This window comes from Antechinus flavipes, chromosome 5 (genome assembly GCF_016432865.1).
Source record: "Antechinus flavipes isolate AdamAnt ecotype Samford, QLD, Australia chromosome 5, AdamAnt_v2, whole genome shotgun sequence".
Lineage (NCBI taxonomy): Eukaryota > Metazoa > Chordata > Mammalia > Dasyuromorphia > Dasyuridae > Antechinus > Antechinus flavipes.
The window spans coordinates 25,901,942-26,046,120 of NC_067402.1; the positions used below are offsets into that span (position 1 = coordinate 25,901,942).

Sequence of the window (144,179 nt, forward strand, 5' to 3'; positions counted from 1 at the left end):
ATACTGCCTTATCTGTACTTTATGTACCATCCTTTTCCTCTTCTCTCCTTTCTTTTCTCTCCTCTCACCATCCTTTCTAATTCTGTCCATGTTTTTGTGACCTGAGCTTTACCCTTCTGGGCCATGTAAAATGAGGGTACTTCAAAAGACTCATGAGGGAAAAGGCTATCCACATCTAGAGAAATAATCCTAAATACAGATCAAAGCATACTATTTTTATTTTCTTTGTTTCTCTCTCTCTCTCTCTCTCTCTCTCTCTCTCTCTCTCTCTCTTTTTACTTTTTGCCCTTTCTTTCTTCATGACATGACTAAAGTGGAAATGTTTTATATTGTTACACCCGTAACCTATATGAGATCACTTGATGTCTTGAAGAGGGGTGGATAAAGAAAGGAAGGGAGAAAAATTTGGAACTAAAAATCTTATAAAAACAAATGTTGAAAATGGTCTTTATACATAATTGGAAAAATACTGTTGAAATTAGTAATAAACAAAAATAAATAACAAGATGAAAGGATGGGACTAGAACTTTCCAAAATTCCCTCTAGCACCAAATCCATGATGCTATGGTGCTTCCCTTGTGGTCTGAAGTAATTCCTATTATCTTTCTACATCGCAACTTCCTTCCTTATCAAACGATGGGTTGGTATGAAATATTTTCAAAGGTTTTTTCTTATTGTAAATGTATGAACCTAAATGGAATTATCCAGTTAACAACTTAGGTACATTCTAATGACAGTGTTTTGATTTTTCTTGGTGGGTAAGGTAGGAGGAAGAATAAGATTTTTGCCTCCTCACTTGAGCCTGTATGGATGATAATCAATTTAATTCATAAGATGGAAGATTTGGAGCAAGAAAAAACTTTAGAAATTGTCTAGTGCAACCCTTTCATTTCATTATGGAAGAAACTAACAGCTAGAAAGATGAAGTATTTTGACTAAGATCACCAGGGTCACACTAAGATAATTGATTTAGAGCTGGAATCAACATTGGAGGCCAGGTGGGGACACAGAATCACAGAGGAAATGAAATGACTTGCCTAGAATCATACAGCTTATGAGTATCTGTGATAGTGTTTGAATCCAGGTATTCTTCCCAATTCTAAGCTCAATGAATTCTCTTTTATCCATTCCAGAAAGCAGCCATTACTATTTGCCAAGCATTGCAGGAAGCAAGGAAATAATTAGCCTCAACCATCCAAGCTAATCTTTTCCAAAAAGAAATAAGAAGAGGGTGAGGGACCGTTTTAGAAATACTTTGAGGAAAAAAAAAAAAGAACACCTTTTAATGGGACTGGTGAAGATGAGGACATGAGAGAGATGTGAGATTCTAGGCTGGGCAAGAAGAAGGAATTAAGGTAATTGTGAAAGAGCAGAGGAAGAAGAGTTTAGCTATTCTCACGATTAAGATTCTTTTATGTCCAAAAGCCATTATCGCCTACAAATGTCCTGTAATGCTGATCATTTATTAATTCGGTCTGTCTTGCTCACTCCTACCAGAAATTCTTCATTTCCTATAGCACTTAGCTGGATGGAGTTCTTGGCAATGGAACACTTGCTGAGTACTGAAAACACTCAAATTTTTAAATAAGAACTTAAAACAAGGAAACAAAGTCCAGCTAGGTAGAGTAAGTGCTGAAAAATGTCCTCATCAAAAGGGAACCATGTTTAACCTTTCTTTCCCCATAAAGACATGCAAGGAAGCCCCTATTTGTGTTTTCTGGAATTAAATATTGTCCCCAATGGAAAATATAAGTTGGGAGAAATTAGCAAAGTGCCCAGTATATTGTGCTACTAAAAAGTGTTGAACTTGGAGTTGGGAGAAACCTGGATTAATACTAAGTAAATCTGTGACCCACATCAAGTTACCTGGTCTCTCTGAACCCCACTTTCTTGATCTGTAAAATGGATAAAACAGTGCCTACCTCACAATGTTGCTGGGAAACTCAAAAGGTCACTCATGGAAGCCCTAGTGAGATTCCTCCAGCACAGATCTTGTATTACTACTGGCCTGATCAAATATATACAATAAGTCTCTTATTCTTAAGTTCTTTACTTTTTTGGGATTATTTCCAGTCAGATGACTGTCTTCTCAGACTCCTTTTCAGAATCAGAGCTTTAAATGCATGAAACAGTGTAGAGGATTGAAGAGAAAATCAGTTTTAGTCAAATATGGTTATCAAAATATTAAAACAAAAACAGCAGCAAGCAACAACTATGTTCACTGCCTCTGGATTAAAAAGCTTGCCATCAGATGAAATACAAATACTCCAAGCCCTTAACAATCTGGCTTCAGTCCACTTTTCCAGGCTGATTACACATCATTCCCTTTGATGCCCTCTACAATCCAGCCAGAGTCAACTCTTTGACATTCTGTCTTCCATCTCCATGCCTTTGCACAATCTGCCCTCTTTTCTTGGAATACACCTCTTCCTTATCCTGTTGCCTTTCATATAGTCAATGTTTCAACCTAACTAGATGGCTGTCTGTTCCTCAATCTTGTACTGACTTCTTATTTATTTAACCACGCTCTCCATCATTCCTGAAATCAATCCTTTCACATCTTTCATCATAATTTTCTCATTTAGACCCCGCACATTACTGTAATATTTCCTACCAGAAGGATTGTTAGTTGGCAGCAATGTTTGTAGTGAGAAGGAATTCAGGAGCAGTCAGACAGGCATCTTCTAGAAATACAAGCATAAATTCTTTAAAAACAAAACAACACAATAAATATGGACAGTTTCAACCAAGGAAAATTTGTGTCAATAAATAGAATTCTATTCCCTGTGGGTTATTTTTCTTAGAAATCTATCCCAAAATGAATGCCATTAGCCCAATAACTCAACAGACGGCATATTAATCTTTAGGCCAAAAGCAAGATTTAGTATTACCTTGCTTTTAAAAGCTCCTTTTTTTGAAAAAGAACATGGCTTTCAATGAAAGGACTGGAGAGACCACCTATTTATCTCAATCCTGTCCTTCAGAATCAGAAATCACAAAGCAGATCTTTCTTATTTTTCCTATTTGATACCAAATCATCCACAGGGAAGCTGACTGCCTAGGCTGCTCTCTTTGAAGTCATGAACAAAGATAGAACATAAGTTACCCCAGATAAGCATTCAATAAGGTACCTCAGGCAAGCCAATGTGATTAAGGGAGAACTTTGATTTCACTTATTTCTCTGGCTGGACAATACCATCACTACTGTCCCTAGCATCACAAGCCAAGGTCATTCCAGCCCAAGGCAAGGCGTCAAAACTGATGAAGTTTATCACTCATCCTTATGTTCCCCTTTTTGTTCTGTTTTTTAATTCTTGGAGGCAGCATGAGTCAGAAGAAATGTGGGTCAGACTAGGGGACAGAGTTTTTACCCAGGTCCCTTTGACTCTTACATTTGGTAGCTGAGTGACTTTAAACAAGTTCCTTCTCTTTCTTGTAATTCATCTGCAAAATGGGGATAATAAGACCTGAAATCAATACTTAACTAAATGGGTTAGCATCAGGGCAGAATGAGATTACACACACACACACACACACACACACACACACACACACACACGCACACGCACATATATAATTATCTATGAATCGTAAACTAAATTTCAGCCACGATTATCATTCTTGATGGTATCATTTGGGTTTCTCCAAAGATGGTTCCTCCCCAAGCACCATCAAACTTTATCTTACATTGATGCTGACAAGCACAAAGAAGTCATTGTATAAATAAATGATTAATAGTATTTAAGACATAATCTTTCTTATTTTGAGCTGGGAAAAGATTAGCCAGAGTAACTCCAGAATACTGGAATTTTAACCATCATAAATCTCAATAAGAAAATTACAATTACACCTGGAAGGTGGCTATCTACTCTGTTAGGAAGTTTCCTCTATAGGAAAGAGAGCATCTAGTGCCAACAAGTTCACTTATGGAGAATGAAAGAGAGTCAGTTCTTTAGTTACAAAGCTAATTCTCTTGCTTGAAGCTTATCTGAATCCTTGACTTCCCTTTTTAATTTATCCTGACCTTGGTTTACATAATTGCTTTTAACCCCTCCCTCCAAACGTGAATCGCAATGGGATGGAAAGTAAATAACAAAAATCAATCCATTTTCCCACTTTTACAAAGAGATAACTGCCACTAAAAAGGACCTTAGCAGGACATCCATTTCAGCTCTCTCATTTTACAGAAGAGGAAATTAAGGGCCAGAAAGGTAGAGTTACTTGTCCAAGGTCAAATATCTAATAAATATCAGAGTCAAGGAAAATCCTTGGATAAAAAAGTCCTGCTCCCTCAAGTCCAAATCTATTTTAGACTTATTCATACCACCTCCAAATAAGTTTGGAATCAGGATTTTAACTCCAGTCATATGACTCTAAGTTGACACCTGCCAAGAGCAGCAAAACCAGTAACAGCTCAGAGCAGGCCATTTTTTTTTTTCAAGCTAAGACAACCTAGAAAGTTGGCAACTGAAGTTTGTGACATCATAGTCACAGTTGACTTAGAACATGGTAGCAGTACCAGCCATGGGTTTGGGAAGTTATTAAGACAGCAGCAGAAGCAGCAGCAGTTAACAGTTTTCACAGCTCTCCTCCCAGAAATGGTAAAGAAGGCAGATAATTGATCAGAAAGAGATTGTAGAGGAATCTTTGCCGGCCCTGAGTAAAGCTGGTACTAATCGACAATTCTATTGTCCATTTGAATTCACTAATGCTTGTGACCATAAGGGAACAGGAGCCTTTCCTGGGTAAAGACCAGCATGAAGACCAGAAGAGCAATGATTACATCTCTCCCTGTTTCACATCACCTTGGAAAGACCAAAAACTTGTAAACCTCCAGAACCAGCTTTCAAAAGATTAGTACAAAAAAGTCTGAATCTTGGGACAATGCCTCCTCATCCCAAGGTGAATAGAGCCCAACTTTAATATACAATTGAAAGTTAAGAAAAAGGCTGACAACATGAGCAAACAACAGCAACAAAAAGAACCATAAAAAGCTATCATGGTAGCAGGTAAGAACTAAAATACAAATTCAGAAGGGAAAAACTATATGAAAAAAATGTTAATTGGGCCCAAACCCAACAAGAATTTCTGGAAGAGTTAAAGAAAGACATAAGAGTAGTAGAGGAAAAAATAGGGAAATAAATAAGAAAGAGAAATATGAAAAAAACTATGAAAAGACAGTTGATAAAAGAGGCACCAAAATGCTAAAGAAAATAGCATCTTAAAGAACATTCAACCCCACCAAGATTTTTCATAAAATTTGCTATATTGAGAAGTTGAAGCTCACAAAAAGTCTTGCAAGACCACAGTTTCTTGAGTATTGTCATGTAAGCCATATTATTCGTCTAAGTTTTTGGGGAAATATAGATTTGCCACTCCTACCCCTCAGGAATCCTTAATGAAAAAAGCATTTTATACATTTATAAGCAATTCTGCTCAATATTATTTTATAGCAGATAATATGCCAATCCTGGCATCAGAAAGGTCTAGGTTCAAATTCTGCCTCTAATATATGTAAGCTGAACCTCAGGCAACTCTCTAAGCCTAAGTTCTAGATGGTTTGTGATCTCCCTCAGGTCTCCACTCTTGAAATTGGTGGGTCACGACTTAATTTTTTTTGGTGTAACTCTTATTATAATCATGATTGTTTTGCATGGATGCAAATTATTTTCATCAAAGCTAAAAACCACTTGTGAAAATGTGGTTAATCAATTTCAATTCATTCCTCATTTTTATGAATACAGTAAAAGCTGTTTTTGTTTGGTATGCTATCAATGGGAAACCTCTATTCATCAGCACATATTGTACTTTTTCAGTCCAATTATAATTGGCCCTGAGTTCTTAAAAGTGCAAGTGTAAGTGCAAATAAGTCTAATGAAGTCAAAACAGTTTTGAGGATGATGTCCATGACAGACTGCACAATCTCAGAGACAGATTTCTTCAACTGCCCAAGACATACCTAGCAAAAAATAGAAATCTCATTCCCAGAAGGGTGGCCATTATTTGATAGATTTGTGGGCAATGGGTAATACACAGAGCACTAATTTTAAGACACTGAGGTGCCATGAAATTCTGAATAAGATTTATTCTATATAATATATACTATATAATAGTTTATTCAAGTTTTTCCTGTTTCAAAGATTGATAAACTACCTATGTATCTTCACATATATTTATAAAATCTCAAATCTCACAGTAAGAGATCTCAGTGCTCATCTGATCTAATTCATACTTGAAAAAGAGTTCTTTAATCCACAAAGAAGTTACTCGATCTCTGTTTAAAGATCTCTGATGAAGGAGTGCTCACTACCTTCCCTGGAAGCCCAGTCCACTTTTGGAGAACTGTAATTGTGTGTTAATGTTTGTATTAGCTTTAGAAAGAAATTTAATAGGTTTTTTGGTAGAGAAGGAAAGATGAAGAAGGTCCCCTCTTCAGTCTCTGAGAGGTTTACAATATAAATAGTTACAGAGAAGATTGGTAGCTATAATTGTTAAGTATTCTTTTCTGTGTATCAATTCTAAGTTTTCCTTTGTAACCTTTACCTCTTGCTCCTATGTCTGCCCTGTGGAACCAAGTAGCTTATTTCCTGTTCAGTCATTCTGAAATACTGCTATAGATCTGTGATCTTTTTAGTATAAATATTTCCTACAATATTGTAGATAGTAAGCCATTCTTACCTGGTCAGTGGGTGCTTCCAAGTCCTCAGAATCTTTCAGATACTTGAAAACAACTGTTATCCATCCCCTAACCCAGTTCTATACCTCATATCTTCTTTTGTATAGTTACACATTCCCATTTTCTTCAATTGATCTTGACACATGAGCTCAAGGTCTTTTACTGATATAGTTGCCATCCTCTGGAATAGTTCTCTTTTAATCTGAAAGGTCAATTCCATTCCCCAACTAAATTGGGTTACAGTTTTTTAGGTAGATAATAATGTCGACAAACTATTGCAAATAAGGGCATGTCAGCCCGGTTCTCATCTCAATCGCAACTACTATGTGTTAAAACAATGTGTGCAAATAAAAAGAACCAAAGACAGTACAACTGATAGGAGTAAAAGTGGTATGGGGTGGCAACTTGACTCATTATATTTATATGAGTGATTTGCCAAAGGACCCTCAGAAGTTAATTTTTTTGTCATACATCCTGTTACCCATTTATCATTTTAAAAAGCTATTTTGCTCCTCTTTGGATGAAATGTTTGCTGTCAGGCTTAGACGCATCCCAAATGTAAGTCCGGTTCAAGAATATTCACTCATATGCATGAAGTATTTTTTAGTTAAATGGGGTGAAGACAAAAGGGAAATAAAATGGCTGTCACATAACAGATAATAGCCAAATCTCAAGAGCCCCATCTGATTGAAAGCTAGAGAAAACAAGAACATTGAACAGAATACTACAAGTAGAATCAGGAAGACTTACATCTAAAATCTTCCCTTTGACCCTTATCAGTTACGTGGTGTTAAGCAAGCTTACTTCTTCCATCCTAAGATTCATTTTTCCCATTCGCAAAATGAGAAGGCTAAACTAGATCATCTTCAAGTTTCCTCTAAGCTTTAAATTTGTGCTGTAAATCCTATGTTCTAATTCAACTCCCCTATTTTACAGATGAGGGAACTGAGGGCCAAAGGGTGAAGCAAGTTGTGTAGAATTTTCACAATGGTCTTCTGATTCCAGCCTCCTTTGTCCCAAAATGTTCTTCCTAAAAAGAAATGTCTCTAAGACTTTGGGCAAGTGAAAGGAATCAACTCTACAATAGAGCCAGGGATCACAGAACCACTTGAGAAATGATCCCAGCATCTACTCCATGTTCTCTACCTTGGTATATGCTCAATAAACTTTATTGACTAAGTGACCAGAATTCTTCCCATTGGAGCTGGCCGTGGTATAACAAAATGGAGAGTGGATCTCATACCAGTACCGATAAAAAAATTGGTTTTAGCCACTATCAAGGTAAAAATAAATTTGTCATCTTGAACCCGCTGTTATTTCCAGCTTCCAGTGATATTGTGTGAAGGCTTCAAACATAGTGATTGGTGCAAGGTTAAACATTTAATGGAGTCTGAATAAGGGAGTGGCTATGTTTAATTATCCATGTAGTGACCTTGTAGTAGATATTCAGAGAATTAAAAAGTTAATAGACGAGTAATGTAACTTCCTCCATATCCCGGCAACTATGTGCTAGGATTTACAACATTATTCAGGGATTTGATTTGGCCTTTATGAGTACTTCCACTAGGCTAATGCTTATGTAATTTTTCAGCGGTCAGGAAAATAAGTCCCCATTAATGTGGGCATAAAGATATCTATTCTCCAAGCTCCTTCTTAAAAAGGAGCTTCTTAAAAGGAACAAGTTTCAAAAGAAAGAATCAAGCTGAAGCTTTCAAAAACAATCTTCTTTGAATGAGGGAGTGAAAGAGTGCGGCAAAGAAGACAGGATGCTTGACTTTAGTTTCCATCCTTGCTGCTGACAGTTATTAGCTAACTCGTGACTGTGATAACCTCTCCAAACCTTAAACAACTCTCCAGGACTGAGTACAGTGGAAGAAAGAACTAGATTTAGAGGAAGAAGCCTAGGGTTCAAAACTTGGTTTTGTCCTTTACTACTCTGTGACCCTGAGAAAGTCATTTCACTTCTCTGTGACTCAGTTTCTCCATCAGTAAAAATGAGAGAATTGAATTAAGTAGATTGTAAAGTCTCTTCCAGCTCCAGATCTAGGATCCTACAGGGAGTTACTGGTAGACTACAACAGCTCATGCCAGCAAAAATAATAAATCCTTGAAATTAAAGATTGTGATTCAAAATAATGTTGATATATGTGGAAATAGATGTAATTATATGTTAATTATATATGTATACATGTATGAATATACATGTGGCCATACATAGACATACACATATCTGAATACATCTACATATATACACATGTAAATACATGTATGGAAAACCATTTTAAGCTCTTATCAGCCACATGGGCAGCATGACTCATGACACACTTTTTAAAAAGTGCCTAATAATGCTGGCCCCCAGGGGGCACCAACCTCTTAGTAATGTTTTCACGATAGTTGTGCTCCAGGGATAACCTTTGCTTCCTCCTACTGGATTTCCAGAGATGTTCGAGTCACATCCAGTATTACAGGAATACCTCTGACGTTCCCCAAGAGGCTCTACTGGCTTCATTATGGAGTCTAGGTAGCAATCTAGGCTTAACCCCAAATGATTGCTTCCCCCCACCCCTCAAGCTGAAAGAAACATGAAATCCAGGTCATCTCATCACTGATTCGGCCAAAATGCCATTGTGGATTTTCTGATAAGATGGTTTTATTGAACAGGAGCAACTCCCTGTTTTGAGAGCGTGAGGAGGTGAGGAAGGGGAAAGAATACCACATAAAATAAATTTAGATTTTTGAAGTTAGAAGAAACCATTAGAGGTCATAGGGCCAGAGTTCTGGAACTAGAAGGGAACTGGGGCCATTTTATAGATGAGGAAACTGAGGTTAAAGAAATTAATTAACATGTCCAAGGCCACAAGGTAGTTAAGGATTTGAATGGAGGGCCTGGGATTCTGAATCCAGCTTTCCCCCCTCCACCCCACCTTACTAGGCTCCCTCTTCCATATACTTGCTTTTAAACGTTGATGCTTGAAAACCCTCAGATCTCGGTTGGAAATTGGCAGATAACCTAGTGTTTTTCAGAGGCTCAGTATTTGCATAGCTAAGCCACTTTGGGAACAAAGAGAGGCAAGGATACGTGAGGGTAATTTAGGCAATGCAAAAACAAAAGTTATCAACAAAAATTTATTTCTTTTTTGAAAAAGACTGAGAGAGAATCTTTATTCAGTAGATGCTTCAGGTACAGCTCCCCAATTTACAGAAAGTTGTATTAATGCATCTTTCATTATGAGAGAGCTTTTGGCCCATAAAAGTCAACTCTGAGTATAGAAAAGGCAGGTGAATCCATAGCATCAATCTCTGTCCAATAAATTACTCTGTTTTACATGGTTCAAAGTTAGGCTTTTATTTGGTTTTAAATTAAAAAAATAAATTTCATTATTAAATAGTGAAATGAATCTAACTAATGTTTACATAGTAGCTTACTTAGGAATATACCACCAGAGGAAAAATTATAGTGTAGGTCACCCAAACTAAAATCATTTTAATGTTAGGGTTTTGTTTAAGTCCAACAGTGGCGCAATTCAATTAAACTGAAATGTAAAGTCTTAAATGTATACAATGGATGTTGGAAGTAAACCATTCAGTCTAACACAACCCAAAACTGACTTCCATCTCAAAGGTTGCCATTCCCAATACTATACCACAGTGCTAATGTCGTCAGCTTCGTCTGCTTTCTTTTGCCTGCTTGGCAGGGATTTCAAGTATTCTAGGTGCCTCCTGGCATCCTCCTGATTCTGCCGTACATAATATACCACGTAAGAGATCACCATGGTGAACCAGCCAAACATGGTGACAAGCATGGCGTAGTCCGTGGTCTTTTTGGGAAGGTTACAGAGGTCAGCGTCATTGGCAGCATTAAGGAAAGGCCTTCCGGCATGTTCGTCCAGCACGGAAGTCTTACAGATGACGTTGTTCGCCGTCTCGTGGTTAGATGCCATGCTTTTCAGGACCTGCTGCAAAGTACAGTCACAGTGCCAGGGATTGTTGGCGATCCTGGCCCTGGCCTTCAGGTTGTTGAAAGCATTTTTGTGAACACTCTGAATGCGGTTATCGGATAAGTCCAGCGTCTGGAGTGTCTCGGCCACCCCCTTGAAGGCATGCTCATCTATAAACTCGATGCCATTTTTGGACAAATTGAGAACTCGGAGCTGATGCAAGTCCTTAAAAATCTCGTTGGGGATGGACGTTATCTGGTTGGAGTCTAAGTAAAGGAGAACTGTTTCAGGAGGAAGATCTCTGGGGATCTCCTTGAGGTTCGCATTGCTACAGGTGACATTTAAACCTCCAGAGGAAGAACAAAGACAGCCTTTGGGACACATACTGGCTGAATGAAAGCACAGTATCATAAGGACAAAACTTTGTAGGAGGAGACACATGGAGAGGGAACGAGTTAACCACAGGTCTACCAAATGCATGCTGGGACGTCAGCATAATCACAAGCCCATTCCTCATTTACCCCAACAAAGGTGGCAAAGGGTCCAGCCCAAGTCAAAAGAATGCCTCCTTGCTTTAGTTGATGCCTCAGTAGGCTTCCATGAATGTGTGAGCGTCTTCTTCCCTCTTCTCCTTCTTAAACAGACGTCTGCAGAAAAAAAAAAAAAAGGAGGGGGAGACAAAGACAATTAGTTCATTTCAGAAAGGGAGAGCATGAAGCATCATCAATATAAAACCAAAAGTGACCTCAAAGGTCATTTATTGGCTTGACTCAAATGGGAAGCTTTCCTGATCTTCCCTTTTTCCCAGATGCTAGGACTTTCTCCACAAATCACCTCGATTCTGTTTGGTACCAGTATACATCGGTACTTGATAAAGCTGGTGGAATTTTAAGTACCTTAAGCATCATTTCTCTTTTTCTTTATCTCTCCAAACTCTTTTTTCATATTTAAACCTGCCTCAAGCCCACTTTTCTAGTTTTCTTATATTTTGCTATCCTCCACGCTCAGCTACACTATCTCCTTGTTGCTCCATGGGTGTGCCAGTACAATTCCTTACTTGGTATTTCCTCTAGCTGTCACCCATGCCTTGTCCTCCTTCCATGTCCCCTTCCTGCTTCTTCCAAGATTACCCTCCATTCACACTAGATATGTCTTTATGCCATTAATTATTTATCAGTTGGGTCATTTGTTGTCTCCCCCATTAGAATATGAACTCCTTTGAGACAAGCCATGTTCTTGCCTTTGCCATTCCCAGTGCTCTACATAGTATCCAGCACATAGTAGGTACTTGTGAACTGACTGATCCAGCATAGTGCCGATTACTTAATAAATGCTTGTGGATTAATTGGCTGATCCAGTCTAACCCCCTCTCATTTGACAGATGAATAAACTGAGACTCAAAGAGCTTAAGATACTTGTTCAAGTTCACATGGGTAGATCTAGAAATGCATCCAGTTTGCATGGTGGATAGAATTCTAGACTGAAGAGTTATAAAGAAAAATGTAAGTCTGAATCCTGCCTCATACATTTACTATCTGTGTAACACTAAGTTCTTTCCCCCCACCTCTCATAGCCTCATATTCTCAATGGGAAAATGGGGACAACAGTAGCATCTATCTCATAGGGTTGTTGGCAAGAGATTTGTCAATCTCAATTTCAATGAGATTTTATATCTAATACATAGAATATATATATGTATATGTATGTATGTGTGTGTGTGTGTGTGTGTGTGTTTTGCACATCCTAAGTGCTATGTGCAGTTAGGTAGCAGTAGTAGTAGCAGTACTTGTACTTGTAGTATTAGTACTAATGGTACTAGTAGTAATATTAGTATTGATGCTGATAAATAATAAAATTAATAAAATAGATTATTTATGATGATGATGGTGATGATGATGTTTGTGGTGGTGGTGATGTTGGTGATGATGATGATAACTAGGTCCTTTGATTAGTGGGCCAGCATTCTTTCCACTGAAGAATTCTGGGAAGCAAGTTACAATTAAAAAATGCTCCAAGGTGGATGGTATTCCATGTGGACTAGGAGGATCATTACATGGGTAATTTTCATTAATGCCAGTGGGAGTTATCTACATTACAGGAGTTTCCTACATGAATCTCTAGGGCCCAACAGAGTCGTCAATAAAGGACAACATTTTTGAGTTATCTCGCTTTAGTTAGACTCCAATACAGCAGGCGCTTGTGCTTTCTACCATTCCCTCCACATCCTGTATATCTTCAAAGTACAACAATGAAATTTAATTACATCTCCCCCTGCCACTTCTCCTTTTCACAATAACCGATGGATATGTAAATATCCTTTAGTCTTGTGTTTTGACAGCAATGAGAAATCACACTAATATTTTGTGGTTTATAACCACAGACAGGAATGCTTGGTAACTGTTTAAGGATAGATATGGAAAGGAGACTCTTTAACTGTACAAAGGGATTTTTAAAAGAGTGAATGAATGACTAAAGAAAGAACAAAGGGAGTGGAAGACTTTGGCATTAAAATTAATATTCATGTGGTAAGTTAACAACATTTGCTAAAGAAGTCTTTCCCTTGGGCTGTTAGTTCTGTACAGGGTGTCTTCAAAAGTTTTAACAGGATGCTCTATTCCTAATGAATCCCCTTTCCCTTTTATTTATGGAAATGTGTATATCTCTTTACCTCCTAACCAGATCTTCAGATAAGAGAGAACCATAAGCTTTTTCAATTTCCTCAGTCCTAGGAATTATATGACACATATACTAAAAAACTATCAAACTCCAAGCAGAAGAACTTTGCTTCTTCCTATTAAACAACAACAATGAATTTCTAATCATGACAGGTCCATCCAGTTCTACCTTTGTATCCAGAAGGCAGCTTAAGCTGGGTGAAGTATATTTATGTAGAAATGACAGACAGGGAGGTTCACTGCAAAAAGGAATCTCTCTAAACATCCACAGAATGGGAGGAAGTTTGTAGAACCCCGACTGCTGATAGTGTTCGTGTGGGTATTGGCGGCGTATTCATGTGAGGCTGGCTCCCACCAAATGTGCTTAGCAGCCGTTCACACTGCTATCGGGATTCTCCAGCCTTGTTTGGTGACAATTCAGGGAATGGTTCAGTAATTCACAATGATGTTATGAAATTCTCAAAAATAAAACATTTAAGTCAATCTAAGTTTAAATAAAACCTGTCTTCCATTTTTTTTAAGGGAAAGGAATTAAATTCAGAAAAATAAAGTGAACAAAGGTAGAGTATTGGAATTTCTAATAACTAGGAATTCTTGTGTACAATGACAAGAATGGATCAAAGAATTGCAGATTTAAAAATGGGAGGGACCATCGAGGTCTTTAAGTCCAACCCTCTCATTTTCCAGGTAAGAAAATTGAGATCCAGAAATCCCCAATGCCTAAGGTCATATAGCTGAGTTAATACATTAGAGCAGTCTTTTCTGATTCCAAACACAGTGCCTTACCCATTTTAACTATGCTATTCTTCTATATTGACATTTTCTTATCCCTGTCTTTTTTGGGATCAAAATTCTGATTTGATTGTTATAGGAACTCCCAGTAAGGAAAGTCCCTTTACCAATATAAATCTTTGTACTTTTCACTGAATGGTTAATCAACTTTGCAGAGTCAAAGAGTCAATATATGTTGGAGATGGCCCATGAACCCCAAGTCTCCTTCCTATATCTAGTTCTCTATCCACCATGCATTGCTCCTGAAATTTTCTAAGGAAAGCATTCGTCAGCTTTCCATATTTTGGTATCTTACAAAGCATAATTTTCTTAGCTTTTGCAATGTCTCTAGTTAAGCCTATAACCAATAGGAAGCAATGATGACTTGAATCTAAATCCCTATGACCTTTACTGTATGATCAGTGTGATCTTGGAGAGTTCCTTGTCCTTTTCTGAATTACTTTTTTTTACATTCAAAATGGGGGGTGGATGCTTGCCCTTCAAACTCACACTGTTGTTACAAGGGTCCAAGGAGGTAATGGGCATGAAGCACTCTGTTGACACGAGCAACGATTGTACTGTACCTCATCCATGTGGAAACTTGGATTGGTATCAAAGGGTCCACCATTGTTTTAGAAAGTGACTTTTCAAAGCCCCTCTAAGTGCATCTCAGCATGGTCTATGCACTTAGAGTTCTGAATTTGGCCTTAGGAAGATTCAGGTTAAAATCCTGCCCTGAATACTTAAAAGCAGCATGACCTAGCACAAGTCACTGTTTAAGCCTCAGTTTTTTCCATCTGTGAAAAAGGAATAAAAAGGCAATACAGTACAATGGTTAGAAGGCTGATTTTGGAGTCAAGATGATTTAAGTTCAAGTCATACTTTTCATTTTAATATTCTCATATTTGATAGCTTTGTGGCCTAACTTATGTGATTTATGTTTTCTCTTCTATGAGGAGATTTTTTAAAATACCCACTTTATTGGGTTATTGTGAGGCTCAAATTAGATATTATATGTAAAATGTCCTGTAAAAGCACAAAACACTCCATAAATATGAGCTACTAATTGCTGTGTCAGCTCTTTGAACCCCTTCAAATATTATGCATCTGTGACCATGACAGGAGCACTGTTTCTGAAAGTAGAGGAACTACTTTGAGTCCCATCTCTAATATTATTTGTGTTATTACAATACAGTATTAGCTGAGCCTCAGTTTCCTCATCTGCAAAAAAGATTAAATTTGCCTCCAGCTCCAAATTGATATATCATTCTATGATCCTTTGATCTCCTACAAACATTTTGCTTTCTTTCCATTTCCATTTCTTTTGACATGACAACTGTCAACTGAAAATAAAACATGGGTTAAAACTGTCTGGTGATGGAAGTGGGGGGGGGGGGAAAGCAGTCATGGCAGAAAGGGCAAGACGGTGTTTGACCAAAGGCCTCCTTCCCCCCCACACACAAAAAAAGAATAACAATTAATCATCCATTGTCTAAGAGGGATGCTGAAAGAGTCCTGTGACAGGCCTCTTGTATACTTGTATACATAGCGTGGATGGCCAATCTTAGCATCATAGATCCAGAGCTGGAAGGAAATCTCTGAAATCAATGGCTTCATCCATCTCCTGATACTGAATTAGGAATCGAAGTGGCCCTTAGTTGTGCAGGTATTGGTTGATCCAGGATTTGAAGTTCAGTACTTTGACAGCAAATCCTTTGACAGTGCTTTTGCTATCATCTCATCTCACAGCAATGCTGTGAGGACCAATGGAAATTACTTTGTAAATTTTAAAGCATCTAAGAAATGGTAACTATTATTGTTATTTCGAGCCAAGTGAAAGCTTACACATAGAGAGCACTTTGTGGTTTATATGATGCTCTGCCTCCGTACCCCTGTGTCTTAGGTATTACAGAAGCAGCTGAGCTCAGAAAAGGCTAGTGACTTATCTCAGATCATACCTCCACTGAAACCTAGCCTAACCTGGAACCCAAGTCTTCTGACTTTAAGAACTAGCCTCTTTGTGCCCTGCCATTGAGGAAGCCTTGGAACCAAATCAGGCACAGCGAACCCTAAATTGGGATGAAGATCTCACGCAGGAATCAACTTCAGAAAGGTTTGGCAGAAAACAGGTCTAGGGAGAGCCAGAGCAGCTTTCCAAAGGGAAGATTTGGGGGCTCCCATCTCTACAGTGGCTCCCTCTGAGGCAGGGTGAGCAACTGTGGCTGCATCTCTCTCGTTTTACACATTATGGGCTTGGGGCTCAGATTCAAGGACTTGTCCTTGGTCAAAGAACTAATAAGTGCAGAAGATACCATTTGAGCCTGGGTTTTTGAGGGGAAGAAGTAAAATAAAGAAGGAGGAAGGGAACAGAGATGTAGAAACATAGATAAGGACAGATTAGATAGGGGCTCAGCTAGGAAGACCTTTTACTGCCCACTTTTTCATCACTTATTTACTATGAATTCTCCTTTCCATTCTTCTCCTTCTCCTCTCTCCTTTCCCCTCTCTTCTCCCCTTTCCTTTTTTTCCCTCTTCTATCCTCTCTTTCCCTTCCCTCCCCTCTCCTCCCCTCTTCTCTTCTTCTCTCCTCTCTCTTCTCTTCTATTCCTATCCTGTCCTCTCTTTGCTCTCCATTCCCCTTCCCCTGTCCTTGTCCCTGTCCTCCCTCCTTCCTTATTTCACACTCTTTCTCTCTCCTCTTCCCTTTTTCCTTTCTCCATTTTCTTTTTTTCTTTTAACATGGATTTACTCTAAATTATGAGGTATTAGCCTGGAATGTGGGTAGTTTTACGGGATCTGTGACATTGGATTTAAAGATGTATGTATGTATGTATGTGTGTGTATATACATACATTATCATTCACTTCTAAAACCAAACTTTAGCATTTCCTTCAATGATTTAAAAACATGATACTGAGAAGTGCTCCGCAGATTTCCCTAGACGGACTCCCAAAAGGGGTCCAGCACATACAGAAATAGTCCAGAATCTCTGCCTGGTTTTTAAGCAAGACAACATCTGAAAAGTCTGAATTTGAAAAGTACAAATCAATCACTCCTCCTGAAAGCTCATCTTCTCTTGTCTAGTTGGGGGGGGGGGGACTGGGGAGGGAAAATAGTGCTAATGACCTCGTTATGATTCATGACAAAGAAGCAAGTTTATTATCAGTGTGAGGTCTCTAATCTGAGTCACATCTTTAGCAAGAAGGGCTGTGTCACAAGGGAAAGGAAACACAAGAGGGCATCTCTAGGGCCATGTTTTTCTGCCCTGGGTTGCCCTAAGCTGGTTTACCTGGTCTGGGGTCACCTTAGCCCAGGTAACTGCAGCCATTGATTGTTCTTGACCTGTGGTTCAACCCTAGTCTAATCACCCTAGTCCCAGGAGGGCTGTGCTTAGGATAAGGTAGCCTGGTTAGCCCTGAACAGTCTTCAAGGCCCAACATACACTTGAATTTTAATGTTGTGAGCTAGTTACCCAACAGAGCACAGAACTGTGCTAAAGGCTCACCTCCTTCACAGCTGACTGATGCTCTGAGTCACAGAAAGAAGGATTTGATACGGATGAAGCATTTTAAACAGTCACTGTTCCCAGAAAACAATTAGGGTTGGCGTTGTCGAGTTGAACATTGAGGGTGACTCTGGCACATCACCCTGCTGAGGCAGAGCTGAGACTCTGTCTCCTCCCTCACCACAGTTCTTTCTGGCAAAATTACTTGCCTCTGAGGGCATTTGCTGCTATTAAAGGGGCGATCGAAAAGTTCACATTAAAACATAAAGTAATCTTTAATGTAAAAGGAATGGAGAAAGACACAATAGGGCAAAAATCTCAAGTCAACAAGAACTGAATTTGAATCCCAACTGAGACATACTGGCTGCGTGACCGTGAGCTAAAAGTATCTAAAGCTCTCTGAATCTTAGAGAAACATCAGGGTACAATGGAAGAAACATTGATCTGGAGTCAAATCCTCTTTTCTGGGCCTAGTCCAAAACTGTAAAATGAGGAGCTTGGAGTAAATAGTCATCCAATTAGAAATCTTCATTCCTCTCCCTTCCTGGTAAGGCCAGAGACCAACTCTCCTCCTTTTTACCTTCCAAGGCCATTATGAAGAGCAAATGAAATAATGAATAAAAAGTTCTGTGGAAGCTTTAAACAAATATAATATGAATGATAGAAGTTTGAATTAATTGGTAAAATCAAAGTCCTCCAGAAATGCTGAATCACCCCTAAGTTTCCAGAAGGCACTTCTAGAGAATGTCATTGGGGTCAATACTAGTAATAACACTTTTTATCCAGATTCCAATTTTGCTTAGAAATGTATAATTTGCTTTCTTTACAGGACCCATATGTTGGAGCTAACTTGGGCTAGCACAAAGTGGGGGGACTCCCCAACTGACCTATAATAGAAATGATTTTCAGGCATGGCAAGGCCCCATTACCATCACCACCACACCAAAAATAAAATGTCTGGTTAAGGAGAATCTCTTATATTATTATTTCTCCCTGTATTTTACTTTATTTTACTAATATTTTTCTAGGAATATCAGATAGCTCCAGATTTATTCTCTGACCCCTCTTCATTTCTGTGAGCCTTTCTTTGTAACACAGAAAAATCAATATAATTTATGAAACATTTTGAATATCCCATATCTCAGAAACTCCCAAAGTTCTTGCACAATGCAGGTAAAAATTTATAATGATGTCCTTGTCCATTTTATAGGGAAAATTAAGAGTCATGAGACAGCTCCCTACAATATGTTATTTACTGCTGATCCAGGACAACAAGAAAACTCCAGTGTCCATAGTTAAGACTATGGGCTCAGACTCTTACCTAAGAGCCTTCTAATAATGGTCATCTTCTACATAGTTAACTTCAGAAGGGCTCCTGCTTTTTTTCTAACACCATTCCAGCCTGAAAGTTCCTGATCCTGTCAGAAGGACACTTCTTAGGGGATTCCTAAAGGTATTATAATTGTGACATGTTAGGCTTAGACTTGGAAAAGGCCTTCAAGGTCAAATAGGCCATCTTTCTCATTTTACAGATAAGGAAACTGAGGCAGAAAACTATAATTAAATGAAAGAAACCTATGCAAAATTACATGTGGGTGCCAGAGCTGAGATTTTAATCCAGATCTTCCTGTCTTCAAAAGCAGCCATCTTTTCAATGAGACAATGAGACAAAGAATAAACAAACTTTGGAATTCCCCTTATTCTCTAGATGAGCACTAGATCTGGAATCATGGAGACCTGAGTTCAAATCCAACCTCTGACACTTATGTGTGTGATCCTAGACAAGTCTCTTAACTCTCACCTGTCTCAGTTTCCTTATGTGTCAAATGGGAGTAAAATAATAACTACCTCTCAGGATTCTTGTGAGGATAAAATGAGATCAATATTTGTAAAGTCATTTATATACCTGTATGCATTATATAAATAATAACTGTTAGCCAACAAGGTAACTGAAGTCCAGAAAAAAATGAACTATGTTCAAAGTCGCACAATTCAAAAACTGAAACCAGGTATCCATATCAAAATTAGGGTTAGGGTTTCTCTTTTTCTTTTTTATCAGCTGCCCCTCAGTCCACATCTAGGAATGAGCAGTGAACAATTTTGTTTTAAATTTTCTTTTCCAAAGATATAGGATTGATAAATATAGCGAGAAAATGACTAGAAATATTACCAGACTCTAAGAAAATGAGGTTAATGTGAACTGAAAACATAATGAACTGGGTTGTTAATCATGGGAAAAATGAGATGGAGGGTGGGGGGAGCCAAGATGGCAGAGAGTTGACAGGTCTGATCAACAAAAGATCAAGCTTCTGAATGGTTTTTGGAGTGTAATGAATTTCCAGTTAAAGATATTTTGGAAAAAAACTTCAGGAAAGGTCTGTTGTAATAGAGCAAGAAAGTCACAGACCAGCACAGGCACAGTGCAGCAAAGGGAAATGTAGAGTGGAGAGGCTTCCCCATGCTGGAAGAATCTGGTGGGAGGGTCTTAGCCAAAATACAGCAGCATCTGTTACTCTGTCCTGGTTCAAAAGTCACTGGATCAGCAGAGTAGCTGTGAGACCTCCACCACAACTATAGAAGACAAATAGTGAGCCCCTCAAACCTCAGAATAACAAATGGGACTTGGCCATACCCACTCAGTATGAGAAGGAAGGCTGCAGCACTCATCCCAAGACAGGATGAAGCCCCTGTTACCTGTAGAGGAAGTTTGGAACAATTTCTCTTTTGCCCTAAGGCAGACCTCAACCTTTTAAAATGTGCAAAAAAGCAAAAAGAGCTCTGACTATAGATAGCTTTTATAGTGACAGAGAAGAACATACCTCAAAACCTGAGGATCCTAAAAGCAAAAACATCTCCAGATAAAGTCTCAAAGGGTGATATAAGTTGATAAGAGAAGACTCTTTTGGAAGAATTCAAAAAGTATGTTAAAAGAGAATCAGTAATTAAATTAAACCCCCCAATTGAGTACCAAATTTAAAATTCTGAAAATAATAGGGGAGACTAATAAAATTGAAAGTAAGAAAATGGGACAGCTAGGTGGCACAGTGGATAGCACACTAGCCCTGAAATCAGGAGAACCTGAATTCAAAATTGGTCTCAGACACTTAATACTTCCTAGTTGTGTGACCCTGGGCAAGTCACTTAACCCCAATTGCCTCAGGGAAAAAAGTAAGAAAACTAGTGAAATGATAAAGAAAACTACAAGTTGGTTGAACTTTCCAACAGTGAAGAGGAATTTAGAGTAATTAGGAACTATTTTGCCCAACTGTATACAAATAAAAGTGATAATCTAAGTGAAATGGTGAATACTTACAAAATTACAGATTATACAGATTAATAGTCCCATTTTAGAAAAAGAAAATGAACAAATTATTAACCAACTCCCTAAGAAAAAAATCTTTTTTACAAGATTTTGCAAAGGTGAATGTTGAAAATTAACTATGCTTATGTTTTGAAAATAAAGCTTTAATATAAAAGAAGATATTAAAAAAATCCAGAGAGACAGAAAGAGAGAGAGACAGAGAGAGAGAGACAGAGACAGAGACAGAGATAGAGAGAGGAAAAATGAGAAAAGGAAATGAGAGTTCTGGAAAAGGAAACACAGAAATTGAAGAAAACCACTTTTAAGGAATAGTTTTAGCAAAATGGAAAAAGAAAACTCGAAAAACAGAATTTGTGCAATGGAAAAAAATAATGTACAAAAAACTCATTTAAAAGTTCAATAGGCCAAATTCAAAAGGAGATTTAAAAAACTAATGGAAGAAAATAATTCAGTATAAATTAGAATTGAACAAATGCAAGTGAATAAATGACTTGGTGAGACATCAAGACTTAGTCAAACAAAATAAAAAAAATAGAAGAAAATGTAAAACACCTGATCAGAAAAAAAACTGATCTGGAAAATAGATCTAGGAAAGACAATCTAAGGATTATTGGACTTTCTGAAAACTATGATGATAAATAGTCTAGGTAACATCTTTCAAAAAATCATCAAGGAAAACTCTCTTGATATTCTAGAACCAAAGAGTACAATAGCCATAGAAAGAATCTACCAATCGCCTCCTAAAAGAGAGATCAAAATGAAAATGCTGAAGAATATTCTAGCTAAATTCCAGAATTATCAGGTCAAAGAGAAAATACTGCAAGCAGTAAGAAATAATTCAAATACCAAGGAGCCACAATAAGGATTACTCAGGACATAGCAGCTTCCACTTCAAAGGATCGAAGGGACTAGAATATGATATTTCAGAGGGCAAAGGAACTTGGACTGCAGCTAAGAAACAATTACCTAGGAAAATCAAGCATTAACTTTTCAGGGGAAAAGATGGACATTGAATGAAATAGTAGATTTTCACTTATTGTTATGGAAAGACCAGAATTGAACAGAAAATTTGATCTTCAAATACAGAAATCAAAAAAAGCATTTAAAAAAAAGGGAAGGGGAAAAAAAAGCCTGTTTTTAAAGGTTATGTGTTTACATGACTATATGGGAAGATGATTTGGTTAACTCTTGAGAACTGTATCTTTGTTAGGGATATATTTAGAGAGTATAGGTATAATTTGCCTTTACTGTGATGATATAAAAAATAGGGATAGAGAAAGAATTGCAATGGAAAAAGAGAAAGGGGAAGGTAAAATGGGGTAAATTACATCACATGAAGAGGCAAAAAAGACCTATTTCAATTGACAAAGAAGGGAGGGGTTGAGCATTGTATGAAACTTAATATCATTGGATTTGGCTCAAAGAGAGAATATCAGACATACTTATTTTGATATAAAAACTTGTTCATCCAGTGGGGAAGTAAGAGGAGAAAGGGGAAAGGAAAGGAGATAATAGAAGGGAGAACAGAGTTAGAAAGGGAAAGGAATAAAAAAGGGGGAGGAGCTATAAAGAGGAGGGCAGATTGAGGAAAGAAAAACTACTAGATACAATTAAGTCTAACAAAGTTGCAGGATACAAAATAAATCCACATAAATCAGCAGCATTTCTATATGTTACCAACAAAGTCTAGCAGCAAGAGATACAAAGAGAAATTCCATTTAAAATAACTGTAGATAATATAAAATATTTTGGGGTCTACCTGCCAAAACAAAGTCAGAAACTATATGAACACAATCACAAAACACTTTCCACCAAATCAAGTCAGATTTCAACAACTGGAAGAACACCAAGTATCCATGAGTAGGCTAAGCTAACATAATAAAAATGGCACCACTATGTAAATTAATCTACTTATTCAGTGCCATATTAAACTGCCCAGAATCCACATAGTTAGAAAAATAATAATCAAATTCATCTAGAAGAACAAAAGGTCAAGAATTTCAATGGAATTAATGAAAAAAATCAAATGAAAGTGGCCCAGCTGTACCAGACCTAAAACTATATTATAAACCAGTGGTAATCAAAACCATTTGGTACTGGTGAACAAATTGAAAGTTGATCAATAGAATAATTCACAAAATACAATAGTCAAAGACTATAGCAATCAAATGTTATGATAAACCCAAAGATCCCTGCTTTGGGGAGAACAACTCACTATTTGATAAAAATTGCTAGGAAAATTGGAAATTAGTATGGAAGAATCTAGGCATTGACCATTAGCTAACACTCTATACCAAGATAATTTGAAATGATTTAGACATAAATAATGATACTATAAGCAAATTAGAAGAACAAAGGATAGTCTACCTCTCAGATATATTGAGAAGGAAGGAATTTATGGCTAAAGAAGAACTAGAGTACATTATGGAATGCAAATGTTATGGTATATGCATGTTTTAGAATAGTTATTGTGCTATAAGAAATGATCAGCAAGATGATTTCAGAAAGGCCTGCAGAAACTTATATGAACTGATGCTAAGTGAAGTGAGTAGAACCAAGAGAACATTGTACACAGCAAAAAACAAGATTATGTGATGATCAACTGCGATGGACTTGGCTCTTTTTAACAATGAGATGATTCAGGCCAATTCCAGTAGACTTGTGATGGAGAAAGCCAGATGCATTCAGAGAGTGGATGGTGGGGACCGAGTATAGATCACAACACAGTATCTTCACTTTTTTTATTGTTGTTTGCTTGCATTTTGTTTTCTTTTTCATTTTTTCCCTTTTTGATCTGATTTTTCTTGTGCAGCATGATAAATGTGGAAATGTGCAGAAAAATAATACATGTTTAACATATATTGAATTACTTGCTGTCTGGGGAAGAAGTGGGGGGAAGGGGAGGGAAAACATTTGAAACACAAGCTTTTGCAAGGATGAATATTAAACTGTCTATCCATATATTTTGAAAATAAAAGGCTAATATTTAAAAAAGAACAAATGAGATTAGTCACAGAAAAGCCAAATGGTTATTCTTGTGAATCCAGTGTCTCTTTAAGGAAAACAACATGGAATGCTGAAGAAAATCCTGGAAGACTATGGGAGCTATCCACCAAACACTCTTTTCATTTTCAGAGCTCACCTCCCTCCTGATTGTTCTTTGGAAGTCAAGTTTGCATGTTAATTTGGGAATTCTATGCAGTGTCTTGATGAGAGAGATAAAAACAAAGATGGGAAGAATAAGAGAGTCTAAGAAAGCAAGGAGAGAGAGAGGGAGGAGAGAGAGAGAGAGAGAGAGAGAGAGAGAGAGAGAGAGGGAGAGAGAGAGGAGAAAGAGACAGAGAGAGAGAGAAAGAGAGAGGGGGGGCGGGGCAGACAGGCAGACAGACACAGGCAAACAATGAGAGAGTCAGCAAGAGACAGAGAAAAAGAGGTGCAGAGAAAGAGAGAGAAAGATAGACACAGAGACACACAGAGAGAGATGGAGCCAGAGAGATAGAGAGGGATGGAAGAAATAAGAAAAGGAAAAAAGAAGGGAGAGGGAATAAGAGAGGAGGGGAGAAAGAGAGAAAGTGAGAGAGAGAGAGAGAGAGAGAGAGAGAGAGAGAAAGAAAAAAGAGAGAGAGATGCATATAGAGAGAAAGATACAATGCAGAGAGAAGAAAGGAGACACACTCAGAGGGAGGGGCAGAGACAAAGAGAGAGACAAAGAAAGAAAAACAGAGACAGAGAAAGAGAGATAAAGTGATAAAGAGGGATGGTAGAAAGAAGAGAGGGAAGAAAGGAGGGAGAGAGAGAATGAGAGACAGAGACAGAAGAGAGGAGAAAAGAGAGACGAGTACAGAGAGAGAGAGAGAGAGAGAGAGAGAGAGAGAGAGATACAGAGACAGAGACAGAGAAAGAAAGAAGGTGAGGCAGGAAGATTAATTAAATAGGAAATAAAGAACACATCTACAGAATTAAAAGTGGATTGGACCTAAGAAATCTATTCTAGTTCCTCCTCTCCAGCTTTTGCAGATGAGGAAATTGAAGTCGAGATACACATGGAAAAAGTAAGCAGAGTCAGAATTTGAACCCAGTTCTTCTGATTCCACATCATGGACTCGATAGACACTATGCTAAGATACTTTGGGAACTTAAGGAGCCAGCAGTCCTTGCCCCATAAGGCTAACATGCCATCAAAGGAGACAGCAAGTAGACTTATGAGCATATTTAAAATAATGACTCTCTTCCCTACTTCACACTATTTCTCCCACAGGAAAAAAGTGTCCCCTTCTTTCTGTTTCCAGATGTGCGGTTTTGTGGAGCATCTGGTAGGGCTACATGCCTCACATCTCAATTTGGACTGATGAATGAATATGCATACTTTGGAAACAGGTTGGTTTAATTTAGCTTCATTCTCTTTCTCTGGATGGAAGGGGAGGTGTAGACTGCTAAAAAAATGACTTTATCTGGGCAGTAGAGTCACTGACCTTCTGTTGGCTTTAGAGGAAAATCTGGAAGTCTTCTGAATATTCACAATTATATACACATTTAGAATTTAGAAGAGGAAGGAATGGAATAATGCCATTTCTAGGTCATGTGATATAATGGAAATGGAGTTAGTGGATGCAAGGTCAGATCCTGCATCTTATTGGGCAGCTCTATAACAACGGGTAAGTCACTTAACCCCCAGCCTCAGTTTCCTTATCTGTAAAATAAGCTGGAGAAGGAAACAACAAACTGGTCCAGTATTTTTGCCAAGAAAACCTCAAATGGGATCATGAAGAGTCAGACACAAAAAACAATTGAACAAGTGATCAAAGACAGGAAGCTTCTTAGTTGAGTCAACATGGTAAACATAGTGATGGTTTATTCAGCAGTCCCATAATTCATCCATATTTCTTCATAATGTACTCTCTACTAATCTCCCCAATCAAAATAGTCAATAAATGCTAGGTCATTCAAGGCAATAATGACACAATATGATGTTAGTGTATCAGATGACCAGAGACCCTGTCCAATTCTAAAACTGTTATTTTAGAAAGGAAGCATTTCAGGAACTCGGGATCCATAATTGAGAACTAGGAGAAACATTGGAGCTCATACCATCAAACCTTGCCCCATTTTACAGATGAAGAAACCAAAATCCATAAAAATGTAGTGACTCATTTTAGGTCACATGGATAAAGCTTCATCCTCCATAAGGCACAGTCAGAGCAATACTTAAGACTATAAAAAAGATTTGGATCCCACCCCCTTTTTTCAGTTAATAATATGTAACTGGAATAGACTTGTGCATTCCAAAGTATATATACAATATAAATATTTACTATGTAAATATACACTATAATTTATACAACTGGGATATATTTAGGATAGGCACAGTGTTCATATAAAAAGGCAAAGAAAGTCACCCAACATCCTTTTTCCTTTTATAAAGTCAAAGATATTAACAAGATCAACTTTTTTGATATTCTTTTCCATTGTGAAATGAAATACACTTAGCACAAACTGCTTCTGCCGAAGGGCCTATCTGTAATAAAAGTCATGAGAGCCTATGGATCCTTAATCCAGCTTTGCATAGAGGCCATATAAAATAGTAGAAAGTACGCCATTTGGAGGCAGAAGATCTGCCTTCATTTTCCAATCCAGATAATTGTTTCCCCTGTTTTAAAGTTTATTTTGTGAAAAAAAAGTTGTTTTAAAAAATTCTATGATTTAGAAAGGAGAAATGAGTGTTTAGTTGTCATTGTGTAACCCTGACAAACCTATTTCCCTTCTTTAGGTTTCAGTTTTGTTATCTGCAGAGAGAAGGAATTGAGATCAGACCTGTGAATTGCTTTCTCTCTCTTTTTCCTCCTTTCTCCCTCCCTTTGTCCCTCTTTCCTTCCCCTTCCTCCTTCTTCCCTCCCTCCCTTCCTTGCTCCCTCCCTTTTCCCCTCCCTTCTTTCCTTCTTTCCTTCCTTCCTTCCTTCCTTCTTTCCTTTTTTCCTTCCTTCCTTCCTTCCTTTCTTCCTGAATCATGGAGACCACTGGTTTTTTCTCTCAATTTGTATAGCAGTGGATAGGGAGGATAAAATAATAGAAATTCACTTTTGAAAGAACTTTAATATTTGCTCTAATAAAAAATAATGCTAGCAAAAATGACAATAACAATAAAATGCCTTTCCAATAAGGTTTGAGCAGTACTGAACAGAAGTCTATCATTTTCCTCCAAAGTTTTTTCTGTGAGATGGACCAGAGGTAGGTTTCATGCATATAATATCAGCAAACCTTATTAAAGCCTATGTTTAACTCTTTATACAAGCTGGTTTGGACAAACTGCATAGCATCATAGATACTGTAATGGCCTCAGGGTTAAAAAGACTACAGACAAGTCACTTCACCCAGGAAGGAGGGAAACAAGCATTTATAAAGCACCTACTGCGTTCTGGGCATTTGCTAAGTGCTTTTTAAATTCTATCTCATTTAACTCAGTGGCCCAAGAAGCTTTCTAATTCAGACAATTATAAGAGAAGTTGCAGATATTCATTGGTACAGGAAATTTCCTCATTGAGAGTTCTGCCCAACAACAAAAAAGTCCCAAAAAGTAAATAAATTAAAAAGATAATTGTTTCTCCTGTTTTCAAGTTTATTTTGTGAAAGAAGTTATTAAACTAATTCCATGACTTAGAAAGGGGGAGTGAGTTGGGAATCTGCTACCTATAGTTCCTATAGTGAATGAGAATTTTCTTCCTTAAGGCCCTTAAATCCTTGGAAACCTTTTTAAAAATTCTTTTTCTGCAATTCTCTCTTTAAAAAAAAACAGACAAAAAAGGTTCCTTTTTATGCTGAGACAATATTCCTTTTTGGCCCTTCACTCCCCCAAGATGATAACCACAGTTCTTTGCACATGTTTATATTTACTATTTAGCAGGTTACATGTTAATTGTGAGATTTCCTAAGGATCCATCTACCTCCTGATGTTCTGTTTTCTTTTTCAACCTTACTATTATTTCCTAATAGGTGGTTGCAGCCTTTTCAAATACCGACACATGAACTGTACAAAGAAATAGTAATTGAAAGAGTCTGAGATTTGAAATCAAAGAACATGAGTTCAAATCCTGGCAAGTTGCTTATAGTCTTTGGTTCTTTCAACAGTGAATTTCTATTATTTTGTCCTCACTGCCTACTGCAATGTAAAGCAAGGTCTCTATAATTCAGCTGATTTTGAATAGTTTGCATATAGAGGAATGGAAAATATGGTTCTCTTGACCCCTTCTATCATATTTTGATATAACTGGACTCTGAGAGCCTGAGTTTGAGTTTAGATTCTACTACTGTTTGATCAAGAGAGAATGCAAGGAGCATGTAGTAGTACAATAGAGCAAACACTGGCCCTTTAGTCAGGAGATCCTGAGTTCAAATCCAGTCTCAGATACTTGACATTTACTAGCAAAACAAAGGAGTTAGGCTCTATTTTTTCCAAGGGTCTTTTCCAATTCTGAATCTATGGTTCTATGTTTACAGAGTGATCTTAGACTAAAGAGCCAGAAGGCATTTTAGAGACAAGTAATGCAAACACCTAATTCATAGATAAAGAAATACATTTGAATAACTTAATGACTTGCCCAAGATCCCATAGCTTATATGTGACAACTAGAGATTGGAACTTAGATTTTCTGATTCCAAATACAAAGTTTTTTTCAATCATTGAAAAATTAACCAATAAGCATTTATTAAGCACTTACTATGATCCACATTCTGGGGAACACAAAGAAAAGAAAATGCAGTTCCTTCCAGAAGTTTATATTCTAATCCAACTATACTATGCAAAGAGATGATATTCACAAGCTGCTTCTGCAATAGCCAGTTCAGGACAGATTCAGGTGCTTTGTAGCATACAAGGAGAGACGATTAGCATTTTTGAAAAATGACTCTTTGCCCTGCCATAAAATCATGGCCTTCCCATTGGCCTTTGCAAAGACTTCCACTGGCAACTCCTGAAATAGCCAAGCTTATAATACATAGACTTCTGGGCTAAGTTATTTTCAGAAAATGCCTGAAATATGTTTTATCAAGCTCAAATTGCTCTTTCTTATGGATAATTAGTGAAGAAGCAATTCAAAGGATGCTATAACATTAGCACTGCTCTGAAAATCATCTAACTCAATCCTTTCACTTGTAAGATGCAAAAACTGAGCCTGAGAGAGGGTAAGGGATTGACCCAAAAGGTCATCACTTCCCAATGGTAATACCAAATGCACAGGGTATAATTTAGGGTTTGCAAAACATTTTACACATAGCAATTCATTTGATATTTACAACAAGCACACGAAACTGAAACTACAGGTATTAAAATCTTCATTTTACTGATGAGTAAATGAGAAAGCTAATAGGCAGTATGTAGCAGTAGATAAAGAGCCATCCTCAAAGACTGCAGTATCGGGATTTAAATTCTACTTTTACAAACCCCAGCTCTATAACTTTGGATATTGAACTACTCAGAATTCTAGAGGCCCTAGAATCTCTTTACAATTTTTAAAACCATTGAATACTCCTCCTCAAAAGGCTTTTGTTTAAGTGCACTATATCTATTGCTATTTATTGCATTAGAAATCAAAACTTTAATATTTTTTTGAAAATAGTTTTAATCTCATATTTGCCTTGAAAAGGTCTTAGGACTTCCAAGGAGCCTCTGCACCATACTTTGAAAAGCACTGCTCTAGGAAACAGTCAGGCTGTAAATTATAGAGAAGGTGCTAACCCTGCATTAATGGGAAGGAGTTCCTCAGCCAGGAACTTGACATAAGATGCATCTTTAGACCTTTTACTGATGAGTAAACTGAGTCCCAAAGATATTAAATGATTTCCCCGATGGCTCATGTTTCATAGTGATGGAGAATACATTTGAACTGTTTCTCTAAAGAGACTACTTCCCCTCTCTGGGGCTTAAATCCCAGTTCTGTCACTAACTTCCTCTGTGATTCTGGACAAGTAACTCTCTCTCAGCCGTAGTTTCATCAGCTATACACCAAGAATCATATCTGTGTTGTCTACTTCACAGATTTCCTGCGAGGTTCAAACAAACTAATATATGTAAATTGGAAACTGCTCTTCAAATGCAAACATATATGACAGATGTAGGGACTGTCCATGGTACGACAGCCCAAATGTCCTCACTTCACTTCCCCTTTCTTCAATAGAGTTTTTATTTTTACTACAATGTGTATGTTTCAGGAAGAAAATGAATTCTTTTCCTCCTGAATCAAACGGCCACATGCTAAAATTGGAAGAATCCATAGGTTTCTACTTAGATTTTTGAATTCATAGATACTTTTGGCAGTCTGGAAAAACCTACAAACCTCTTTCATGAATAATGTTTTTAATTGCATAACATAAATTATAAAGGCATACAGAAGAAACAATTCTACTGAAACATAATTATAAAAATATTTTTAAATGTATAAACCCTAAGTTAAGATTGACTTCTTTCACTTTTAGCTGATTAATTTAGGTTGTAGAGGTTGAGTTTTCTAATGCTACAGAGATAAGAAGGAGAAGAACTGGGAGTGAATCCAGTTTCTGTGGTTTCAACTATTCAGTGCTCCATCTTCTTCATTTTTCTACTTGCTGATAATGAAAGCTAGCTCACACGTGATAGCTCGCCCCCAAAACAAGCCCAAGTAAGATTGAAGATCAAAAACAGACATGGAATCACTATACAATGGACATGACTAGAAGCAGTACTAAAAGGATGCAAGAATACCAAAGATGGCATGTGAGCCTCTTCTATTGTGAAAATGATCTTGAGCTGCCCTTTCCTTTACTGCCTATGAGGTGCACTGCCCTATGGTCTGCAGTGAGAATTAATGACTGACACTTAGATCTCTCTCAAAAGTCAATGAACAATGCATACTTAGTCTCTTCCCTCCATCTAGAGGCACTGAATAGTAAACCCAGGTGAAGAAGTGGATATCAGTGATGCAATGAACCAACAAGGGGGTAATCCTTTAAGATACTTCTCAAAAGTCAGAAGTTAATATGCTATTATTCTCAGAGTCTCTTCCCCTCAGAGAAGCAGCACAGGGTTGTGAAAAATATCAGAAAGTGGGACACTTAGATACAACTCCTGGCCTTCATTAGTTTGGTAAAATTTGGTATGTCCCAATTTCCTTGAGTTTCAGCCAATTCATGATAAAATGAAGACTAAGGATTAGATGGCATCCAATTTCCCAGCTTTTGATTTAGAATCTTGTGATCTATAAAATGAGAGGCTTAATCCTAGATCATTGTTTTAGGACAAAAAAGGGACCTTAGAGATTATCTAAGTGAAACTCCCATTTGGCAGATGAAAACAACAAGGCCACAAAAGATAAATGTCTTGTTTGAGGTAACCCAGATAATAAATCATAGAGAAGCGTACTTCCAATTCAAAGTTTCTAAGGTTCAGATTTTTCTCACTCCACTTTTTTCAAGTGATTTTGACTGTGTTACTAAATTACCATTTTGTACATATTGTGCTCGTAGTTGATGGATACTAGTAAATATAATTCAATTGAATTCAACAGGCGCTTATTAAGTATTTAGTCTGTCCGAGATAGTAAGCTTGGAACTGAGGATGTGAAATCTAAATGTTGCTGTCTCAAAGAAGAATACAGCTTTCAATTATCCTAAAAGTCTTAGTTCTGTTTTGAACTTTAAAACATTTTGGGACCCTTTGTATGCACAAGTAAGGAAATACAAAATAATTGCAAGAATGAGAGGAAGAGAGAGAACATATAGCTGGGGGGATTAGGAAAGGCTTCACATAAGAGGTGGCTCCTGAGCTGAACCTTGAAGACAGGTATGGATTCCAAGAGGTCACTAAATAGAATTCCAAGTGTGAGGGACAGACTATATAAAGACCTGGGGGAAGGAGATGGAATGATGGATAATAGGACTAATACCAGATGAGGGAAGGGAAAAGGCTGTTCATGAAATTTCTCAATATTTAAAAGGGCCTTGTATCCAAAAAGGTTGCGGACTTCTGCTCTAATGATGATTTGAAATACTATTTCAGAGATCTCAGTGGTGAACTCTCTGCAGCTCAGATAGACAGAAATGAAATGGGTTTTATGGGACAGAAAGATGTGTGAGCAGACCCAAAGGTCAATATCTGGTTTTTGTTTTATGGATTGAGGGTACTGCTGAGCATGGCATTTTTCAATGCCTTTCTTGGGCATCCAGCCACTCAAAAGGAGACCTGTATAAAATATCTAGACCCAGTGCCCCAGTGAGCCAATAGGCAGGCACTTTTTCAAAAACCATTCTAGCATACACCAAATAAAATCCTTTTGCAAATGACATAGGAAAGAAAGATATTACTGACTTAGGAGAAAATAAAATATCAGACTGATCCTACCTTCATGAAGGTGAACTGAAATCAACCAACAAATTTCAAGCCCTAAAGAGACAGTCAATGATTATAAACTACGAGAGATCTTCCAAAATCCACTGGATCTTCTGGAAACCTATAAGGACCCTATTGAGTGGAGTTGTCTCCAATAATAAGTCAGAGAACCACTGGATTACATTTTCAGATCTCTAAATTTCACCTCAACTCCTCTAAACTGCTTGAAGACCTCTTGTGACTATTTCTTGAGGCAGTCAAATTCCCTTTTATATTATTTTAATTTTTAAAATTAACTGTTGAAGAGGTTCACTAATTAATTGATTACTAATTACTAATGGAAATAATGTTAGAGTCCATATAGTCTAACCTCCTCAATAAACAGATAATAAATTGGATATTCAGAAAAGTTATTTATTCAAGGCCAAACAAGGATTAGACTTCTTTATAACTTGTACCCATTGCTTCTCATCTGCAGTACTGCAAACAGCCTCCTAGCTGATATCCTAACTCCCAATCTCTCCTCTCCCATCAACCTCCACAAAACTGCCAGAGGGAAATTCCTAAGGCATGGTCCAGCCCTGGTCAATATATTTCAGTGGCTCCCTATTTTTTAAAAAATACAAGTGATCTAGAAAACAAGGAGATCGCATCTGGATCATTTGGCATTTAATGCTGATCAAAATCAGGCTCTAACTTTCCTTTCCAGACTTATCATGCACCACTCCATTTAATGGACTATTACGGTTGGTCAAACTGGACTTCTATATGTTCCACCTGTGTCTTTGCACCAGCTGCCCCTTGTGCCTGGAATACCCTCCTTCCTCACCTTTATTTTTTCCAATGCCATCTCTTATATGAAGCTTTTCTTAATCTTCCTCAGTTCCTAGTACTTCCCCGAAAGAACTGACCTCATATTTATATCAATTAATTTTGCATCTACTTGTATGAAGCTGTTGTCCCCTGCTATATAGTCTCTTCTGGATTGTGTGGAGAACAGAGAAAGTGCTTGGCAAATGCTTGCTGACTGACTTGCCTGACTTCCTTACAACAGAATTTTATTTGTTTGAAGAAACTCATCGTATCAGTTCTCCTTCTTCAGGTAAAATATTCATAGCTTCTTTAGAGATACACATACAAACTCAAATGCACATGTTTACACTTATATGATCAGCCCTGTTTGCAGTTACTGGTCCCAAATTCCTTTCAGCTCAATTATCCTCTTTGTTTCTGTCTCTCTGTCTTGTCTCTGTCTGACTCTGTCTCTCTGTCTCTGTCTCTCTATCTCTGAGTGTCTCTCTGCTTGGGTGGCTGTTTTTTTTTTCTTCTCTCTTTTTTTCTCTCTCTCTCCCTCTCTCTCTCTCTCTATTTCTCTCTCTCTCTCTCTCTCCTCTCTCTCTCTCTCTCTCTCTCTCTCTCTCTCTCTCTCTCTCTCTCTCTCTCTCTCTCTCTGTGTGTGTGTGTGTGTGTGTGTCTTTGTATCTGTCTATATGTGTCTTTTTCTCTGTGAAAAAGGAGGGGGATAGTCAGGTGAGGAAAGAAAGGGAGAGTCATTCTTAGTTACTAAAGACCAGGCAAACAATCCATAGAATGGGATTTCCATTCACAGTCTGATATTCTCTCATCCCATAACAACAATCTCCTAAAAAGGTTGACAAGGCAGGAAATCATAAGACTGCAGATTTGATGGACCTCTGAGTCCTTCTGGCCAAACCCTCCCATTAACAGAGGATAAATTGAGGCTCAAACAAGTGACTTGTCCAAGGCACAAAATTACCAAGGGACAGAGTAACTATTTGATCCTATGTCCCCTGTCTCCAGATTCAATTTCTTTCCACTACTCTGCATTGCCAAATGGTCTCATTCATTCCTGATTGTATTGAAGGAAGAGAAGGGGATCTGGACCTATCAAACTTACTTTCCTTATTCCTCATACAACCAGGAAGGATCTATCTCCAAACTTGTATTTTCTTCTTTGCCATTTGGGAGGTAGGGCTTATCTATGGTTTAAAGGTTTGGGTTTTTTGAATGTAATTATAATTCACTTCTTAAAAGTAATAAAACAATAGCAAAGAACTCACCTGGTAATTTTCAACAGTAATTAAATTTCTGAGGATGAGGAACCACTACTTGGGTTGCTCCTTACTGAAGATTAACAGCTTATTCTACTCTGGATACCTGTGAGTCAGCACTTCCCCGACAGATGGAGGGGATTCATTCTAAAAATAGCCTCACCTTGCTTCTCTCATCCCCTCTTACATCAGCCCCCTGCCTCCCAAGCTCAGATTTGGCTTCTCCTAGAAATTCTGCAACCAGATAAATCTCAAACAATCAACAAAAGAAAGAAATCAAAAGAAAAGTCAGAAAGGAGATTCGTAGCATATCCTTTCTATCTTGTCATAGTTCAGCCCAATGCCACAGGGAGTCACCAGGCTTCAAGTTAAACACGGTTTTCACTTGGGAACCACCCGGAAAAATTAACAACCCCCCAGGGACCCAGTTTTTGTCAACAACAAACCAAAAGAAACTTTCCAGTCCTGTTTAATTGTGAGTGCCAGACATGGAGACTTCCCCTTATACCTCATTCTGACATCATTTACATTTGCATAAAACAGAATTGGACTTCTCCATCTGAGCCTTCACTTTAGTACATGGAAGTGACAGGTAAGAAAAGAGTAGAGATAATAGTGTCCTAAAGGGGGATGGGGAATCAGTCAGAAAAGAGAAAATCACCCCTAGAAAAATAAGAAAAGATGAAATTACACAATATCTGCTATAACTTTTTTAAAAAATTTAACTGATTTATAACTTGCCAGAAATATAAACGTTTTTAATGGAATGGCAGGAAAGGGATCCAAGTGTCTTCTAGGAACTAACAGTTTAATGTTCTAAAAGTAAGAAATTTGGGGTCTTGAATTCATGTGAGTGTGTCTATGTGGTGTGTGTGTGTGTGTGTGTGTGTGTGTGTGTGAGAGAGAGAGAGAGAGAGAGAGAGAGAAAGAGAGAGAGAGAGAGAGAGAGAGAGAGAGAGAGAGAAAGAGAGAGAGAGACAGAAAGTCAGACAGAGGGGGACAAAGAGAGACACAACAGAGTTAGGGAATTGGAAAGAGAGAGAAGGAGGGAGAGACAGAGGGAAGGAGGGAGAGAGAGAAGGAAGGAGAGAGAGACACATAAAGGAAGGCAGAGGAGAAGGAGAAAGAAAAAGCAGAGAGGAGGAAGAAAGGCAGAGAAAAGATAGTAACACAGAGAGATGTTCTCTTCTACAGAGAGATAGAAAGAGAGGATATAATCAAAGCAACCTCCTTTCAGCTCTTGGAAATGTCATTTGGGGTTCCTTCCATCTCCTCTCTGATTCTGTCCCTATCTAAACATCCACATTTCTCTTTGTTTCTATTATTGCAATATCCTCCCAGAATTTCAGACTGAAAAGGAATTCCAGTGACCATCTAAGCCAACTTATAGCTGAAAAAGAGTTTACACAATCTATATAATAAGTGGTCCTCGAGCTTCCACTTGAGACCTCTAGAAAGGGAGAAGCCGCAGCCATCCAAGGCAACTCCATCTTGGACAGCTCTAATAAATAAAAAGTTCTTCCTGACATCAAGTCTAATTTGGCTCCTTTGCAATTTTTCCTCCAGTGCTCCTCCTCATTCCTCTGAAACCACCCTCCCTTCTAGCTCCATCTGTTCTTACTCCTGCCATGGGGTCCACGATCCATCAAACTGGATATTTTCTATTCTTGTGCAGGTCCTCTGATTTTTCACCTCTGTGTTTTGGCTTATGCTGTTTCCTATGACTGAGATATCTTCCTTTCCTCAATTTGTCCAATGAATTCCAATTCACATTTTAACCCATCAGACCTGAAACACAGTTGTATGGTGGGGAGACAAATGAAATCATGGGATCTGGCTTCAAATCCCAGTGCTACCACTTAATTAATACTTATCCAGCAAGAATTTATTATTAATGTACAAATACTCCTAGAGATTCAAAAACAAGATTAAAAAATAGTATCTGGCCTGCTTCATGGAGATTAGATTCTGGGAGATAATAATATATAATAGATATAGAAGTGGTAAAATAGATAGTGTTAAACCTGGAATCAGGAAGACCCGAGTTCAAATCTACCCTCAGACACTCACTATCTATGTAATCCTGGACAAGTCTCTAGCCTTTCTCAGTCTCATCAGTCAGTTTCCTCATCTATAAAATGGGAATAATAATAATAAGCACCTACTTCTCAAGCTACTAAAAAAAAAGTATAACCTTTGAGAAAGAATGGAGAACACCAACAAAGAAGAGGACCACAGAAGGCTTCCTTTATGAGGTAGAATAGGAGCTGAGCCTTAAGTAAGCTAGTGAATATATGAGGTGAGGATGAAGGAAAGGGAGTGAATACGGGGCAGTCTGAGCAAAGGTATAGAGATGAAAATTTGGCAAAGGAACAATAATTAGGCCAGTTGGGCTTGGTGGAGAGCGGAGCTTGGACACAGGTAGTTTAGAAAGATAAAATAGATGCACATTGTCAAATAGTTGGACCAAGCCAAAAAGTAGTATTTTAATACCTATATCTTGTACCTAGGTAATCATGGAATTAACTTTTTCTCTCTGGGACTTAGTGTTCCTTTTCTGTAAAATGAGAGTAAGAGACATGATGACTTCCACGCACCTCTAAATCTATATTCCTATGAAGATTAGCTAACATAGACCAACTGAGATCCCATGTCGGATGGATTTTTGCAAAATCTTCCTGGAAGTTTCTTTCAGTCCTTGTCTTGATATAAATAGGTTTCTTTTTCAATCAATCTATCGTCATTTATTAAGCATTTACTTTGCACCAGGCACTGTGCTGAAGAATGGTCAATACTTTGAAGACAGGGATACATTCATCAGCAGGCAATGCTCAATGACTTCAGCTGAGGTGAAAATCCTGAAATGACCCTTTCTACAGGGAGGATTGTATCCCTTGCCCTATAGATTCATATTTAGCCTCTTCCCTCACTTAACACATTTCATTGTTCTCTTGGCCATAAGCATTCTTCATCTCAAATGTGTCTCTGTTGTCATGTTCTGGAGAAGAATTCATCATTTGAATCCACTGTCAACTTTAAGTGATCTTAGTAGGATGGGATCTTGGAGGTCTGAAAAGAATGGCAGGATTTTAAGAGATCCACTCCCTCGCATTTATATCTCATCTCCTCTTCGTCCCCCTGTATCCTCTCTCATATGCCCAGAAAACCAGAGCATCCTTTTGAGACACATAAAATAGGATCCTGAAGCTTTCCCTTCATCTTTATACCCTGGCAGAAAGAGGAGAAATGTAGGACCCTTTATCAATGCCATCAATTTTCACAGCTTTTTTTTTTAATGGTTGCAATAATAACTAACATTTATACAGGAAGCTGTAACTATTTATATAGGAGGGAAAGGGCTCTCATTGTTAATTTATGTCAACAATATGTAGCACAGTTCCTGGCACATAGTAGATACTTAATAATAGAAGTAGCTGGATGATTCAGGGAATTGAGTATTGGAATTGGAGTCAGGAAGTCTCCAGTAAAAATATTACCTCAAATAGTTACAGTTGCAGTACACTTAACCTTTCTCAATCTTAGTTTTCACATCTGTACAATGGCAAGAATAGTACCAATTTCAAAAGATTGATGTGATCATCAAATGAGTTCACATGTACAAAGCCCTTTTAAAATTTCTCTATGAATTTTACATATTACTGTTTTTACCTATTACTACATTTTACCTATGAATTTTACCTATTACTATGTTTCCTTACTGATTTTTGTAATATACCTTTTATAGAGTAGATAAGGTGCTGAAGGACAGAAATTCTTTCATTTTGTCTTGGCAGTTCCAGCACCTAGCTCATTGCTTGGTTATGCATGATGGGAGTTTAAAAAATGTTTGGTCCAAAGATGGTCCTTTTAGCTTTGTGAAGGACTTTATAAACATTTGGGCCTCTTGTGACCTGATAATCATTCTACAGATATTATCAGATGAGAAAATTGGGGCTAAAAAAATGACATCTTGCCTAGCATCACAAACAAATAAGTTCCTGAGGCAGAATTTGAACCCAGATACTTCTGGACTCCAAATCCAACAGTCTGTCCATCATCCCTCAATGGTTGCTTTGTGATACAGGCAAACTTTTATTGCCTAATCTTTCTGATTCAGAGGTTGGTTATTCAATTTGTTAATTATCCATATAATTTGTTTCTTTCCTCCTCTTCACTTCCTGCTCTAGGTCAATTCCCTGCTCATTATCACTCCAGCAAAGGGTGGGCAGGGAAATTAAATGCAAATAAATTGATTTTCCTGTTTGTTACCAGATTTCCTTACAAGTCTTGGAGAGGGAAATAAACGAAACCCTCTGCAGATTTCTATTAGCCATGCTAGCCTTTGCTCCCTTCTGTGATGAGTAAGAAAGAATTTGTAGTAACATCTCCAAGATAAAGGGGACTGTTGCAAACAACAGTCTTCTCTTAAAAGTAGTGGGTCCCTCCTAAGGAAATCAAGTTATTCATCTCAGGCTCAGCACTCCTAAATTCAAGAAAATCAAATTATTAATCTCGGACTCAGCACCCATAAGCTTCAGTTATATGCATTTTATGACATGAAGCTTTGCTCAGAAGTGTCAGTGCTCATTTCAAGGCTGTCTGCAAAGGAAAGTTTGGGCAAGCATCCCAGCCAAAATCCCGAGGACACCATACTGGCTGTCAAATTATCATTATATGCTCTTTAGTATTATAAAGAACCATAGGAGCTACAGCTAAAAAGAGCTATAGAGTCTTGTAAAGCCTAGATGTTCAAGTCTAAACTTATTTTAAGATCATGAAATGGAGGCACAGAAAGGTGAAGTAATATTACTATACCTGATTCTTACCAAAAAACCCAGAGACATGTGGGTCATGTTTTCCTTCCAATTTTTTATTAGTTAAAATGAGGTCTAGAAATGATCTGCCCAAAAGTAATGAGATCAATTCTATGGCTCTTTCCACTATCCCAGTGTCTCTCAGAAAGAATTCTCAGACTTTTCCAAGATTTTCCTTTCCATTCTCTTAGTATCTTTATTATCCATCACAGAGAGAACAAGGGTAGTGTAGAAAAAGAAATCCAAAGGGGTTTTAATTACTTTCTCCTTCAAAATTTTTCCCTACTTTCTGATCCTGAATGTTTGACTTTTGATTCTCCCTATGTCAATTATCCAAAATATGTTGTCATTCTATTGCTCAAGATCCTTTAAGGGCTCCATATTGCTTCTAGGATAAAATGAAGTCTTGGCCATTTAGAGCACTTTCTAGTTTGGCTCCAGCTACTTGCCAGACTTACCTCACATCATTTTCCTTTGGACACTATATTTTATCCAGCTGGTTTCCATGATTCCCCTCAAATTCAACATTTTGTCCCTTCCCTTTATGTTTTTGCACATGAAGTCCTGCATACCTGGAATGTACTTCCTCTTAGAGCAACCTCCTTTCTAAGTACAATTGAAGGCACTTAGTTGTTAGTACTTACTCCCTCCTCAACTCACTCTGCACTCAATTATCTAAGAGGAAGTATGATATATAAGGGGTGGTGTGGTATATTGGTTACAGAACTGACCTGGAAGCCTACTAGTTACACAAATTGACCATAAGCCCCCCAGAGAAGCTACTTCACTTCTAAGTCCCCTAGGCAACTCTCTAGAGCCAAAGATTGCAAAGAAGGTGCCAATAAACAATAATAGAGGGATTCTCCTCACCTGGAAGTTCCCTATAGGAAGGAAAGAATAGGTCCTGTCCTTATCCCTCCAGTAAAATATAAGTTGTTAGAGGACAGGGGCTATTTTGGGGTTTTAGATCTTTGTATTTCCAGTGTTTGACATGCAAGAGCTTGTACACAGAAAGGGCTTAATATGTGCTAGTCAAATAAATGAACCAGTAGGCAATCTTAGTTTTTTTTCCTTGTTGTCATTTGTTTGTTTAATTCAAGGATACTCAAGGGCATCTCATACTATTCATATTTTTTTTTCATTACTGTCTACTTGCTTTCATGCCCTTTCGGATACTTCCTGAGATAAATTTTTAAAGTTTGTCATCTCAGACACGGATTTCTTTTGCGCATTCTTGTCAGGTAAACCATACTATGGCAAAATCTACACTCAGGGTAACTATAAGTTTGGGATTTTTCCATTGATGTGTGAGCTTCCTATGTGGATGCACACCTTGGGTGACAAACCTCCATGTTCGATACATTATGACTATATATTATGAATGACTAGCCAGACCAGGAGGTGAAGTTTGGAGAGGTTCTTATACTCACTAGCAAATACACCACTGGGAGTTATTTCATGTTGTTCAAGGTGCTAGAGCCACCCAGAGTGTCATTTAATGAATGCAAGAACTAAGGACTATGGTGAAAAGAACATGAGCAAATAAGAAACAGTTTAAGTGATTAAGAATCTCATTTCAGTGAACAGGACCAGGAGATCATTATATACCTCAACAACAATACTATATGATGATCAATTCTGATGGACGTGGCCATCTCCAGTAATGAGATGAACCAAATCAGTTCCAATGGAGCAGTAATGAATTGAACCAGCTATACTCAGCAAAAGAACTCTGGGAGATGACTATGAACCATAACATAGAGTTCCCAATCCCTATATTTTTGTCTGCCTGCATTTTTTATTTCCTTCACAGGCTAATAGTACACTATTTCAAAGTCCGATTCTTTTTGTACAGCAAAATAACTGTTAGGACATGTATACTTATATTGTATTTAATTTATACTTTAACATATTTAACATGTATTGGTCAACCTGCCATCTGGGGGAGGGGGTGAGGGGAAGGAGGGGAAAAATTGGAACAAAAGGTTTGGCGATTATCAATGCTGTAAAATTACCCATGCTATAGCTTGTAAATAAAAAGCTTTAATAATAATAAATAAAAAAAATCTCATTTCAGACCATTCCAATAATGGATCTCCAATAGTGTCATGAAAGTTTGGTTTGGGGAAGGCCAAGGCCATCCTCTTCCTTACCTATAAAGGTCAGAGAGGCATACTCTTCACTGACATCAATCATTCAACAACCACTTAAAGAACAAACTATTGAAATGGATACTCAATGGCCTCAGCAAGATAACTATAAATATATACATATATTGGATTTAACATATATTTTAACATATTTAACATGTATTGGACTATTTGCCATCTAGGAGAGGAAGTGGAAGGAAGGAGGGGAAAAGTTGGAACAAGGTTTTGCAAGGGTCATTGTTGAAAAATTACCCATGCATATGTTTTGTCAATAAAAAGCTTTAATAAATTTTTTTAAAAAGGGAAAAAAAAGTCAATGACCTCTACCAGCCTCAAGAAATCAACTTTCTAAAGCCATGTTCTTCATGAATCTGAATTATTGGATCAATGATTGAAAGTTGGAAGAGATCTTAAAGATCATCTGGTCCAGGTCCCTCATTTTATAAATGAAGAAACTAAAGTACAAAGAGTCTAATTAAGCTTATATAAGGTTAATATGTTGTTTTTTTAGTCAAGTCTGATTCTTTGTGTCCCCATTTGGGATTTTCTTGGAGTGGTTTGACATTTACTTCTCCAGTTAATTTTACAAATGAGGAAACTGAGGCAAACAAGGTAAAGTGATTCACCCCACTAAGAAGTATTTGAGGTCAGATTTGAGTTTTTCTAACTTCAGGCTTGGCACTCTATCTACCATGCCACTTAATTGCCTATCAGCTATCTAAAGTAACACACGTGAAAAAACAGGAGTCAAAAGATTGCAAGGTCATGATTAGTATACTGTCTGCCACTATATCAGTATAATTTCATGTGAGTTCCTCCAATTAATCAATAAATAAACATTTATAAAGTGCCTATTATATGACCAGGCTCTGTGCTTTCTAGAACTTTAATCTCATTTGACTCCTTAAAAATAGGGCTGGCATATACCCCATTTTTCTTATTCATCAGAAAGGTGCTTTTCAAGTTATACAATCCTCATGAATCCTCACTTAATACTATGTTTGGGGAAGCCAGATGCAGTGGATAGAGTACAAGACTTGGAGTCAGGAAATCTGAGTTCAAATTCTGCCTCCGACATTTTCAAGCCATGTGATGTTGGCAAGTCACTTAACCTCAGTTTCCTCATTGACAAAATGGGGATAATGATAGCACCTACCACTGAGGGCTATTGTGAGGATTTATAAGTCTTAATGTCCTATATAAATATATATTGTTTATTATTATCATGATTACAGAAAGCCAGTAAGATCAGTGAAGAGTACATGACAGAATGAGAGAAAGGGATGAGGATAATTAAAGATGAAATGCAGAAATTAGCCATCATCACGATTTGCTGACCACCTCTCTTGATTCTCCCATCTTTGGCCCAAAGACTTAAGATCCTGTTCTTTCTTGTCAGACAGCTTTTCATAAGATCATAGATGTAGAGCTTCAAGAGACCTCTGAAGTCACCGAGAACAGGTTTTTCATTTTATAGATGAGAAAAGCAAGGCCCAGAGGGATTAATCCTCTTTCCCAAGGTCAAACAGGTGGTAAGAGCACAAGGCAACTCCAGCCCTTTTTCTGTACATATGGACATTTTCCCTGCAATGCCTTAATCACTCCTTAATAGAAAATATAATCTCAAAGCTACTCATTAGGCCTTCCCTAAACTTAGCAATATAGAGCTGGAAGGAAGCTCACAGGCCATCTTTCAGAGGTATCAAAATCAAGGTGTACCCCAGAGCTATCACAAAACAGATTGCTGCTTGAACCTGATTAAAATGTAATTGGGTAATGTTTGATACAATAAATAAAAATGCAATATAAAATGGATAGTGTCCATTTTAGACCAATTTTTAATCTGAATTCAATGCCACTGAATCTCAATCCTTTTCATTTTATGAATTAGAAATGAAAGTTGAGGGACATATTAAAGATAACAAAGGTGGGCAGGTATCTGAGGTGACATTTGAATTCATCTCTTTTAACTCCAAAGCTTTTCCCTTGTGTTAAGCTGTTTTATTTGAAGAGAACACGAGACAATGATGTTTGTAAGGGACTTGTTCAGGAAACTGAAAAGCTTGAACAAATCATTAAAATTGGCGGATTCACAAGCGGAGATGGCAAGTGTTCACAGCAATCAACTCAACCAGAAAGATACTGAATATACACCAAGAGTGTAAGCCCAATGGACTAAGTATCAACTTCTGTCAGATACAAACATGAACTGCACTCAAGAAATTTCCCCAAACAGCTGGCAACAATATTTGCCAAAAGCTGTATTGTTAAGTAAGGACAAAGGTTTGTATGAGTTTTTCCCTTCTTTTTCCCCAAGTTACTCTGCTCCAACCATCTCAGGCGCTGGAGAAAGCATAGGGGTCCGTGGAAAGAGCAAATGGAAGATACAATCCTGAATGCTTGGGGAGCAGCTGTCAACCTCTGACAATGGCAGAAGCCAGAAGTGAAGGAAGCTGAAATAAAAAGCAATGAAAGTCTTGATGTAAAAACAAAAAATCTAGGCGAAAACCTATTACTGTTAAGATAAGAGATTAGGATCAAAGACCTAGGCTTGGATGAAGCTTCAGAGGTCATGTAGTTCAACACCACCTTTTTACAGACTTCCACCATGAGGGAATAATGAGCAGTCAAGGCCCTTTGCCAGAGGATGGAGATGAGCTGGGTCTGTCAGGGTAGGGAGTATGAGTGAGTAGGGAGTGAAAAGATTAAAGCATGCAATAGTCAAGTTGGAACATTAGGTCAACAGCAGAACATAAAGTAGGAAAATAAATGAGTCAGCAAAAGTTCTGTCCCCTCCACATCTCGTATTAAAAATTCTCTCTTCTAAAGACATTTGGAGAAGCATTGCTCATTGAGCAGCAATGCTGTTCAACCTTTGTATCTTAATGGCTAAACATAATGCAATGAAGACTGTAATCAAGGTTATATTAGCATGGTCCAAATACTAAATAATAACCTAGTCAGCCACAAAGACTGAAAATAGGAACATCTTCTACTTGACATCAGCTTAAATGTTTCTTTGAATTTTTGTAAAATTGTATAGGTATAGAGAGCTCTCAATAATAATAAAAAAAAAAAAACTCACTTTTCTTAAAAAAAAAAAAAAAGACTGGCACATATTTTATAATTTCTTAAACAGTTAATTACCAGTCCTGTGAAATGAGAGGTCACAGGAAGTATGTGTCAGGGAAGTTTTTCAGGCCATCGCTCTGGCCATTAACCCAAGCCGTCTCCACTGAATTTGGCAATTCTTTTTTAATTTAATCACAGAGAATTCCTTAGAGCATTGAGTTTAAGAGATTTACCGAAGATCACCCTCCTAGGTCCACAGCAGAAGGATTTGAAATAAGGTCTACTTGACTTGCTAAGGTCAACCCTCTAATCGGATGCTATCATGCATCTGTCTATAAGATACTGCATTGCATCTTAGAGAATATGAGCTTGCATACATATTATTTTTTATATATCAACATTTGAATATCCATATACCTCATTTCAAACTGTATTATGAAGAAATTCCCTAATGTGGATGAAATTTTACTTGGGGGAATTAAAGAATGATAATATTAATTCAAATAAATAACAAAAGGATAAAACTTTGAAAAAGTTAATTTTAAAACAATATTAAAGAGTGTTAAAAGATCAGAAGGCTAATTTATTTATAGATTTAATATTCTAGAAGTCATAAAAATATTTAAATATCCTAATTTGTAAATATAGGATTTATTTTCATTAAGATTAAATAGGGAATATGCTAAGTTCCAAGTTTTAACTATCTAATCCTATGGGCCTCCTTCCATGTCATAACTGATGTGAGAAAAAAAACTTCATAAAATTTAAACTTTGCCATTTTTGTTCAGTTGTTTCATTATGTACAGCTCTTCCTGACTCCATTTATGGTTTTCTTAGCAAAGATACTGGAGTGAGTTGTCATTTTCTTCTCCAGCTCATTTTACAGATGAGGAAAATGAGGCAAATAGGGTTAAAGTACTTGTCCAGAATCATATTCTCTCCTCTTCTCTTCTATTCTCTTTTCTTTCTTTCTCTCTCTCTCTCTCTCTCTCTCTCTCTCTCTCTCTCTCTCTCTCTCTCTCTCTCTCTCTCTTTCTCTCTCTCTCTCCTCTTTCTTTCTTTCTTTCTTTCTTTCTTTCTTCTTTCTTTCTTTCTTTCTTTCTCTCTCTCTCTCTCTCTCTCTCTCTCTCAGACTCTTTCTCTCTCTCTTTCATGTGTATATATATTTATATGTAAATAAATATAGCTATGTCATTGGAATGAATTTTGGATCTGAACTCTAAATCTAAAAGTGATTTCCTTCCCAGTATCTCTCCTCTGTTACTCGTTTCCAGACAACTCTGTATTTATACAAAGTTATTTGTGTGTTATTTCTTTTTTTAGACTGTAAGTTCCTTGAGGCAGGAATCATATTTTTGCTTTTCTCTATAACCCCAATAAAGTGTCTGACACATAACAGGAATTTAATAAATACTTACTGACTGATTTCAAAGAATATCTAATCCATCTCTTCATTTTACAGATGAAGAAACTGAGATCCAAAGTGATCAATTAATCTTCCCAAGGTCACACAGGTAGGGAAGGGATTTGAATCCAAATCTCCTGACTCTTGAGCCAAGGCTCTTTCCACTGCACTATGCTGCAACAATAGTATGCACCAATCTGTTCAGCACACTGTCACTAGTTTCACTCTACCCTATCATCTGGAAATCCTGCTGAATATTAAAAATAACTACCAACAACAAAAGGTTTGTTTTTTTTTAATAGAGTGTCAGAAAGGATAATAAATACCTCTTCAGAAAATGATTTCAAAACCTATCAGGAAACTATTCAAAAAGCAAATCTTTTTATGTCCTTTTTTTGACTATTCAGCAAAGATGAGAAATGCCAAAATGGAAATGACATGACTTTTAAGGAAGGTGAAAAGTCCATAATGAGATTCCCCCCCCCTCCTTAAAACAGCAATAAAGAGAATCACAATAATACCTGGGGGGGGGGACATTTATTTATAAAAATAAATACAGGTAGGAGGGCTCAACTTCAGAATAATACTATCTGGAGCTTCATTTTTGCACATTTTGTGTCCTTTAGCAGATCTCTCAGAAATCAAAAATAGCACCAAATTATTGTATCCAACTGAGTTGCTAGGCAAGCCAATGAGGGTGTTTGTTTAGACATCCCTAATGTGAGAAACTGATCCCAGATTATGAAGAGTCCTTCAAGATTGCCTTGCTTCCCCAGGGCCTGAACACCAATGCCTCTAATACCTCATGAAAAGACAAGAAAAATTGGGCATGGCCATAAAGGAATGGGAAGATACCTCATGTGTCAAGTACCATTGGAATTATCCTCTTTCTGTCCTCTATAAAAAGGACAAAGCCACCAAAAACATTTAGGACTTCAATTCTTTCTGTTTCATGGGGGGAAGTCAGCTAATGGCTAATGACTTTTTTCTTTCTTTTTCCTGTTTCCCTTGATTGTCACAATCCCTGGAAACTCACCACTCAAACTCACATACACACACACACACACACACACACACACACACACACACACACACGGGGTGGGGGGGGAGAGAGAGAGAGAGAGAGAGAGAGAGAGAGAGAGAGAGAGAGAGAGAGAGAGAGAGAGAGATGAAGGGAGGGAGGAAAAGAGGGAGGGAGGGAGGAAGGGAGGGAGGGAGAGAGAGAATTATGACTTTGCTCTCTCATGTAGCTCTGCTACCAACAGAACATGTAAATTGATCCTCAGTTGCCTAGCACTCAGGGCAATCAAGGACTTTCCTGGCTTTTCATGTGTACACAATAAAAAAAATTTCTATTTAATCTTACAACAAACAGAAAGAATAATAACTTGTGAAGAGATGACAGATTTGCTGGGGGCAGGGGGGAAGCAAAAATCTTGAAACTGAAAGGGATCATGGCAGCCATCTAGTATAATTTGTACCTGAACATAAATTATTTCAAACATATCCATGACAAGTGGGCATCCAGTCTTATCCGGTAAAGAGCAATCTGCCATGTCCAGAGACAGTCATTCCACTTTGGAAGCACTCTCATTAATAAGAAGTTGTCCTGACATAAAGTTTAAATTATCTTGTCTGTCACATCTATCTAGTAGCTCCTAATTTTGCCCTCTGGGACCAACTAGAATATAGCTGATCCCTCTTCTACATAATAACTCTTGAAATGTTTAAATAAGGCCCCTTGGATTTTTTGTGTTTTGGAAGATCTGAGATATTCAGTAAAATCTTAGATTGCAAATGAAAACTAGGAGAAGCTAAGAAAGATGACCCACCCTCTTAAGAATAATTGGGAGATCATAAATTCATAGGTGTAGAGCTGAAAGGGACCTCAGAGGTCAACCTCTAATTTTACAAATGAGCAAGGTCACAAGATAGAGTGAGGGGTAGGATATAAATCCACTTGCTCTCACTCCAGAAACAGTGCTAATGATCCTTACGCCTTTGCTGTCAATGGAGAGAATGCTTATACTAACTCTTCCAATTCAATATAGTTCAGTGTCACCAAAGATGGCTCCCCACTTCTTTGATCCTACAATTCTTTGGTCTCTTCCTTTTTCCACCAAAGACATTCCAGTATCTCTTACAATCTAATGAACATAGTGTCCATTTATGTCCAATGCTAAAATCCTTTGATTCTGTCATTTTCCAGTTCAAAGATCTCAGAGGATCATGTTGCTGCTTAATGCAATGAGAAAATTTAACTTAAAAAAACCATAGTATTGATATGAATCTTTTTACCTCATTCCTCATCCCAAGATGGGGAATGGGGCCCAGAGTGGCTGAAAATGAGATTAAGCTCTCAACATCCCTATGAATAAAATCCCATTAAGAATGGTGGTTCTATGTCATGGATTTACTTATTGGAGAGAGAGACAGGGAGTTTTCCATTTTACTTTCTGAGACAGAAATCCCTGACTCTATCATGGTATTAAAGTTCTATCACACTATTCTATCTCTCATCTGGGGAAAACAATCACTGAGGAATAGATAGCAAGTAAGCTGAATATTTTGTCTTCCAGAAGCATACTATCTAGGCCATGCTGTTTCTCTGCCTCTCATCCTCTTCGTCCCTCTCTCTGTGTCCCTCTATCTTTACCTTTTTCCCTTTCCCCCCCTCATTTTATTTTTATTAAGTAACTATTCTCTTAAGAGGGATGTAAATGCTTTAAAAAGAATAGAAGAGCAGAGGGATAGAATTACAACCATAGAAGGATATCTCCAAGGTCATGTAATATCTCAGGCAATGTTTCCCAACATCAGTTCTAAAACATCTGATTATCACTTGTAATATCAAGAGAGTGACATGGAATTCTCAGAAATAAGAATGACTTTTAGAGGAAAGTATTGCAAAAAGCAAGTAGCTTTACAGTTTCACAAATCCCAAAGTTCTGGGAATCAGCGGTCCAAAGATCTTTGGTGAAAGTTTACAATCTAGGAGTTAATAGCTTTCCAAAAAAGAATACTCCCAAATTAAAATTAATTCTCAAATCTACTTTAATTCATTAATTTATTCTTCTTTTCCTTCCAGATGATCTATAGTTATATATGCAAAATTACAGAATGGTCTGAATGGTTTCCCCTTTCAGGTATGATTACTGGTAATCAGAGTAATCCAGAGACAGGTGAAAAGATGGAGAAGTTAGTAAACTTTAAAGCTTGGGAACTAGAGTGCTTTGTACAACTAAAAGCTGGTTAGATACAAACAGGCATCTTAGCAGGTGGGGAAGAGTTGTCAGAAGAAGCAGCTTCTCGTTTAAGATCTTAGCATGGGGAATATAAAGTCACTAGTCCACCTCATAGATAGCTAGGTCTCAGCATCCTTCTTGTTTCTAAATTATTAAAATTATCAGATCTTTCCATTCACCCTGTAGCAGCACCTTCCTATATGTATTGTCTCCTACAATTAGAGTATGAACTGCTTGAGAGTAAGCACTACAGAGGGCCGAAGAAATTGGGGAACTCTGGGTAAAGTATAGGACTCTTTAGCCCAGAGGAAACCGGCTGACAATATATGGTTTGGCTTCCCATTTCCCTTGGTGTTCACACCTTTTCCTGAGAAGTCAAGGAGGCCATCACCACTTATGTTCTACTTGAAGCCAGGATACTTACAGCAAGGTGTTTACTCAGTGTGATTGATGAGCTAATGGTTCTCTAATCCACATATACTTAGTGTGATATGGTGATGTAATGGTTCTACAGTTGGCACATGCTCAGTGTGCTGTAGTGATGTAATCATACTAAGATATTTGAGGGCTGAGAAGACTGGAGAGGAGTGTGAGTGTATGCTATAGCTCTGATCTCAGACTCACAGTTTCCAGACTCCAGACTCCATCCCTGACCTTCCTCGTGGTGACACTCCTGCTAAACTAAGGCCCGTCCAGAGATCCTCCAGAAAGCTAGCCTGGACATTACATTTCAGCCCTCTACAAAGCACTACCTTTTTTCCTATTTGTATCCCTCATATTTGGCACATCACTTGACATGTAGAAGTTCTTAATATGTTTTTATTCACCCATTCATTTTCTACCTAGAGAAGAATCTCAAGTAACAGGGAGACAACTCCTGGGAAGTATGAAATAGCACTGGATAGAGTATGAAGGGCAGCTTCAGAAAGATCTGAATTAAAATCTGGCTTCAGATACTAACTACATAATTCTGAGCACATTATTTAAGCACTGTCTTTCTAAGTTTTCTCAATTATAAAATGGGGATAGCTTACTTTTACCTCATTCCTCATCTTAGATAGGGAATGGGACCAAAGGTGGCTGAAAATCACATTAAGCTTTCAACATCCCTATGAATAAAATCCTATTAAGAATAGTGGTTCTGTGTCATGAGTTTACTTAAACTTTTGGAGAGAGAGACATAGTGATTTGTCCATTTTACTTTCTGAAACAGAAATCCCTGTCTCTATCAGTGTGTTAAGTTTTATCAAGTTATTCTATCTCTCAACTGGAGAAAACAAATACTGCATCTATCTTCTTGTGTTGTGAAGTATTAGTAAAGTACTTAGCATAGTGCCTGGTACATAATAGATGCATAATAAAAGGAAATAAAGGAAAGGTTTCTTTCCTTCCTACGGAGAAACTTCAGAGATTTTCACATTCAAGGGAACACCTTTTTTATAGTTGCTAATAACATGATTTATTTTTAAAGCAATCATTGATGTGAACCTTCTTTTGTGACCATGAAAAACTTAAAAATAAACAACAATAATATAGTAACCATATTGGACAATGCATGTGCAGTCTGGCCAATATAAGACTCTCTCTCCTGCTCCAACTGTATGTTTTGAGAAAAAAAGCAGACTTCATGATCTACTTCCTAGACCAAGAGTGGCTCTTTTTTTTTTCATTTAATTTTTACAGTTCTTTAGGGATCCATTTCCTTTTTGTGATCATTTGTTGTAGTCCTAATAAATATCATTCTCCTACATGCCAAGCCAAGCATTTGAAAAAATTTAAGTTACTTGGCCATGCTCTCATAGCTAGAAAGTGTTAGAGACAGTATCTGGATCCAGGTCTTCCTAACATCAGATGCAACACAATTCATTACATTGATCTGTCAATTCATTACAATATAGACAGATGCTGGTGTCAGGGAATGAAGGAGTGAGGATAAGTGAGGAAAACAATAAGGTACTTTGGTTTAAGCAGTTCTGGGGTCAACTCAATCTGGCATAGAAAAAGTTCTGTCTGATAAAATAACTAAAATAATACAAAAGGGAACCAGGGAGAAAGAGCCCTTCAAGCCCAAGGAAATACAATTAAAATAGGAATTTAATGGAGCAAGGAATAAGAATGACTTGAGTTCTCAATTAGGTAGCAGCCAAAAAGGAAAAAAAAAAAAACAGCAAGGAGGGGCCATCTACTAGAATAATCTGCTTTTCAAAAAGCCAACAACTTTCCTACCTCCAAATGCATGACTTTGGAATACTAAATGATTCAACTTTTGGGAAAGAAAAGTAATGAAGTGTGAAATGGTTTTTTTTCCCCTCCTTTAGAAAAGCAATGGAGACACCTCTTTCATTTCTCAAGTTATCAATTTGTTCTCTTCTAAGAAGATAGCTCTGGATTCTTTTTACCCATCCTTATCTTTCCAAGAACCTGAAGCATTTGGGGAAAGAAGCATTTCTTTAAAAACTTTATCTATGTAACTGGGGAGGCTGCATGACCAACCAGAAGAGTTTTGATCTTGAATCTAAGGGTGATTGGAATTAGATATTGATTCTGAAATATTAGCTGTGTGACCTTAGATGAGTTATTAAAACACTATTTCCCCTTTTGTAATACCGAAAATTACCTACTTCAATGGATTGTTTTGGAAACTCAATGACATTTACTTAGTTCTTTACCAACATAAAATCATAGCATAAATGCCTGATACTATTATTATAAATTATTATCATCACAAAAAATCTTATTTAACGCACTTAAATGATCTGAATTTCAGTTTCCCCTTTTCTAATACTTTCTATTTTCTCACAAGATTGTTTTGTAAACCAAGTGAAATTTATTTAAAGTTCTTTACCAACATGAAATCAGTATATAAATGACAGTTATCATCATCATCATCATCATCAGGAAAAGGTTCTGATTTGGCTTACTTAAATGATTTTAATCTCAGTTTCTCCTTTTGTTGAATGAGGCTAATAATACTGATATTACCTATCTTACTAGGTTGCATTAGGAATAAAATGAGATTTATTTTTTTAAAATTGCCAATATGAATTCATAATATAAATACCACTCATTATTATTATTAAAGAGTGCGTACATGGATTTGTGAGGCTTCATGTGGCAGATTTACCTTAGTCTTTAAATACTATAATATTCAGACATTGCCTTTGTCTCTATAATTAAGCTGTTAGCTTGTTTTACTCAGTTAGCCCAGTCCCATTTTGTTTAATTGAAATTTCTCACAATCTGCATTTTGTTAAGAATTCAACAAGCCCTGGAAGCTTCCAGAAGGAAGAACACAGTAGAATATTCCTGACCTATCTGACTATAACATTAGACAAATCATTTAACTAGGTTTCCATCAACATCTATAGAATAAAGGAGACAATTAGATGGTCTTTAAGGTTCATTTTAATTCTGATTTAATGAATTCAAATCCAGGATCTGCCTGATCAAGGGTTATTATATCCACATCCCTATGCAAACTTGAAGACCAACTGGTCTTACTCTTAAATACACAAGTACAATCTTAGGCTAACTGTAAGAGAAGTATCATCTCCAAAACAAGGGAGTGGATAGTTCCATTGTTTTTTGACCAAGACTACATTTGGAGACTTTTTTCAATTCTGGGGACCACCTTTTTAAGGGATGCTGTTAAGAAACTAAAGAGTGTCAAGAAGAGTATGAGCTAGACTGGGAAGGGAATTATAATCTCACAACAGAAAAGTGAGCTGAATGAAATGGGACTGACTGTTTCACTTGGAGAAGAGGCACTTTAGGGAGAAATATGACAGTGACTTCCAACTACCTTAAAGATGATCATATGGAAAAAACATGAGATTCATGCTCATATCACCAAAAATCAGAATAAAAGAAGGGGATAGACATTGCCAAGAGACAAATTAATTGTCTTACTGAAAAGAAAATCTTCCCAACAATTAGAATTAAGCAAAAGTTGAATGGGTTTCCTTGGGAGGTGTGAGCTCCTGCTCACTACAGTTCTTCAAACATAGTTTATATGATTTATCAGGAATACTGTGAAGAAAACTTCACAGAAAACAGATAAAAGTTGAATCAGATTAAAAAAAAATTGAACCAGATAGCATTTTAGGTACTTTCCAGTTGTAATAATATGACTGCTAAATTCTATTTCCAATTACTGCAGTCATTGGGAAATCTGGGAAAACCACAACGTCAGGTCTGATCCAGAATATGGATCTTTTCTGGGCAAATTGCTCAGGGTCCAACACAAGCTTATGGAATATGAATTTTCATGAGTGTAATGTTGGTAATGTTGAAGACTTGGGTTGACAGGGAGGTCAACTGGAAAATGTAAGGGTCCTAAGCCCAGGGACAGAGATATGGACAAGATGGAAAATCTTAGCACAGGATAGGGCTTTGCTCACAATAGGCACTTAATAAGTATTTGTAATCATTTAGTCTAGTGCTGCTCCTTGGAATCAATGTTTGTTAGTGATTGATTGTTGTTTTATCCCCAGATAGAAGATTAACATGAGAATAATAATACATACTTATATACATGCAGAGGTGTGTGTGTATGTGTAAGTGTACGATGTCTCTATTTTTCTTATATTATTTCTTTGTATATATTTTTATTTTACATATGTTTATATGTATGTGGATGTGTGTGTGTGTGTGTGTGTGTGTGTGTGTGTGTGTGTGTGCTTGGTCTTGACCTGTGATCTTAATGATATAAAGAGCTCCCAGTGAGGGAGCTTCTTCTCCTAAATAGATAAGTATCTACTCTTGTCAGTTATAGTTGCCCACAGCAGTGATCTCCACCTTCTTTGATCATATACCCCTTTCAGTTAAAAAAAATACCTTTGAGAACATCCCCTCGATGTGTATATTTGCTTATTTAAATTTTATGTGTAGATATAGATAATTGTACTGTTACAAAATTTAAAAACATGCAAAAATAAAAATTTTAAAGGATGAAATAAGAATGAAATAACAAACTATTAGAAGAGAGGTTCTTAATCTTTTTGGGTGCCATGGATTCCTGGGCAAAACCTTTTCAGTTATGGTTTTTAAATAGAATGCATTACAAAGAAAACACATCAGATTGAAATAGAGATGTAACTGTTGTTGGGTTGTGTGTCTGTTGTTTTTTTTTTTTTTTTTCCCAATCCAAGAAAGCCATTAAGGATCACTGCCCCAGAATTTATGAATAGGAAAATAGTGTAATTATGCACTTTTTAAAAACTCATTAACAAATACCTGGAAAAAAAGATTAGAATGAGGAGGGACCTGAAAAAAGGAAACCAGTGAGAGGACTTTTGCAATAGCCTAAGCAAGATACGGGTACGAATGGGGAGGTAAGAGTTGACCCATGAAATGTAGTAGATAGAAATGTCAGATTTGGTAAGTGATAAAATTTGTAGAATGGGGGAGGATGAGGAGTACAGGATGATGCAGAGGTTGCAGGCCTGGGAGACTGGGAGGATGATGTGGAAAAGGCAAGTTTGGAAATAGGATAAGGTATTTTGGGGGAAGATAACATAACATAATGAGCTCTGCAATGCAGATGGCAAACTATTCATGCCTGCTCATCGTGTGCTAATCACTCCCTCTGTCCTCCCCAAAATGAAAAGGGGAAGGCAGAAATTTTACTCACTGACCACCAGCTCAGAGTACAGAGTCCCACAGAGTCGACCTGCCGAGGATTTTCTTAGAACCACCCTGAGCTGAGTTAGATGGGAAGGCTGGATAGAAAGCAAGGAGAGATTTTGTCTACTCAACTTCAGATACAAATGCCCAGCTGTGGCTGTATTGAAACTGCCACTGTCAGATGGAAAAGGGTACAGTCATGGGGGCTAGCTAGGTTGGAGTTGGAATGAGGGAAAGGGTGTGGGTTGTTTTCCAATACAAATCTCAATAGTTTCTCCAGAATATCCCTCAAAAGTGGTTCTCACAACTGGACATATCTCCGAATGTAGTCTGACCTGGCCTAAGAGCAATGGGAGTATCCCCGTCTCTGTTCTAGAAACTATGCTTCTCTTCCTATAGGCCTAAGATTGCAGTTAAGCTTATTTAAGAGTAAGACAGTTGGTCTCTTCAGTTTGCAGAGGGGCATGGATTGAGACTCCTGAAATAATAATTGTAAAACTTGCGTCTCCCTTACGGGAGTGGGATGAGAACTGTTATTCCGGCTCTCCAGGTGACTAATCAAAAATTCATTCCTTGAGGTCGTGCCCTATACCATGACAATGGAGAACATTAGTCCTGGATCCTGAGAAGTTAAATGACTTTCCCAGAGGCACACAGTCATTATATGTCAGAAATAGGAAGATTTTGATTGATTTCTTTCATATAAAAGATAGACTCCATGAAAACAATAACTATTTCAGTTTTGTCTATATCTCTAGGACCTAGATCAGCAATAATCACATAGTAGATAATAAATGTGTATCTAAATATAACAATGAAAGATTGAAATTTATGCATAAAATGGCTCTTTTCTGATGCCAGTAAAATTTGTTCTATCCTCAGCATACATAAGGGATAGCTGGTCACTCATCACGTGCATGAAGATAGGTTAAATTTTTCCTGTCTTTTCTTTTGTGGATTAAATGAACCATGTTGCTTTGGTTTTCCCTTAAAATCATTGGTTCTCCTCAATCAATTTCTCTCCCTTGAGTCCTTTCCAGTTTCTATAAAGGTCCTCCCCTTTCCCAATTCAACAGTAGTCTAAAACTAGAATTGCCTTGTCATGAATACTATACAGCGCTGGTTTGATCTTCTTAAAAGCGTGTTGTACAAGCAAGATGTCTCTCAATGTCAGACTTTTAATTAAGACACCGTAGCATTGGCTTCTATTCCTTAAAAATACAAGCTTACCCAGGTTTTCTAAGACAAGCTACATCCGTGAAAGTAAGAACCTTTGGGATTGCAGTGTGGTTCACAAAACAGTTCAAAAGGAGATAGTTATTGTCAAAAAGACCTGTGGGTATGGTAGATTACAGCAAGCATTTGGATAGTATGTACGTGAATAAATATAGACCACAGGATCTTAACCTTTTTATGTAACAGACTCAGTTTGGCAGTCCGGGGAAATCCATGAAGCCTCTTTTCAGAAGAATACTCAGCTACGTGCCACAGTACATAGAATGCTAGATAGACAAAAAGTCAGGAAAACCTGAGTTCAAATCTGCCTCAGTTTCCAGATCTATAACATGAGTGCTAACAATAGCACCTGCCTCACAGGCTTGTCCTGAGGATCAAATGAAGTTAGATAAGTAAAGCAATTTGCGTAAGTGCCAGTAGCTGTTGTTGTTGTTGTTAATTGAAGGAAGTGCTAAGTTTCAATTCAAGGTTAATTAAAATCAACATGTAACTTTTTCCCCATCTACGTTCAGAGACACCTTGGGGACCCCTTGGACCTCATTTCTTCCACAGAGAGAGAGCCAGATTTCCATTAGTAAGAGGTAGTAAGTATGTGAGATAATGAGATCCAGAATGAAGGGGAATCATTTATAGACAGAGGAGAAACTCCAGAGGAAATAGTGAAAGAGGAAGAGAGAGAACAATAGGGGGGAATTATGAGCTGGAGACGGATGAGTGTGTGGGAGGTAGCACAGGGAAGGCATTTCCATCTTGGCAGAGTGGACATTGGATCAAAAGGCATAGGAAAGCGGCAGATGGTGTTTTACTGACAAATGCCTGATACCTTATATGGCTTCTCACTCCCCAAACTGGGAGATGGAGAGAAACAGCTAGGAATATGTCCACAGTAGCAGAATATGTCAACAAGTCATCTGAGCCTCAAGGCCAGGCCACACTCACACTTAGGGCATGTCCTTTGTCTGGTTCCAAGATGGCGGGGAATGAAGTACATTCACAAGACATGGTAGTCATGGTCCGTGTACTTCCTTGGCTCTTGATTGGGATGGGAGGATCTGGGTCATGCTAGACAGAGCCTCTGGGGGCCGGCAAACACAGATCTTCTGGGTTCTCAGAGTCTTCAGAAGTCACATCCACTTGCTCAGTCATTGATGATGAACATTAAGTAAATGATTCCTCCCTTAAAGTAAAGGGTTCCTTACTTTCCATCTGACACTGTTAATGCAACATAAATCCTAAAGCTCACAATTTAGCCATTTTAAAGTATTTAGGCACTTATATTTCCTGTTTTACACACACATACATATAACTACATGTACATTTATTCATGTATATTTTATATATATATATATGTGCATGTGTGAAATATAGTGTTTTTATAAATAAAAGGCAAAATGATATTACAGAGAATAAGTTATATTTGGAGTTTAGAGAATCTGGACTTGACACCTGTCTGTCACTTCCTCATTAAGACATTGAACCTCCTATAAAATAAAAATGATCATTTTTCTTACGCTACAGCTTCATTTTGAGGATCAGATGAGAGTATATATAAATTGCTTCATACATGTCAGTTACTATTATTATTATTATTTTGTCTTAAATTAACTGGCCGATTATTTTACAGTGTCCATGTGGCACATCATCCTTTTCCAAACTGCTCTGAACACTTTTAAGTTTGTCTTGGGGGATGATTATATTATATCAATTTGTCAAGGATCTGTCATTTTGGCAGGATGGGAATTGCCTTAACCAGCTCTGTTAGAAACTCATTTGTAACAGGCTCAAAGGAGTATCTGAGACTTGTCCGTGATGTCTCACAATCTAACAAATGTTTAAGGTGGGATCTGAGCCCAGATTATCCTAATGCTAAATCCAGGCCTCTGCCCACTGCACCAGGCTGCCTCCATAACGCCACCATGAGGCAGATTTTACTGACTCAGTTGATTACTCTCTCAAACATTGATCTTTTGATCTAAATAAAAATATGGGGTTTTTAAAAGTGATTTGGAATAAGGAGAGAATAAAGCCTAAAGAAAACTAACAAGAGAGAAAAGAAATACTTAATATTCAATTATTAGCAGTGACCTCAATAAGGAAGCAAGTTGATTTTTGAGAGAAGTAGTTGGGAACAGGAGAATGAATAGTGCACTAGGAGTTAGGGATTGTAGAATCATAAACTAATGAGCTTCTAGCACCCTTATATTCAACTCTTTATGATCCCATTTGGGGGTTTCTTGGCAAAGAAACCTCCAGCTCATTTTACAGATGAGGAAACTGAGGCAAACATAGCTAAGTGACTTGCCCAGGGTCACACAGATAAGAAGTATCTGAGGCTGGCTAGGAACTAATCTTCCTGACTCTAGGCCCAGTAGTCTAGCACTGGACCACCTAATTGCCCTAAATCTTGCTATATAGAATTATAAAACCATCAGAGGGACATCTTCCATAAGTTGCTTACTTAATAAATTAAATACAAAGAAAATGAATTAAATTAAAATAAATAATAAAATACAAAATTAAATTAGTTAACTAATTGATTGATTGATTGCAAAGGAAAATCACAAATTTGCAGACAAAGTTGAGCTCTAGTGGCCCAGATGGAACCTGACTCTAAGCCTGGCACACTCCGTGACACCTCTAATCCCTCTTCCCTTAGATATTTTCTATTTATCCTGTAGATAACTTTGTTGAGAGACAGATTTGCCTGTTGTCTCCCTCACTGGGTTGTGAGCTCCTTAAAGATGAGAACTCTTTTCTCTTTCTTTTTATCCTCAGTGCATGGTGCACAGTAGACAGTAGGCCCTTAATAAATGCTTATTGACTATCTATGTAATTGACTTCCTCAAACTCATGAAAGGGGGGACTTGAGTTTAAATCCCATTTGCCATTTACTGACTCTGTCATCATCATAATATATGGCATTTATATAGCATTTTAAGGTTTGCAAACACTGTACAGATATCTCATTCAATTCTCACAACACTCCTGGGAGGTGATATTATTATTCTCATATTTACAGGGGAGGAGACAAAATCAAACAGGAGTTAAGTGACTTACCTAGGGTCACCAAGCTGATATCTAAGGCAGAATTTGAACTAGAATTTTCCCAACTCCAAGTCTAGAACTCTATTTCTGTAGGCTCCTGTAAAATTAGTGAATCAAACTAGATGACCTGTGATGAGCCCTTTCATTTCTAATTCTAATTAATGTGTTAAAACTACTCTGCCCAAACAGATGGTGTCCAAGTTCTCTTAACAGCAGCTAGGTGATACAGTGGATAGAATGACATCAGCAAGATCAAAGTTCAAATTTAACCATAGATACTTAGCAGCATGATCTTGGGCAAGTCACTTTCTGATTGAGATTCCTCATTTATAACATGTAAGGATCTTATTAGCATCCACCTCCAAGCTTTGTTGTGAGAATCAAATGCAATAATATTTTTTAAAGTGTTTTCTAAATCCTAAAGTGAAACCTAAATGGTAACCCTTATAATATTATAATATAAAATCAGATCAGAAAAGAAAAAAGTGAAAAAGAAAACAAAATGCAAACAAACAACAAAGAGTGAAAATAAAGTATAAAGTCTTGAATCTCACCCATTTAGGCTTCCATCAAACATTGAAATAAATGCTGTGTTTAAACACATACACATGCACACATACACACACACACACACACACACACACACAAGTTGTATCGACAGTGTCTTTCATGAGTCATCCTTTAGAAGGGACCTGAAGGTAGCTTGTCATTCTAAGTACAAAAGCAGAAAGTACAATTGTCAGAGCAGGGGGTGGGGGATTAATTTGAAAGCAAAGGGAGAGGCCCCCTGGAAGTATGTTTGACTATGGAATGAGCAATAGGTGAGATAGAAGATGGGGGGAGAGGGTGAGGATGGGAAGGAAAAGATGGCAGAAAGATGAAGCTGGATTCAGACTCCACTGACCTCTTTTACTTGGAGTGTGAATCAAAACAAGCTTCAGTCCTTTCAACCAGCACTCAGAACTCTGGGAAATGGGGAAGCAAACAGGGAGGTCATCTCTTTAAGGCAATTAGCAAAGACTCCTCGTCTAAGACATCTCCCTGGGTTGGCTCCTCAACATCCCTGATTAGAGGCAGTTGGATGCTCATGGAGCGAGCTCAGTTTCTTTTCTGTTTGCTCTGAGAAAGAATTTGAAAAGTCATACTGAGAACTGTTCACTTCCCCTGGGGAAGCTTCCACGAAGTTCAGCTCAGAGAGTCGCTGGAAAATACTGTGAGGGATCAAAGCCTTTCTATTCTTAAGCGTTGCTTAAGAATGATACAGATTGTCTAATTAACACAGATTAAAACTGCAAGGATTTTCTGTCCCACAGACATTTGGTAAAAGCATGATTTGCTGAAAGGGGTGGGGGGTGAGGTGGAGATAGTCTTGGAAAGTTCTTGGAAATCGAGGGTTAGGGGAATCTTATTCTAAAACTTGAAAGAGAAAAAGATATAATGTTTTTAAGAAAAATTATCAATACTAGTGGGATGAAATGCTTAGGTAGGAAAAAATTAGTTAGAAAAGGAGCAAATAATTGGTGAGTTACTAAAGGGAAAACAAACAAAAAAGTTGTCTTTTGTTGTTGTTGTTGTTTGTTTGTTTGTTTTTAAATAAATTAATCCAGGAGTGGACACAAATGCAATTGCTCCATATGAAAACACTTCAATTAAAGAAGCTTTCTCCATTACAAAAGTCAATCAAGTCTGAGCAGCATGGAAGATAGGAGAACTGCAGGACTGACTGGCAGGAGGGGAACCATTTTCAAAAGCACTTAGAAAATGCCATATGGCCAATATTGGCATTTGTTTTGTCTGATTTTTATTTGTTACCAAAGTTTTGATTTCTTCATGACTTCAATTCAAATCATGAGTGCTTGATCAATGAAAAACAAGGAAAAATAGTAATTAAAAAAAAAACTTTCTAACTCTTTTTCCATTTTATTTCTCTTCCGTTAGTATCTGAAGAGAAAGATGGTAGTTGAGGCAGTGAGGATTTGGAGTGTGAAATCCAGGTTCATATCTGGTCTTTCTGATAATTAGCTTGTTGGGTTTCTTTATCTCTAAAACGAGGACATTGGTCTGAAGGACCTAAAGTCTGATTTAACTTTAAATCCATGATTTGATGATAAAAAGATCTGAGCTTTATATTTCAGAATCATTAAGGGTTAGTCCATCCAGCTTTCGGAAAGAAGACCCATCTGAAATAAGATCAATGCTATATTTAAATAATTCTAGACAAATAATTCTAGGATACGGGTGTCAGAATTCTCAGGGGATTTCAGGATGGAAGGTCCTGTGACACTCATGGATATCTGAGCGATATTGCTCCAAGGGATGGCACAGAAACCATCTATTGGTTGTTTGATAGGGTGAATCACCAATCTGGTGGCCATTTCCATGTAGTCCAGATCCTCCAGCCTTTAAAATATGATCTTAGGAGAAAGGAGATTTGAACGAAAAATTAGGGAGATCCTAGGAGTCTTTGCTGGGGGTAATGGGATATTGATGTCCAAGACCCAGTGGTTTTAAAAGGATCAATAGCAGATACAGCATGTAACAAATAGTAATCTTAATTAATGTTTAGATCTGGCAATGCTATCATTACAAGCCCAATGAAAATACAATTATCTAAAGGGGCAAATAGGATGGAAAATGATGAATGTGCTAAAAATGAAGCTTCGTGGTGGTCCTGCCCCTCTTCTTAAATATTGCTCAGCTCACTTCTGTATAAACACTGTTCATAGTGACCTTCCTGAGGCCACGCATATGCATATACTCTTCCCCATAAGAGTGACTTACATCCCTTAAAGCAGCATTTGTATAACAAGAGCAGCTCAGTGGTGCTCTATAACACTGAAAAGAATACTGACTAGAACACTGGAAGTTCAGTCAAAATGATTTGAATTCAAATTCACCCTTAGACAATGAGGAGCTTTGTGACCTTAGACAAGACACTTAAACTCTTTCTGCCTCAGTTTCCTTGTCTATAAAATGGGGGGAAATAATAACACCCACTTTCCAGAGTTAAAGCACTATATAAATGCTGATTATCATCATTGTCATCATCATCATTAATACATTATCATGTTAATATACATAATATCATGATACATAATATAATAACATAATATATATATATATATATATATATATATATATAACAATAATAATGATAATAATAATAGTAATAAACATCATTCAATGCCAGAGCAAGGTAGAGGCCTTTTAGGGTCATCTATAAATTGATATTCTGTTCATTATTTAAGGCTCATCTGAAGTGTTGCCATCTCCCAGAAGTCTAACTTGACTCCCCTCCTCCTCCACCAGCTTCTCACTCTCCTTACCCCATGATGGAAATGGGCAGCAATTCTTCTGATTATTAAAGCTATCTGGAAATAGATTGGGGGCTGCTTTAGAAGGTAGTGGCTTCCCCCTCATTAGAGATTTTTGAAGTAAAAGCTAGATGACCATTTGTTGGATAGGTTGTAGGAAGATTCTTTTTCAGATATGATTTGAATTAGAGAGAATCTCAAGTCCCTTCTAACTCTGAGATTTTTGGAGTTCTCCTTTATCAGATGCCATTTTAATTCACATGTGCTCAAGCAAGCAACAAGTATTTATTAGGCATCTCCTAAGTGCCAGGCACTGGGTTGACCACCAGAAATGCAAATCTAAAAATGAAACATTCCCTGCCCTCGGAGAGTTTCTATTCTAATCCTACCAAAAGTATCAATGGATGTCTTATATTCTGCACCTAGAATGTATGGTTCTTGTGGGTAAGTCTCTTATTTATCCATGTTTCCTTATTTCTTACTGTTGTTCAGTCACTTCAGTCATGTCCAACTCTTCCTGACTCTATTTTCTTGCCAAAGATACTGGGGTGGTTTGCCATCTCCTTCTCCAGTTGCTGAGAAAGCTGAGAAAACCAGTAAAGTGATTTGTCCAAGTTCACACAGCTAATAAGTGTCTGAGACTGGATTTGTCCCGATGAAGATGAATTTTCCTGACTTCAGGCACTCTATCCACTGTACCACCTAGATACTTGTTTTTCTCTCAGTACTTGGCAAAGTTTCTTGCATAGAATAGGTGCTTTATATAAAAAATTTTTGAATCAATTTTATTAATTATAAACATATATGGAATTAATATATGAACACCTATTAATTATATACATATATGAACATATATGAACTATATACATATATGTACTTACAGGAAGTGTATCATAATGACTAGGGTGCTACCCTTGGAATCAGAAAGTCCTAGGTTCCAAATCCCATTAGCTGTAGGGCCATGAACAAGGCATTTAATTTTTCTCCATCTTGGACATCTCTTTAAGACTACAAGTCATACTTGGGACATAAGGTGTCAGCAGAGGGATATTGATTTATTTATACTCCCACAGTGCGAGGAATTATCGGCATGTTAGGGCAAATGCATTCATCAATGACACAGCCATCAACTCCAGGTAAAAAGAGAGTTTCAAGATAAGATGTGCTTCATCTTCATCAAAATTCAAATTTTAGCTGCACTCCTTATTGTGACAAGATTGATATTTGTTCATAAAAAGAAATTTGCAAAACACTTTGTATATATCATCTTTTTGTTTCTCAAAACAACCTTATGAGGGAAGTATCAAATTACAGATGGGGAAACTGAGGTTCAGCTTATAGCTAGTAAGCGTCATAAGTGAGATTCAAACTCAAGTCCAGAACTCAATCCATTTAGCTCCATTCTCACTTATTTTTCCTTTCCTTTCCTTTTTCTTTTTGCTTCCTACTATAGGGGAAAGTGCTGGTTGACTGATGAGAATAGAAATGATTTTGAGTAATCTAGAAGCATGGCCTCAGTATTCACATGATCTGACACCAATTCATTGTCTTATAGGCGGAGGTGGAGATATTTCATAAAGTCATTCCCTTAGGCAGCTGGAGATGGCTTCCAGTAGGCTTGTTCATATTTAATAGACACGCAAACAGAAAGTGTCATTAGCAAACAAAAGCACTGAGCTGCTTTATGGAGCCGAATCTGTCACAGAAGACACAGGCATTAAGGAGAGGGAGAGAATATAGGAACAAGAGGTCACTTATCTGGGGATGCTTCCACTATTGCTCTCTGATATGGCCATTGATCACAAAAGGGAATTTATTCAGGGACATTCGTTTCTAGAAACTTGGGCCTAAGGGCATTTGGGAGAGAAGCAGATGTGGGCTTTGCCATTACTCTTCAATAAAACCAACTGAGAAGAGTGAGGTACAAGATTCACTTTATCTCTTCTTGGGAGTTATTTTCCCTTCAAATAAAAACATAAGTGACAGGGTGGCCTGGAGGATACAATCCTGGACCCTGGGTACAGATCTTCCTCCTGACATAGAAGCTATGTGACTCTGGAAAATGCAGTTAACTTTGGTGAGCCTCAGTTGCTTTTTCTGTAAAATGGAGAAAATAATGTGTTCTACTTAGCTCCCAGTTTGAAATCCAGAAGGCTTGTTATTATTATTGTTGTTGTTGTTAAATTACTATTATTATTATTAAATATCTCATTAATGTGAGACTCAGAAGATGCCTTATACACCAAAGCCATTTCATATTTTAAAGTATTTCTTATTATTATTAAAATTGATGATGATGATGATAAATAGTTCTAATCAAAATTATGCTTGTATTCTTCTCAGTATTAACATAAATGTTTTTTTCCTATCTGTATGTGATTATTAGAAGTGAGGAAAGAATATCCTAGAGAGAAAGAACAGCATGGGTCTCTCTTAAAAACCCATGAAAGCTTATCTCATTGTAAACTGCTATTCTATTAACATAAAATTCAAACTTAAAGGTCCTTATTAATCAACAAAACAAATGACTTGAGTTTGTTGATGAAGAAATGTAATCCATAGGAGTGAAGAGAAGAGTTCTATCCAATTGTAATGAACTTTGTAATAAATAGAAAAGTCTGAATTTGAATTCAGATCTTTTGGCTCTGAGCTCAATACTTTTTTGTACTACACTAATTTAAAAGTTAACAATGGAGTTCTTCCGACCAAGATCACTGCTTGGATATAGGCAAACCATGAAGAATGTCACCCACCTTCAGATAGAGAAATGATGAATTCAAGATTCAAGATGAGACAGATATTTTTGGACATGGCCAAAGAGAGAATTTGCTTTACTCAACTATGTATATTTTTATATAAGGATTTTAGTTCAATAAAATTAAAAATCCAAAATGCATTAGATTGAGTCATGATCAAGAACTCTGACAAACTATAGTAACTATTGGACTGCTTCCACTCCAGAATTGTATTAAAAAAATGAGCCAGAAGCCCAAGAGTAAAGGTTGGGAAAGGGTGGGGGGGTGGATGGGGAGGTCACCATCAAAGCCACATTGAGCATAGGCAAAAACCATGGTAGCTTCCCAGCTTTATTAGAGACTGGCTATAGACACCTGTAGTCTCCAGGGGTCTGTATCTAGAGACAAAAAGAACAAAAACACACATCTCAAACTCCCAAGTCCCAAAGAGTTCAGAAAATTCCAGAATAGTCAGCAAACCCCAGAGTAAGAATGATAAAAGCCCAAGGAGCAGCAGCAACCATCTTAAGTACAGCAATCAAACCAAGACAGCCAAGATGTTCCCAGGCTCCTAGCATTCTTAACTGAAAATCCAGAAAGGGCCCCAAAGATCAAATATCCATGGGAGCCTTAATGCTGGGAGATAGAGGTCAGCCCAAGAATCCAAGGTAAGAACAAGATGGGCTGAATAACCCACTCAAAAGGGAAGCAGAACGTAGAAATTGGTCTTAGCACTTACTTCAGGAAGTAAAATTATAGAGATAAGCCAACCTAAAAAGACACTGACCAATGTAAAAAAATTACTGTACATCTAGAGATCCCCTAAAACAAATAAAGAGCAACTATGTAATGACTGAAACTAGATAATAAAAGGGAAAAATGGATTTTCCATCAGAATTATATGAAGACCTAGAAGAAATGAAGGAAGGGATTGAAAAATAAAGAAAAGCATTGGAGAAAGAACTGAAAGAAGAATAAAGAGAAGTGGCAATAAAAGATCCCCTCAAAAAGAGAATAGTCCAGATAGACCAAAACTCCACGGGACAGCAAGAAATAATAGAACAAGACCAAACTATTGGGTGACAAAAGAAAATATAAAAAATCTGCAATAGTGATGCCAAAAAGAAGATCATTTTAAAAAGATATAGAAGTAGACAGAAGAAAGTTCAGAAAGTAAGATGTAGCATTTATTTTTGTTTTTAAAATAAGCAGTATGAAATTTTTTTTATATTCTACTGTATACATATAAATGCTTGGCGTTTTATTGTGGGGTTTGTTTTTTTGTGTGTTTTTGGCATCGGTGTTGGTGTTTAAGTTCAGAATAAAAAAAATTAACAATGATAGGAAGTCACTTTAAAAGTTGCCAAATGCTCGATAAAACAAGTTGCCAAATGACAATAGTGCTTGTTGAAATATTTAATGTGATTTCAAACTTAAAAACTGTTTTGAATCCAGCAAGTTGGTTATATTTGGACTCAACCTTCAGAAGGATCATAGTCCTCAATTGAGCAATCAACCACACTTACTAAACACTTATCACTTCAACCCTTGATTATTGCTTTTGGGAAACAATCTGTATCCTTATTGTCCAAGAAAAAGAACTATGCTCAAAGAATTAACAGTTTAAAATATCTTCTGGGACCCAACTAAATAAATTGTTTATTGTCTGCTACCCATGCATGCAGTGATATTCTGTTCTATTTTTCTGCAATGATCACTCAAAAAAAACAAACAAAAACAAAACAGAGGTGGAACTCCCAGAGTCATCATAATTAATGCTCTGTGATTATAATGGTTTGATGATTCCCTTTATGAAATCAACTCTATAATAACTCTTATTTTCACCCTTAGATTTTATCCTTTTAAAAATATATTCAATTTTTATTTTTTTAATAACGGAAAGATTAAAATGAACTCATTCTTGGCTTTTAAAATTTCAAACAGTCCTAAGCAAACAGAATTCTGAGTCAATACAATAAGCTGAAACAGTACAGTTTAAACAAAAATACCTAGCAGTTTTTTTCATAGTGGCAAAGAAATGAAGATAAAGGGAGTTTCTCTTAATTGGGAAATGAATGAGGGAATGATCTAAGACAAACATCATGGGCACTTTTGTGATGTAAGAAATGATGAAAGGCATGGTTTCAGAGAATTCTGGGAAGATCTATATGAAATAATCCAGAATGAAGTGGGCAGAACCAGGAGAACAATTGCTACAGCAAACCATTATAAAAACAGATGGCTTTGAAGGATTAAAATTTGTGGTTTCTAGGAACGAGAGATGAAGAATGTCACCCATTTTCAGATAGAGAAATGATGAATTCAAGATTTCAGATGAGATAGATATTTTTGGACATGGCCAAAGAGAGAATTTGCTTTAATCAACTATGTGTATTTTTATATAAGGATTTTCTTTGTGCTTTTCCCAAGGGGGATGGTGATACTAATTGTGGGGTGGGGGTGAGAAAAATAAATGCTTGTTTGTTGGAAAAATTTAAACAGCACAGGTGACATATCTGGACTTAAATGCGTTTACATAACTCTATTCTCTGTGCCAAAGCCTTCTGACCAAATAAAACACAAACAAATCTGAATCTGCATTCAAACTGAGTCCCCAAACACCTTGATTACACAGCCAGGGAATGTTTCCAGAGACTGTGGCCAATGGAAATCAAACAAGACAGGACCTAAGAATTCCCCTTCCTGACAAGGATGGATGTGTTAAGGGTCTAGTTCATAGACTTGTGGAATCTGCTTTCCTTTACAGATCTAATATTTACTGAGAGAACATTTTTCTCAGGATACAGTCAAATGGACTCTCTGGTTGAGTAATCACATAGGTGTTTTAAATTAGTATTTATTAAATAACTGCTATGGGAAAGACATGAAGCTGCATGGTCTGGTACAGAGTCTAGTGACTCACAATGCTCACAAATGCAGCCTTAGCCATATTAAAGTGTAATTGGGAAATATTTGCAAATAAAATACAATAAAATAGATTAAAACATAATATTCATATTAAAATGAAATCAATATATGCCCATAGAAATTCTAATGTACAGTTTAATGACCTCAGTCTCTATTTGAGTTTGATGTCACTGGACTAATGGATAGAATCAGTCTTTGAGTCAAAAGCTGGGCTCCAGCACTGTTTTTTTTTTTTTTTTGACATATTGTGATTGGAGGATGGATGATGAGAAACCACTGAGCTTCTCAGGGGCCCAGATAACTTCTAAAGATTCACAGAATAATTATATAACTATGTCAGGAAGGATGAATTCCTTAAAAGGGATTGAAAACATAGATCTATACCACCACCACACCTCCAAACAAGGAATTCTGCTCATCTCAGAGGATGAAAACATATCTCTGTCCTCTCAAAGCTTACAATCTATGGGGAAATAAAACCAAGCACATAATACAGTTATTATAAAATGTTATGACTTAATGGGGGCAGTCATTAATAATTGGGAGATCAGAATTTACATAGGAAGTGACATTTGAGCTCATATTTAATAAAAAGGAAATAATATAACATCAAACCTACCTATGGAGGAGATAGATTTTGACTTTTTCTGTCATTTACATCTCTATGGGTTTGAACAAATCACTGACTCTGTGCCTCAGTTTCTGATCTGTAAAATGAGAAGACTACAGGACCTGTAAAGTTCTTTTCAGATCTACGTCTGAGCCTATGATCCCATGAACTCTCTACACACAGATATCCTAATAGGGATGGAGATGAAGGATTTAATGGGCGGGGGGGTGGTGGGATGTGAGAATAATAAGTACTTGTTAATTGAAAAAAAATTAAACAGAACAGGTGACATATCTGTATGATCTTATTGACTCTCTATATACCCTGGAGAGAAATATCTACAGGAAAAGAATATAAGCTACAAATCAGAAAATAACTTGGGTTGACCATAAAGATGTTGACAAAGTAGTTAGAGAGAGTAGACTGAAATTCAAGGAAAAATCTTGATTACATCAAAGAGTTACTTTTTTTTCCCCAAAGGAAAATTTCCAAAGGAAATATTGATGAGGAGCTGAAAGTCCTATAGAAATAAATCTGAGCCTGCCTAGAGACAATCTTAGTGGAGATACTATTGGGAATAATCTTTCTTGAAATGGGAATGACTTCGGTGAGTGAGTAGCTACTTTCCCAGTTATTAGCCCCTATGGAGAATCTATTCCAGAAACTCCGAGTAAAGTAAATGGGAGGTAAGAACAACAAAGATATCTTTCATGCAAGCCACCAAGTAAAATTGTTTCTTCCTAGCCTGTTATCCAAAATAAATGGTTGAAGAAATGCATAAGAACTCAAGTTTGAGGTAATCCTGAATTATGCAGTGTAACATATATGATGGCAGTTCTAGAATTGGAGGCAGAAATATCTGGATTCAAATCCTCATCCTTTTTTGGGCAAGTCAAGTATCATAAACTCTCCACAGATCAGTTTTCTCACATGTCAGATGGAGAGAGCATGATAACCTTTTGACAGTACAAAGAACATTCTCCTAAGAGTCAATCCCAGTATTGGGATTTAATGTGGACCTCATCTGGTAAAGTAGAATTTGGGAGTAGGTCTCTAAAATCCCTTCTTTTTCTTTATCTTGGATCTTATGAATACTTGAAGAGCCTTTTCCTTTAAGGTAACCTTATATCTTCTCTGTATAAAAATTACATGTGTCTTGTATATACATAATTATTTGCATATTATTTCCTCATTTGAATGTAAGGTCCTACTTTTGCCTTTCTTTACATATTCAGTATCTATTACACAGTAAGCACTTAATAAATGCTTATTAATTTGCTGACATAACTTACAGGATTATTGTCAAGATCAAATAGGGTAATGTGTGGGGTGCTGTATAAATATAAGTATGAATTGTTTTCTTCTATTTCATAACTCCTTTTAAAAAAATTGAAGAGATTTAAAGAGAGACAAATATTTTATATGTTTTCATTTGGATCTGGAAAAAAACAGGTTTTTCCATAACTGAATGACCAATCCCTTTTGTATATCATCACCCAGCAAAGACCTTGAATTAAAATTTTGTGGGAAAGATTCATGTCTCTTCTTAGAGAGTAGCCAGCTGCAAACCCAGTCTTATCTGCTTGTCAGCATGCAGGTCAGTGGTACTGGCCACACTGTCACTCAGAAGATGCCTTGTAGTTTGTAGTTTGAGGCTCTGATTACCAATTGAGATGTGACCTCTGGTAGGGGAAGTGAACTAATTTACTTGAAATGATAATTATTCAATGTGGTTCATTCATACAACTGTAAAAAAAAAAGGGGGGGGGAGCTTATCTTTTCAGTGAATATAATTTTAGGATAAGCCTTTAAGCTTATATTTCTAAACAAGACTACCTATATAATCTTAATGACCATTCCTGATTAAGTAAAAATTTTAAAATCCTGTTTGATTTGGGGATGGGCACGGGATAGGATTCTGACTCTAATTTGTTGTGATTCTGGGTAAATTCCTTATCCTTTTTGAACCTGTTTCTGGGGTTCTTTTCTGAATCTTCACAAAATGAGGGAATTAGAAACAAGGCCTTCCAATGTCCTTTCCAGCTCCAGCTCCTTACATTTATCAATGTAAGATTTGCTTGTACCTACCAATATATGATATGTATGATTTCATCAAGGTGAAGAACTCGCTCAAGAGATACAAATGTGCTGTGTAGAAAATAAAGCATAGGCTGAATGGACAATTAGAGTGATTTGAACATCCTTGGGATATTCGGGGTTCTCTATCTTAGGAGATCTTTAAAATAGTGACAAAAGGATCCTTTATGAGGTATATCATAGTGGGGATTCTTTCTCCATTGTGATCTGGGCTGGATAGATATTGAGATACCTTCCAAGTCCTCAATTTCTAAGATTCTGAACTTACAGCAGGAGAGAGTTCCTTTGGGACCAGTAAGAGAGTAAGTGACATTCCCAGTGCCAGTAGCTAATATGTGTGAAGAGTAGGATTTGAATTTGGAACTTCTTACTGCACTGATTCCTGGTTCTCATCATCACATTATATTCTCTCTTTAGCTAAGAATGTTTTATAAAAATAATGAAGTGAAAACTGTCAAGATGTGTTCCCCAAAGAATAAGCTTCCTTAAATCTTTCATTTACAATGATCTTTTAGTCGGGAGATCATTCTTTTTGAGGGGCGATGGTTTAGAAGCAGATGTTCAAAAAGCTTACAATTTAAAAAGCTAGGGACTTCATAGGATCATTAATACAGGGGCATTTGGAGGTTATAGTAGATAGAAAATTGAATCTGGAATCAAGAGACATGATTTTAAATTTGATCTCAGATCATTATTATCTTTGTGACTTGGGGTGAATCACTTAACCTCTCTTTACCTCAGTGTCCTCATCTGTGAAATGGATATAATAACACCTATCTCCCAGAATAAAGTGCTTTGCAAACCTTAAAGTGCTCTATAAATATTAGTTGCTATTATTATTAATTAGAGCTGGAAAGAAATCAATATGAGCTTGGGAGGCTCTACCACAGCTCAAGCACAAATGATCCATGTGAACATTTGAGACTGATTCTCTAAATTTGTTCATCTCACATTTCTTTTGAGCTACTTCAATTCTGCTTCACTCCTGGAGCACAGGACCTTCTCTGATGCATGCACACCATGCTGGGTGGTCCTCTGCCAGTGTCTCCCATGTCTCACAGTCAATCCCAAAGTTCTGAAGAGAGACCTTGATAGCATCCTTTTATCACTTTTTTTCTGATCACTTGTGAGTGCTTGCTCTGTGTGAGTTCTCCATAAAATAGTCTTTTGGGTAAGTATATGTTTGGTGTTTGAACAATGTGGCCAGCCCATTGTAGAGAAGGGGATTATAGACTAAGCCAACCCCCTCACCAGCTTACCCAAGGTCATACAAGTAACAGATGGTAGATTTAACATTTGAACTCAGGTCCTCTGGGGCAACTAGCTCAGCTGGACAGAGTTCAGTTTCATTCTAATAATATGTGAGGGACCAGAGATGTCTCTCAAGGAGATGGTATAAGCTACCTAGAGTCTTGGGTATGTTTGAGGTTTTTTTGAAACAGATCTTGCTATTCCTTTATGAAAACTTGGCTAAGCTAGATGCCGATTCACCCTCCACAGCCCAGGGAGCAAAGCAATGAGTCACCCTACCTGGTGCTAAGAATAAGGAGCTGAATCTGTTGATCCAGAGTTGGGTGAGCCTAGAAGTAACTGAAAAGCCAGGCCAGACAATTATACCTCTGGGGAAGGAGGCCCGGCCAAGAGGTAGCTCTGAAGAGAAGCTGAGACTGGTCTAGAATCAGAAATGTCAAGGGACTATAACAGAATAAAAACAACTTAATCTCTCTCCTCCTGAAGCCTAAAAAAATGCATATAGTTCCCAGCATGTGTGGGAGAAAAAGTGAAGTCGTCAATTGAGGTGACTAATACCCACCAATTCTGAAAAATGACACAGCAATTACAAGCTCAAAGGGTGATCACTGGGGGCCAATTTATATGGTTCCATGTATTCAGAGGGCAATATGAATAACTCTACTTTTGTATCATTTTCCATTATTATCAGTTTTTTTTTTTTCCTCAAGGACTCACAAAAGACAAGATTGGTTAGGAAAAAAGGTTAGGGGAGCAGTCTTTGGAATAAAGAAGTTTATATCCTGGATTCATATCCTGTCTCTGAAACAGACTAGCTGGGTGAACCCAGGCAAGGCTCTTCATTTGTCAGATTCCCAGACAACTTTAAGAGAAGTCACCAAAAACTTGCCTACCTGAATTGTTTGAAAGAATTCCTTACATCAGTGAAAAAACAAGCCTGGATCAAACAACAGAAAACAAACAAAAAGTAATCAGAAATCAAAAGTTCCAAGGGTTTAGATGAAAGAGACCTTAGATATCATCTGATCCAGTCCATTTTACAGAGAAGGAAAATGAGGCCCTTGGAGGCTAAAAGGCTTTCCCAAAGCCATAGAAGCATCCATTGTGTAGGGGTCACAGGCCTAAGATCAAAATGATCATGAGCAACTCATTTAGCATTTCTTAGCTTCAGTCTCCTCTTCTGCTAAATAGGGATGAGCTAGTTCATGAGGCTTTTATAAGTGACTCTGCCATTTATCAGCTGTGTAAATGGTGGGTCCTTAATTTTTTGGCCTCCATTCCCTCACCTACAAAATAAAGGAATTACATGAAAGTACCTCTGGAGCTTTAATTCTATAATCCTATTATGATGACAGAGAAACATATATATAATGATTGTACACATTAGTCTATTTAGAGTTTCTTTGAGAAAGCCTAATTTTTCCTCATATAAATTTGACTTACCTCTAACTTATGGGAAATGGGAGCAATAGTTCTGACTTTCTGAACATTACTATCACTCCCCCTTAGCCCACATAACTAACTACTTTGCTTTTCAGTTCCATTTTGGATACTGGCTTTCCCAATTAAAATGAAAACTCCTTGAGGGATAGGACTGTCTTTCTCCTTATATTGGTATTTTCAGCTCTTAGCAGCACTTAAGTATTAGGTATTAACACTCAGGTATGTCTCTGGCATATAGTAAGTGTTGAATAAATGTGTGTTGGCTTTAGTAAAGGCACCAATGCTGAGAAGGTGATTAGTGATGGAGAGGAATCGCTCTCCAAGGTCTCCAGGGAGCTAAATCTATTGGTCTTTTCTTAATACTCATTGTTCTTCACAGCGCAGATCTCTTCAACTGACTGGTGACTGCTCCTTCTTTCTGGATATCTATACTCCCTGATCAATCATGGGTCTGTGAGCCTTCATTTTCTCAGTCTGCAAAATGATGGAACTGGATTTTCTGATTAAATTATGATGGCTAGAAATAATAGCAATAAATAATTATTTATATGGTGTTTTAAGGCTTGCAAAAAGCTTTACGAATCTTACTTCATTTTCTCCTCACAATAATCCTGGATAGTAGACACTCTATTAGTATCACCATTTTATTTTTTTATTATTATTATTTTATTATAGCTTTTTATTTACAAGTTATAGGCATGGGTAATTTTATAGCACTGACAATTGCCAAACCTTTTGTTCCAATTTTTCCTCTCTCACAGATGGCAGGTTGACAAATACATGTTAAATATGTTAAAGTATAAATTAGGTGCAATATTAGTTGTGTCACCATTTTAAAGATGAGGAAACTGAGGCAGGCATGGATTAACTGACTGGCACAGAATAACACAGCTAACAAGTATCTAAACTTGATGTCTGGTATTCCTATTTTCAAGCCCCATAGTCTAGCCAGTAGGCATCTATCTGACTATATGATCCAATCTCATAACATGGCTTATTGATTCTACCTCTATAATATGTTTTACAGTCATCTCATTTTCCAGCTCAGCCACCAGAGTTCAGGCCCTCATCAACACTCTCACTATTGCGCTAGACTCTTCACTGGTCTCTCAAGCCCATCCTCATAGATTTATGAGGATTTGATATTCCAAAAGCACAAATGGAACATGTCACTCCCCTAGCCAACAAGTTCCAGTGGTTCCTTGTTATGTCTAAAATAAAATACAAGCTCCTCCATTTGGAATGTAAATCCCTTTAAAATCTGGCCTCAACTTCTCTTTTTGCATCCTAGACAGAGTGACCTGCTTCCTCCTCCCCAGACATAATACTCCTTTTCTATCTCTAAGTTTTTGTAAATAAACTGCTCTTCTTGCCTGGAAATTTATCCCTTCTCAGAAGAGCCAGTCCCAGAACAAAATAAGTCAATATTCTCAATTGTGTCTTATAGCATACAGTAGGCACTTAATTTTTACTGATGATTCAAGAAGCATAAAAAATTCTCTGTGGAGAAACAATATATGAATAGATATACACATACATAGATGTATGTGTATGTATATATATGAATATATAACAGATATAACATGGGTATGTTATATATTATAATTCACATATTATAGCATACATGCATATATATGTACTATAACTATATCATAACATATATACATAAACTATTTACATATCTATCTATAAAATAAACCTGAAGGAATATGGGGGAAAACTTTCAAAAGAGGAAATTTTCAAAAGAGTTTTAACTAAATCTTTTAGGGCTTAAGGGATCCAAAAGCAGAAGTGAATAGGAAACCAGTTGATCTGACACATAGTAGGCTCTGATACATGCTCATAAAACTAAACTGAATTAAAATGATCATAACCAATCAATCAGCAAATTTTAATCTATTTTTCTGTGCATGGAAAATAAGCTATTCTTCAAGTTGAATCATTCCTATTAAAGCATTGCAGTATGCTAGAAAGAATAATGTCTCTAGAATCAGAGATCCTGGGTTCAGATCCTATCTCTGGCATTAACTATATGGCCTTAAGGAAGTCACAATCTCCTTGGCGCTGAGTTCTGATTTGCTAAACAAAGGGAGTAGAACTTGTGACTTTCTATAGCTATTATGAATATGAGGCTAGATGTTTAAGAACAGAAATGACCAGAAGAGATAGTCTAGCCTAATTTTTGAGTTCACAGATGAAGGAACCACAACATGGAGAAGATAGGGGACTTATGTTGGCCAACCAGGAAGGTCATGGTAGTTAGACACAAAGGGGATAGGAACTGGCCAGCTCCCATCAAGCCATCCCCAATTCCTTGGTATAGATGGAGCTCAAGAGATGAGGGCCTTGTTCACCACATGCACCCTGTGCCTAATTTTAAAGATGAAGGATGTAGCGTTCTCTTCTCTAAAATATCATTGTTCTCTGGGAGCAGATTTCTTGTGGGGCTTCTGGAGGCAGCCTTCTGGAGTTCAGTGTAATAATCACCTCAAATGCAGCCAGCTGTTAAAGTCCAGATCCTTTATTTTCTCTTTCCTTCACTTGGGGCCTGGCTAGCTTTCTGGAGGCCTTCCGATCTTGGTTTCAGTTTTCTCCACAGGACAGCCTGCCACCTCTTCTCTGTCTTCCTTCGTTCTGCCCAACTGAATCCTGGCTTCTCAATCTCCCAGAGTGCTCTTTGACCCTGAGAGCTTCTTGCTTATATGCTGTATACTGAGCATACTCCAATCATTACATCACTAGGAAACCATTATTTGTTGTAGGATTAAATCAATGCTAAATTAGATTTAACCATTGTCTCCTCAATTCCACTGACTGAGCACCTTGTAAGAATTCTAACAGAAGGAACCACAACCCAGAGAAGATAGGGGATCTATGTTGGCCAACAAGGCAGATCACAGTGGTTAGACACAAATAGGATAGGAGCTGGCCAGCTCCCTTCAAGTAAGTTCTCTCCTGGAGCCAGCCCAAATTTCTTGGTGTAGAAAGAACTCAAGAGGTAAAGGCTTTGTTCCATACATGCAGCCTGAACTGAAATGATCCTGGCTCAAACCACAGCACAGCTGGAAACAGCTGCAATCGGTACTTCCACATTCAAAATTGCAGCAAAGAACGAGGGGGGCACTTTTCTGCTATAGACTCAAGAGGAGAAAATACCTGTGAGGGAGCCCGCGAACGACAAAATTAAACATAGTTGTTAGAAACCTGACAGATGAGCAGGCGGCGTGTCAGGAAAATGATAGCACCTTTTCTCCCAATCCGAGGATGTGACTAACAGCCCCACACCAAGCTGTCTAATTGTGTCTTTCATAGGATGCTAGCCTTTGGAAGTCAGGAGGGATCGTGGTGCCCGGCTAGTCCAATGCTTACTGAAAAACAAATGCCCTCTACAGCACTCCCCATGAAGGATATCTAATGTTCCTTTGAAACCATTATTGCCTGAAGAACACACCATCTCCCAAAGAAGGAAGGAAACAAAGCCTTTATTAAGCACCTACTATGTACCAGGCATTGTGCTGTATGCTTTACAAAACATATCTCACATGATCTTTACAACAAGCCATGGGAGGTAGGTGCTATTAATGACAAATAAGGAAACTGAGGCACATCACAACTGAGTGACTTGCCCAGGGTCACATAGCTAGTAGATCTCTTTGCAAAAAGTTGAACTCAGATTTTTTGACTCCAAATCCAGAGCTTTGCGTACTATGTCAAAGTGGAATGGCTCCAGTTGTATAGTGGAAAGGTGATACTGGAGTCCCAGAATCTGGGTTCACATCCTACTTTTTTTTTTCTGTGGCAATTGAAAGTGACTTGCCCAGGTTCACACAGCTAGGATGTGTTAAGTGTCTGAGACCAGATTCGAACTCAGGTCCTCCTGACTTCAGGGCTGGCGCCCTATCCACCACATCACTTAGCTGCCCCAGCTTACAATAATTCTTAAAGCCTTGCTTTGATCATCAGTGAAATAAAGGAGACTGAACAAGATGGCTATTGAGGTCCTTCTAGCTCTAGATCTTCAGCTAAAAACCCATCTCCTACAGGAAGCCTCCTCCCCACCTCTCTTAATTCCAGTGCCTTCCCTGTTAATTATTTCTAGTTAGTCTGCATAAAGCTTGCTTTGTTCACATTTGTCAATGTGTTGTCTTCCCTTTTAGACTGTAAGCTCCTTGAGGGCAGGGATTGTCATTTGCCTCTTTCTGTATCCCTAATGCTTAGTGCAGTGATTGATTGATTTCTCATGGAGATTTATTGGAGATTCTTCCATCTGGAATTGGGATTGAGTACTTTTCCCTCCCCCTTTTCAGCTCCTTTTTATGTATTATTTTCTCCCATTAGAATATAAGAATTCTTATTCTAATTCTCCCCTTAGAATGAGGGTAGGGACTATCTTTCTTTCTCTTATTTGGGTATTCCTAAAGGTTTCTAGGTGGGGCCACAGTGCAGGGGATCTCTAATGTAACCCGAACTAAAATCTGGCCTCAAACACTTCCTAGCTATATGCGTTAACCCTTTTTGCCCTAGTTTCCTCCTTTGGAAATGGAGCTAGAGAAAATGGCAAACCACTGGATTATCTTTGCCCAAAGCAACTGCCAAATGGTGCCATGAAGAGTTGGACATGACTGAAAATGAATGAACAAAAAGGACTTAGTACTTTAAAAAATGCCATTGGATTGACTGAGAAATCTATGATCCCGGGATCTTTATAGGAAGACTAAATTTCCCTCATTATAGCTTTCACTCTTTGATCCTGGTTCTCCACTCTGAGGACAAACAGAATAAATCTATTCTTTCTCTCAAATGACAGATTTTTCAAAACATGAAGATACTACACAACTCTGCCCTGCCCCCAAGTAATTATGCTTCAGGCAAAACATCTCCTGCCATTTAAACAAGTCTGGTTTAATGGTATAATCTCCAGGTCCTTCCCTAGGCTCCAGAAACTCTCTAGTCAATCAACGTCCTTCCTAAAAGTTTGTGCCCAGAAATGAGCAAAGTGTTCCAGATGAGATTTCCATCTATTTAAGCAAAATCCCTTAGTCATTCAGACTATTAAGGGAAGGCTTTACATTGCTTTTTTAGTTAATAATCGCTTCCAATTGCAGACAAGGCAAGATGTCAGCCCCCATCCACCTTCTAGTCTTCAAGAGAGCTGGGCAGAAAGGAGTTTGCTTCTCAGCTGGGGCCAGCCCTCAAAATGAGCAAGCAGCAAAGAGAGGGCTAAGAAACCAAGTCCCTAATTTGGATTTTTTCTTTGCCTTGAGTTTGTGACTTTGGGGAAACCTGCATTTCTACTCCGGTATCTGAAAACACACACACACTCACACACACACAAACACACACACCGTTCATAGCATCTGTCAAAATAGCATTACCAATGTAAAAACAACTGTCATGTCTATTTATTTTCATCATAGCCAACTCTCGATTTGAACTTGCCAGTAAATATTTTATTTTAAGAAAGGAAACATCTTAAGTCAAGATGTGCTTAGTCAGAGAGTTAGTGGGGAAAGGTTTCCTTCTTCGGAGGAAGAAGATCTGACTTCAAATCCAGCCTCAGCCACTTAAGGCCTGTGTGAGTTTGGAAGTCAGAACCTCTGATGATCATTGAGCTTCTCAGCTGTAAAATGGGGAAGTTGAATGAGACAATCTCAAGGGGTCTTCTGGTTCTAAAGCTATGATCCGATCACTGAATTCTACAAGATTTCAGGGCCTAGGATCAATTAAGAAAGTATTTATTGAGCACCCATTATATACAGTGCACCACGAGGAAACAGAGTCAACATCCATTAGATAATCATTTATTATTATATGTCTTATGTCTGGTTCCAGAAACACAAAGATTAAAAACCAGGCAGCTCCTTCTACTTCTTCATCTGACCAGATTCTCATTCTAGAGGATTGATAGAACTAATGATGCTAATTATTATTATGCTGATAATAAATGCAGAAATAATTGTGCTAATTATGATAGTGATAATAAACATTTCTATAGCACTTTAAGGCATATGAAATGTTTTACGTGTTATCTCATTGATCATAACAATCCTGATTATCCTTTTTTTTCAGATGAGGAAACTGAGGCTGAGAAATGTTAAGTGACATTAGTCAAAGTCACACAGCTGTTAAATATGGAAAGAAAGATTTGAGCCCCATCTCTTCCTGATTCCAAGTTCAGCCATGAGATGAACAGTCCCTAAGTTTCCTGCTAGCTCTAAATCTGCTTTCTTATCCTTGAAGAGATACAAATAACTACGGTAATTATAATATCATAAATACGGCTAGGTGTTTCTATAATTAGGACCCTGAACCTAGAATCAGGGAGTGTTGAGCTTATATCCAACCTCAGACACTTAATAACTGTGTGATCTTGGGCAAGTCATGTTAAGTCCTGATTGCCTCAGTTTTCCCATCTGTAAAATTGGCTTAATAATAACAGCAAGAACCTCCCAGGGTTACTACAAGGACAAAAATCCAGATTATATTTATAAAGTGTTTTGCAAATCTTCAAAGCCCTACATAAATGCTAGCTATCATTGTTAATTAATCAAACACATTAATTAATCAACTGTATCATCCTCCCAATGATGCTCCACTAAAAACATGAGCAGAAAGCTTTGCAGGTGGGGGGAACTGGAACAAGATCCAAGTGGTAGGTGGGTGAGCTTTTTCTGAAGGCCGAGTGAAAGACTTTGGATCTGTTGTTTCTTTCCCTTGAGCAGTATCTTTGGATAAGCTCAGCTGAAATCTGGCCTCCGGTAATCTTACCCTCACTACGTTTCAGCTTTAAAACTTTGATCCCGTACAGAAGCTGGTGAATAAGGGATGGAAGCAGACCTCTCAGTGGGGAAATGTGACCATCCCTGTTTCAGGAAGTCGGCATCTAATGATTGCAGCCAGTCATTCAGGGATTCAACAGGCAATCCTTTCAGAAGTAGTGCCGGGGTCAGGGCCTGGTGGAGGGGCGCCAAGGTACAACATGTTTGCCTTAGTGTTTTATTTTATTTTTCATTCCAGGCTACCTAAAGTCTCTGATGGCTTTAAATCAAGATCTTATTACATTCTTGTTTATCTCATCAGAAACAGAGTACTGGGAACTGGAATCCATCACTACTCTCCAGCCAACCCTTGGATGAGATCCATGCTCGGGTAGAATGTGCTGGGAAGGTTATTTTAGCTCGTTAATTAGAGATAGAGAAAATGGCCAGATGGAGGCACCGGGTATAGGCGAGGTAAACCATCTTCTAGAAATCTATACCTAGGAGACAACACGCTTCCCCTCTCAAGAAAACAAATGGCCACCATGGATTTGGCTGGCCACCAGATTCAAGATGGCATGTTTCATTAATGTCATTGATAAACAAATAATAAGCATACTGAGAGGCAGTATGGTACACTGAGCATCTGAGAGAGGACTAGTCTCTAAGCCAGAGAGAGCTGGGTTCAGGTCTTGCCTTTGACAAATAGAAGCTGATTTATCCCCAGCTGCTAATGCTCCCTCCTTAAAATGACCTTCTATTGGTATATTCAATGCACAGCCCATAATAAGCCCTCAATAAATGCCTCCTTGATTCTTTTGTTCATCCCTATTTAGTCTAAGGGGTTTTCAACCACTTGTGTTATGGACCACTTTGGCGGTTGACATGGATCCCTTTTCAGGATGGATTTTTTAAATACATAGAATAAAATACATTGCATCAAAATGGGAAATAAAGATATATATCTTTATTTTCCATACACATACTACACACACACACACACACATACACACATATATACATAATATACATATACATACACATACATACATATAACTCATGTAACTTCTTCTATGTGTTTCTAGGCTACTTCCTAAGACACGAAGTTGACTCAGAGAAGGTGCTATCTATATTAGTAGAGGGAGTTTCCTCTTCAAGAGTTCCTTGTATTAGTGAAATCACAGGTCTTGTCTCTTTTTTGGTCTATACTTTTTATATGTATATATTTGTTATATACTAACATATTTATTATATATATGTATCACAAGTCTTGTCCCTTTTTTGGTCTATACTTTTTATATGCATATATTTGTTATATACTAACATTTATTATAAAATATGTATATATACATATACATATATGTATATGTACGTGTGTACATGTGTGTGTGCACATACACATACAACTGTCCGTATACGTGTGTATCTATGCACATGCCTGTTATGTGTGTACATGTATACATACATACAGATATTGTATATATGTACATATTGCTTTTTCTAATAAAATGCAAAATCCTAGAGGAAAAGGATTGTTTTATTTGTGACTGGCATAGTACCACAAGGGAATAAGCATTTACAAAATACCTGCTATGTACCAGATGTACCTTCAATGAATATTATATCTTTTCAATTCTCACAACAATTCCCATTTTACATTTGAGGAAACTGAGGCAAAGGTTCAGTGAATTGTCTAAAGTCACACATCTAGTAAGTGTCTGGGCCAGATTTGAACTCAGGGTTTTCCTGACTCCAGAGCCAGTGGAGTATCCACTGTGCCACCTAGTTGCCATAATAGGTACAAAATAAATTCTTTTTAAATGCTCATTGCATGATCGATTGATACGCATTGGTGAGTAATTATACCACAGGGAGTTCCCTTCACTGGTAAAATTATAGGTAGAGATTCAAAATTTAAATTGAAAATCAAAAAATTAGCACATGATCTTGGGAAGACCAGAGACAAGGGTCTGGCGTATACACCCATACTTCTGTTCTAAAAAATAACAGTTTATCATCGAATAATATGTGGAGCAGTCTAACTCCCAGCCAAAGAGAATGCCTCGACACAAACAGAGATTTAAAAGCCTCAACCTCACTGTATCTCATCCGGCGTTCTCAATCTCAGCCAGACGTCAGGTAATCCTAGTATTGTCTCCGGGGCACTGCCAATTTCCCTCCGTGTGACTCTTCAATCTGACAGCTCCAATTTGTTGTTTTATGCTCTTTCTCTTCCAGCCCCGTGGAGAAGGCTTGAAATCAGTAGGGAGAAGATGTCAGATTCTCCAAAACAAAATGACTAATATCATTTGTCACCAATTCTGAAGAGCCTTTAAACTCGTGTTTGGACATTAGTCCATCCAGGAATGTTTCAAAATCCCAATCCTGCGGAGTTCTGGGGACCTGACTAGAAACTAATGACAGAGAATCAGGACCTTATGGAGAATCAGGCTTAAGAATCCCAAGTCACCTGATCTGGGACTCTGGATGGGCCCGAGCATCCCTAGAAAGGGGACTGCATTTCAGTACATGCTGAATCTCAAAGCCTAGCAGGAAAAATACGTGGATGTTTTTAATCCATTGATTAATCCTCCATTAAAATTAAACACTTATCTTTATCTTGCTGTCATCCTCTTGCCTGATCATTCTACCTTTTTCTTTATTTTTAAAAAATATTTTAAAATTAAAAAAAATTCTGCCTTTTTCTTTCTACACGTGGCTCTATTGTCCTCCCTATAATTTAACTTTTCCAGCTTCAAATCAACCAACATCAATCAATTAGCATTTATTAAGGGCAACTAGGGCAGTAGATAGATCATGAGGCCTGGAGGTAGGAACACTCGTATTCCTGAGTTCAAATCTAGCTTCAGACACTCGCTGTGTGACTCTGGGCAAGTCATTTAACCATTTGCCTCAATTTCCTTATTTGTACAATGAGCTAGAGAAAGAAATGACAAACACCTCCAGTATCTTTACCAAGAAATCTGGGTCACAAAGAGTCAGACATGGTTAAGATGGCTGAACAACAGCAATGGTTCGGGTCCAATGCTAGGTATTATGAACACATAAAACAAAAATAAGATTCCTGCTTTTAAGGGAGTTATATTCTTATCTCCCATCTTCTTATATCTTCTTCTCTTGTAGCTAACAGTTGGATAATCCTCTTTTCTTTGGTTTTTCAAGAACTGAACAAAGCAGTCTCCTCTAAAGCTCTGTTTTCCCCCTTCCCCTATTTTTGAACTTTATGGTCCAACTTCAAGCAGAGACTCCTCAAAAATGATGTTCATAATTCTCTTTGATGATGAATGAGAGAGGGTGGATCATGTTTTCACAGAGCTTGGAAGATACTTCAGAAGCCATCTGGCCTCAAATCCTCATCTTCAAGTGAAAGAAACTAAGATCCATGCATGGGGTTGCTGTGAGATGTAAAATACACCTTACAACATTATATAAACACCAGTTATTATTAATTATTAGCCTATTGTTTCCAGGCCTTCTACTTAACCATATTCCTGCTAAGCTCCAGCAGTTTTTATAGCAATACAGGGATGTGTTGGGGACTATTTGATGAGGTGAAGAGGAGGAGAAGAGATGTATTTCCCCACTTTTAAGTTTATTCTGTGTCATTAGTACTTTCTTCGGTCTAGAGAGTTAACAAAATAATAAATCAAGCCCCAAATTGTATGTGGATTTCTGAGGTTTATCACTGAAATTTAACAACCAGTTGGACATTAAACTGATTGGTTTTTTAAATGATAGTTTCCCAATAATATGTAAAAACATTTTAACCTTTTTTTTAAATGTCTGAGTTCCAAATCTTTCCTGTCCCTGTCCCTCCTTTATCTCCCCTCTCCTGGAATGGTTACACATATGCAATTATGCAAAAATGTTGTTAAACTGACTGTTAATCACAAAAACTTTCTTCTCCCACTGGAGTTGATTCCAGGAGACCCCCTGCCTAGGCAAGTCCTAAGTTGCCCAAAGTCTCTTAGGTGCAAGTGAGCATCTCAGGCTGCATTTGAATCCAAGACCTCTGCTTTGGGAACTAGAAGTTTGGAACCTTAGAAATGTTCAGACTCCTCATTTTTCACATGAAGAATGGAGTCCAGTGTGTTAAGTAATATATTCCCAAAGTCATACATATTATTATTTATTATTAATTAAATTAATAATTTAAGTCTGGATTCAAACCCAGAATCTCATACATTTAGGACTGCTTTCCTTCCTCTCCCTTTCTATTTGTGTTCTGTGTTAAAAAGGGATGGTTTTCAGGATGAGACGAGGACATGTTTAAAAATGTAGATGATATGGAAACAAATATATCAATAAAAACTTTTCAAAATGTGAATTGCAAGATCTCCTCTGCCCCCGCAGGAGTTGGAGCTACCCAAATGATTCCCTTCTTTCCCTTACTTTCTTCCCTTGTTTGCAGTTGCTTTTCCTTCCATGCCTCCCTCTCCCTCCCTCTGTCTTCTCCCCAAGTTCACAGCTGTGCTGCTGGATCTGACACCTCCCAATAGCATATGCCATCAGGAGCAGGTGGAGAAACAAGAGAGACAGCCAAAAGGGAAAAAAATGGACAGGATCCCAAACAACTTGGTTCTCAGATGATGCTGGGCCAGAGTTGAGGGGGAGGAGAGATCCCCCTTCCAGAAGCAGTAGAGAAGGCACAGCACAGCACCCCAAGATGAGAGATGATCCTCCAAGATTCATCAGAGGAAACCAAGAATCAAGCTGAACGCCTGGAGAGAACACCTAGTGGTGTCCCTTTCTCTGATGTTAGTACTGAGGAGATAGAAATAGAGAAAGACAGAGACAGAGACAGAGACAGAGAGACAGAGACAGAGAGGCAGAGGGAGAGACACACACACACACACACACACACACACACACACACAAAGAGAGAGAGAGAAAGAATGAGAAAGAGGAGAGAGGATGAGAGATAGGCAAAGAGTGACAAAGACAAGAGACAGATGAGAGACAGAGAGGGAGAATGTGAGAGAGAATTAAAAACATAGAAACCAAAAGGGTGAAGAGAGAAAGAATGAGAGGCAAAAAAAGAGAGACAGAGACAGAAACAGAGACCTAGAGACATACAGAGAGACAGACAGACAGATAGAATCGGGACAATCTTACACATATTTTAGAAAAATCCCATATTACAGAAAAGGAAACTGAAACCCAGAGAGGCCAAATGGCTTGACCAGAGTTACACAGCAGGCAAATGGCTGGGATGGGAATTGAATCTGGGTCCTTCCATTTCACTAGACTGGTCCGTACCTCGATCACAAGAAACAATCTGAGAGACACCACATTGCTCTAACACTTACTGCCTGTGTGACCATTTAGCTGCTTTGGACCTCAGCTTCCTCAACTAGAACACGAAGAGGTCTCTTCTATCTACGGTTTGATGATGCTATTACTCAACAGGCAGAAATAGCAGAAATTCTGTCATCCTTCAATTAAAATATGAGCCTGGCCCTTCCCACAAGGCTCTCTCCACTCCTTGAACCCTTATTTGGAACATGACTCATCACTAAATACTTTAAAGTATCTCTTTTCTTTTATCTCTTTTATCTTTTTTCTGAGTTAATTGGGGCTAGGTGATTTGCCCAGGGTCTCGTAGCTAGGAAGTGTTGTGTCTGAGGCCAGATTTGAACTCAGGTCCTCCTGACTTCAGGGCTGGTGCTCTGTCCACTGCACCACCTAGCTACCGGGCTTATGTTTTAAATTCACTTCACAGAGCTTTGCACATAGTAGGCACTTAAAATAAGGGATGAATTACATTTTAATTCGGTCAACATTTATTCCCTGCTAGCTGTTTGCAGATGTCTCTATTGATCAAAGGGAAGCTGCTGAGTTTAGACCTCCCCCCCTGCCCTCATGGAGTCTGCAGTCTAGCAGATGGAAGATACAACACATACACGAGTAATAGAGAGAACAAAATGGCGCCCAGTTATAGATTGAGTTTTGATAAGGGCCAGTGGGGAATGATTATTACCAATGGGAGAAGAAGGGAAAAATTCTAGAAGGCAGCCACCGGTAATGTTCCTGTCGTGATGACTGGGTAGAGCCACAGAGGCAAAAAAGGCATAAAAGTCTCTAGCAGAGATCTGTGCTTCTCCTGGGGAGAAAACTTATTGTTTTTAATTTAAAGGCTGTCATCACTGCAGTGAGTTAATAACAAATCAGTTCAGCTCATGGATTTATTGTCTCCCCAAGTTATCTCCGACTCATTCTGTTCTTGAGGAAGAATGCGCTCAAGGTGAGGAAGTGTCCCTAAGAACTCGTGACTCTGTCTGAAAGGTTCCCACTCCTGAGCTATCCTGCCATTGGCAGTCAGGGAGCGGATCCATCAATGGCTTTGTCAGAGTGCAGGGAGGTAATCTGGAGAAACTGACGGTCCTGGAATCAAGGAAGGTTTTGTTGTCTTTCAGTCACGTCTAGCCCTTTGAGACCCCATTTGAGGTTTTCTTGGCAAAGATTTGGGAGTGGTTTGCCTTCTCATTCTCCAGAACACTTTACAGATGAGGAAATGGAGTGATTTGACCAGGATCAGGAGGACCTGAGTTCAAATCTGATCTCAGACACTTAATACTTCCTGGCTATATGACCTTAGGCAAATCACTTAAGCCCAGTTGGTTCAGAAAAAAAAAAATCCAGATAGTCAGTCTGAGGCTGGATTTGAACTCAGATCTTTTGGAGCAAAGGAGCCATATTCAAATCCTACCTCAGTCATGTAGTGGCTATCTGACCCAAGGCAAGTCACTTTACTTACAGCTATTTGGCCGAATGGAGAGAGGGCTGGATGTAGAAATAGCTACTTCCAGAGCTGTTGTGTGAGTCTGTTAGTTCATTTCCCTTTGATGTGGAGAGGGCAGGGGGCATGATAAATCCAGAAGACCTGAATTCAAATCCAGTCTCAGATATTGACTTATGTAACCCACAGAAAGTTCCATGTCTTCCTCAGTTGCCTCAACTGCAAAATGGAGATCATAAAAACATCTCTCTCCCAGGGTTATTGTTAAGATGAAATGAGACAATATTTGTAAAGTACTTTATAAAAGTGCTACATAAAATTAGTTGGTTAATTGTTATTAACTTGTATGAACCTCAGTTTCCTCATCTTTATAATGAGAAAAATGAAGCTACTTCACAAGGTTATTGAGAGGACCAAATGATATAACAGTTATAAAGTCTTTTGCAAACTTTAAAATCCAATCATTTGCTGTTATCATTTGTCATTCTTATCATGATTATTATTATCTTAACTATTATTATATTAGCTCATCCTCAATTATCTCTCTTTTATTAGGAGGAAGCCATTTCAGACCATGGAGTATCTCCTGAAATGGCTTAGAACCAAATCTAAACCTTATGAATTCTGAAGAGCAAGAGAAAGCTTCAGTGCCAGAGAGTGCCAGTAAAATGCAAGGTCTCTGAAAGCTGGACCTCTCTTCTTCTTGCCTAGGTTCCAAGAATCCTACCAAAGATCTTGAATATAGCAGGGACAGAGGAGCCTTGGGGGGGAGGAAAGGGAAGGTAATACAGCTTATTTTTTATTTTCATAATTTATGCCCCTCAACAGAAAGGAAGTCACACAGGCTAATTTTTACCATTTGGAACCACCATCGCACAGTGCGTTTATCTGAATACTATTGATTTTTAATATCGCCTTCATTTAAAAATCAAATGAGACAATTTTGTCAAGCACACCAAAAGGTGTCTAACACATTGTAGTTGCTCAATAAATGCGTGTTTCCTCTACCCTTCCCTCTTACACTTCTTCCGTAGTTGTTGTGTGAGTCTGGTAGTTTACTTCCCTTTGATGTGGAGAGGGCAGGGGGCATGATAAATACATGGACCCTAGCTTGAAGTGAAGAGATCATCACAAAGGAGAGGGAGGGCAGTGTGGGGCAATAGAAAGAACCCTGAATTAGAATCAGTAGCCTGAGGTTTGTGAGTCACCTCTCTGAGTCTCAGTTTCCTTATCTGCAAAGTGAAAGGGCTGACCTCAAAAACTCTGGGGTGATTTCCAGCTCTAATACACACACATACACACATACACACACACACACACACACACACACACACACACACACACACACACACGCGCGTATGTATGTATTTGTACACACATATATATATGTGTATATGTATCCACATACACGTATACATATGTGTGTATATACATATGTATTATGTATATGTGTATATAGTATGTATATCTTTACATTTATATATCTTTATATTTATATATGTATGAAAAATTAATGAATAAATAAATATTATAGTATAAACATAATAAATCAAACTCTAATATAAATTGGCCTCTGATTGTAGCAGTCCTTGAGTGCCAAGCCAAAGAGCTTTATCCGGAGGCATTTGGATCCTATTATACCTTTAGTTGCTATTTTTGTTTTTAATAGAGGATTTAAAATGAAAACACCAAAAATATTCCTGCTCTCAAGATGCTTATAATCTAATTTCCATTAATACTTTTTCTATTGTTATTGTTGCTTTTTTTTTTTTTTTATTGAAAGAGCAGCTTGGAACATTTTAAATCCCTTTTCAGGACTAATGCTGAAAGGGAGGGAAATTAGGGGGGGGCTGGGCAGAGGAATGAGTCAGGAATATTAATTAAGAAATCCTGCCCTGGTGAGGCTGTGATTCAGGGAGAAGAGTGAAGAAAAGAGATAACCACGGGGGACATCTGTAAAGCATTTTAGACTGACAAGGCATTCTAGATATTTTATCTTATTTGACTGATATAAATACAAGTATTACTATAATCTATGAGCCTCAGTTATGTCCTCTCTACAATGGGAAAATAAAAGCTTTTTTCACAAAGTTATTGAGAGAATCGAATGATTTCATTTTGCAGATGAAGCAAAGAGGCTAAGAGGTCACATGAATTGTCCTGGTTGCTTCAGTTAATAACAACAGAATTGAGAGAGTAACTTCCAGTGATGTAATAAGGCCAGTTAGGAAGCTAGCTCAATAGTCCTGGTACAAGAGAGCAAAGGACTGAAAGGGGACCAGCACTTACTGAGAAAGCTGAGGTTTAGACGGGATAAGTGACATCACTTACTACATACTGGAAGTAGGATTCTTGCCTTTTATCCTTACTACCTGTGTGACTGTGTGACTATCTGAGTTCAAATCCAGCCTCAGCTACTTTCTAGCTCTGTGGCCTTGGACAAGTCACTTAACCAGGTGTGTACCTCAGTTTCTTCATCTGTAAAATGAGCTGGAAAAGGAATAGCAAACAATTCCAGAATCTTTGCCAAGAAAATCCCAAATGGAATCATGAAGAGTAGGATGTGACAGAACAACTGCACATAGTAGGCACTTAATATATGGAACGATTTACATTTTAACTGTAACAAATTTAACAATTTGAGACTCTGTAAGAACTGTGCTGTGATTACTCCCATTTTGCAGATGAGGAAGCTGAGTTTCAGAGAAGTTAAGGGACTTATACAGGTTCACACAATAAGGAAGCATCGGAAGCAGGGTTTGAATATAGGTCTTTTCCAGCTACACCCAAAGAACACTGGAAATGAATATAAACTGCTTGCATTTATGTTTTTCCTCCCGGGTTATTTATACCTTCTGAATCCAATTCTCCCTGTGCAACAAGAAAACTGTTTGGTTCTGCACACATATATTGTATCTAGGATATACTGCAACCCATTCAACATGTAAAGGACTCTTGCCATCTCGGGGAAGGGGTGGAGGGAGGGAGGGGAAAAATCAGAACAGAAATGAATGCAAGGGATAATGCTGTAAAAATTACCCTGGCATGCATTCTATCAATAAAAAATTATTAAAAAAAAAAGAATATAGGTCTTTTGAAGCCATTATATCCCTCCCCTCCCCACCAAGCCTCTAAAATGCCCATTACCACAGAGGGTACGAGGGTTTTGAACGTCTAAATGCAGCCTTAATGATATTCTGAGATAAATACTATTATTGTCCCCATTTTGAAGATGAGAAAACAGACTCAAATATGGCTAAGTGATTCGCCCAGTGTCACACAGCTAGTAAGTGCCAGAGACAAGCTTTGACCCTAAGTCTTCCGAAGGCATCACATGCCCTGCTCTCCCACCCCAGAGCCTTTAAAAAATGGTCACTGGCCTGGAGGCCGTGAGACTTGGCTGTGAGTATAAGAAGAGCATGGGACCTGAGAGTTTATAGACTTCATAGCTGATTCCAATGCCTCTTAAAAACAAAGGACCCATCTGTTCTAAACCAGTCACACACACAAACACACACACATACACGTGCATATACCTAGATATATACATATATATACACACACATACATATAAAATATATAACATATATGTGTATACATATTCTGTTTGTATATATATGTGTGTATATATATAATATATGTATATACATACTATATATATGCATATGTATATGCATGTCAATATATGCAAGTAAGTATATATATGTGTGTATATATATATAGATTCTGTAAATATGTATATGCACAATAAATATATATACACATGTATGTAATATATACATATATACATTGTGTATATATGTTTGTGCACAGTTCATATATGCATTTTATATCTCGCACACTAGTGCGTGCATACAACATGCGTGCACAACTGATATATACCCTGTTTGCACACACACATGTGAACGTATATGTGTTTATGTATATACATATATATGCACACATATACCTATATATATATATATATATATATATATATAATATATATATATATATATATATATATTGAAAGTGTAAACAGGCACAGTTCATATATCCTACTATATATATATATATATATAAAATATATGCATACATATGTGTTTCATATAATATATAAGTACAACCTATACCTCGTATGTATATGTGTGTGTGTGTGTGTGTGTGTGTGTGTGTGTGTGTGTGTGTGTGTGTGTGCACATTGGTGGTTGTAGCCCTTCATTCTCAAAGAGGACCAGAAGGACGTCTCTATGGTAGAGTCGAGTTTCGGTGTGGCCGACTGCGGCTGACCAGACCCATACGAGCTCGGAGTGCTGGGCCACGGTCGGCCACAGAGAGTCCCTGTGAACATTTAGGGCTTTCTCTACCTTTACACATTTCCTGTTTCCTTTGGGCTAATTCCCTTCTAATTTGCTCACAGACCACAGGACCTTCTCTGATGAGGGCTCGCCATGCTGGATGGTCCTGTGTCAATGTCTCCCGTGTCATGCAATTAATTCTGAAGTTCTTAAAAGAGACCTTGAGAGTGTCCTTATACATATATAAGTACATATATTCACACACATATTTTATACACACACACACACACACACACACACACACACACACACATATATGGGGGGTATATGCATAAGTGTCCAATATGTGTGTAGATGAATATATTACATACACATGTGTATATTCACCCTCAAACCCACTGTACACACATACCCTGTGTATATAAACATGCAAACATGTACAACATGTGCACAACCTGCACAACCACCATTTGTACACATTTCTATTTTGCTATATTGACACACTCTATAAATGCCACATATGTGTGTGTGTATAGGCTCTCCCTATATCTATAGGATGCACACGCATACATATACACACACTATAAATATAAATATATGAACGTACAGATTTCATTTCCCCTGGTAAATCTCCCACACGCTCCAAATTGTAAAAGTGGCTCTCAGGTTATGATAGCAAATTCATATTTGAGTTTATTTAATTCACTTCATCTTAATAAAGCTCCCCATGATACTCTATAGCATCTTTAAAAAGAATCTACAGAATGCGCTCGAGGAATGGCCTTTCTTAGTTAGATGCTGCAAGAATGAGAAAGTCCAAAGAATATATGTTAATGATAGTTAAAAAGGAGCCTTCTGGGATAGAGTCAGAAGTCTGGGTTTCAAGTCCTGCCCCACACACATACTGGTCGGGTGATCCTGTGCATGTCACTCCCGGTGCCCCCAAACATTTCTCTTAGACTGACTCTGCAGGAAGGGGCTGATCTGGAAAGGTGGTTTCCTGCAGGGAATTCCCCTCATAGAGGAGATCATGGGTCCAGTCCAAAATAAACAAATAAAGGAAAAGATGCATGCAGAGTAATGATTCTAGGTCCTGTGCTAATTTTGACACACACACACACACACACACACATGCATACTCACACTCACAGACACATACTTACACACATACACAATGACATCCAATCACACAAGCTTCTTTGTTAATTCTACAATATGGTATCCCCTCTCCTGACTGCCACCATTTTTTCCCACCACATTTTATCCATGCCTCGAAGTTTCCTCCTCTGACATCCCTGGCTTTCTTCAGGTCTCAGTTAAAGGTTTACCTTCTTCTAGCTGCCTTTCCTGATCCTCCTTCATCACAATTACTTCCCTCTGGGATGTCTCCTCCTTCCTCCTTTCATTTTATCCATCCCTTTATTTATCTGTATCTTGTTTGAGCATTGTTGTTTTCATGTTTCCCCATTTGACTATGAGCTCCTTGGGAAAAGGAATTATTTTTAGTCTTTTATTTTATCCCCAGGATTTAGCATACTGTCTGGTATATAGTAGGCACTTAATAAATGCTCACACAGATAAAATATGAGCAAATTTTGAAAATGAAGACACTTTAAGACATTTTTTTCTGTAGACTTCTGAACATAGAACAAAGCTTCATTTTTTTAAGCTAGCCCTAGTTTGTGTGTGTGTGTGTGTGTGTGTGTGTGTGTGTGTGTGTGTGTGTGTAAATAGTTAGACAAGATGGCACCTGGGTATTGTGAACACAGTGCCAGACTGGGAAGGGATGACTGTTAGAGGCATTTAGGGTTAGGGTTGAGGTAAAGGTCCTTACAAAGTGTCTGTCTGGCAAATAGCAGGTGCTTAGTAAATGCTTGTGGGTCGCTCTGGGTTCAAATATCAGCTATATGTAGAGTTAAGAGAAGTGTGAATCCAAGAGAGTTCTTTAATATATTAGGGCATCTGTAAAATTGGGGGTGACAGGCAAATAGATGACCTCTGAGGTCCCTTATGGTAAGCTATGGTCCTATAGCTTATATATACATATATATTTACACACACATATACTTATGTTATATATAATATGCATATATACATACATATATATACACAGACACAATTATACACACACACACACACACACATAATTTTCTTTTACTGAGATCAGTATCATTGTTGAGTTGTTACCTAGAGTTTAGGGGGAAAGGATGGCTTGGATCTTTGCATCAATAAGATAAAGTGATTTTCTGAAATTAAACAGTAAATTCCATTTTCTGAAAGCTGTATTTCAATTTCTATTTAAAGCAACAAACCTAAAGGAAGGGTTTCTTTTGTAAAATGAAAGGATTACTCCATCTGGAATGGAGCTGGGAGCTAGCATGTAATGGCGAATGGGCTTGGGCTCTGAGCGGAATGTCTTTAACGGGAGCTGTCCACGGAATGGCTCAGGTTCCAGCAGAGGGAACTTTGAGTCTCTTTTTCCATTTTTCCTCCAGCAACACGCATAATGGATTGTGATTTCTGAAATATCCTTCACAATTTAAATCAAGTGCTTTTCAAAGGCAACATGCTACATCATGATTTAAGGCTGAAAATGCTCTAGTCGGAAAAAATTTTCACTCAGGTAGACACACACACACACACACACACACACACACACACACACACACACACACTGTGTGTTGCTGTCCAGGAGCATGTGGCAACCCATTATCAGCCTGGTTTCACTTCATCACTTTTCATCATAAGCTTTGTTGTCTCCAAAGGAACACAGGAAAGCGTGATTGCCTGAGAGTTGAGCCCCAGCAGGCACTGTCTGCTGGGTAAGAACCATGAAGACAGCTGGCAATTTCTCAAAAGTCCAACTTGGCTCGGTGATGGTCTTGGGGCTTAAATCTTTAATAAGGCAACCCTCCGGTTGGTGAGGATTGTTTCAATATTGAATGATCTGGACTGGAGGATGTGCCTGCAGAAGAGGTAGAGACCTGTAAGCAGACTCCTGACTGCCAGCTTCTTATTGCCAAGCTCAGCCTCTTGTTTCCAGAATCCCACAGGTTGGCTGCATTGGAAATCTATGCCCATCCATGGAAAGTTGGGGAGATTCAAAAGTAAAGAACTCTCTCATCACTGGAGACTTTGGGGTCCATTCAAGTACTGCTGACCAAATGGGATTAGCCACATAAAGCTCCAAAGACACTGGGGGGGGGAGGGAAGAAGGGGAGGAAGCAGCCTAGAACAGGTAGTGGATGCCTTCAGTGTACAAAGATCTACAAAGGTTTTATTGAAGTTTAGAATCAGAAGACCTAGGTTCAAATACCGTCTCTGTCATTTACTAGCCATGTAACTAGGATTAAGTCACAATCCTGATGAGTACAATGTTTATCTATAAAATGGGAGTTCTAGACTGGATGAACTCATAAAATTGGAGTTGGGAGGACTTGGATTCAAATCAATCCAGATATTAATAGCTGTGAGATACTGGGCAAGTCTCTTTACTTCCGTTCCCTCAATTTCGTCTGGTTCAATGGGTAGAGCATTGGGCATGGAATGAGAGAGACTCTTCTTCATGAGTTCAAATCCAACCTTGGACACTTACTAGCTGTGTGACCCTGGTCAAGTCACTTAACCCTATTTGCCTCCATTTCTTCATCTGTAAAAATGAGCTAAAGAAGGAAATGGCAAACCACTCCAGTATATTTGCCAAGAAAACTCCAAAACAACAGCTACAACAATAATTAATGTAAAATCCTTCCAATTCTAAATTTAAAGGTTAAGGATTGGACCTATGATTTCATTACAAGTTCATTAGAGAAAATTCTCTATACCAATTCAGGTCAATACCTTGTATGTAACTTTTAGTCTGAAAGAAGAGCAGGTGAAAGAATTAGTCTAATCCTTGCGTGAAGAGCAGGAAGACAGGCCAAGTCTTCTTGAGTCCAGGGCTAATGCTTTATTCACTGTCTCTCAGATTTAAGGAGCCACGTGGGGCAAGTAAAACTTAAGTATCATTATCCACTTCTTACAGCTGAGGAAACTGAGACCCAGAGAGGCAAATAAATGTGAGAGAGGCAGTAAGGTGAGATAGAAAATTGCACAGAAAACTGACCCTAATTGAAACCATTCTTCTTCTCATAACCTGGGGGTAGATGCTATCATTGTTTCCACTTTATCAATCAGGAAACTGAGGCAGATAGAAGCAAAATGACTTGTCTAGGAAGACACAGGATGGCCATGCGACCCTGGGCAAGTCAATTAACTTTTCAATGCATTGGACAACTCTCTAGGCTTTTAAATTGCTTATCTGCATCAATAGAGAAAGTTTCTATTCAGGAAATTATCTACTAGTAAAATCATAAGTCTGCCTCCTTGCCTTTCCATGCCCAAATGACTATAAGTCATCCTACTTTGACATGAGAGCTCACATTTATATAATAATTTAAGGCTTATAAAGTATTCTTTCCAACAATTCTTAGAAGTTCACAGTGTGAATCCCATCCTCCCCAATTTGACGATAAGGAAACTGACACAAAAGTCACATGACTTGAACAGAGGCCCAGTGAATTAGGAAGCCTTAGAGCCCGGATTTGACCTGAAATCCCCCTCCCCAAGTTCAGGTCAGTGATTACCACCTTAACACTCTCCTCCCTCCATTTAAGTACTCCCTCTTACATGACTTTGCCTGAACTCCATCGTTTTAGCCTGTCGCCATGTGCATTAGCAAAAACCAACATTAATTCAGCGTATTTGTTGCCAATATGACATTACTGAAAACTGCTGCTTGGAACAGGTCCTGTGGCGTTCTTCAATAACTCACTAGCATTGCATCGTGTCAACCTGGGCAAATGATGGGCGTTCTGTGGGTTTTTGATTAGGCTTCTATATCACTCCATCATAAAAATGAGACAGTCCCCATGGCACGGGCTGGCCCTGCCAGGACAGCCAGTATTTGTAGCAAGGTGAGAGAAATTGTTATCCATGCACACCGTACATGCCCTGACTGCAATCAGGAGCACGCAAGCTAAGTCAGCATCTATGGTAAGTGCTGAGAAAACACCTATACTCTCCTAACCGAATGATTCACTGCCTAGACCATATATTTATAAAGTACTTTAAATACGTTCTTTCATTGGAGAGTGGATAGAGCGCCTGACCTGGCATCAGGAGGAATCAATTTTCCTGAGTTCAAATTTGGTGTCAGATACTTCCTAGTAGCCTGACCCTGGATCAGTCTGTATAAAATATATACATAATGTCTCCCGGCCTTCTTTATAAATGCAGGGGACTATGGGTGTGGAATAGTGCATGTAAAGTCAGAACTGGTGGGCTGCTCAGTTTTTACTGATCTGCTTCTCTTTATTTTTTCACATTTGTACTCAGAGAGGGAGTTTCTGCCAGCAAAGCATTTGATCTTCCTACTTAGCTGACAAGGTAGAGAAAGGTTGAAACAAAGGAAGGAACAGGATTTGATTTTTGAAAGAAAAAAGGGCATTGTGACAACTGAGGAATTCCTGGAAACCAGTTGTCTTATAAATTCCACTTAAAGATGTCAATGAACTAATTTAATCCAATTCAACAAACACTTATTAAACCACTACTAGGGGCAAGGCATTCTAGATACTAAAGAGACCAAAAAAAGGGAAAAAATTAATGCAGACTAGAAGAGTTAACTAATCCAGCCACCCTCCATTGGAAGGATGAGAAAACTGAGCCTCAGAAGACTCTTTGTGTCCTAAATCTAGAGCTGGAATGGACTTCAAAGGCTATCTAATCTATATTATCCCATTTTACAGATGAAGAAACTGAGACCCAAGAACACACAAGTAGTCTGTGTAGGAGATGCGATTTGAATTTAGGTCTAATTCCAAAGTCTTTGCTCTTTCAACTGTCCTCAAATGCTGCCCTCAAGAATCTTACATTCTACTAGAACAGAATTTTGTTTCGAGCAGCAAATCTTTATTCTCTCACAACTCACAAAATTCCCATAGATTTTACTAGACACCAATCTGTTTTCCTCCAGTTGTAAAATCTGTATATGTCTTAGATGTATTTTTCACAGATCTCTTTCTCTTTAGCCTCGAGTACAATAGAGTCAGAGTTAGCAAACCTGAAGAACTCTTGAGCTGGAAAAATGCTAAAGTAGAGCTCCCCCAGCAAACCACTGGTTAGCAACTCTAGAACAATCCATATTGGAGGCCCATATTTCTCTACACTGTTGTCCCAACATGCAGTAACACCCCTGGCAACGAAGCCGCCCTGGAGCTTTCAGAAATTTAATAGGGCTTTTAAAAACTCTGAAAACCAGATTCATCCCACAATTAAAAACTGTCAATATAGATTCCTCGTTGCACAATTGGCGTACCAACTGTTAGCTAAGTGCTGCCGGCTCTTCAAAACCCCCACCCACATGTTCTGAATTCATCTGCATGGATGTATGAATAAAGATGAAGATCATCCCCAGGAAACGTTCTCTCTCTCGTTCTAAACTGGGAAAAGGCAAAGGAGCCTTTCCTTCTTGGCAGTGATTGAGTTTCATGTCACTGAGGAAAACCAAAATAAGCAATAGGTTTCATCCCAAATAACCAGACTCTCTTCTATAATGACCTTCAAGAGGAGCTGCTTTGAAGTTGGAAGGACTCATTTAGATATTCTGGTATATTGGTAAAAAGAATCGGTGATATTGCAATAGAGTCATATCTCATCATCTAAGGCCCAACCTTATTCAAGATTGGCGCAGAATCTTATTAGTTGATCCATCCATCCATCAATCAGTCTCCAGTTCTTTACAGAGGGCCTGATACTTAGATGTTTTATAAATACTTGCAGAATCAAAAGAGCATTTATTAAGACCCTACTTTATGCCAAGTCCTGTATTGAGTGCTAGATATACAAACACAAAATGAAACACAGTCCATCCCCTCAAAGAGCTTCATTTCACTGGAAGTAGCTTTCCCCTTTAACTGGTATCCAATGGATAAGTTTATTCTTACCAACAGTAACTTCTAATTCTTAGGTCTCACTTTGTTCCTTTTCAAAATATGGGAGCTGACCTAGGTCAAGTTTTCTTCAACCAGGGCTTAAAAAATTGTTTTTTTTAAAAAAAATATTGATAACAGTTTTTCAATAGAACTGATTTTACTTGTAATTTAATTTTGTGCTTTAAAAACATGATTCTGAGAATAGTTTTAGAGATTTCACCCAACTGCCAGAGGGTCCAAGATGTAAAAAAGCAAGCTTTTAAAAATATTCATTGACTTGACTTGATTAAGAACCACTCGTCTGGATAAGCTCTGCAATGCCTTTCATCTCACCTATATTCTTTGATCTCATCACCCTAGGGCTCTAGGTACATGCAAGGTTGGGCAGGAAGCTCACTAAGGTTCCTTTCAACTGTGAGACTATATCACAAGGAAGGAACTTATTTCCCATGAACCATAAGTCACGTTTATACAAGAATTTAAATTTACAAAATCCTCTTTCTTCCAACAACCAAGCTATTAAGTTACTGATCAATTTTAACAGGTATTTGTGATGCATTAACTCAATGGCTCCCAAGAGACCTAGATTAAAATCAAAATGCTGAATATATATCATATCAGTCTTGGAAATAGTGAAAGACCCTGAGTCCCTACCATATGAGGCTGGAGGACCTGGAAATGCAGAACAGAAGATTTAGCTCTTTGGGATCTGAAGACTGCCGCACAGAAGAGATACTATAACTTATTCTGCTTAGACTTGGACTTGGAAAACAAAGGAGAGATGCTGCATAAAGCCTTTAAGCTTTGACGTAAGGAAAAATACCCCAACCATGACAGCTGTCCACATTTGATACGTGGTCAAAGAATGAGGAACAGCCAGTTCTCTAAAAAAGAATGGGGAACTATTATGGGAAATGTCTCCAAATCACTAATGGTAAGAAATGGAAAGCTAACAATTAGAGCTGTCCAAAAGTAGAAGGCTTGTTAATAATAATAGCTAGCATTTACATAACACTTTTAAGGTTTACAAAATATCTGTTATCTTCTTTAATTCTCACAACCCTGAGAAGTAAATGGTTATTATTACTTCTATTTTGCAGATTAGAAAACTGAGGCAGAGAAGTCTTGCCCAGTGTCACACAACTAGTACCTGGATTTGAACTCAGGTCTTCCTGACTGTACTTAGCTACCTCTGGGAGACAGTGGTTTTCTCTTATTGGAGGAATTTAGCAGAGTCCGAATAATCATTTGTACATTACATTCCAGCTGAGATTCTCAATCAGACATCAGTTGGTCCCGATGGTTTTTGAGGTCTCTTTTTGCCCTAATTCTGTTATTAACTGTGAAAGATGCACTTAAATGATTGGCTGAGCAAGTGGAAACAGATGGTGATTTCATTATCAGTGTACCTCCCAAAGGTGTGTGGGGAAAAATCCCACTTGCTTAATAAATTGTATGTACAAGGATGCTATATTTTAGACACAACCCAACTGTCTCTGTATTTCTCTGTCTCTTTCTCTCCTCTCCCTGACTCTAGAAGTATAGGTCAATAAAGTATCTATTAAATGTTTACTATGGATAAGACATAATACTAAGTGCTGTGAATCTGAATACAAGCGAAAAAGAAAGTCCCTGCCCTCATAGATCTTAACATTTTAATGGGGGAAACAATCCATAAAATGGAATAGAAATGGAAGGGGGTATCCCATGAGGTGGCAAAGTGGAAAAATTAAGAGAAGCGGGAGCAAAGAAGTCAAATAAGGGAGCATAGATGGCTTGGACACCACCCTAAATGATAGGCCTACAGAGACCCTCCCCAAAAAAGAGGGGGCCACAGGGGATGATGCAACTACAGGGTGAAAAGGCTTCTGGGAAGACAAGCAGTCAGACCCCCAACTAAGGAACAGGTTGTGTTCCAAACTGGTCTACACACCAGACAACCTATCTTTAGCTAGGTTGTCTGGGAATTCACAAATTAACAGAAGTTAACAAATAACAATGATTCACATTCATATGGTGCTTTATGGTTTAAAAAGAGCTTTGTACATAATTTCATTTGAACCTTACAATAGCTCTTTGGAAGCAGAAAATACATTTATCATCTCCATTTTACAATCTAGCAATTAACCAGCAAGCATTTATTAAGCGCTTACTATGTGCAAGGTACTGGGAATACTAATCCAGGTCAAGAAGCTTGCATTCTAATGGGACATGACATGTATATAAATAGAGAAAAGCCTTGGAAGGGAAGATTCTAGCAGATGAGGGGACTGCCCAAAGTTTCCTGAAGAAGGTAGTGGTTGAGCTGAGTCATGAGGGAAGACATCTTAGAGGAAGAGGTGAAGAGACAGAGCATTCCAGGCTTGTGGGAACTCAATGGCAATGGCATTTAGATGGGTGGTGGCACATTGTGCATAAAGACTGGCAAGTGGGCTGGTCCATAGCTGGGCTGGAATGGGCAATAATGCCCAATAATGGAGGAAATAATGTATAAAATAATCCAAGGGTCATAGATTTAGAGCTGAGAGGAATTATAGTCCCAACCCATTCAATTTACAGGTGAGACATGCCACTCATTGAGATAAGGTAACTGATTTGAATTCAAGTATTCTGACTCTGGGCAGCTAAGTGATTGAATGGATAGAGCACCAGATCTGGAGTCACCTGGAGTTCAAATTTGGACTCAGACATTTACTAGCTATGGGATCCTAAGCAAGTCACTTCACCTTGTTTGCCTGTTTCCTCACCTGTGAAAAGAACTGGAGAAAAAAATGGCAAACCATTTTGGTTTGGTTTGGTTCAGTTCTTGGCAATATCTCTGCCAAAAACAAACAAACAAACAAAAAAAAAAAACTGAAGTCACAAAGAATCAGATATGACTGAACAACAAAAACCATAACCCTCCCACTTGAGCTAGGGGCTCTTTCCATTTATTTCTGGAGAAGTAGAAACTGAGGAAATAGAGAGACTCTGGAGTTAGTTGACTGGAAGGACACAGTCATGGAAAGGTGAGAGCTTTTCTTTAGGATAAAGATCCCAAACCTAAAGAGGCTAATAACATCATCCTAGTCGGACTACTAATAAGTATCCAAGCTGGAGTTCAAACTCAAGTCTCTCCTGATTCTGGATCTTGTAAAGCTTCTACTTCACAATCTTACCTCCAGAAATATTGTTATCATCCATGATTTAGATTCCCAGGCTAGTCCAAGACTTAGCTATTCTATAATATTCTAATAATACTGAAGAACAAAGCTACGATCGAGATAGCGAGGAGACATGGGATAGAGCACTGGACTTAGAATCAGGACAATTTAGGATTAAATGTGATTTCCAACACCTACTAGTTGTATGATCCTGAGCAAGTCACCTAATCTGTCTGCCTCAGTTTCTTCAACTGGGAAATGGGGCAATAATAGTGCATACCTCTCAGAGTTATGGAGATAATATTTGTAAATCAAAGTGCTAAGTATTATTAATATTCTTTAGGATGCAGAATACTTTCCTGAGGGAAGTATTACAACTGTAGTTGTTGGGGACATACGTGACCCTTATCCTAGCAATTAGAGTGAGAAGCTTATTCAGGGAGTTCTTTCCTGGGCTCTGAGGATGCCAGGGGCTTGGGAGTTGGGTTTAGCATTTAAAGGAAAATGTCACAGGGCTCCAAAGCTGAACAGAAGGCATAGGGGAGAGTTAGAATCCATCCACAGTAATGGTTAATAGTGGTAGTGAAAACCCCAGTGGCAAAAGAATTGGGTCAGGGGCCCCACTGGGAGCAAGTAGTCTTCCTGTGACAAAAGCCTGGTCATTCATACCTGCTGATCACTCACAAGTCTAGGGTTCCTAAATTAGAGCCTTGCCACAGACTCAAAGCTTCGGAGGGTCAAGTTCAAATCTAGTTGTCAGGAAGAAAACAAAGAATGAACAGAAGACTCATAGGAAGCCCAAGCTTTCAAATACCTGGGCAATTACCCAGGACCCCTCCTAACCAGGGCTGAGTGAATCAAGCAGACCGAGCTCCTGAGGCCAGGCCAGAGGGCCTTACCTCTACTCAGTGGGAAAACAAAGCTCTGGGAATTCCCTGCTTCACCTCAAAAGCTTTCAGCTGCACTCATCTGACAATTTCCTGGAAAATGAGCATAATCAAAATGAGCCTGAAACGGAAAGGAAATAAAGAAGAATAAAAATAGCAAATGGAAGTCCAGGTTTTGATATGGCCTGAAAGTCTCCTGCTGTTTCCTGGTCTTTTCATACAAATTCCCTTTCTGAGCTGTAAGGCAGCAATCAGCAAAGACCCTCTCTAACAACACTACCCCCCCATTTCTGCCTGGCTAAAAGCTTTCCAATATGCTTTATTTTAAACGTGTGTCATTGATCCTTGTAACCCTAGCAAAATAGCTACTGGGGATTGTATTGTCCTCATGTTACAGAAGAGGAAACCGAGACTCAGAGGGATTAAATGATTTATTCTGCCTATGCTTTCATGACTCAAATATTGAAGGCAGGATTCGAATCTAGATTTGCCTGTAGTCAAGAACAGATTTCTCTTCATATACCAAGCTCTCTTAGCATAGAAGATGAAAACTTCCATGTGGTCTTTGAAAAACTGAGGCAGAGACGGCTTCAGTTTCTAATTTTTTAAACACTAGCAGTAAGCATGATGTGTGGTACAAAGCAAGTGCATAATAAATGCTTATTGCGTATACATGCATACAAACACATATTCAAATATAAATGCATATAAACACATATGCATATATGTAGATACATGTGTATACATATAGACATATCATTTCATAGCTACACATACATGAATACATGTATGTCCACTCAAAACTGAAAATTAAGTTCCAGGGCATTTTTTTAAACAAATTGTACCCAAAACCCTATGGGCTGAGTGTAATTATCTCACACGTCAACACATCCAGCCCTTAATACTGATTACTGGAAAAGTCTCTATGTTCCATTATCACAGCGTCCTTGGCAGAGGGGGGAAGGGGAATGTCTAGACTTCTGAAGTCATTGTATGGGGAATTCTCAGCAGAGGGACTCCTCCAGTAATGTAGATTGGCAATTTGTCTATAAATAAGCACTTATGAGTGTTGCCCATAGCACTGAGAGGTCCAGTGACTTGTCTCAACCTCAGAGGCAGGACTGGAACCCAGATCTCTATCCATTATGCCATATTGCCTCTCACCTAGATTTCAAGAGAAAGGACAACAAAGCAGAGGGGAGCCAAGAGGGCGAGATTCCAGTTCTGTCATCTGATTTCTGTGTCACCCTGGCATGTCACTATATGTAATATGCAGAAGTTGGCTCAAGGAAATCAGTGATTTTTTTCTTAAAGTCCAACATACACCCAACTAAAGCCTCACTTTGTATAATAGCAAAGAACTAGAAACAAAGACGATGCTCATCCATTTGTGAATAGCCAAATGCATCCACGCATGGCACATGAATGGGATAGAATGCAATTGGAGTGTAAGAAGTAATGAAGGTGAAGAAAACAGAGAAACATGAGATGATTTACATGACCTGATGCAGACATACACAAAGATTTGCACAAAGATGACACACAGGAGATGAACAGAACAGAGCCACAAATGAAACAAGGCTGTGAAATTAAAATGACCTAGATTGACCCTTAAAAAGAACTATTAGGAATGAGCTTTCCTTCTCTCTTTTCAAAGGTTGGACCATGGTTGTGAAATCCTATTTTTTAACTTGGTTGAGTTGATTAATTTTGTTGAAATATTTTTTTATTTAAAATCTTTATTATAATAGATGATTCTCTGAGAGTTGGAGAAGGTAGAGATATATTAAGAAAAGCAGATGATTTCAAAATAAAAGATAATGATTTTTTAAATGAGGTAATTGGACTAGTTGATCCCTAACATCGCTTAAAGTGTCAAACCCTATAGCAACCATCTTCAAGCACACACAAAGATGCAACTGGTAGGCAATGATGGAAATTTTCTATTTTTCCTGAAATAGTAGTCACAGGGTTTTAGGAAGCTCTGGGGAGGCAGCTAATAACTGCTATGGGAATCACAGAATATCAGAACCAGAAAGAACTCTCTACTCACTCTCATACAGATTAAGGAACTAAGGCAAAATACATTTTCAAGGCTAACCACATCCAGAGATCTAACTAGAGTCAGATCTAAGCCAGGCGTATACCTTGTCTTCTATACTTCGGTGAGTAAAAATGTCATCTGAATGAGATTTTGTCTCCATTTAAAAAAAATAAAAAGACAGATGTCCCCCATCAGGAGAACACGGTCTTCTGTTAACCAAGCTCCACCTGACCAGTCAGAGCAGAGAGCACCATGAAGGAGCCTCAACAGTAAGAACATTTTGCTGTCTTTTCCCCAATGTGAAACAAATGTGAGCCATCTGTTGGGTGATACTCAGTGAGCAAAATGGCATCACCACTGTGTCCTCCCAATTACTCAAGGGCTAATTACCCAACCTGTGAGAGAACTAGACCCTTTGCTCTTCTACCCACTCCTCCTGCTACCTGCTGTCTGGTTTTTTTTAATCATATTGTCCTATTGCGTCATCCCCCGAAGCAAAGATGATACTAGAAATTGTCCAGGTGGCTATCAATGCAATGAGTGTAGAAGGACGCTGACACTATTAAAAAGATGTGACCTTGGATGTTGGAAAGTTTAAGCTTGAATCCTATCAGCTTTTCAGACCATGGAAAAGTCAGTAATTTCCTTGAACCTCCATTTCCTTAGGTGTACAATGGGAATAATAAACAAGACCTACATAACCAGATTATTGTGAAGCTTAAATGATTGTATACAAAGAGGATTTGCAAACAGTCAAATATTATAAAATGTTCAATACATATGAATTACATATATCTCCAGAGATATTGGAATAACTATTGAGAGGTAACTGTACTTATTATTTCATTACTAAAGGAGTTTCCAATACAAACATTGATTCAACAATTAGTCTACGTCTTATAGGTCAACAAAGTTGCCTAGAACATTGGGAGGGTAAGTGACTTGCCTAAAATTGGACAATTAGTATCTGTGAGAGGTAAGGTTTGAATCCAGATTTCTCTAAGAGGTTGGTTCTCTATTTCCTATGCAATTATACTTTTAAAAGTTCATATAATTAATGAGATATTTGAAAATGTCTTTCAACTCAGCCTATTTCGGTGAAATTTATATGGTTTGTGCATTATTTAATTGAAAGGGAAAATAAAGACCTCTTCCTTCTTTCATAAGTTTTATATGATCCAAGATTCATGTCTCCTCTCCCCTTTTCCCCTTGGAAAGAGTTCTCCATGGACCTCTGGACAGGACTAGGGCTTAGTAGGCAAATCTCCAGGTCACAAGATAGAAATAGAACCAAATGAAAATCAATTTGAAGGTGCCACAAGAGTCAATGCCCAGTTGGAGAAAGGATTCTTAGTATATGCTGAAATTGACGATGGGACATTGGGCAACAATACAAGGAATAATTATTTTCAAAGAAATCAAATATCTCAGGAAATGAAAAACAAGAAAAAAAGATGGTATAAGAAGCTAGGAAACTTATTGAATTCCCACTAGAAGGGACCATGTAAACATAGTAGGAAGGATGAACAGGATGGCTTTGAAAGATACATGTTGAATTTTTCCACTTCAAAAGAAAGCAAGCTCATTATTCATTACACAGGCACATTTCTCTCCTTCAGTGCTACCAGTACCTGTGGCAATTCAGGTTTTATTTGGCTGTTGCTAAGTCCAAAATAAATAAATAAAATGGAGGGAGGGAAGCAAAGAATGGAAAATGAAGGACAGAATCAACAATCATTCCCGATCAATGACACACAACTGATCATATCAGTGGATTTTATCCACCTGGGTTTTTCTGTGCTCCACTGAGCAATGAAAGCTCAGAATGATCTTGGGCAGCTCAGAAGATTTTTCTTTTCCCTTTTCTGCCTCTGCCTCTTTCAAAGCTTTATTCTTCCCACTCTTTCTCTTTGTCTTCCTTCTTTTTTCATACCTGGTCTATATTAAACACACACACATTCCTCAGTGTATTCTCAAATCTCTCCCACTCTGCCTCTACTTCCATGTGCTAAACCTCTTTTTACATTTTTTCTAGCCCACTCCTATTCTGTTTCATTCTCTAGAATAATAATAGTAATGATAGCTAGCACTTACTTAACACTTTAATATTTGCAAAGGACTCTACAGATATTAATCTCTTTTTATCCGCACAACAAGTGTAATTACTGTTATGTCCATTTTTGGATGAGGAAATTAAGACAAACAGAGATTAAATCACTGTTTTGGGTCACATAAGCCAGTGTGAAGATAGATCTAAACTCAGTTTTTCCTAATTCGAGGTGCAGCACACTATGCACTTCACCACCTAGCTGCAACCTAGAATATTATCTCCTATCCACTTGCTTTCTAAGAGGTCAGTCTTCTATTCATTTAACCACACTTCTACAGGATTATAGATTTAAATTTAAAAGAAATTTCAGAGATCCAACGTCCTTATTAAAATAATAATTATAATAAATCCAGAAGTTCAATGTCAGAGAAGTTAAATGGCTTGCCCAAATGTCTCAAAGGCATTAAGTGACAAAGTTTGAATCTAAGGTTTTCTACCTTTACTCCCTCCCTCTTTGGCTTCTTTTTTCCCTTTCTCTCTCCCTCCTTTCCTTCTTTCTCTCCTTCCTTTATCTTTCTCCCTCTTTTTCCTTCATTCCCCCTTCTTTTCTCTCTTCCTCCCCTCCTCCTCTCCTTCTTCTCTTCCTTCCCTCTTTCTCATCTTTCTTCCTTTTTTGCTTCCCTTTTTTCTTCTTCTTCCTTCTCTCCTCCATTTCTTTCCTTCCTTCCTTCCTCTCTTCCCCTGCCTCCCTCCCTCCTTCTGTTTCTTCTTCCTTCCTTCCTTCCTTTCCTTTTTTCTTCCCTCACTTCCTCTCTTCCTTCCTTCTCTCCTTCCCTCTCTTCCTTATTTTTTATCTTTCTATTTTTATTAAAAATTTCACAAATATTTCAAATAAAAAACAAGACAGGATTTCATAAGGAACTATGAGTTTTTGCAGGCAGAGGGGATGGTAATAGATACACAATGACCAAAAGCATCTGGCTATCTTTCCCTAGCACTCCTTGATCATGTCCACTCTTTGTGGTAGAATCACTTAGAGATGTACCTGCCTAGTTCATAAACTGTTGTCTTGAAATGATGTTCATCCATATCATAGAAAGAGTTTTTCTCTTTGCTTCTTTAAACTGGACTCAGAGGAACAATTTAAAGCCACCACTAAAAAAGCATAAAAGTATACCTTTGATTTTCTTTCCCTACTCCCTCCTTAAACTAGCTGTAGATGTTGGCTATACCGCTTTGCAGGTACAAGTTTATATCTTACATCTAAAACAAAGAACACTCAGCACTCAATCTCTGCTGGCCAAGAGTCCGTGCAAGTCACCGATCATGCTAATGACCATGGTCTGTACACATAGACTCTGGTATTAAGAAGAGAAAACACAGCTTACTCATTTTTGAGCCCTCTCTAAATCATCGGCTATTCTTTATAAAAAGGAAATGCTGGACCAGGGGTGAGGTGGGAGCAAGAGAAACTCAGACTCCCTTCCTGAACTTTACGCTTTAGCTATGGATAAATATATGAAGGCCCTTCAGTTTTATAACCAGTTCTAAACCAAGGAAAATATGGACTATAAAATCCAGCTAGATCCAAGTACCTTCTGGCTATGTAAATCACATACGATCACAGAACAACCCCCAAAATTTCACAAATATTTCAAATAAAAAACAAGTTTCCTTGAAGCAACTTGATTCTAAAAGTTAGTCGTAGATAAACCATTAGCTATCCAATTAAGGAATGGGGATGTAGCAAAGGTTTTAACTCATCTTTAATTTCAGGGATGTTTGCTCTAGTCAGTCAAGTATCCTTCAGGGTTCCTATATAATTTAAAATGACTTATTTTTTTCATGATATTTATTCTGATTTTATTTCTCAAAACAGGTACTAAAAAATAATTTTCTAACTAACTGTAATTCTAAGGATCTTTCCCTGGGATGATAGCAAAATGCTAATCATATGAGAGGTGTGGCAGATAAAACCTGTTATTTCATAGGCATGAGGTATCACAAATGAGGAAATTGCCTCCATCAATGTAGAGCTTCCCCTTCTACAATATAATCATTTCCTGGAGCACTAGAAAAATTCAGAGATTTGTCCAAGTTCACATAGTCAGTAGTTATTTGTGAAAAAGAGCTTGATCTCAGGTATTTTTAGGTAGCTTGGTTACACATTGATTCAGAAGATCTAAATTAAAATCTAGCCTCAGATATTTACTACATGTCTAACCCTGAGTAAGTCAGTCTCTGTCTGCCTCAGTCTTCCAATTTTTAAGATAGGGGACATCAAAGTGCCAATTTCACAGGGTTAACTGCGAGTTAAACAAATGAAATAAAGTATAGAAATAATTTTACATATATGCGATATAAATGCTAGTTATTATTATTAAACAGAAAATTTCAACATGTTGTCTCTCAATGATAAGAATAAAATATATCTGTATACCAATTTAAGATTATCAAAGTGTTTTACAAACATCTGCATAAACCTGTTAGAAAAAATTTTCAATTGGAAAATATGAATTTTACTAATATTAATTTTTTTCCCCTTTGAGGAAGAGTACTTAAACTTAATACTAAAACTTTATCACCTGAATTTGACACCTACTATTAATTTATAATCTTGAAGAAGAAAAATATCTTTATCCACTATGAATAATTTAACTATTCTCAGCAAGACAATAATCCAAGACAATTTTATAGGATTTATGAGGAAAGATAGTGTCCATCTCCAGAGAAAGAACTAGTAGACCCTGAATGCAGCTCAAAGATACTTTTTCTTACTTAATTTTTCTTATTGTTGTATTTTTTGTCTGGGTTTTCTTTCACCTGATGATTTACATTGAAATATATTTTGTATGACTACACATGTACAACCTATGTCAAATTGCTTGCCTTCTCAATGGGGAAGGAAGGGAGAGAATTTGGAATTCAAAATTTGAAAAAAAAAAGTTAAATTTGTTTTTATATGTAATATTACATGTAAACGCGAAAAATAAACTACTAGATAAAATTAAAAAGTTGGAAAAAGAAAAATATCTTTATTTGATTAGAAGCCTAGAGACTGAATTTTCATGGAATAATGCACATTTTATGAAAAATCTTTAAAAAGTGAGTTTGCCAAATCTTTGTAAGAAGATCTAACATCATTTCTTTCAAGATACCTTTAAGGAAAGAGTTATTGAGTCAGCACCAGTAAATCTAACAAATGCCTGCAAATACTAATATGGAGAATGATAACTTTTGTAAAGCCTCTTGTCATTGTAAACAAAACCACACACAACAAATTGTTGTTATTAGTCATTAAAAGTATCCTTAAGCTTTTATTCTGCTTAGTAACATCTGGGTTAAATTGAGCAGGTTATACATGTTAAGTTGATCAAGTCTATTTATTGCTTCTAACTTAGCTTCTAATATCTTTTTTTTTAATCCCAGATAAAACCTCTGCCACCAAACTCATTCAAATTTAATTTAAAACTCCACTTCAGTTTTAATAATTGCATTCCTTTTTCTCCCACCATCCTCTTCAAACTGTTTTTCTAAGAACCTTATTACTCAAGCTCTCAAAAGTCTTTTTATTAAAAATAGCTCAAGGTCAGAATTTCTGCCCCTTTTCTACTTCTTTTTTTTTTTTTTACCCTAAAAATGATGAACCTAAAATGTGAATTAGAAAATATACATGTGCCTACGAGGAAACTATGTAAACATTGTTTTCTGAATCATAGGATTTTCATTCTTTCCATTACTCTTACCTTTAGCATATAGCATGAAGCTCCCCATGACCCCCTCGATCCCCTGACATCATCAGGGTCAGAAAACCAGAGTAACAAAAAATAAGCAAAAAAAAAAAATGATTAGCCCTTAACATGGTATCTACAATATTGATAACAAGAATTTGTTTTGTGGACTGTCCATTATAACCCAATCAAGTTCTTCTAGTCCCCACTCTAATGCCCCACTTCAGAAAATAAAATTTCTAAATTTTAAGTACTTGGGAATTTTGTATAAGTTTTTCACAATTATTTTTGTAGTCTTCTAACTCTACCCAATTCCATATCCTTTTTTTCCTTCTATTAGACAATTAATCATAATGTATTCCCTAGATGCATCAGACTGGTACAGTGTTTTTCAGATTACTAAATGCCAAGGAATGAGGAAATACTTAGATTGTTTATTGAATACAATGAAATACATGGGTACCTGGGGGGAAAGTAAAGGGGAAAGGCAAGTTATAAAGAGAAAGAAGAGAAGTCCAAGCTAAGAATGCTATTGTTGTTGTTCTAATTATTATTTTTAAGAACTAAGGGCCTTTGGTTGTAAAACTTTTATAGGTTAGTAAAAATTTTGCCATGGGGCTTTTGGTTGGGAAATATTGGCAAATCAAAAACTTATCATTCCCTGCCATTGCCTAATTGTATAGTGCTTTCTGCTCCGTCTCAAAATACCTACATCGTAATAAAGTTTAAAATTAATTTTAAGATTAAAAAATGAATAGCCCTCATGATAAATGAAGATAATCAATAATGAGTCACCAAACTGTCAAACTTAGACTCATAAATAGCATTTTAGAGTTAAAGTAATAAAAACAGCTAACATTCAAATAACTCTTTAAGGTTTTCAGGGAGCTTTACAAATATAACAATAATTATAATTCTTTACTGTTTTAAAGTTTGCAAATTTGTTTACAGATATTATCTCATGTTATCCTCATAACAACCCTGAGACAAATGTTATAATTATTCCCATTTTATCATTGAGGAAACTGAGGTAAAGAAAAGTTGTCTTCTTTGGGATCATATAACCAGTCAGTATTTAAGGCTTAATTTTAATTCAGATCTTTCTGATTCTGAGTCTAGCACTCTATTCACTTTGCCATCTACACATTCAAAACCTGAGACCCAGAGTTAATGCTTCTCGCCCATGATGATATAGGTAATGAACAATGGAAGAGACAGGATTCTAACATCTGGAGTTCTTTGACTCCAGATATAGAACATTTTTGTCTACTGTGACAGAATCCTATTTTGACAGTGGTACTTAATATTTATGGAATTGCATTTTGGTCTTGGCCCATCCCCAATTGGATCAAAGGGTAATCGATTTATTAGAGTTGTACGGAACTATAGAGTTTATTGAATCTATTGATTCATTTTGCAGAGGAGATAGGTAAGTCGGAGGTGATATTTGAACTGGGGTCCTCCTGATTCCGATACCAGTACTGTAGTCTCTACCTACCAAGGAGAGATGGAGAGTATGCTGATAAGGAAGGAAGTCTACAGTCAAATACCCCCAGCCTTCAAAGTCTGCCAGCATGACTTCCCGTGGGCACCTTGTCAACAGGATTTCCAGCTAGTCATTCCTAAAGTTATCTGACTCCATTCCAAACTGAAAAGATTAGGAACTCCTACCTTAGGCTGTTTCAGAACAAGGATAGGGGACAATTCATCTAATCAATGTAAAATCATCCAAGTTGCTACTTTCCTTTATCTTGGTCTTTTTATATTAGAAATTTTTCAATGCGGCTTTGATTTCCCCTTTCTAGTAGCACTTCTCCATACAGACTGCAGAAATGAGAACCACAGGAAGCTGGCCCAACCTCCTCCCACACTCTCTTCGTGAAGCCCAGCTTACCTATATGTTGGGTTGGCTCCAAGGGAAGAAGTCCAGTCCTGTAGCTGGGAAACTACATTACTGCTACCAGGGTCTTAACAACACCCATAGAAATTACACAGTGGGTCCTTATTTCTTTGGTCCCAGAAGATACCTATGGACACAAATAATCCCTATGAGATATTTTGGTCAACTCATTTTCTCCCAGACTTCAGCATTGTCACCTGTAGAACTAGAGGGTTAGTTGAATTACATGATCTTGAGATCCTGGCCATCTCTGGATGAATGATTTAGGACCTACATGATTTGATATAAAATTGCCACTTGGAGAAATTCCTTTCAAATTTAGAGGGAAGGTGATGCTTCCATCCTTCAATGTAACCTTTGGAGCCATCCTCACCTCACCTTTGTCTCAATCTTTTCTTAAAGACTCAAAGTCTTAAATACTCAAAGGTCAGAGAAGCAGGCTTATATATGGTCATTTTTAAAAATCTATATTCTCAAATCATTATTGGTGTGTGAATTGTGCTGTTGTTTTTTCCAAGCCAACAAGAATAATAACAAAAAAAGGAAGGGGAAGAGAATGGAGTGAGGGAAGGAGAAGGCAATGAAAAGAGTGTTGGAACTTGAAAAGTCACTGAGCCTTAATTCAAATCCCACCTGTTACTTCCTAGCTGAGTGACTTTAGGCAAATCGCTTAACTTCCACGGATCTCAGTTTCCCCATCTGTAAAACGAAGGAATTGGATTAGATGTCTTCTTGGTTCATTTTAGTTCTAGTTCTAAGATGTCATGTGATGCTAAAAAAAAAAAAAAAGGTAGGGAGGGAGGGGGAGAGAGGGATGGACTGTGAATAGCTTCCACATTATTCTTCCTTTAGGGAAGGAGTTTATGACCAAGTGTGCTAGACAGCACAGCTGTAAAGCCTTTCTGTCTTTTGTATTGAAAATTTTCTCAATTTTTGCTAATTAAATGCACTATTATTTTTGTGAAAGTTTCACAATTCTTGCAAGAATTGTTTGCGGCTTAGTGTTGACAAAAGAGCTGGCTTTCCTTCTTTTTCCTGCTCAAACCACTTATAACATATCAGTGAAATTGTCTGAATAATAGTTTTCCTTTTTTAAAAAAAACTTCCATTGTGTTTTTAAATGTTGAAAAACAACTATAGGAAATACAATATTTCTAAATATAAACATATTCTGAGAAGGCACAAACGACCAGTAGTCAGTGAATGCAATGTGGACTTAAGTCTGGCCCTGGCATTAACATGTTATGAATACAAATCATTCTGGTCTGAGGGTTCTTAGCTGTAAACTATGAAGGAGAAGTCTAGTTGTCTTCTTCAGAGGGTTCTTTCTAGATATAAAACTGAAGAACTATGCTGAATATAACTAAGCATGATCAAGGGGTAGAGGGAGAGCAAGCTTGCTAGACAGGCATTGTTTGGGGATTTGCTTAAACCTCTGAGTCAGTTCTCTAGGGATCATGTTCCGATCCCTTCACCTCCACCTTCACCAGGAAATAGGCCCTGAACAGTAAGCAAAAAGGCTTTATGGGGATCAGAAAAAGCACTGGACTTGAAAGATCCATTCTCACTGCTTTTCCTACCCGCCCCCTTTTCTTACACACAAAAAAGGGGGCTGAATGTAAGACTCAAGAAAATTGAGATGTGTCTTTTTACTGGGAAAACCTGGATAAGTTATATAACTCCTCTCAGCCTCGGTTTCCTCATCTGTAAATTGGATAGAAAAGAATTTACTTCATCTGGCATATTTTGAGGATCAAATGAGATAACCAATGTCAAGCCCTTTGCAAGTGTTTAAGGCCATATATAAATGTCAGCTTTACTATTATTGTCATTGTAAGGAAGTGCAGTGGACAGACCCCTGAGGCTTGGAGTCAGGATCACAGAATTTCAGGATTAGCAGGACCTCAAAGGCTATCAAGAGTAACTAACCCATGTCTGCAAAAGAATCCTCTACATCATCCCCAGTAAATACTCAAGTAATTTGTACTTAAAAATCCACAGGGGTTGATTGAAGGGATCACAGTGCTCACCCCATTTTTGATACTTAAAGACTGGGCAACCATAGGCACATGTTTTTACCTCTCTGATCTTATTTCTTCGTAAAATGGAGATAAAGATACCAGGACTTAACCTCAGAATTGTTGATGAAGATCAAATAAGTTAATGATTTTAAATGTTTTATTAACTGAAATTGAGTCAGTAGAACCTGAATTCAAAGCTAAATTCCCTATCCCCACCCCCTCCAACCCCACTTCCTTACTTATGGTCTTGTGCAAGTCTCTTAATCTGCACTCAATTTCCTTGTCTGCAAAATGAAGGGCTAGCTCTCCACCACAGCTAAGACCCCTTCCAGCTCTAAAAAAAATCTACTTTCATGAATTAGCTGTGCTCTGGGCACGTCCTCACAGACACAGTAAGATGGCTATTTCAGGATGACTAAAACCCAAATTCAATCAATCATCACTCATTGAGTACCTACTATGTAGCAAGCACTGTCCTAGGTGCTAGGAAGCACTAGCAGCTGAGATGCCTGCTAACCTGTTCAAGAACGATGATCCATTCTAAACGTGACTGAGCAGGTGAAAATGGAGATTTGGGCAAATATCTGAATAATTCAAGTTTGATTTAGTTTCTGCCTTTTCAATTGATCTGGCAATTTAGGATCAAGCCTGCCTGGGAGGGCCTTTAAGAGGGTTACACAGGAACCAGGACAGAACAGATCAGGTTTATAAGTTCAAGGAAATACACTGGGAGAAGACAGAGCAAGTGGGAATTCCCCTTTCCCCACTTCTCTGGGTCTCCTGGAGCTCCCAGCATCTCTGGCAGCCAAGCAGGACGGAAATGCCTAGGCAATCAGATGGAAGGAAGTCACTTTCAGGGCTTCTCCCTGGGATGGAGGGAGGACAGTTACGGAATTTCTCTTAGGAGGCCTAGAGGATATGGCTTTCTCTACTAGAAGGGCCAGGGGCGGGCTGGCACGGGGCCAGGGAAGGAGGAAGGCAGAGGAGAGAGCTTTCCCCAGCCCTGGTTTCCCCTGGAGGTAAAGGAAAGTGGAGATTAGAGTGAACTCACAGGGGTCAGCCTGCAGATCTCAGAAACCAAAACAAATTCCGAGGGGTGTGAGAAGCACACACCCCCTCCCCTCTCTCCGAGCCACCAATTATTCCCCACAGAAGAGGAAAAACACCTTGCCAGTCTGGATTTGGGGGAGGGAGGGAGGGAGGGAGGTGAGACTCCCGCGGGCAGCCTTGCCCCTAGCGGGGTGTGCGCCTCCTCCTGTTCCGGGGAAGGGAGGGTTAAGCCCGGTGTTTCCCCGCCCAGGGGAGCCCAGCTTCAGGCTGCAGCTCGGGAACCCGAGCCCCGCCGGGGCCCCTGGTAGAGAGGGGGGCAGGTGGCAGACTAGGCGGGCAGCAGGAGGAGGAGGAGGAGGGGCGACTAAAGCTTTTCTGCTGCAGCCTGGGCCACCGCCTGGTGCCATTCGTGCCTTTTATTCCAAGGTAACCAGAGGCGAAGGAAGAGGAGGAGGAGGAGGAAAAGGAGGAGGAGAAGGAAAAGGAGGAGGAGGAAGCAGAAGAGGAAGAGAAGAAGGAGGAGAGCCGGGCCGCGCCTTTTCCAATCTCAACCTGCAGCATCTTCCTCCCCAGCTAGCCGAGAGCAACCTGCAACTAGCGGCGGGCGACAAAGTGGAGAGGTCCCCAGAAAACCCGTCCCTCCCTCCCCCAAGCTTGAAGGAGCCGCTTGCCTGGCCATTCACCCCCACTCTTCTCTTCTGAGCCATCCTCTCGGGCTTCCCCCAGCCCCTCTCCACTTCCAAATGCAGAGCAGCACAAACCCCAGCCCCAGGAAGTGGGCAGCTAAAGCCCTCTCCAGAAACATGCTGGAGGTAGCTCTCTTTTCCACTGCTTCCTCTCACTCCACCCAGGTGCGATCCTCCTTGGGAGGGATGCAGGGGACTACGGTGTGCGCTATCTAGCCGCAGCCCATTCCCTAGCCCCCCACCCACCGAGGCTCGGATCTCCCCCCTCCCCGAGCCCCGCCCCGGCTACCGGAGAACTTCCTCCCCCCACCCAACCTGATCCTGGTCCTAGAAGCTCGGAACTCCGCGTTTCCTCCTCCTTCTCCGCCTGCAGCGCTGGGCAGAGCACCTGGAGCACGGGGCGGGGACCGTGCCTGGGAGCCCCGACGTGAACAGTGGGTGGGAGGGAGGGTAGGGGGATCGGGAGACCACTGAACGAATTGGGAAGGTGTACAGGGGGTGGAAGTGGGAGCTCTCCAAGGGACTCGGGGTTTTGCAATACGTACGGCAGGATGCTGTTTAGTCAATGAAAGGCAAGGCTGTTTCCATGTCTGATCACCCCACGCACTCACACCATCTCCACCTCTAACACCACAAGCATCACCCTCACTTCTCCTATTTCTGCGGGGTGATTTTCCCCCGTTCAAGAAGAAGGCGTTATCGCCTCTCTCCAGAGCACTTCTCGGGCTCCTTAGGATCGAAAGGATATTCGATTCTCCTTAATTCCTCTATTTTGGGCTTCACGGTCCCCTTCCTCCCGCGACACACACACACGCACGCATGCACACACACACAGAGGCCCGCACACTTCTGACTCTACTCCCTTCCCCCTCCCCCGCATACTAAGCGCCAGATCCCCCCTCTCCCCGGGCACCCGTCAGCATCATTCCCGGGGCTGCCCCCCCAGCTCTCCCAAGCCCGTCTGCCCCTCGCCCGGCCCCAACCTCTCCGAACTCAAAGCACTTACTTACCCCACCCCCCCTGATTTGTATTCTCGCAGTTGCCGGGGCACACACCAAGCCTGGTCCAGGCTCCGAGACTCAGCCGGCCAGTAGCTACAACTTGGCTAACCAATAGATGTCGGGGAAGGGGGGAGGTTGGACTTCCCTTGGCCCAGCCTCCCATGCCGGGTCCTGGCCGATCTCGGCTGAGGGGCTGCTTCCCAATCCCTGGCCGCCTCCTTCTTCCCTCCCACTCTCCTTCCCTCTCTCCTTCCATTCCCTCGGCCCCACCTCTCGGCTTCTATTTTCTCTCCGGTCTTATTTTGTTTTGCTCAGTCCCAAATGCAGACCTCGAGACGCCCTGCGGAGTTGTGCCTCCCCGCACTATACACGCCAAGGGGGAGGGATGCCTGCTGTCGGGGGGTGGGGGAAGGGACCACAGCGAAACTCCCCAGGTAACTTACGAGGAGGGGGGCCCCCAGCAGCCGCACTCAGCCCAAAAGTTCAAGGAGTTCGCCCGGTCCCCCACACGTCTCCCCCGGGAGTTCGCCCCCCTCCACCCTCCGTCCCCCTTCCCCGCCGTGCCCAAGCCCGAATCCGTCTAGGAGACGTTGCGAGAACGCCAGCCGCACTTGGCCATCCTTCCCCGCAGGATGGCGAGCCCGCGGTGGGGGCGCCTGCGAGGAGTCGGGCCGGGCGCAACGAAAAGCAACAGGCGGCTGGATCTTACCTTGCGCCAGCACGGTGCCAGGCTAGCTGCTCCATCGGAGCGGCGCCTTGAAGAGGAGGTGGGGAGGAGAGGAGGAGGGTGCCCGGGTGGGGAGGGTGCAAGGGAGGGGGTGTGTGTGGTGCGCGTGTGCGCCTGTGTGTCTGTGAATGCGTGGACGTGTGTGTGTGTGTGCGTGTGCAAGAGGTGGGGGGTGCGCGCGGGCAATGGCTGCTGCTGCCCGTCAGCCAGCCAGTCCACTGCGCCCAGGCCGGGCAGCCGGGACCGTGGGGCCGCCCGGGCTCCCCGTGCGGCCGCGGCCGAGGGCGGGCGCGGGGTGCTAGAACCGCAGGGGCATCTCGCCTGGCTGCGGAGCTGGGGAGGAGGCTCCCGGAATCGCTCCCTCCGGCTGCCGGCTCCCCGGGCGCGCTCTGCCGCCTCCTCCGGGCTGTATGTAGCTGCTGCTGCCGTAACTGCTGCCGCCGCCGCCGCCGCTGCAGAGTCCCGAGCCAGAGAGACGACTGGAAGGAGACAAAGACACAGAGAGGATAGCTTTCCTCAAACAGATGCTCTCCTCTCCATCACTAGAGGGGAGCCTCTTCCAAACCCGGGCAGGGATTGAAGGGAGGAGGCTGGGGCTCAAGAGGCACTCTGGTACTGGCTTGAGTTTTCAACGCCCATTTCCCTAGTTGGGGATGGGAGGGGGAAAGATGATCAGGGGAAGGGGGGGGGAGAAGAAGAGGAAAGTGAGAAAACTGTTTGAAAGCTACTAAGTCTCCATCGCCTCTCCTCTCCCATTTTTCTTTTCTTCTTCTTTTTTTTTTTAAAGGAAGAAAGCCTAGCAAAGACCTAGGAAGGAGAGTTGGTGGGCCCTCATGTGCCTCCAGTTCCACCCTAAGAGAAAGGGAAGACATCGAACGAGCTCATTCCTCACCTTTCTCTTGTATGGAGGAACTTAAGTGTCACAATCCAAATCTTGTTGATAAGAACAATATTTATTTATGTAGTGATTTACGGTTTGCAAACAGATTTGTCTATTTATCTAATCTGAAAGAAGAGGGAAGAGAGAAAGGGGGAAATGGTTTATTGCGTGTGTCCTGGAGCCAGTCCTAGCTCCAGCCTGAACTGACTCTTGTGAGGTTCACAGTGGTCCAGCAGCATCTCTAGAGCGCAAAGTTGGCGATTTTCATTGCTACCTCACTTCCCTTACTAAACCTTATGACTGATCCCACCTTCTCTCCTAAAATGATCACTTACTACCAGCTAAAAGCAAATGAAATGTAGTCTGAAGCCCCGCTCCTAACCCCTTAAAAATGACTTTTCTTTTGAAACTTTAAATACAAAGCCAAATTATTAGACAGTGTGATATTCTTATTTCTTATGTTGAATTATAAAGACTGTTAAAAAAAAAAAGGCAGTGAGGTTCCTTCTCCAAGGACAAGTAGCTGAGTAAAACAAGCATTTGAGGGACCTTGGGGATAGCTTCTATCAATCTGTGGTGGAAATGATGCCATCTTCTCCGTGAATTCCTCTCCATTTGTATATAGTGTTTGCGTAGGCCTATATATACAGTACTGTCTTCACTGATAGAATATCAGCTCCTGGAGGCAGTTTTATTCTTACCTATATTCCTTACCACCTCTCCAAGTGCTTAAGAAATGCCTTTTGATTTATTGGTGATGGTCCATTCAACATCCCTTCATTCTCACTTAACTGTGTAATGTCAAGTCCAAACTACCTCTCATTTCATAAAGTCTCCTGGGGGTCTATGGGACTTTCTCTCTCTGCTGCTCTCTCCCTCCACTCTGCTCCTTTCTCCACTACGCTTAATGTGTAAAGCTACGACAAACAAAAAATGTTGATAACGTCTATAAAATAAGGGATATATATATATATGTTACCAAAAATCTATCACCTGGTGACCTATGGCAAGCAAGTCTGCCAAGTTTCCCCTTCTTTAGAATGAGACTCTTTTCTTCTGGATGAATCTGTAAGTTCTTTTAGTTGTGTTTCACTGCAGAGAGGCAAAAGAGCTTGTGAAATAGTTTAGTGACCAATTTTAAATCTCCAAGTTCTTCCCAGTTTTTGCCTCCTATAAATGGCAGATTTCATAACCTCTCAGGGATGTTACAAGGAAATTCTGACGTTGAATGAAAGCTTGTTGGTTTAGGAGTCATGGTTCAAATTTCTGTAACTTACCTAGGTGACCTTAGACCAGTTAACTGATAACTCTTGGTCTCAGTTTCCTCATCTGTAAATAAGGGGATTGGACTACTTGACCTCCAGAGAATAGCCCAAAGGCTTTGAGGCAATGATCTTGAAGCTCCTTTCCAACTCTTGGATTCTATGATTTAATGATGGGATCAGGGGTATTGATATTAGAAAGCCCTAGAAGTTGGTGTTTAATAGCCTTAGCCAGCATTATTCCCCAATGTATAATATACATTGGTTGTCATTCAGAGTATATTGGGGGAGGGAAGAAAGTGGATGCTTCTCTTTTTCCATCAAATATTCAATCACCAAGCATTTATTAAGTGCCTACTACTTGCCAGGCACACTTCTAGGCTCCCATTCAAATCTAGATTTATTTTGTAGCAACCAGAGGCGGAAGCAACCTCAAAATCATGTGAAGATATGAATAGTTGCGCTCTGTTCCTTTCCTAGTGTTCAAATCCAATAACGAGGAAAGAGGAAACAAGAGCTATATTTGGCACATTTTGATTAGAAGGATCATGAAAGCAACTTATCACTGAAGGGACCACAAAGGCAAGATGATCTTCAAATAGCAGTGTTCCCTCAGGGTCAAAGGTGAAGTCATTTTAATTAAATGGGGAATCTTGTCTGTGTACATTGCATCTGTCCTATAAATACAGTAGAAGATTTCTCTCTGCGCCTTTCAATGGTGCTTTTGAAAAATATCTAACGAGTAGATTGGTATCTTCCTGAAAAATTTCCCCTTAAAGCAACTTTCTCTAAATTTAATTGTTTTCTATGAGCTTCTCTTATAAAATTGAAATTTTGTCCCTGTAGGAAAAAAAAAGAAATTAGCCTCCAAGCTCAATTACAAGATCACAGTTTTAAGTTTGGAAGAGACCTTAAACCTTAATCTACCTCATTTTACAGATGAAGAAACTGTGACCCAGAAACATTGTACAATTTGGCCAAAATAAGAGCTACACATCACATTTTAAAAAATTAATTGTTGAAAAAATGGTGATTTTGTAACAAAATATTAACAGTATTCAAAATGTCAGGAAACATGATTGCAAAGTAGCTAGTTATTTTTATGGTTGCTCCTATAGCTTCAAGGAACTATAAACATGACAGCTTCCCTAAGCAGGACCCACTGGACCCACACAGAAAGTCATTTAAGTTGTCTTAAAGCCCTTTTTAATAATTCTAGAGGATATCTTTGACTATTGAGACCTAATTTCTTAGTAATTTGTGAAGGATGATGGCTTTTTAGAAATGAATATGTTGATGTGGGTTGAAGGGATGTTGAAAAGCAACAGAGGAAATGGTGCAAAGTGCAGTGGGAAATGAACACATGCAGACAGCACTTACTGTATCACAGACAGTAAATGGGGAGCTCATGGACTGAAATACTCAACCAGTGGGATCTGAAAAGTGAGCAAAATGAAACCGATACAGAATAACTCCTCTGGTGTATAAGACTCTATTGTACATTGCTGCGTACTGCTTCCAATTAACGGAGTGAGCCTGAACCAAAATCCATCTTTAAATAAGAGGTTAAAAAGTATTCTCTCTCTGTTTGGGCTTCATTCTACAGCTCAACGAATCTCCTGTGAGCCCAGGAGAGCACCAGGAGGCCACTGCAGCTTCTCAGGGCAAAGGAAGGAAGCCGCAAAAGTCCAGAGCTCTCACAGCAGTCCTTCTTCCAGCTGAATCATCAAGATGATTGATGCTAAAATGTTTCTCTTTCTGCAGTAATTATTGAGTAAATTGTCACAATGCTGTAATTTCATTTGTCTCTAACTAGGGATTTTTGTGTCTAGGTCAAACATCATAGCATTCTCCTAGCATAGTAGATTAACAGGAGATACTGTCACATGTCTCATGGGGATACCTGGACACCCAAGAGGCAGCTGGGATGAGAGATTATTAGTATGAGGCAGAGTATAAGCACCTCAGTTTGCCATCTGGTAGCAAACTATTTTATAAAATTATTCTTGTTAACCAGTTGCTAAGTACTTTTTGTTTCTATGCTACTGGAGGACAGTAAGAATCATCAGTGCCTAAATTTGAAGCCCCTGGTGCCCCACCCTAGTTATAATTTTCCCTGTGGATAGTTAGCTTTGCAGTATTTGAGAATGTATAGCTATGAAGTCTTTAGAAACAACTTTAAAGCAAGGAATCTATCTGCTGCTCGTATGCTTCCCATCTTATCTAGACAATTACCCAGGCCATCCTACCATCTGCCCAGCTTTTCTCCACCTGGATCAAGACCCCCAGAATCCATGCTCTCAGTCCCCAGGGAAGTGAATTATTATTCTATTCATTTTCAGAATTACTGTCCTGGGACAGCATCATGTATAATGAGAACAACTCTCTAACTGAATGGTCCTAAACCATACCACATTTTGCTTCTCATTTCAGCCATCTCCTCTTCCTTCTTTTGTTCTTCTACCTCTTTAGTCTAAGAATAGTAATTTAATCATCAGTATTATTCCCTCTGGGAACAAGCTTGTCAATCATTACTTTATGGATCACATACATTTAAAGATCTAGGAAGGACTTTGGAGGCGACCAAGCACAATCTGATCATTTTACAAACAAAGAAAAATTATCCACAGACAGATTAACTGACTAACCACACAGATAGAAAATGTATGAGGGAGAATTTGAAGGCAGGTCTTTCTGACTGCAAGTCCTATATCTTAGCCACTACAACAGGCCGTATCTTTACTTCTCCTGGGATTCCCCAGATCAAAAGACCTTCTCCTGGACACTATTACCCTATATGTGATGCAGCCCTCTATTAGAATCACTTTTCATATTCAAATCTCTAGCATTTAGCAGATATATATGTGTATGTGTGTAAACTCTTAATGTGTTTTTCCTTATTTTTTATTCATATTATAGAAACCTTTAATATTATTAGGTCACAGATAAATGAAAATTGGGCAGCTTAGCTAGCATACTGCTTAGAGCACTGAACTTGGAATTAGGAAGATCGAACCTCCTGAGTTCAAATCCAGTCTCAAAGGATTACTAGCTGTGTGAACTTGGGCAAGCCACTTATCCCTACTTGTCTCAGTCTCCTCATCTGAAAAAATGAGCTGGAGAAGGAAATGGCAAACTTATCCAGGATCTTTGCCAATTCTAAATGGGGTAATGAAGAGTTGTACACAACTGAAATAACAACAACAAAAAGATAATAGATCTTTGGGAAAGAAATCAAATAAAGATAAATAAAAGCAAATAAGACAGTCCCCATCTTCAAAGAGCTTGTAGTTGTTGTTGCTGGTGATGATCCTTCATTCTGAAAGAGGACCAGTGAAATCAGAAGAGTGAAGTCTTGATTTACAAATGAATTGGATTTAAGTGAATCAAATCTGTGACAAGTCATTAGCCTTACTCTCTCTTCCAGTCATTAATTATGGCCCCCTCAAGAATTTTACACTCTAATGAGAGAGGGAAACACATAAGGGGGAGAAGAGCACAGATATAAGGCCAAACGTCTAGAGATGTTCAACACGAAAATGGAGAGGAAGATAAGGTCGATTCTGGCCTCTCAAACCCAGGGTAAAATCATGTTCCATTCTCAGGTGAGGAGAGAAGGCAACTGATGACCCAAGTGGAAGGAAGACAACATGTCGAGAGATACCAATTTGCAATAATGAATATGACACTGAAAGGTTCAAAATGGTTTGGTCCCCCAAGTCTATGAATTGGGGATCGGAAGACATGTGTTGTCCTCACTTGTTGGCTGGTAAACTGATGCCGACAGAAGTGAAATAAATAATTTCCTCATATTCTCACAGCTAGAAAATGTTTGATGCAGGTCTGGAAATCAGCTCTTCTGCTTGCACTACCAGTGCCCTTTCTTCTCCTGTACATTACTAATCTAACCTCAGATGTCAGGGCTGACGGGTGATAGATCATGGAACTCAGCAGGAAAAGAAACTGAAGAGCTGGCAGACATTTGAATGATTTGGGGAATATATTTTTTTTTGTTCCGTACCTTGAACTAATTTAGACAAAATGAGAAGCATCTTGGTAAGCTGGCTTCATGATTATTCAACAATTCTACCACTTTCTATCTCATTTTCTCCTTTTCCAGAATGGTGACATCTTTCCCGCCAGCTCCACAGGGGAGCTAATTAATTCACTGAAATTGGGGAGTGGTGGTGAAGATGGAAGATCCTATGAAAGTGTTTAAGAACATTCATACATGCTATAAAGGTGTTATTATTACCTCCCTGACACATGAATGGTGAATAATCTTCCTTTAATGTGTTTGTTTTGAATAGACAATTTGAGGGGAATTTTGTTTTGGTAGAAACTGACATTCCTGCTCAAATAAGGCCTGTGTGAAGTGAATGGTGTGCGGATCTGACATTAACTATGGTTCCCCTTCCCTCACTTTCAAAGCTGTTCTTTTAATTTGCTTTATGTTAATTAGATTGCATGTCCAGCAAAATGATCTATTCTTATTAGGGAAGAAGATTTCTGGCGACACAGTGGGGCAAAGATTTGATTGTGTTTGTCAGAAAGTATCTGATTGGTTGCTGCTTACAGATAACTCCAGTAGCTCTCAAATGAGGCCCACTTTTGAGGAGTTTGAAATCTGGGTTTCAAGATAATGAACTAACTGGGGGGTCTGAAATGTATCAAGTTATGTAGGCTGTAATCTGTTTGGATGATGAGAAAGGTGTAGACATTAAGCCAAAAGGAGATGGGGTCAGGTACCTACTATACTTTAAGTAAGGGTCTCTTGTAACTGGATTAAGAACATCAGTACCATTTTAAAAAAAGGGAAGTTTTTTAAAGGAAAAACAAATCATGAAGAGCAAAAATGGAAAAATTCTATTCTGAGGCCCAATCCTAACTCTTTCCTTGGTTTCATATGGTCTGTGCAATGATATTGCTGTGGGTACGTCTGCTGCAACAGAGAGAGAATAATTTCCTCTCTGTTATGCTACTGTGACTGTCCCATTTAAAGCACGGCTTCTTAATGCTTAAGGATTAGAGCAGTTAAAGAGCTGTGAGCAGTTCTTAATCAGCTAATCATAACTTCAAAGGCCAATGATAACATTCTCCCAATAACTAGCAGCATCCCCTGATGATACCTAAGCATCTCTTTAGCCTCTGTCTAATTTCTGTCACCTTTTCTTTTATGACATGTCTGTCAAGTTTCTCTCTCCTCCCTCCATTGCTCTATCTTTCCCCATTTTTTCAATTTCTTACTTCCTTAATAAATATATTTCAGTCTTCTTTTCCTGACATTCATTCCTCCTCTCCCCTTACCCTTCATACTTGGTTTCCATTTGTCATTCACTTGCTTTTCAGTCGTGTGTGATTCTTTCTGCTTCCATTTGGGATTTTCTTGGCAGAGAAAATGGAGTGGTTTGCCATTTCCTTCCCTAGCTCATTTTACAGATGAGGAAACTAAGGCAAATAGGGTTGAGTGACTTGCTCAGGATTACACTAATAAGTGTCTGAAACCAGGTTTGAACTTTGGAAGATGAGTCTTCTTGACTCCAGGCCCAACACTCTAACCACCGCATCACCTAACTGCTCAAGATAGTTTCCTTTTTCTTTCTTCCTCCATGCTTTTTCTGTCTCTTTTTTTCATCTTTCCTTCATGTCTTTCTCTTACCTCCTCCCCCTTTTCTCCCCTTTAACTATTCATAAAATGAAACCTTAAATTTTAGTTATCATTTTACATAATCAAAATAAAGCTTTATGTTACCTATCTTAACTTAAAAAATCAATGTTGTTTAAAAAAATCTGAGAACAAAATTAAATTAAATTAAATTTTTGTTAACATGGAAATCCAAATTTAATTCTGTGCTTGTCTATTAGAAGGAAGTAATGAATATGAAAGAAAGAAAGAAAGAAAGAAAGAAAGAAAGAAAGAAAGAAAGAAAGAAAGAAAGAAAGAAAGAAAGAAAGAAAGAAAGAAAGAAAGAAAGAAAGAAAGAAAGAAAGAAAGGAAGGAAGGAAGGAAGGAAGAAGGAAGGAAGGAAGGAAGGAAGGAAGGAAGGAAGGAAGGAAGGAAAGAAGGAAGGAAGGAGGAAGGAAGGAAGGAGGGAAGAAAGGAAAGATGGAGGGAAGAAAGGAAGGAAGGAGGGAAGAAAGGAAGGATGGAGGGAAGAAAGGAAGGATGGAGGGAAGAAAGGAAGGATGGAGGGAAGAAAGGAAGGATGGAAGGATGGAAGAAGGGGGAGGGCAAGGGGAGGAAAGGAAGAAAGCAAAAAGGAAGAGAAAGAGGAAGGAAGAAGAAAGAAATAGGGAAGGAAGAAAATATTTCTCTTTTGGTTCAGTCCTTAGCAAAATGACTAGCACTTAAAAGATGCTTATTTAATGTGATTACAAAGCACAGACTTAGTCCTCTTCTAGTAACCCTCTATGCTTTGAATTAAAGTCATTTTCCTTCTCTGAAACTTGACTTTCTTATCTACAAAATAAACAGATAGAACTATCTAAAGAGTTTTAGGACTTCTCAAACTTTATAGGAAGTAGAAGTGGGTACAGTTCCTATCCAGATGCTCACATTAGCTTTAGTAAGGAAGAGATACTCACCCAGATAGCAATTCTCTAAAGAAATTAAAAGCTCCCCTAAAGGCTGTAGTCATGAGAGTTGTATGAAATCCTCAATGGCTCCCTATTGCCTATAAATTCCTTGGTCTGATGTTTAAGGTATTCTAAAATCTGACTCCAAAATATTTCTCCAGACATTTCTTCACTTAATTCCTCTTCATCCAATCCACATTCTTGGCAAACTGGATTAATCCTAAACTGCTTCCCAGTCACAGTTCAAGAGGTCTTCTTCCAACCTCTTTGAGCCTGGAATTTCCTCCCTCCTCCTCATCTACTTTTAGAACCTTTCTTCCTTCAGGGATTTCTTCTTCCTTCTAATTGATTTTTTTTTACTCCCTTCCAGAGTTTCACTTGTCTACAATCTCCTTCTCCATCACTCTGTTACATTTATCTATACACATCTTATCTTTCCACCTCCTCAAAGGAATGAATGTAAAGTCTCCATGAGTGAAGATTCTTGTTTATGTCTTTGTACCTTCTGGGCCTGCAACAGAGGAAACATTTAATAAAGGTTGACTTGGAGATCAGACCAAAGAAGTGACTCCAACCACTATTTTAATTGAGATGAATATAGTCATATCAGCAGGGTCAGAAATGCAAATTAGAGACATGTATTCACCAGCTCTGAGCATCAAGAAACCGTGAGAGTAGCCATGAGTGTGAGAGACCACAGCAGATAAGGTCTGGTAGCAACATTCAGGCTGCCTTGGAGAGAGAAGAGCCAAAATATTCTCTTTAGCAGAGTGGACACCAATCTACTGTGGAGGTGTTGACCACCAGCAATGGAAAATCCTGGGAGAAATATTGTCAACAGTTCCCTACTTGAGCATCGCTGGAAGGGGAAAATGATCTCTTATTGGGTCTGAAGCCTGTCTAGCCACTAGGGGGCAAATGCCAGCTCTGAGGATGACCACACATGTTGAGTGTATTGGTGTTTTGCTCTTGTCATCAGTCATGTCTGACTCTTCATGGCTCCATTTGGGGTTTCCAGACAAAGATATTGGAGTGGTTTATAGCCATTTCTTTTTCCAACTCATTTTACAGATGAAGAAACTGAGGTCAATAGGGTAAAGTGACTTGCCCAGGTTCACACAGCTAGTAAGTGTCTGAGGTCAAATTTGAACTCAAGAAGATGGGTCTTGATTCTAAGCCTAAGTAGATAGGGGATTATTCATCAATTAATAAAATCATATTGGTTCCTGGTACTGAAGCATGTGACTATATTAAGGACTTTAGTGATATAGTGGCTGAGAAGGTGGAGGCTTCAGCCCCTTCAGAGGCTGTAGCCAGAGATTACAACTTCACAAAGTTTACTGCTCTGGATAATAGATGTCAGTGGTGATATATCTAGAGTACATCTAGGCAGTGTGGTGCTTCTATCCCAGATGCTCTTAGCTTAATAATCCCTTGGTGGCAGGTGCTCAAGTCATTGATGGTGATTGTGGCAGGAATGATGGGCTCTTTATTTTCAAAGATTGTCCACTACCACCACCACCAGAACCACCAGTCCCGTCTCTCCCAGCACCATCACTACTATCACCAATAAGGATCATGGATCCTATCTAGAAACATAATTGAATGTAGGAAGGGTGACATGCATGCCTTTGGGTCCTGAACTATCTTCACTAGCGTCCAAGGGGAACTGATGCTTGAGGTAGCGGTGTTGGTCTGACCAACCTGAGAAATCCTCACCTCCTCTCTTAATCTCAGACCACATTGCCACTTCAGCTAAACCTGCTTATCTCCCTATAGGTGATAAGTGACAACTGGTCATTATGCTGTCTGAGCAGTGGCTGTCTGGTTAGGGGTACAGACAATGTGTACAGACTGGGCTGTTCCTTGGTGCAGATTGCAGTCCTATGATTTTGTGAATGATGCATATTTTTTTTGAGAGATGACTAGGATGAAAAATTCTTCATAACTAACCAAGTGGTGAGCCTCTCTGAATGTTAAATAAAGCAAGACTTTCACATAGTAGATGCCCTTTGGTCACAGGTCCTGTGCTTGAAGACTATCTAGTTTGGTAGACTGTCTATACTAGAATGCAGGGCCACCACCCCACCCCAGTAAAGCATCAAAGAAGGACTTTAGTAGAGAAAGGCAAATTATTTTATCCTCATTTTGCAAATAAAGAAACTGAGGCTCAGAATAGTTAATAATTTGCTTAAAAATCTAGAGTCATTAAGTGACAAAATTCCATTTCCTCTTTCTTTTTTACTACATTTCTGTATATGGCAATGCCTCAGCTCTGGCTCTGTGACTGCAGGGCCAAAGGTCCATTTCCTCTCAAGAGCTCAGTTGTGCTTTTATTTCCCCTCCCAAGTTCCAGATGAAGGCCTTGACCCAGAAATTTGTGGCCAAGCCTCTTCTTCCTCCAATTTAATGGATTTCCTGAACCCACACTCTTAGCCAGCTAGAGACTGACTTGAATAGCTGTGAAACCTTGTTGGTTAAGGATGAAAAAAAGTAGACAAAAACATTCTACCTTTTGATTTCCCTTAGTGCGTATATGTTCTTGCATTTGGGGGAATCTGTCATGGCCTTTTTATTTATCTTTTTTTTTTTTTTTTTTATGAAAATGCTTCAGTTCAATACAAACTTGTGTCTAAGCCCTGAACTGCTGAGGCGGGCATCTTCTTTGACTTTCAATGGTTAGAGATACCAGCGGGGATATTTTTGTTACTTGATCTGGGAGTCATTTCTGTGGGTAATTATGGGTATGGATTCTCTCCTTTTGTGTTAAGGCTTCTCTCTAGCATCACACAAAGGGCACTGCAGGGATTTGGCAAGGAAGTGGTACCAGGCACTTTCAATTTAACTCCATGGATATTTACCAAAGACCTACTATGTGTAAAGAACTTTAGTGTTAAGTGGAGGGGGAGGAGGGTAATGGAAATAGGAAATAAACCTTACATTCAATGGATAAACAGCTAATATTAAACACTGACTTTGATACAGGCTTTTAATGCAATTCAAGATCACATGCATATTGTGCACATTTATAAATCACATATGTGTATATAATACACACATAATATGCATCGTATATTCCATCTATTTCTTTAAAGTGTTATATATAATAATACCTTCCTCTAATATGCTATATAAAGGCTATCATAAATATGTATACAAATATGCATTTATATATAGGTATATATACATACACCTATATATACACATACATATGTATTACATACATTTTATATGTTATATGTGTATATATATGTATACACATATCTTTACATTGATAGGGAACTACATATATATGTGTGTGTATATATATATATATATATACATATATATATATATAGTAAGATATAGAAATGCATTTGATAGCACTTTAAAGAAAGTGCTACCTGCTTACTAGGTAGCAGATGATAGAGGCCCTGGGAAGACAAAGAAAAAAAACCAAGCAATCTCTCTCATGGAATCACCAATAGCAGAATCTAATAACAACTATCCATTATATTGGCCATCTACTGTAACCTATAGAGCAGGGGTGGGTTGCAGCCTGCAGGTTGTATTAGGCCTTTTCCATTTTCCAAGGGAACCACCAATAATGAGCTGAAAAATAGATCACTTAGAGTGATCCTTCCACCACTAGAGTTTTATAAATTGATAATTTTGCATGGTTTGCAAATGATATTATAAACATGCAAATGGCCCTTGAGAGAAAAAAGGTTCCCCTCCTCTGCTATGTGGAAAAAGAATAAAAAGAATCTGTACTCTTTTTGAAGACCTTCAAGAGCAAGAAATCCATCATCCCTTGAGATAAAACCCGTCAGACATTTCTATGCTACTGGGGTAATAAGGATTCAATATGTAGACACAAGAAATCTGATGATGATGATGATGATGACGACGACAACGACAATGACGACAACGGAGATGATGATGGTGGTGGTGGTAGTGGCTAAGGTTTTCGAAATGCTTTATAGATATTAACTCATTGGATCTGTATAACAACCTTGGAAAGTGGGTACTATTGTTATCCCCTTCCAATGAGGAACCTCAAGCAGACAAGTGACTTGACTAAGATGATACTAGATTTGAACTCTAATCTTTCTGACTGCAAGTTAAACACTCAATCTGGTAAAAGCCTGGCTGCTTATTAAGTAAGGTCAAGTCATCTCAAAAAGAGAGCATTGCTACATAGGCAAGATCAAGTCCCAGAGATGTATATTTGGGTTTATTTACTTTATCTTATTTGAGCTTCAGAACAGCAAAACGAAGGCCTCAAGACAATGTGATGCTGAGAGATGGTAGGTGACTTTTCCAGGCTCACCCACTTCATAACTGGGATGATATTTTTAATATGTAATTTTTATTTTACTCTAATTTTTAAGTAATAAACATTTAAAAAGAATACTAGGTTGCAACTTGATTGTGATTGGAACATTTATATTTAAAATGTTAAGATGCAGAATTTGTATTTTATTCTAGAAGGAAAAGGGAAGCAATTAAAGTTTTTGAGATAAGAAGTAACATGGGCCAAACTTTTGCCCTAAAATAGTGTTTTGACAACTTGATGGAGCACATATTGTAGAAAGAAGATGTTGGTCCCATACCTTACCTCTTTCTATTTTTTATACTTAATATTTTCTCCCTTTTCTTTATATTTCTAAAATTATGATACTGCAAGACCAAGAAGATTACATCCCATTTCCTTTAGGAAACCTCTCCAGAGTAACCTATGTTTTTTGTTTTTTTAATTTTATTGATACTTTGTCCTTTTTTTTTTTTTTTAACATCAGGGTCATTTCTATAAATATCCCCTACCAATGAATGTTCCCTTGTAACTATGGAAAATATTTAAACAAAACCACACAATGGACTGCCTGCATCTGACAAAGTACACAACATTCTGCTCTAGAAGGCTCTGGTCTTATTGTAAGATCTGTTCTCAGACCTATTAATTATCTTCATATTTTCACTTCACTTTCTTTTCTTTTAAATTGCTAAAATCATGCAACCAACATTGCTTTGAAATCTTTTATTTAACTTTGCATCCATTTCATACAAATCTTAGCATGTTTCTCTGAATTTCCAATTTTTATCATTTCTTCTTATTTAATAAAATTATGTCATATCCATATAAAATGCATCTTTTTAAAAAATTCTTCAGTTGGAGTGGACCAAATGGTTTTTCTTGTTTCTTAGCATGTTATATATGTCTGTATGAATTATGTGTGTAGGGTACATTTGTTTCCTTTTTTGTTTTCACTATCCCATCACCCCTTTTACCCTTTCCTTCTCCCAACCAGATAAAAATATGCTTCAATATATTTCCTGTACCTTTTTTAAGATGTCTTAGCTTACAAAAAAACTTCTTATGGGAACAACTAGATGGTGTAGTGAATAGAGTATCAGCCCTGAAGTCAGGAGGACCTGAGTTCAAATCAGACTTCAGACACTTAATTACTTCCTAGCTGTCGACTCTGGGCAAGTCACTTAACCCCAAATGCCTCAGCAAAAAAAAAAAAATCATATGGCACTCTTTCCCAAGAAGTTTTCCTTTATTTTGCTATCCTACTTTTCTTATATTCCTCCAACTTTCTCTGTACTTTATTTTTCCATTCATGGTCTATGTCTTTACTTCTTATTTTGTTTCTTTATATAATATTTGAAGATAGATGCCAAATGAAGATAGCTCTTTTATATAATTTCTATGTTATTGGAATGGTAGATCTCACTTCATCCTATGTATTATGTGTATGTATATACATGCATATTTTTTCTTGGATTAGGGCTTTTTTTGCTTTTATTTGAGTCTTTTATATTTTTCTTTCTTTACTTATACAGATTCATCAAAGAAAAGATGTGGCACATTAGGAATTATTCTGTACCCTGAATCATGTCATTTAATCCCAGACCCTACCCTTATCATGATCATCCCCTTACCCTGAAGTAAAAGTATATATCTCTGGTTGTGTTTGTCCAACCACCTTTGTTTTTGCTGTCTCTAGATACCCATTTATCTCTTCTTCTGAGGAGTATCATCCTTCTTTGAGCACAATAGTCTCATATTATACCCATTCCTTCTAGATAAAATCCAATACAGTACACAGTACAGTAAAATCCAAAACAGTACAGTTCTCAACATTTAAGTATATATACTTGTATATATCTTTTCTTTGAAATCTTTTAAATCAATTATCTTTAGTTATTTAGATCCTTTTTTTTTGACTTGCTAATGATGCTTTTTTGTTATTCCTTTTATCATTTTGTTCAATTTTTAAAAGTACCTCCTAAAAAGGAACAAATCAACTTAATTAATCTTTTCTTAATAATTATACTTATTTACATTTCTTGTGTTTCTTTTCTTAGAGTATCTGCTTTGGTGAGTCAAATGTTTTGCTGATCATTATTTTTTCAGATTCATATGCCTTAAATGCTTTTTTGTAGAATTGCACTATTTTCCCACTGATTGTTAACCTTAGGCTTTCCAGGATAGTTCTGGATTATAATTTGAATTCTTTTGATTTTTGAAATATCCTATCCCATGTGTTTTTCTAATTGATAGTAGCTAAGGAATAATCTTATCTTATTTAAAGAGATAGCTCATTATATCTGAAAGTCTTCTGCTTGCAAAACTTGTATATAATTTTGAAATTCTAAAATATGATCACTACATGCCTTGGAACTGTAAGCATAAGGTATTCCTGTGGCATTGATTTGTAAATTCAATTAATCAACATTTTCTATTATATTCAACAGCTGAGGGAATTTTAAAATTATTTTCTGCAGTATGGTATTGAGATTTTGAAATTCATTGTGTTTTTCTAAAGTTTCTATGACCTTTTCTTTCTCTTTTACCAAATTTTCTTTCTCTTCTTTATTTTTGATTTCCAAAATGATCACCTTTTTTTTTTCTGATCCTTTATTCTTTGGAGATATTCTCTACATTGTATTCTGAGTTTCACTAGAATACAGTTGTTCTTTATCTTCATTAAGTCTTCTTCAAAAGCTCTTGTTTCTGATAAATTTCTATCCACATAGTTTCTTTTAAAATTTTATGTTTCTTTTGGACTATTCTGAAATTTCTTGTTTGTTTTTCCATGGTTTCTGAGAAGTCCACAGATTTTTTTTTTCTGGAGATGTTTGGTTCATTTTTTTTTTTTCTTTGCAATATAATATGTTAAACATCTTATGCCCTTTACAATTCTTTCCCCTTTATTTTATTCTCTGTATTTATGAGTTTAACAGCTGGTTTATCTGCTTGGGAACCAAGTTTATACAGAGCCTTTCTCTCTTGAACTAGACTTATACCTTTCCTTGCATTTTTATTAGCTTGTCTCTGGATTCTCTCCTCATTCTTCAGTTTCTTCTCATCAGCTGCTACACAGACACTCAAGTCTCAATGACCTTTTTGGGTTTGGAAGTTATTCGGAAGTTATTAATATCCAGCTGATTCACTGACCAGAGTAAACTCCATGTGGAGATGACTGACCCCAGCTAGGTTTCCAATCTCTTTTTCATTTGGTCTTTGTACCTCCTACCACTTGCAGTCTCCTTCCTTTATGTGGTCAAGCAGAATCAATGCCTTGCCCCTTGTGGGATTTAGTAGGGTTCTAACTGTCACTAACAGTCAAGAGGGAATCCAGGCTGGGTCCCCAGCAATCATACCATGAAGCAAACATAAAATATTGTTTCAACCAGATGTCTGTGTTTGACATGGGATGGACTGAAGGTGAGATTGGTGTGTGAGAGTTTTAGACATTTGAATTTTCTAGCATGCTTTTTTCATGAAATTCTAACCTTAGATATGGTTTCTATTTTATGATTTGTGAGTTTAGTTTTAATTATTATATCATTGACCCATAATCCCTTTGTCTGAGATTCTTTAAGTTGGAGAGTCATACATAAAACAACTACTCCTCCATCACGCTCTTTAATTGACTCAGATCAATCCTTCCCTAGAAAGTGGAGTTGGAAGTTCAACCCTTTTCATTCCAGGAAGCATATTTGAGAATTAAGGGATGGTCAGATTCCAAACTCCAGGGGAATGTTGGTATTTTAATAATAAATATGTCATCTGTTCTCTTTAAAGCATCTTACTAAGATTTCAATGAGTTCTGTTCTGAACAATTCTGAACAATGAACATTGTTCTGAGCAAAGGTTTGTGGAAAACAAAAAGAGAATATTATTTAGAGACTGAATTCCCATGAGACAGACACTGGTCATTTCCCCCTCAATTTATTATGAATCAGATACACAGAATGAAGCTATAAACTATGGCATCTGGCCAGAAGATGAACATTATATAAGTGCAATTTTACTGTCTGTGTTAATCTTTGCCAAAGTAATTATCCTCATTCTATTTTTGGTGCCTGATTGGCAATTCTACATGGCCTGATAATTGTTCAATAATATTAGAAATCACATAAAAGAGGAAAAGTCAGATTCATCGGTAGCCATGTCCCAATTCTAGAATCCATGGAACTCAACAGGAAAGACTAGGGATGAGAGTGGTCTATGACAGCTATGCTCTTATGTGGCGTGGTTGGGCTAGGTTCATGTAGACCTACATCTAAAGAAGGAAAGTACCATTCTTTCTAGATTAATACAGGAAGGAAGTTCAGCAAAATGGAATCTTGCTGGGATGACAAAGCTTTTCTGATTATATTTTTCTGAAACACATGATCTGCTTATCATCTAGAATACAAGAATGAGAGGTGCTAACAAGCAAACACACTTGATAATAGAATAACCAACTCCCAGAAGACCTTTAGTTTTGATTACCAGATAGGATTTGTAAAGGCCAACACATAAAACAAGGTAGAGTGTGAGGAGTGGGCATCCTCTTAGTTCAGATTGATTTAGAGGACAAAATGAGACATTTATAAGTCATTGAACAATCAATAAAAGGTTTACTTAGGTGAAACACAGAAAGGCTATGCAATATATATATATATATATATATATCAGGGCTTACTTTTATAAATGTGGGTCCATGCAGGGACAGGGTGTAACTCCTTATGGGTGGGACTTTTTATGACCTTTCAGGACCAGGAAACTGTCTGTCAAAGGAAGCATCAACCTGGGGAATGTTTTGTTAACATTTAGGCAACACCAATCCCTGTTTAAGGGGAAAATGGAATATCCTAGTCCTATCACATAGGAAAACAAAATTCCTGGTGACAAATTCTGGTAGAAAAAAATGAAAGTCAGTGAATGACTTTTCCTTTAAGTCATCAGTTGCCAGAATGAGAGATGTGCCCATTATAGCAAGAATAATTTTCTAGGTTTTAAGTACCAAAACTTCTAAACCCATTTTCCAATGTTTAGTTATTCCTGTTCAGTTGTCTTCAGTATGTCTGATTCTTCATGACTCTATTTGGAATTTTCTTGACAAAAATATTAAAATGGTTTGTCATTTCTTTCTCCAGATCATTTTAGAGATGAGGAAACTGAGGCATACACAGTGAAGTGACTTGCCCAGAGTCACATAGTGAGTGTCTGAGACCAGTATAATGAGTTTTCCTGAATCTGGACTTGGGACTCTATCTACTGCACCACCTAGCTGTCCAATTACTAAGTATCTGGCAATAAATGAAAACACAAATGTTACAAATCAGACTAAGTTTGTTTAATACTATTACTGGACTTTATAGTTTGGAAGAAGACTAAAAGAAAACTCAGGGGTATGGCTGGAAGAACTGTAATATGAATACCAAGTTATATTACTTACCACTAAAAAAATCACTGTAAGGTATTCAGGAGAACAGAGGATAAAAATAATAACTCTTTCCTCAACTCAACCATCACTTTATTATGTGCTAGTCCCTGTGCTACATGCTAGAGATATAAATACAAAATCAAAACAATCACTACTCTAAGAGCTTATATTCTCTTGGCAGATTGGTGGGGAGTTGGTTATGGGGTGTGGAAAGTTGTTATGCAATGGGATAAAGTTGCTGTCTCAATTACTTTTATTTAAATATTGATAAGTGAGGGTTCAATTTGTGTAGCGGTAGGATGATTATATTGGGGAATATGGGAAATAACTTATAAAATCAAAAGATATCATTAAGCTAAAAAAAGAAATCTTAAATTATACCACAGCTGAAGTATTATTTCAGTTCTCTGCATTTATTTTCTTGGTTGGTCAAAACATTTTTATTATTTACATAAAGGAAGAACTGAGCTATGGGCATATATAGTCATGTTCCCAACCAATGTGTAGTATCAGAAAAGGGTTGAGAATTTAAAAAAATAAATGTGGATAGTATAAAATAAAAAAGGGGGGAGGGGAATACAATCCTGGAAAAGAGAGACACAAATTTAGTTTATTAATGAGAGTATTGTTAATAGGGCACAGTGACCAAATTTGAAATATTTTAGGAACAAGTGCTATATGAGTAGTTGCTGTCCATTGTCCTAAATAGGAATAGCAGTCTGCTGGAACAAAATTGCTTATAGTTTCTTTAGGTTAGTGATATCTAGTTTGATCATATCACTTTGTAGTGATGTTAATTGCTACAATAATTTAGAAGCACATGAAAGTAAGACAACCCTGAAGTTCTGGGGTCACAATGACTTATAATTTCATTGCTGTTCTCTTACTAGTCAAAAGCTTGAATTTCTACATTGACTTTCAGATGTATTACTCCCACTGACCATTTCAGCCCCCCATTGTTAGCAATTTAGGGAGGAAGGCATTTGCTTGACAAAGGTGCAATTTTTTCCTGCACCTTAAACTAGCACTGGTCTAACTTCTTTTCTGTTTTGTTAATTTAATAACTCCCTTTGGAAATAGAGTGACCCTGGAAAAGTGAGCAGCTATGATCCTGACCTTTTAGCAAATGTCACATTTAGCATATCATATGAATAGACAATATGGCCTCTCGTGGGACTATTGCAGTCAGATATTAAAAGGGGATAGACTTAAGAGAGCATTTTCTTTCCTCAAAAGCTGTGCTTTAAGATACATTATATTAAAAGGAATGATATTAAAAATAGGAGACAAACAGTGCGAATGGTTTGCCTAGGCTTTTTTTTGACCTTATAACTATCTTTATTAAAAAAAATACAAATCAAGCAGCCTTTCACAGGGACAGTTCTAGGGAATAGGAGGTAGTGGTCTGGGGAAAAGAAAGGAAAAAAGAAGAGATCAGAGACATAAGTTTCAGAAAAGGGGGTGGGGAGAGGAAGACTTTTCCAAGCATTTCCTTTTCAGTACAAATACCTATTATTATTTACCAGGAGGGGAAGGTTAGTCCTGAGAGAGTTAAGTGGTCTTTGGGAGAGTTGCTTAGGCTTTCTTGAAAGAGGATAAATAGATGGAATAAAGACACAATCCTAATATTACACATACTCAAGAGCAGAATTTTCAAAGTTGTCATCATCTTCTGAACCTAGATTCTGGTGTTGTGATTAGCGTTGTGCCATCTGGCAATAATTTCCTAGACAAAATGGACTCTCTGCAGAACACTATCCATACCTCAAGAATTATTCAGGTAGATATAATACATAGAAATACCCTTAAACTTACATGGTATTGTGAGAGCTTCTCTAAGTTTGAGGTATGTTGTGGGTTTAGATAAGCATTCACTCAAAATAGTTCATAAAACCATACTGGTATGTTCCTTATACCAATCAAATAGAGACCACATTATAAGAAAGTAAAATACATCTGATTTAATAATATGGAAAGATAAATGAAAAGGAAAAATTGTCTTCATACCCACAAAGTTACAAAGTTTACTACATAATATTATAACATAGCTAATTGGGAAGAGGATATATTCAGGGGACATGGGTCAACTAGCCAACACATGTGACCAAACATGCAAATGCTAAGATACAATCATGGAAGATGCATATATAGGGAAAGTGTATTTCCCTGTTATATGAATGTCAAGGTACAATTCATGATGTAGAAGAGTTGTCAATGTCATCTGATAATGTAGTAATCTGCCTTTTCTACTGAGGTGAGTTTTTGTGTTAGTCTGATATGTCACCCTCACTGCTCTCTGTTGAGTGATCTCTGCTACCATCTGTTTATTTATGCTTAAATACACTTGGCTGGGCCCTTACGGCTAGGTTTTCAGTTCTTAAAAGACCATAGACCTAAGAAGTTTTTTCAAACTCAAAAAGCAGCTCGTTATACCCAGTCAGCAACATAGGGAAAGCTTTTATTTATTGTCATTTTATCCTTTGAACTCACCCACTCCTTTGCTTTTTTCTATTACTCACAGTTTCATTCTGGTTGTTGTTTATTTTTTCAGTCACGCCTGTCTCCTTGTTACCTCATTTGGGGTTTTCTTGGCAAAGATACAAGAGAGGTTTGCCATTTCCTTCTCCAACTCATTTTTACAGATGAGGAAACTGAGACATAGGATGAGATGATTTGTCTAGGGTCACCCGATTCGTAAGTGTCTGAGACAAGATTTGAACTTAGTAAGATAAGTCTTCATGACTTCAGGTCCAACATTTTATGCATTGTGTCCTCTAGCCACCTCAGATTCATTTCTATCTAAATTATAATTAGAAATTTCTTTTAAAATCCATCAAGCCTCTTGTCTCATTAAATGTTCAGAATCCTCCTTAAGAAATTGTAAAGGACCTGGGTCAAAATATAATGAGAAGATTCTTTTCCATCCCCATTCTCCACCATTATATTATAAGTATACCAAGAAAATCAAAAGGTCTGGGTTCAGTGAAAAACATGGGAGCTCTCAAGCTTGTAAACCACAAAGAGCAAGCCCTAAACTAGATTAAAATATAATTGAGAAAGATTTAACAAAATAGATAAATATGCAATACATCATGGATAAAATTAATTTGTCTTCACACCCACAAATTGGGTTTTCTAAATCAATATGTGGCCCCAAAGGATCTATTTTTATTTGAATTCAATACTACTATTCTACGTTGACATCAACAACATAGTCAATAGGTTTTCTACATGGAACTGATTCCCACTGGAGACCTCATGAAGTAAGCTTATCTACCATAAAGAAAGGGTCTGAATCACCTCCACACTCATGAGAACTGAGTAAAGGACACTGATTGAAGGTTTTCCAAATATACTTATTTGGAATATAATATAATACACATTTGATTTTATCTGTAGGACAAATACATTTTGCCCTTTTATAGCTTACTATACTTCTATCAGCTGTCATTTCCTCAAATTCCATGAATGGTCTATCTCGAATCTCTCCAATAACATACTATTTCTATGTCTTCTTCAAGATGCTTGTAATGTGTGACAATCTGCTTATACTTATTGTATGCCTCTCCAATGCCTTATGGGTGACCTACAAATATAATTCTTCAAAGACTAGTACCCCAGCATATATACACAGAGAACCATTGGAAGAATATTGTGAAAAATATAGGCCTTCATTTCAGGGAAAATAATAGTCATTTAAAATAAGAAGGAAATGGAAATCATAATAGATTAACAACAATTTTTTAAAGGTATGAAGCTATAATCTCTAAAAAAAGAATTGGTAGGTCCTGACTTTGTCTGAGAGCTTACTCACCCTTATCCTAAATGATCCTAGGAAGGATAATGTGAAAAGGCATACAGGAAAGAGATAGTAGAAGCTGCTGAAAGAGGGCAGCTTATCATGATAAATCCTGGAACTGAGGCCATGTGATCACATCATTAATGAGAGATACATCATGAATAAATTTAATTTGTAGTTTTCTAAATCAATATATGGCCCCAAATTGTCTATTTTTATTTGAATTTGATATTTCTATTCTACATTGACATCAACAGTATAGTCAATAGGTTGTACAACCTGAGCAGACACGGAGCAGTTGGAACTGATTAGGATTCTTGAGACTGAAGCTAGTGATCCTTTACTTCCCTTTCCCACTTTCCCCCTCCATATTCAAAGAGAGTAAAATTCTGATGTATTTCTTCAAACTAGGGACTTACAATGTTTCTTAAAAGTTTGCCTACTTTCTGCATTTAAATGTTTACTTTGTCTATTAAGCTGACAATTGTGATAAGATTTGTTAATTCACTCTTTCTGGCAATGTATTATTGAGAATGCAGTGGGGAGAATAAGATAGGGATAGTGTGTCTAGGGAGAGAATTTTGCCAGAACTTGATCTTTGACTGGGGGCTCAGAGCTAAGGAAAACAACTATTGATTGATTTTTACAACTTCCCAAGACTTTTACTAGTGTTGCCTCAGACAATAAGTCAACAATGTTTGGGGCTGTTGGAACAAATTGGAGTGGCATTGAGACACAGTCTCTGAATCTTCCCAGGAAGGGCAATAGTTTGCTGTTTGGGCAAATTTCTCAATAAACTTTGTATAAGAATGGTTAATAGATGAATGAAAGCTTTTGATCTCCCAAAATCCATCTCTAACATCATATCAAAAAGGAGGAGGGAGATTCTTCCTGCTTCTAGCATTATGGTGCATAGATTTGCTGTTGAGGACATGGCTATCTGGCCAAGACTTCCTCTCTGATTTCAGTGCAGGGAGAAGGACAGACTACTTATCTTTTATAATAAGCCTTAAATTTAAGCACAAAACACTCATCAGAAAATGATGGTTGGGAATCCCTAAAATGGAATAACATCATTGGATGACATAGGTGACTTAGCTAAATAGGTCACTGCTACTTGAGTTGTGAATTTATTATATTATCTGACCAGTTTAATCATTATTATTATTACCAGTTTAACAGTCATAGTAGTAGTAATTATAGTAGTAGTAGTAGTAGTAGTTATTATTGTTGTTGCTGTTATTGTTGTAGTAATAGTAGCAACATTAGGAAGAGGCAGAGAAGCCAAATAAACACTATGTGTTTGTGTGTGTGTGTATATATATATATATATATATATATATATATATATATATACATATATATTATATATATACATATGTATAATATATATATTCATGAAGCTTATATATATTTAAACATATGTAAAACAATAAGTTACACTGATACAGTACTATAAAATTTGCAAAGCACTTTTACCATGTACATAAATATTTAAGAAGCAATAAATACTGAGTCTTACCATAGTGTATCTAGAGGACTAGCCTTGAAATAGGACCTATGTTCCAGCATATATGGACTGTGTATCCACTAGGAAGTGATCTAACCCATCAGAGTCCCCAGATAGCTCTTTAAAACTATATTGCAAATGAGAAGAGGGAGTTTACATACAGGGAACTCCCTACACTGATGAGATCATAGGTCTAGGCCATTACCCCCTCCCTCACCAACAATACTACTAATTATAGCTAATTAATTCAAACATTTGGTATAGTGCAAATGTGCACACATTTAGGGCCAAGAAGGAAATCCCGGATCCTCCTTGAATCAGCAGATAGGCCAGATGCATGATAGCAGATTTGCATTCCTTAAAAGAATCTGGCACAGACTGACATCAGAGAAAGCAGAATGCTGGGATAAATACACAGACCTGCTTCATTTTTCATCTAATAAAAAGCAAGCATCCAGCCATTTAATAAAATGCTCCACTGCCTGATCGATTAACCACACAGTGTGTATACCGTAATGAGTGGGCTTCTGGCCCTTTGACAACATCGGTGCAAAGAAAAAAATCTGATTAAATGATTCATTCTCCTATTGTATCATTCCATAGAGACTCATTGTTATTTGGCATTTCTGGGCCATAAAAAGGTCAGAGATCCATGTTCACATTCTAGCATGTTATATTGCTGAGGGGCCTGTTTGATGAAGCTTTTTCCTAAATATTGTCTTCAGAATTACAACAAATTGCAGAAAGGGAGTCATGGACTACATGTTAAAACAATAGGGAACTGAAATAACAGGAAGTATTAATCAAACTGTGACTCATTTAATGGGGAATCCTTTTAATTCTAGATTTTCTGCACATTTCTGATAGCCATTAAATTGTTCCAATTAAAACTTCCTACCAAAAAACTGTCCGTGAGTTCTTTCATGACAGTTCACCCCCATATTTAAATCAGGCAACCATTCTGCCTCTCTCTTCCCTTTCCCAGTACATCGCTCTTTATTAGTTTCATTTTTTTTTTCTTTTTTTGGAGATCATCCCAACATAATTGACTCACACTTGTATTCTCTATGTAGATCTCGTCTAACTGCCCCAATAATGATAAAGTTCTTAAAAGTTACATATATCATCTTCTTATATAGGAATGCTGGAAGCTTAACTCCATTGCATCCTTTATAATTACTAATTCATGTTTACCTTTTTATGCTTCTCCTGAGCACACTTTTAAAATGTCAGATTTTCTATTCCACTCTGGTCTGTTTATGAAAAATACTAGGAAGTCTTTGGTTTCCTTAAATGACCATTCTCCTTCTTCCCCAAAAAAGATTATATTGTTTTGCTAGGTAGATTATCCCAGTTGTAATCCTAGCTCCTTTGCTCTCCAGGATATCATAGTCCAATCCTGACTCCACCACCACTCTTTCTTTTTTTTTCTTTTGTTTTTTTTTATTAAAGCTTTTTATTTTTCAAAATATATGCATGGACAATTCTTCCACATCAGCCCTTGCAAAAACTTGTGTTCCAATTTTCCCTCCCTTCCCCCACACCCTTCCCTAGATGGTAAGTAATCCAATATATGTTAAATATGGTAGAAATATATGTTAAATGTATTTATTTATACATATTTATACAATTATTGTATTGTACCAAAAAAAAAATCAAATCAAATCAAACCAGTAAAAAAAAAAAAAAGAAGAAGCAAAATAAAATGCAAGCAAGCAACAACAAAAAGAGTGAAAATGCTATGTTGTGAACCACATTCAGTTCCCACAGCCTCTGTCTGAGTGTAAATGTCTTTCTTCATCACTGAACAATTGGAACTGGTTTGAATCATCTCTTTGTTGAAGAGAATCACGTCCTTCAGAATTGATCATTGTTTAGTCTTGTTGTTGCCATGTATAATGATCTTCTGGTTCTGCTCATTTCATTCAGCATCAGTTCATGTAGGTCTCTCCAGGCCTCTGAAATCCTCCTTCATTTCTTACAGAACGATAATATCCCATAATATTCATATACCAGAACTTATGCAAACATTCTCTAATTGATGGGCACCCATTCAGTTTCCAGTTTCTTGCCACTACAAAAAGGGCTGCCACAATCATTTTTGCACATGTGAGTCCCTTTCCATCCTTTAAGATCTCTTTGGAATATAAGCCCAGTAGAAACACTGCTGGGTTGAAGAGTATGCACAGTTTAATTGCTTTTTGGGCATAGTTCCAGAATGCTCTCCAGAATGGTGGGATCTGTTCACAGTTCACAGTTCACAGTTCATGAGTGTCCCGGTTCTCCCACATCCCCTCCAACATTTGTCATTATCTTCTCTTGTCATTTTAGCCAATCTGAGAGATGTGTAATGGTATCTCAGAGTGGTCTTAATCTGCATTTCTCTGATCAATAGTGATTTGGAGCACCTTTTCATATGACTAGAAATAGTTGCAATTTCTTTATCTGAAAATTGTCTGTTCATATCCTTTGGCCATTTATCAATTGGAGAATGGCTTGAATTCTTTAAAATTTGAATCAATTCTCTATTTTAGAAATGAGATCTTTATCAGAACCCTTGCATGTAAAAATGTTTTCTCAGCTTATTGCTTCCCTTCTAATGTTGTCTGCATTAGTTTTGTTTGTACAAAAACCTTTTAATTTAATATAACCAAAATTATCTATTTTGTGATCAATAATGATCTCTAGTTCTTCTTTGGTCAGATTCCTTCCTCTCCACAGACCTGAGAGGTCCTATGTTCTCTCAATTTGTTTATAATATCATTCTTTATATCTAGATTATGAACCCATTTCGACCTTATCTTGATATAAGCTGTTAGGTGTGGGTCAGTGCCTCGTTTCTGCTATACTAGTTTCTAACTTTTCCAGCACTTTTTGTCAAATAGTGAGTTCTTATCCCAAAAGCTGGGGTCTTTGGGTTTGTCAAACACTAGATTACTATACTCATTGACTATTTTGTCCTGTGAGTCTAACCTATTCCACTGATCAACTACTCTATTTGTTAGCCAACCACCACCACTTTTTTTACATAGAAGCTGCTAAATCTGCTGGGGTTACTACTGCTATCCCACCTGACTCCAAGGCCCACTGTTGCCACTCCCAGGCCTGTATCCACCTTGGTGTTAAAAATCTAGATTGCAGATCTCTTGAGTTG

General features: G+C 38.1%; 1 protein-coding gene across 2 annotated transcripts; it reads right to left on the minus strand.

The window, feature by feature from the left end:
- Positions 1-9,788: 9,788 nt before the first annotated feature.
- Positions 9,789-117,905, minus strand: LRRC3B (leucine rich repeat containing 3B). 2 transcript variants are annotated; one of them, XM_052001236.1, is made up of 3 exons: positions 117,274-117,905; positions 111,801-111,933; positions 9,789-11,261 (listed from the first exon to the last, which is right to left on the minus strand). In XM_052001236.1, the coding sequence occupies exon 3, from the start codon at positions 11,092-11,094 to the stop codon at positions 10,315-10,317; it is 780 nt and encodes a 259-aa protein (XP_051857196.1). In that variant the 5' UTR covers positions 11,095-11,261; positions 111,801-111,933; positions 117,274-117,905; the 3' UTR covers positions 9,789-10,314. The 2 variants fall into 2 exon arrangements, with proteins under 2 accessions (XP_051857196.1, XP_051857195.1); XM_052001235.1 differs by lacking the exon at positions 117,274-117,905 and adding an exon at positions 112,440-112,712.
- Positions 117,906-144,179: the final 26,274 nt, after the last annotated feature.

Coding starts and splice junctions, on each gene's coding strand:
- LRRC3B (XM_052001236.1), bottom strand. CDS start 11,094: ATGCATTTGGTAGACCTGTGGTTAACTCGTTCCCTCTCCATGTGTCTC.